A 101,671-nucleotide genomic window follows, 5' to 3' on the forward strand; every position below is an offset into this window, starting at 1 on the left:
AGCAAAAACTTTTGTCATAGTCAGAGATATTAAATATTATTTTCTATCAACAAATTTGATTAAAAATTAATAGTTCCAGTTTTAACAAGTACAAAAACATAATACTTATTCAATTAATTTAATAGTTGTCTACAAAATAAGTATATGGAAAAAAATAGCTTAGTTTAATTTGTGTAAATGAAATATTTCTATACTAGTATTAACTAATTATTAAAAAATATTTAAACCAAATAAAACTATTTATTCATTTTATTTTTGGACAAAACAAACATTTTTGTTGTAATAAGACAAGTTAATTATTATGTTCAATCAATAAATTTGAGCAAAAATTAATAGCTCCAGTTTTTTCAAGTACAAAAACAAAATAATTCTTTACTTTCTTTTAAAAATAAAAATAGTGGTTTACAAAAATATAGCTTAGTTTAATTTATGTAATTGAAATATTTCTATATTTGATTTAACTAATTGTTAAAAATGTTTAAACCAAATGAAACTATTTATTCGAATTCTCAATTTTATATTTTGTTAAACGAACTGTGGACAACGAGTTTTGGATAAAACAAAATTTTTTGGCGTAATTAGACTAGTTAATTAATATGTTCAATCAATCAATATGATCAAAAATTAATAGTTCCAGTTTCCACAATAATTATTTATTTTTATTTACAAAAATATAGGTGTATGAAAAAAAAATGAAATTAGTAACATTGTGTAATTGAAATGTTTCTAAATTATATAAAAAAAATTTGAATTTTTTGAATTATATATTTTTGAAATGCGAAAACTTTTGCCTTAATCAAAGATGATAATTTAATAATTATGTTCAATCAATAAATTTGTTTAAAACACTAGTCATATGGAAAAATGTAAGTGTATAACTTAGATTACTTTGTTCAAGTGAAACATTTCTATATTTATATTAAATATATATTAACATTTTTTAAACCAAATAAAAATATCTATTCGAATCCATCATTTTGTACTTTGTTAATTAAAGTATGTGTGCATTTTGTTGCAAAAACGTGTTTTCGAATTATTTATTTTTGTTACGTACAAAGATGTTAATTATCAGATCCAAACAACAAATTTGGACAAAACTCTGCTGTAGTTACACATATTCAACAAGTATATCAACGAAACACTTTTCTTATAGACTTTAAGAAAACAGCAATTTACGCAAATATATGTAGGTGTATTAACTTAGTTAACATTATGTAATTTGATTATTTCTATATGTAGCTCGTAACGCTTTTGAATAAAATCTTTCCCCGAGAGGTGGATAAGGGAGTTTCGTGCTTATTATTGCAGGCGAATAATTAATGATGGGAAGAAATATTGTATTTGGGGATGTTAATTAAAAATGGTACCTATGTTATTTTAACAACTTTAGTTTTGATTAATTAACTAGTTTTAATTAAGTATATGTTTTTCTTTATCAAATCATTACAATTACAAATATTCATTTTTCAGTTGTGTTCAACTTTTTAATTAGTTGAGTGTCAAAAATTTGTATAAATATATTGATGTTTTTTTACATCTTTTTTAAAATATGTATAATATGTTTAATCTTAATTTCTACAAATCAAAATAGGAAAAATAGGGATAATGACAATGAGATATTCTTTAGACAATTAATCGGGGACATACACCGAAACCTCATTCTAAAATTGACACTTTATATTATACAGGGTGTTTCTTCAGATACACAAATAAATTAAACAACATTTTACGTAAAAACATTTTTATTCTTATCACAAACGTATTACTTGTTATTTCGTTATTATATTAATATTATACATTTTCTTTCTCGAACTCAGTTGCATATTAAAAAACAGTATTTACTTTGATTTTAATCTTAAAAGTAAACTGTATACGTACTTCAAACATAAAAATAAAAAGAATTATTCGACAATACATTACTCTTCAAAAAAAAAAAAAAAGGAAACAAAATTATAATTTATAATCGGTTTATAATGTTTAAGTGGAAAGATTCCTTATAAACAGTTTCTTTTTTCTTCAGTTGTTTGTCGCGGAGCCAGCGTAATGTGCGCCGTCGAGCGAGCGCGTTTCTTGAAAAATACCCGGTGCCGCTTCCTCTTTCATCGATTGCAGGAGCGCGGAGCGCCACATTATCTTTTTAAAATTCCCTCCCTTCATGCGCACCGAACGGAGGGTCCGTATACAGTGTGATGCCGTGGGGAAGCGCCCTACACATAAACTCGTCGCTCCCTCTTCCCACCCCAATTCCTAATAATAATAACCGAAAATGGGACGCTCGCACCGGGTCTCCCTAGATTGGATGGCGCGTTCATAAACTTCTTCTTGGTCTTTTTTTTTTTCTTTTTTGAAATTATTCGGCTAATTCAAATTTTGCATAATGTTGAAAGTGTACTTTATATGTGCGCATCAATGAATTGTTAAAATTATTAATTTTTGTTGTTCTATCACTTCGATTTGATTTAGTATTTTAGACTGTGATTCTAAAGGATTTCCAACCTGAGTTAAATCATGAATATATTTTATTACTTATATAAAGGAACTAAGGGGATGAAGGGTTTATTTAAGTAGTAGTATTTCCAGTACATTTTGTTTTTGGACAAAGAAGTTTATTATTTATTATTTAATATAAATTACTGATTGGCCTAATGATCAATAAAATAAACAGTTATTAAAATTTTCTAGTTACAATTGGGTAGGTTTCTAAATGCAGAATTCACCAAAAATATACGTTCAATGGAAGAGGGTAAATCATATATAAACGGAATAGTTTTTGTCACATAATACAACAAACCATATTGTTTGAATATTTTCTATAAATCAGGATATGCAAAGAGTACTTTTGATGGAACGCAAATTAGATAACTTTAAAAGACCTTTGTATCTTTGTAAATGCCATGGATAAAGTCGAATCTGAAGTTTACAAATCGTTTGTCTTGGTGATTTAGAATTTTCTTGGAAACAATAAGTCGGACAACTATTTTTAATTAGTTGCGTATCTGTTGTTTAATTTAAAAGACCTTGGCTACAACATAAGCCTCAAACTTCATTATTTACACTCATGTTTGGATCAATTCGCTGAAATTCTTGGCGATTCCGTTGAAGAGTAGGGTGAAACGATTCACCAACAATGGAAGGGGGAGGGCTGATTTTCAATTAGATATTCCTTGTCTCTTATAGCTCTTACTTTGTCTCATTTTAAAATTGAACTAGTCTTCAAATCATTAGTTTTCAAATTACATACAAAATCTTAAAAGTTTTTGTTTTATTTGGGGACATAATATTGAAAACTATGGTAAATATTGCCTATAAAAATTGGGCAACCATAACAACAATGAGTATCTTTAATGGACCACAAATTAGTTATAACTTGTATAAAATCTAAGCTTTGTAAATGTCATGGATAAACTCGAGTCTGAAGTTTATAAATCGAGTGTTTTGGTGATTAAAAATTTTCTCAGAAACAATAATTTGGATAATCATTTTGAATCTGTTGAGTGTCTGTTGTTTAATTTAAAAGACCTTGGCTACAACATAAGTGCTAAACTTCATTATTTATAGTCACATTTAGATCAATTCCCTGAAAATCTTGGGATGTTATTGAAGAGCAGGGTGGAAGAATCCACCAACAATAGAAGAGGGAGGGTTGATTTCTAATTAGATATTCGTTTTTTCGTACAGTTCCTATTTTGTCTCACTTTTAAATTGAATTGGCCTTCGAATCGTTATTTCTTCAATTACATAAATAATCCAAATAATATTTGTTGTATTTTTGGTAAATAGTATGGAAAACTGTTAAAACCACCTAGTTTCAATGCTTTCTATAATTATTGATAAATCACCACCAGGATTGAGAAATTTTTATGAACCCCAAGTTATATAAGTTGAAAAAGACCCAAGCTATGTATATTGCATGGATAAACTCGAGTCTGAAGCTTAGAAATCGTTTGTTTTGATAATTAAGCATTTTCTCAGACACAATAAGTCGGACAACTATTTTGAAATAGATGAATGTCTGTTGTTTAATTTGAAAGACCTTGACTGCAACATAAGTGCCAAGCTTCATTATTTACACTCACATTTAGATCAATTCCGTGAAAATCTTGGCGATTTCGTTGAAGAACAGGGTGAAAGAATCCATCAACAATATAAGAGATTGGAATGATTTCCAATTAGATATTCGTTTTTTCGTACGTTTCTGATTTTATTTCACGTTTAAATTGAACTTGACATCGATTTTTTTTCCAGCAATAAGTATATTTTATGGTTATTTTGTAAATTCGAGTCTGAAGCTTGGAAGTGGTACGCTTTGGTGATTTAGAATTTTCTCGAAAATAATAAGTTGGATAACTATTTTGAATTAGTTGAGTATCTGTTGTTTGGGGACCTTGTCTACAACTTGCTAAATTTTATTTTTTATAGTCACATTTAGATCAATTCCCTGAATTCTTGGCGATTTCGTTGAAGAGCGGAAGGTAAGAATCCACCAAAAGTGGAAGAGGGTGGACTGATTTCCAATTAGATATTCGTTTTAACGTACAGCCCTTACTTTGTCTCACTTTTAAATTAAAGTTTATTTTGAATATATATATATAACCCAACCAATATTTTTTGTGTTTCTAGCATACAACACAATGAGAATTTTTGATGAACCGCAAATTAGACAACTTGTAAAAGACCCAAGCTTTGTAAATTCCATGGATAAGCTCGAGTCCGAAGCTTGAAAATCGTTTGTTTTGGTGACTTAGAATTTTCTCGGAAACAATAAGCCGGACAACTATTTTGAATTAGTTGAGTGTCTGTTGTTTAATTTAAAAGACCTTGGCTGCAACATAAGTGGCAAGCTCTATTATTTACACTCACTTTTAGAACAATTCCCTGAAAATCTTGACGATTTCGCTGAAGAGCAGGGTGAAAGAATCCACCAAAAATATAAGTACAACGGAAGGGGGTTATCGAGGAAGGTGGAACACTTTTATTAGGGCTGACTACTGTTCAGAGTTTACAAAGGGATCAGACTGAAGGAAATTCTATAAAAGGACATTGCATAACGTCAGATAGGAGAAAAGTTTTAGACTTTTGTCATTATTAAATTCAAATAAATAAAAGTAAAACTAGTACAATTAAACCAATACTTCCGCTTAATCATTGGCATAGATATTCTCTAGAATACAAGTTAAATTTCAGTATAAAAATTCAGTGTTAACCATAATTGGTTTTATAATTATTTAATAATTTTTAAATGAATGTTTACCGTACATTCTGGATTACTAAAACCAATTATAAAAACCACGACCCATTAAAATTTGTATTTACCACAGGAATTCACAACAAATACAATTAATTAGTAATACAAATGTCATTAGAGACTCTGAAAACGAGTAAAGATGAAATTATGTTAATTTTCTTATGATCAGTTGTCAAAAGACATACATAGTTGCGTATAGTTATAAATTGTAACGCAATTACCAAGATGCGGTGCGAATCCGGTGTTGTTTTGATAGCCCACGATAATATTTAACCGAAAACGGTGTAATCGAACATCGCCATTGATCTGCCTATATGTTCCTCCTATAATTATTACCTTACATCATAACATCACATAACAGTTTGCAGATTAATAATACACGTTATGTTGCATAGCATATCTTAATCCCAGAATTATAAAAACCAAAGACCAAGACATGTGATCTCAAACTCTTCGATTTGTTTAAACGTTAGTTTCTTATGTAACTATGACATGTTTTTATCCACAACGTACCTAATTTAACTTAATATTTAATGAAAAATGTGCATTTCGTATAAATGTATCTGGTTAAAATTAAATGTGACAATTATCACATCTTAAATAATTGTTAATTTGCAGGAATAACGCAAAAAACTGTTGATTCACGTAACTTTGTTGATAATTAGATGAAATTAATATTTTATTCGGGTTTTAAATTTAAAAGAGCAATTATTTCTCATAAAATGTTTATTTAGTTTATATTTAATTGGAATAATAATGAATCAAGTTATTTTCTTAATTTAATGTTCTCCTTTACAAACAACTTTCATTTGAGTAAATGGAATTATAGTATATGCATTTTTCAATTGTCCTAAAGTTTTTAATTGGGTGTTTGCTAAATGAAGGTATAAAAGTATAAATATGGTATATTGATGTTTTATTAAATTAAAATTTAATGATTTTTAAATACATATACTAGGAAATATGTTTCTTAATTGTCTAGTATTAATTTTTAAAAATGTGTGTAATAAAAAATTGGTAATTGAAATAAATATAAATGTCCTATTCAATGGCGACTACCCTTTATTAATTGAACAGGGAAATCTCATTAATTGAGGCTTTGTATTAAAATGAACACTGTTTTGTAGTCTCTTTACAAACCATAGTTTAAGTAAAAGTTTAAATAAAAATATTTTTACTGCTACAGATAGATTAAATCTATTAAAATAGTCATTTATTTTTATTTTAATCCTGTTAGTAAGTGGTTCACCTACTCAAACATAAAACAAGTGAAACTAATTATACATGGACTATTTTGGTTATTATAACTTGACAATAAATGTTAAGAATTATTTATACAAATAAAAAAAATATTTTTTTTGTAGTTAATTAATAATTAATGTATTAATTAGTTTTAAATAATTGATATGAATTTTTCAGTTATCTTGAATTTGAATAATGAAAAAATTATAAAATGCCTTTTATGTAGAGCTTTCAATTTTCTACAAGAAATATAAATAGAAATTTTCTATACGATGAAGTAATGGCGAGATATGGATTTTGCCATATGGAACTGAAGAAAAAATAAAAAACTAAAATGAAGAGAACCTTCCTATTAAAATTAAGAGCTCATCTTTGAAGGCCATTTTTTAAAGGTGCATAGGAACCAATTTTTCAGTATCGGAAAAAAAAAATAATCCATTTCGTTGCTTAAAAAACTTCATTGTTTATTCATAATTTTTGCAATTCTATATAATAAAAATATGTTATGTTGATAATTAAACGAGGAAATCTCATAAAGTGAACCTTCCCACTAAAATTGACACATTAGTGTAGTAATATTATGTTTTCTGTCTCAAAATAATTATATAATAGAAATTGGTCTTTGTTAAAATTATTTAAATCAATTAAAATTGGTATTTATTTTTATTTTAATCCAAGAACTAGACTACACATCTACTCAAATATAAAACAAGTAAAAATAATTAATAATTGTCATTACAACTTAACTATAAATATTTATTAAGACTTATTTAAACAAAATAAAAATAATTATTTTAATTAATTAATATATGTTATGTTAATTAGTGTGTATTGATATTAGTACTAATTAATAAACATTTTCTGTTGTCTTGAATATTTTAATTGGTTACTTGTATATGATATAAGTATAATCATTTTGTAACATGTATAAGTTTTCTTAAATACGTATATACATTTTAAAATAAGTAAAAGTATTTTTTAGTTCCTTCAAAAACTTAATTGTTTATTCATAATTTTTACAATTCCATATAATAAAAAATATGTTATTTAAATAAATTAAACCCCTATAATACTTTTTGATAATTAAACGTGGAAATCTCATTAATTGAAACTTCGTACTAAAATTGACACTTCATCTTTTATATATAGTCTCATTCTTACAACATATAATTTAAGTAAAAGTTTAAACAAAAAAATTTTTATTGTTACAGATACATTAAATGTCATTTAGTGAAGTAATATTATATTTTCTATCTCAAAATCATTGTGTAATAGAAAATGGCCTTTGTTAAAATTGTTTAAATCAATTAAAACGAATATTTATTTTTATTTTAATCCTAGAATTAAACTACACGTCTACTCAAATATAATACAAGTAAAACTAATTACTAATTGTCATTACAACTTAACTATAAGTATTTATTAAGAGTTATTCAAACAAAATAAAAATAATTATTTCAGTTTAAATAATTAGTATTTGGTTGCTTCAAAAAATTAATTATTTATTTTTAATTTTTATAATTCCATATAATAAAAAATACATGGGAATTTCTCTTTCTTTAATATTAATCATAGTTTAAATAAAATGACTTATTTGTACAGATATATTAAAGTCGTTAAGTCAAGTAATATTATTTTTCTTCAAAGTCATTTGTATAATAAATAATGGCTTCTGTTAAAATTGTTTAAATCAATTAAAATAGGTATTTACTTTTACTTTAATCCTGCTCAAATATAAAACAAGTGAAATTTAATTATACATAGGTTATTTTTGTCATTGCAACTTAACAACGAATAATTATTAACAGTTATTTAAACAAAATAAAAATAATTGTTTTAGTTAATTAATTAACTTTATTCAAATAAGCAATTTGAATATTATAATTACAAATAATAAGACAAAAGAAATTTGTTCGTGTGGAACGACTAGATATAAATTAAATAATGCAAATCCTCATCTTGCTAAATTCTAATTCACTGAGCTAAATAACTTCAACGAAACTGGTTGGTTCTTTTAAAGTTGTATCCATTGATAAAACTATTACGAGCAAATAGTACGTATGTCAATTATAAATTACTACAGGCGTGAATAAATGAAAACTACACTAAATGTTAATACCTAAATATTAATACCTAATTATATCGATAAGCATATTAATTTCGAACTGATTAGAATATTACGTTACAAATCATAATCCAAAATACCAGGAAGCAGTGTAAACTGTACATTCAGGATATCAGTGCGGATACAAATTAAACGGCGTAGTCAAAGGACCACGTAAAAATTCACGTGTCGAAAGTGCCTCGACCGGACACACAAAGGAGCCAGGAAGAGCTCGTGCAGAAAAAACGAATTATTTTAAACGCGGTATCCAATATGCAAAAAGCAATTAAATATGAAATTGCGGACAATCATTTGGTGTCGGACTAATAACGGAATTAGAATTCCCGCAAATGTTCTAGACAGCGTTGCACAATTTTTCCTTATTATTTTCCCATACACACAGTGAGTGCAACGTGATTTCGTATTCTTTGATCATATTCTACGACGGTTGCAGAATATGTTTATTCGCGTTCATAAAAATCTTATTATCCTATTTAATTTATGGTACATTTTTACAGCGGCAAAAAATTCTGGAGCAGTAAAATCATACTCTTTATAGAATGACTGCGAACATATTCCGCGATTCCGCAACGATTGCGGATTTTAAGGAGCTTGTTGAACACTCATGTGGATGTTTTTGTGAAATCATCCACGCTCTGGAAGCATGCAACTCAGCAATGAGTCAACGTAAAACACTGCATATGAGCATCGGGCGAAATTGTTTATATCGCGGTCTCCCCGCATTCGTACCGTAAACTTTTCACAGAAAATATTGTAATCGGATCCGAACGGATATACATTTACTTCGTGTGTTTCTTTGACATAAAGCAACAAGTGAAATTCCACGAAAGCTATTTTGATTCGGGGGTGGCTTAGAATGTGTATCGGCGGAAAAAAAAAGAAAGGATATTAAGTCCCTTTCCAGTTCGTCGTTTTTAACGAGCGTTCTAATTGTCGCCGATTTTAAAATGTACGTTTCACAGCCAGGTTACTGATAAACTTTGTACTCACGTGAAATATTTATTTTATAAGATATGAACACATCCATATATCTTATCAGGATTATTTTTGGGACGAAAATACGCACCGAAAATAGTTTCAAGATTACCGAGGCGAAAACACGCCTGACTAGATAACAACTTTATTGAAAATGTTTTTTTTTTTCATAAAAAACACAACCAAACAAACAAATTAAAATTGTCCGTGTGTTAAAATGTTTAAATAAAACCACAATGGCGATTTTTAATCAACAGTGATTCACTCTGACAGAAATTCCTATTTGAATTCCCACTTGCTTCGATTAACTCATAGGAATCGCCAGACAAGAATTATTAAATACGCTTTTCCCACAAGCAACGGATAGTGGTTATTAGGGAAACAGAAGAACTTTAAAAACGTGTTACAGCTTCCCTAAAACAAATGCTGAAAATGTTTTTTTTACATTTTATATTGTCTAATTTACGAGACACAGTCATAAATTATAAAATCTAAACACAATGTAAAATTAAGTTAAAATGTTTGACTAAATAAATCAATATATTGAGTACAGTTCATATAACAAATAAACATAAAATTATTTGCATACAGTGTAATAGTAACTAATTAGTTAACTTGGATTTACAATGCATGTCTAGCAAATATTCTATGGCAATAAAAGGTAGCAATTTTATAATGTATCTAATTGTACATTTATCTATTTTCCTGCGAAATAGCTGAAAGCATTAATGGCAGAAGCTTGTTGTAATTTATTTAAATTGATGTTACAAAAATAACATCTCAAAATAGTTGATAATAAAAGAAATAAGTATTTAAAAACAGTCCTAATATTACCAGCTATGTCATAGTCTCCTGTTATTGAACGAATTTTAAGCGTCTACTCCGCAATTAGAGGACGAAATTTTAGCAAAAAAAAAATTAATTACGCGCACAATTAGTTGTAGCAAAACACAAAGTAGTTCCTCCGGTGCTGAGACGAATTCAAACGGAGGGGGGTAAACACCCTAACTACACCAAACTGAAGAGTTATTCCAGATCTGTCAATGTTTAAATGGATACACAAACTCTAAATACATAATTTTCTCTATGTACAAGTGTGACGATTTAGTCGAATTTAATATGATTTCCCCTAATTAATGAATTATCCATCTTTGATGTCTAGACATTTATCTACGAAACAAAGCATTGATCAAATTGGTTTCATCAGTTTACATTGTTAAAAGAATAGTTTCAATTCTATTCGGGTTAGTTTGTGCCATAATCTGAGTCGAATTGAGGAATCATTTGTGCTAATAAGTAAAATTGTCATCTAGTGTTTCAACGTTTATCGAACCCTTGAATGCGATTCGTGTATAATTCGTCCTTAACTTATGTCGCAGGACGAATGATATTTAATATTAGGACTCCTTTCAGCGACTGTTGATAACAAACCAATTCGAAATGATAGTAAATCTAATTCGTGCCACTCTAAAACTAATAAATCAAACCGGATTATTAATTCGGGGGTGGAGAACAATGAATTGATCTTTCGCAGCCGATATGGAGTACGTTTTCTTCGGGGTAACACACACACGACACTTGTAACGGGCACATTTAAATCCGGTCATCTTGGTGGCTCGACGAAAGCTGCGATTATTTGAAAAGTCGAATTTGAGGGCTTGACGAGAAGTTTGTGATTAAGTCAATAAGTTATTAGAACTTTTAATTGCGCCTTCTCTAAATATTTACTTGGTATTTAGTTGAAAATCTTCGATGCTCATTTTTAATTGGTTCAAAACATTCAAATATCACGATCTGAGACAAATCAAGTTTCAAATTGATACATAACTTATAAATGTTTTTTTATAAATTAGGCGGTTGAAAAAAACAGGGTTCGCTGATAATTATCACTGTTCTGTATCTCGAAGTTTATCGTCATATTTATGCCGAGATAATTAATTATCTCAAGGTTGATCAAGAATTTTTATTTTCAAAAATATCTTTCTATTATAATATCATGTAACTATATCCGAGAAAAATGAGCTTTCAATTTATTATATAATTTATATGTAAATAATGTATAATTTAATTAATTTAAATTTTTCCCCTCAATATTAGTATAAAATACTTCTAAACACAATATTCGTTAAAGTCCATCAAATTATGCGGAGGAAAATACTTAACATTCTAATACACCTAAAATCTATGTAATTGTTATTATAAATAAAAATAAAACTATTATTGTAAATGAAAATAAATAAAAAATTAATAAATATATTATTATATCATAAAAAATATAAAAGAAATTTTCAGTAAAACTATTTTTATTGTAAATATATGATAATTAAACGATATTTATTATACATATTGAATTTTTAAAACCCTAAAAAAACAATATATATGTCATTTACAAACGCATTCTTAATTTATTATAAATGCATCACAATTTTACTTTTTAATAATATGTATATTTTTTACTTTAAATAATGTTAAATATTTGAAACACATTAATTTATGTCACACAAAACTCTTGTTAATTCTTGATAATATTAAAAATATTAAATAAATTGTATTATAATACATCATAATTTTAGTTTATCAATAAACTAAATATGTACATTTATATAAGATTTTCTTATGTGTTCTAAATGAACACTGTTTATCTAATTATATGGAAAATATTAATTTAATCCATATAAAACTATTTTATTTAGTTTAAACAGTACTTTTCTTATTAGTATTAAAAATAAGATAAATATATTTTTTATATGGATATTTGTATTATAAATTGCGTTATAATAATATAATTTTAGAATATCAATAAGTTAAATATGTACTATGTAAGTATTTCTTATTTTAACCATATGGATTTACATAAAATTTTATTTAATTTAAACAGTATTTTCTTAACAAAGATAGATATATGCATTATTAATTAATTGCATCATAATTTTAGTCGAACAATAAGTTAAACATTAAATTTTTTATTTTAAACATTGTTCATTTAAATATAGGGACATTCTTATATACAACACTAATTTTCTTCTTAGTATAAAAAATAGATGAATTAAATTATAATATAATAAATTTATATAGATATTTGTATTATAAATTGTATTAATTATAATAATAACGTATTAACGTTATAATTTCAATTTAACAGTAAGCCAAATTTTGATAATTTTTGTTATTTTAAAAAATTCAATTTTTTTAATATAATAACGTTTATTTTCATTATTAATTTAAATATATATATATATATATATATATATATATATATATATATATATATATATATATTATTTTTGCTGGTTTTAAAAATAGGATAATTATTTTTTTATGTTTTTTATGATACTCGTATTATAAATTGTATTATAATATATCATAATTTTATTTTAACAATAAGCTAAGCATCTAAATTTGTAAACCTTTTCTTATTTTAAACAACGATCATTTAAATATATGGAAACATTCATTTATTTTACATAAAACAAGTTTATATAATTTAAATAGTATTTTTTTAGTGTCAAAAATATTAATAATTTTTTTATGCATATTATTTATATTATAAATTGTTTTATAATAGATCATAATTTTAGTTAGTACTTTTTATTTTAAACAATGTTCATTTAAATATATGGAAAACATTTATTTTACAATAAAACAATTTTATTTAAATTAAACAGTATTTTTTATTGTTAATATTAAAAATAGAAATAAATAAATTTTTGTGTAGATATTTGAATTATAAATTGTATTATAATGGGTCATAGTAATTAGTTTTGATATTTTTTTTAGTTTGCACAACGTTTATTTAAATAAATGGGAAACAAGTTAAATAGAAATAGTTATTAAAAATAGAATAATTAAATTTTTCTGCAGAGCTATTTGTATTATAAATTGTGTAGTTAAATGCAATAGAATAAATCGGACGTACATTATATCGGTTTAAGTATGAAATAGATAGTCGCAATAAATAAATATAATAGAATACAAATAAATAGCGGGAATAAACGTTTTAATGATGAACTGCGGCGTGTGATGAAAGCGGGAAAATTTTCAAACGAGCGTCGCACCCGAAACCCCCATCGACGTGCCATCGACAGGTCGAAACGGACGCCGCAGAAAAAAAAACCAAAATAACAACAATAACAATAAACAAAGAAAAAAAACGAAAATAAAAAAGAAAGAACCGAAGAGAACACAGGAAGAAACGACAGATAGGTACGAACAAAGATCGGTGCGACGTTGAACGTTCGAAGCGTTCCGGGGGTGTCGTTCATTGTTTTAATAAAATTGGCGAATGCATTTCGGGGACGGACGACGAAGGGGGTTTGGAAACTCGTCGGCGAAGCCGTCCACCGAGCCGTGTGCTCGTCCTCTCTTTTTCACTGAAAGAACGAACGTAGCAATGCCTAACTTATTATCAATTACTGTGACTCAGCTATTGTAGACCGGTCCGCCGATCGAAGCCATGCATAAAACATAGTCTGTCTCGCTCTATTCCGGCATTCGGACCGATCGAAGGAGCGGTCGGACCCCGGTTAGGTTGGGTCGCCCCGTCCTGCTCCGTGGCACTGTTTTTGCTCGTCGCGTCCTCGTCGCACGCCGAACGGATCGACGGATTCCATCCTTGTCCGGCTGACGTCACCGTTTTCAGGCAGGCTACAGTGTTCTGCTTTCACGGAAAGCTACAGCACCGCCGACCCTCTGTCAGTCTATTTCACTCGGGCAATCGGCCAGCGCTAGGCTGCCCGGCCGTCGTGCCGTCGAACAAAGCGGCCGCCGTCGACTGCACGGCCGGGCCGCACCGCTAGTTACATATAACCATGGAATGGATAATTTCGAAACTTCTACTCTGTATTTCAAGCATAATAATGGAAATAAGATAATCAAAATTTGCGCGTGTATAAAGCACGGGCTAAATATCCCGCCACCGCCTCCTCCACCACCTCAGCCTGTCCCCCGCACCCCGAACGGGCACGTTTTAATTCCGCCACATTAACGCCTAATTAGCCGGACCCCGGTCCGAATAAAACGGAAAAAAAGAAAAAAAAAAAATTGTCGGACGCCCCCGGTGCCGGCGGCGGTCCACGTCGCCGACGACGACGTCGCCGTTGCGCCCGCAGGAAGGACCGACAAAGGCCGCGGCCGTCATCCCTCAACGGGAGCGGGCCCTCAAGTCGCATGCTGATGCGATGCGGTTTTGGTCATTTTCATACGACGTCGTTGATGCTGTTTTGTCCGTGCCGTCATGGGATTCGCTTGTTTTGCGCATACGTCAGCCACTTGATCCAATCTAAATAATTATTTGTTGCGAGTGGAGAATATCGCCCGGCGAATTTTGATTTTAGAGGGAATAATAAATCCCAAATAATTAGCTCACTTTTCGACCGTGCCGGACTGCGTATTTTAGTTTAATGAGCAACGCGGGATGAATGCTAGGCGTTTACGTTTAATAATTCATTTGCGAATGTAAATTATAATTGAAAACGGACTATTTATTGTTTTCTCTACTAACCAATTTTACTGTCATTCCGTTCTATTTTGTTTGTTTGGGGTTTTACTTTACTTGTTTTTTCTTTGTCGTGTTTTTTTTATATGTTTCGTTTTGATTAAATAAAGATTATTTACTGCATCGACACTTTCGCTGCGATTTTAACATATATTTCATTTTTTTGTTTTGTTTGTTCGATTTCGAACTCTTTTTGGCGGGATTGTTATTAATGAATGTCGATGTACCGCACGTTACTCTGCCGACGGAAGCAACGGGCAATTTCATTCTTTTATGCTTTTCTAACTGGATTCAAATACCGAATAATTAACCGAAAAAAAATATGTATATTTTTCAAATTAAATTATTTGATATGTACGGAGGTACAAAGTAACTTTCAATCAAGATTAAAATATTTTTTCTGTGTACACATAAAAATGTTTTATTCAAAAAGGATTCAGACTATTAAATGTTAGGAGATTTTATAGTTTTAACACTTAAACAACTTTAAAATTGGGTTATACAAAAATTAATTAGTGTATCCTTTTCTAATATTATTTTTATAACAAAATTAATGTTTACAAAGTAATGTGGTTAATATGGCCTAAAGAAAAATATAATTGCTTGTTATTATCATTATTCAAAAAGTAGATTATTGTCTTAAATGAGCAAAGCTTCCTCATTTTAGATTAATAATTTTTCCTTTTTTACTCTCGTTCTTACTTTGAAGTTTATTATTTTCATTTAATTCAATTTTTCAATGTGATTTATTTACTCAAAAGCTAGATAATTGTCTTAAATTACAATACCATAACATCCTCATTTTAGATGAACATTTACTGAAACTGAGATAATATATTTTTTATTGATTAACGAAAACATTGTTTAACCCAAAAAATACGTTTTTAAAATTAAATTAATATTCTTGGTAAACAGAAAAAAACTACGAACATTTAAATGAATGAAATATACAAAAAAATAGTTCGTTTAAACAACCATTATCAGTGATCCAAAACTAGAAAAAAAGTCCTTAAATGAGCAAAAGCTTTTTCATTTCAAGCTAATAATTTTCCCTTTCAATTGTATATACTTTGTTTCTGTACTATTGTTACATTCCAATAGTACTCTGAAAGTTATTCTTTTATTTTAATTTAGTTGTTTTGCATATTTTATTTATTAAATCTAAAAAAAATTCGTTAAATATTTTTTTATTCAGTGCATTATAAATTTTTTATTGATTAATTGATTAGGTACAAATATATTAGTTGTCCAGTAAATTATTTTATCAAATTTAATTAATTTATAATTTATTTAACCTTAATTTTTTATTGATGGGACAGAATAATTTTAACACAAACACCATTTTTTTACTTACAACTTATATTTTTCGTAAATAAAAAATTACGTTTTTAATATCAAATAACAAAATATACAAAATAATGTGGTTAGTATAGTCTAAAGAAAAATATAATTGCTTATTATTAGCATTATTCAAAAAGTAGATTATTGTTTTAAATGAGCTTTCTCATTTTAGATTAATAATTTTTCCATTTTACTCTCGCTTTTATTTTGAAGTTTATTATTTTATTTTAATTCAATTTTTCAATGTGATTTATTTACACAAAAACTAGATAATTATCTTAAATTATAATATTATAACATTCTGATTTTAGACGAACATATACTGAAATTGAGACCGTATATTTTTATTGATTAGAACATTGTTTAACCCAAAAAATACGTTTTTAAAATTAAATTAATATTCTTGGTAAACAGAAAAAAAAAATCTAATATAAAATAATGAAATATACAAAATAAAATAGTTATATAATTGTTTTTAATATCAATGCTTCAAAACTAGAAAAAAAGTCCTTAAATGAGCAAAGCTTCCTTATTTCAAGTTAATAATTTTTCTTTTCAATTGTATATAATTTGTTTCCATGCCATTGTCACATTCCATAATACTTTGAAACTTATTCTTTTCTTTTAATTTTGATGTTCAGCCTATTTTATTTATAAAATCTGAAATGAAAAAAATATCGTATTATTAAATATTTTTTTAATTCAGTGAATCATAATATATTTTGAATTGATTAGATACAAATATTATAGTACAATATAATTAAATATACAAAATTATTTGCTTCAATTTAAACAGTTACATCATTAATAATGCTCAAAAATTAGTTAAATGTAAACCTTAAAATTGGTTAATACAAAAATTAATTAGCGTATTCTTTTTAATCTAATTTTTTTAATATATTAAAATTAATTTTTATAAGATTTAACCTCATTGAAATAAATTGGACAATGTACTTAAAGTATATAAAATGTTTTCTTATACATTTTTATTGTTTGAGTTTATTGTAATCATTTATTTTATTAAATTTAATTAATTTAGAATTTATTTAACCTTAAATTTTTTATTGTTTAGTAGAATATCTTAACACAGCCACTTCTAAAATTAACTTAATATTTTTCGTAAATAAAAATTAAATTGGTTTATAGAAAAATTAATTAGTGTATTCTGTTTAATCATTTTTACCATTTTTAATTTTATAGGACTTTACTTCATTGAAATAAATTAGACGAACTTACTTAAATTTTATTGATTAGACAGAATATTTTGTGTTAAATTCTTGAAATTAATTTGTTCCTCGTACATAAAAATTTACATTTTTTTATTATAAAATAACAAAATATACAAGATAATGTGGTTAATATAGCCTAAAGAAAAACATAATTGCTTATTATTAGCATTACTCAAAAAGTAGATTATTGCTTTAAACGAGCAAAGCTTCCTCATTTTAGATTAATAATTTTTCCTTTTTACTCTCGCTCTTACTTTGAAGTTTATTTTCTTTTAATTCAATTTTTCAATGTGATTTATTTACTTAAAAACTAAATTTTAAATTATAATACCAAAACATTCTCATTTTAATTGAACCTTTACTGAAACCGAGACAGTTTATTTTTTTATTAATTAACGAAAAAAAACATTGTTTAATCCAAAAAATACGATTTATTAATATTCTTGGTAAACAGAAAAAACTACGAGATTTTTAATATAAAATAAAATAATTTGGCTTATACAACCATATTATCGTTGATCCAAAACTAGAACAAAAGTCCTTAAATGAACTAAGCTTCCTTATTTCAAGTTAATAATTTTTTCCTTGCAATTGTATATAATTTGTTAGTACATTGAAACTTATTATTTCTTTTTAATTTAGTTGTTTAGCAAATTTTATTTATTAAATCTGAAAAAAATTCGTTAAATATTTTATTATTTTAGTGTAATATAATTAAATACACAAAATTATATATTCCAATTTAAACAATTACATCAATTTCTTTTATTAATATTACCCAAAAACTAGATAAGCTTATATTAAATGAGTATTTGAGATCGTAACTTAATTAAAACTACATAATCGAAAAGGAAAGAAATATTTGTAAATAGGAAAATTTTTCTCGTAACGTACTTATTAAAACACGCGTAATTCCATGCATTTACTTCTTAAATTATGAACTGATTTACCAAGTATTAATACAGACAAGTTTTATATGTTTAATGTATTTCGAAACTTCTGAAATGAATGTAAAGATGTTCGAAGTTTTTCTTTAAAACTTATTAAATTCAGTATTTGGTGTGTGTTTAGCATACTTTTTTCTGCACTTTCCCACAGTATTAGCTAGTAAAATGAAGTTTTCTTTTGTAATTTTAAACGTTCAATCGTTTTATGGGATTCCGAATTATGTTCGTACACCTCATTCACCATCGGCAAACCTCAACGATTCGAGGGATTCAATTTAATTTATGATTATTTATTTCTTCATTGGGTGACCGCGTGTGCGGTGCATATTTAACACAACGTTAATTTGATATTTCAATAAAATAATTTTTTTATAGAACAACGATATGCATTTAAATGGCATGTAACCGTAATATAAATGTTTATTTTAATAATTTAATGTGGGGTGGTCGTTTTATAAATAAAAATGATGTTGGATTTATTGTATTATGTTTTTTATGAATTGAAAAGCCTGTTTAAGTATTAAACGATTATTGAAACTTTCGATGAAATGAAAATAAAAAAAGTTGAAAAACTTATTTCTATGATTGCTAGTTTTTAAAATTAGCTTCCGTTTTATTTAAATTTAAATGTTTAATCGTTGTATATAATTCAAAATAATATTTAAACTTCACTATTGGAAACCTCAATGTGAGAGATTTATTATAATTTATGTTTGTATATTTCTTTATTGTTATAAATCATATTGTATGCTGCGTATGCGGTACATAATATTTAACACAACATTAATTGGATATTTCAATAAATCGTTTTTTTTTTCATATATATACACATAAAACAATGATATGCATATGTAATATTTAAATGGCATGTAACCGTAGTATAAATATTTATTTTAATAATTTAATGTAGGGGTAGTTGCTTTATAAATAATAACAACATCGGCTTTATTATGTGATCAAAAATTACGTACAAAAACAAACGAGATTAACGCGAAGCAAAAATGAATGAAAAACGTGGCGACGCGTTGGGATAGATGAACGCGTCCGATTTGTCAATAGATCGGCGGTCAGGTATACCTGGTGGTGACCCGACCGCATGACGTTCCCAGAAGAAGTCATCAAAGGGGCTGAAACAGTCATGAAAAATCTCCGTGCGCGCAGTTTACCTGAAAAATGGTGAGGCTGTCTGTAATTGCCTCCCATTCCTTACCATTCTGCAGGTAGTTGAGGCCGGGCGTCTTATCGCCCATAATCCTGAGGACGGGAGACGTGTTCGGACAATAAACTATCGGATATTAGAAGCTGCAACTTGTGAATGCTTGACGGCGAATTATTATTGCCAGTCGGAAAGCCGAATTCGCCGTTTTATTAATTGCTAAACACGCGGAACTTCCGAGACGTCCGCTCAAATTATCGCGTTGCTGTTTTAAAAGGACGGACGGCGGATGCACGGGGTGTTCAGATATGAGGCGAAGGCGTATATACAGGGTGGTCTGAAAGTCTTCTTCAGTCTGAATGTAGACGAGACACTAAAACTGTCTTTTGTCTTACGATTTCAACCACCAACCATTGAATGGACATATTATTAAAATAAGCCATCACAAAACCATCCTTTATATTAATATAAAAATAGTTGATAATACCCATACGGTACTGTCAACTTTAAGTTAAAATTCAGTTAGATTGATAACATTTTTTATGCTTTTAATTCGAGGTCGATATCTTGTTCCATTTAAAATTTATCAGGGGGGAGACTGTTTACGACCTCATTGTATAGTGAAATAAAAAATGTAACTTCAATAACGGAAGAGCCAGAAGTGGTTAAAGTTTAGTACTTAATGCTAAAGTAGCGTTTGCTTGTGATAAATGTATAACTCTCAACATACTAGTTAGTTATCACTGACAGTTATTTAGTAGCTATATTGTTAGAATTATAATGAATTGACATTTAATTAGTTCTGAGGTTATTCCATTCTTTATCAGTACAACATTCTAACAATATAACTATTAAATAACTGTCAATGAGGACATCCATGTTGACAGTTATACAATGACCACAAAAACCTCACAATTAAAAACAAGATCTACTTTACCTGGACATAGTCCCAAGAAACATTCCTATTGGATAACTTTAGGGACTTCTAAGTCTTCTGCTGTTGAAGTTACAGTTGCTTTATAACACTTACTGTACTGTACGAACACCCTGTACAACGTGTTTAATTTCTCATAACAAAAGAACGGTTTTTTGGTGCCCGATAAAATCGATGAGAGTGAAAGTTTTGTATTTTTATTACCTTTGAAACGAGGCGAGAGTTAAAACTAACGTTTTCCAAGTGCACTTCACGTCCACTGTAATATTTTACGAAAGTTATTATTATTGATACAGTTTATTTATATAAAAAAAATAATAATATGTAATGTGTGCGTTTTGAATATTCGAGTTTGGGTTGTAGTTTTATTCGCGTGCGAGTGCCGACCGCCTGAATTTAAAGGATACGATTATTATTTAAATAGGATGCCTCTCTCGCAGGTCGATCGAGCAGGACGATTAATTTCAGCGGCGACTTTCAGACGATCACAGGCGTCCGAGTCACCTGAATTGTCGTCCGGCCTAGGCCGGACTACGCGGTCCATTCATCGGAGAAAGAAGGAAAAGGCATCGGCACCACATTATACCCAACCTATTATGCTTTATTTTATGAAGAGAAAGAGGTGCTTCTATTACCGTGGCCCACTTCCTACGTCTATTCCACATGTCGTTCCACCGAATCCGTCCTCATATCTTTAAACTTATTTGGTAAATATTACTTAAATCATCAATGTTAGAAAACTAATTTATCGTCTTGAAGTAACCTCGGAACAAATTGAGGAAATACAGCAGCATAACTTTAAATATAACGATGTAAACGTTATTACACAATCACCGTGAACAACTTCCTTTTAAAACAAACAGATGAACCAATGAGCGATGAACTTCTATGGCACTTATTGTTCCAAACAACAGACACATTTGAGAGCCGACGCTGGTAATGACGTGCGGCCTCCATTATTAGATACGCAACTAAATTCTTGAAGCAAACAATGCACAATTGCACTCGTATATAGCAGGACTGTTGATGTTCCTGCCATTATTGTTTCACGTCCTTTTTCTGTTTTCAAATTGTCGGCTTTCTTCCAGACAATTAAAACACTTCATCACTTCGCCAGCGCGTCTTCAAGTAAACAACTGCATTTATCCTTTTAAATTTTAAACGTTTTTGGGGAATGCCTGTTGAATGTTTATGCCTTGTTGTATTATTTAAGATTAAGCGGTGCCGGGATTAATTTCGATTAATTTTGAACAACGGATGTTACGTCCCACAATTAACTTCAGCAATGTCTAAGGTGTGTCGCAGTATGCAAGATATGAGGGTTGAAGTAATTTACTGAATCATCCAATTAGAAAGAGGAAACTACTAACCACTCTTTTGTAACTTTATATTCACCCATATTAAGACACCGAATGATATTTAATGTTTATAATGCTGTGATTCGTAATAAAAAAATGTTACGATGGCTAATCAATTGATTGGTGGTAAAACTATTTAAGAAGACCGAACGATTTAATGGAATTATTTACAAATGCGGTTATGAAACGTAATAGAAATGTAATTGACAATAATGTGAATTATTGTCCTTTTTGTTGTATGTAATTTGTATTCATGTCATTATTTTCCTTTGGTACTTGGAAGTTTATTATTTTCTTTTAATTTATGTGTTTAGTATGATTTACTTTAGCGAATCTGAAAAAGTTTTCTTATATCTTCTTTTTATTCAAGTAATCATATGTTTTTTATTGTCTACAACAACAGTACTTTAACATAATCACTTTTGAAATTAATTTAATTTTATTTGTTAATAAACATTTTTATGTGGTATACTGAAATATATACAATAATATAGTTTAGATATTTGTTTAAATAACTGTTTATTATTAACATTACTCAAAAGCAAATTAAGCTAATTAATTAGCAAAGCTTTCTCACTGTACATTAATATTTTTTTCACTTATTGTATGTATTTTGTATTCATGTTATTATTTCATTCCTGTAGTACTGCCAAGTGTATTATTTACTTTCAATTTGATTTGTCAATATGATTTAGTTACCGAAGATGAAAAAGTTTTAATATACATATTTTTTTATTCATTGATAATTTTATCATAAAAAATTATTGTGTAAAGAAAAAATAGATTGTTGATATTAATTTAATCGTCAATAAAAAACTTACAATTTTAATACAAAATAAAAAAAAAATGTACACAACACAATAGTTCAGTCAAACAAATACAGAATTGCTTATTATTAACATTACTCAAGAACTAGATCATTGTCTTAAATGAGCAAAGCTTCCTCATTTCAGATGAATGATTTTTCCTTTTTATTAATGTAATTTATTTTCTAGCCATTATTACATTCCTACAGTACGTCGAAGCTTATTAATTTCTTTTAATTTTGTTGTTCAATAAATAAAAATAAAAAAATATTAAAATAAATAATTTAATATATATATATATATATATATATATATATATATATATATATATATATATTATTGATTAAAAATATAAGAATAACAATTGCCTATTATTAAAATTACTTATAAAATAGATAAATTGGTTTTAAATGAGCAAAAATTTCAGATTAATATTTTTTCTTTTTATTACATGAAATTGGTATTTATGTTATTGTTACATTCTTGTACTATTTCGATGATTATAATTTTTTTTTATTTAAATTTTTAATGTTGTTACTTACTGAAGAAAATTCTTATATATTTTTATTGTTCAAACAACTATATTATTAATAAGACAACATATTTTTCACATAAAAAACTATTGTCTAAACCTAAAATAGACTTTCTGTGTTACTGTACTTCGTAAATAAATAAATAACAAATTCTAATATACAAAATAATATAAACAGAACAATATAATTTAGTCTAAATAAATACAGAATTGCTTATTATTAAAATTACTCAAGAACTAGATCACTGTCTTAAATGAGCAAAGCTTCCTCATTTCAGATGAATGATTTTTCCTTTTTATTAATGTAATTTATTTTCTAGACATTATTACATTTCTGTAGTACTTCGATTATATTCTTTGAACTTAGTTTTTCAAAATGATTTACTTTTCTTTATATTTTTTATTCAAAAAACTCTTTTATTAAAAATTTTTTAACATAAAAAACTATTGCCTAAACTTAAACTACTTTAATATTTTTCGTTAAAAAAATAACACGATTTTAATATAAAGTAGTAAAATACATAGATCAATAATAGGGTGGTTTAACTGCTTTAAATGAGCAAAGTTTCTTGTAATCAGATTAATAATTGTTCCTTTTTATTTTATAAAAAAAAATTTATATTCTATAAAAAAAATATATAAAGTATTTTTTGTTGATTAGACTCCACACTTTAAGACAAAAAACAACACTTTTTAATATAAAATAATAAAATATACAAAATGACAGAGATAATTACTTACATATTTGCTTATTATTAAAATTACTTACAAAATAGATAAAACTGTCTTAATTGAGCAAAACTTCCTCATTTCGGAGTGTATTTTTTTTATTCTATGTAATTTATCTCCCATTATCATGTTCCCATGATATTTCGAACTTCATTATTATCTAATTTTTGTTTACAACCGCGTACGCCTTCATTTAAACAAAATCGGTCACAACCCGTTCAACCACCACCGATCATCACCAACACACCAATAAAATAGTGGATTTTATTACACACTTTTCGGTACTATTATCAATTTTTCATATACCCATAAAACTCCTTCCGAAGCATTGATTCCGACTGGCGAATTTATTTTCGGAGTATCCCGCGTAATTATTGGGGCAGTCGTTAGCACGGCCCGGAGAGTGAAGCGGAGAATTTATAATAAGATGATAATAAAGCCGACAGTTCTCAGGAGCGCGTTTAACGATGCAAACAGGGAATTCGTTCTATCCAGTTTTCCGTGCCGGCGATCCGATCTAGCAGAAAACGATCACATTATAATGCGGACATAATTAATACGAAACTTTTTTCGTTTCGTTTCGTTTTTTTTTTTATCTGTTTTACGAAACGTCGCAGATGTTAATTGTACAACGGTCCACACGGTATACATACAGCAGATACACGCCGTGCGTTCCACATACTGTATCTCACCGACGGTTTCCGTATATACTAGGTCCGATGTTGTGCCCTGGCCGGGTGATTTACAAAAATAATAAAATACGATGAAATAATCGGTCCGTCGAAAAGCGAAAACGAAATAAAAATTGAACGCGAAAACGGCGAGTTAAGTTTGACAATTAATAAAACGTGGGGAATAATCGGACGGTCTCTCGTAGCGGCTCCACTTGCGCAACGCTTAATGTAATCAAAGTGGTCGAGATAAATACAACATGTACTTGACGGGAGACAATCAATTCACTTTAAATTCTGGCGGAGGAGCTGGGATACGTTTCGCCGCGACAATCGGACATTAACAACTGCAAAAAAATATGTTGCGCTCGTTCCCTTCCACACAAAATCGCATCGTTTCACCGGTTTATTATATATATTTTTTTTGATGCGCCGTCACATAATGTCGCCTCACATTCGGCGGACGCACAATACGAATAATTGTGAATGGACTTTTTTTGAAAAACTAATTTAAAATGGTGCGAGACCGTTTCGTATTCTAATTAATTAACAGTCATATTGGGGGAGATTCATTAAATCCGAATATCGGACAACTGTAAATGTATTAAAACCGCCTGGACAGATGAAATATTTTGCGTACGCATGATTTAATAACAAAGGCATTATCGCACACATTAACTGTACTTACCCGTGATATTAAGGAGATTTATTTAAATCTATTGCCTGCAATTACAGTCGATACCTGATTTTTTATCAGTTTTTGATTGGTTGCAGCTTGTTATTTTTGTATACGGGGTGCATTAGTTCAGCGTACCAAAAAAGTATTTAATTTTGGCCAGGACCGTCACTTATTATGTTAAAGTCCTGGAGCCTTCAAAGTTGGAGGAGATCAGCTAAGATTTTTTGTGGAAACTTGATCCTCCTCCTAATGATGAATTTATTTCTTAAATTTTATATGTTAATAAAGTTGGTTAAGATTGACGTTATAAATAAGTAGGTGGGTGAATTATACCTATTTATTGACTTGTTACACCGAGATCAACCCCATTGTAAACAATGGTTGAACAGACCCAAGAATTACCTGACCCCAAGAATGGTTATAAATCGATCGAGAATTAATAAAATAATTTACGGTGTTCATTAGGACGGTGGAGCTCTTCGCATTGAAAAAAGCCAACAGCCAACCATCTCTAACCCGTTATCGCTCCGGTGAAACCTTCAACATAGCGCGCGTTCGTCTACGAACGATCACGTAATCGCATTTTTAAAAATATCCCCCCGAAAACAACCCCCGGCGATCGTGCAAGACGCACCACCATGATCGCAAAAATATCCGGGACAATTTGGAAAAAACGAAAATCCATTCGCAGGTCCCGCGTGCCGGCAAATCGAGCGAGAAATTCAAAGTTTTGAAAGTGTTTCCACGCTCTACGTTCATGAATCGTCGTTATACCATTTTACCAACTCAGAATATCTCGTTCTAACCTAACCTTTCGAAGTAGGCATGTTATGCAGGTGGGCCGACCGTCGACGGACCGGCACGACCGCGCCCGAACTCGACTAACCGGTCTTGGCATTTCGTTTGTTTCGCCAGTATACGCAGCGCTGTCGATGTATGTACGTTGATCCTACGTTGGTTTCTGTGGTGGTGTGAGTTCGTTTCCTAAATGAAATGTTGCTAACAGCAACAATGTCACCTTCGAGCCCCAATTAAAAATGTGGTTTGAATCTCAGGTGAGTTTACCATGTCGGTTTTTGCGATTTTTGTCGTTTTTTAAAAAAAAAAAAAAAAATGATAATTTTTCGTTGGGGGAAAAACGCGGGCGAGTTGTGTGCGGGGCGGCCGCCCCCGCGACGGTGCGATTGTCAGCGCGTTGCGGTCGGATTTTTGGATTTTTCGGCGGCACAGAACGGCCGCGGCACTTGGAATTCACGTCGAAACCAGTTGGCCAGTGTCGGCCGCACACGACCGTCACATTTCCAATTGGTGTCCGACGAGTTTTCAGTGAAAACTTCGAAAATTTCGCTTCCACGTGACAACTGTCAAACTCGATCTAGTTACATACACTATCTTCGCATGTGTTTTGTTTTGAAGCGAGCGGGATCACAGTGTGCATTGAAATCGTTTTATGTACAGTCGGCCAGTCGTTTGTTGGTGCGGACGCGGCGTTGAGGCGGTGCGCGCGCCATCCGCACCGCTCGCCTGGCCGACTGTACATTACTCTTGTACTTCGAAGACAGAAAAGTGGAAGGGGTCGGCGCCACAATCTAGACGGTGCTGTTTACGACGCTCGATTGTTTTTTTACTTTATTATTATTATTATTATTTCGTATCAAAAGGCAGGGAAAGCTTGGCAATTATTTTCCGGTGAACCTGTTTAGGGAAAACCGCCGAAAAATCCCCACCACCCCACCTTTGTTCTTTGTGCTTTATTACCCCGCTTAATAAGTCGTAATTATCGGCTCATTAAGTGGTCGTTGAGGTTATGTGAAATGTTTATTGGTCGCACTTCGCCAGAAATTGTCCCGGACTGATTGGGCCCGGGCTGGGTTTTTTTTTCGCTCAATCAGAACATGAAAAATAGCGGAAGCACACAGGCATTATAAAACCGAGTCGACAGTCTGACATGTCCTGCTTTCTAACCAACCGAAATCCCGTTCTCTCGCTCGCCGCCTCGACAACGTATAACTATAACCCACTAACTATCCTTCGACGCACAGGTTTTTTTTTTTATTATTCGTATTTGTTTTCGCCAGTTCCAATATCCAATTCGATTTCCCGCCCGAACGTGTCAGATTGGATGTCCCACTGGGGCCGAAATATTTCCGAAATTCTAATTAGTTTCAAGTGAAACGAAATTCTTGGAGAAGGGTTTTATATATTGATTGTGTACAACTTCTCTAATAACATAGCGCGTTGGTGTAAGTAACCATAGCAACCGGTGGGCGTAACGGCCTATAGTACACAAGAGATTGACATGCGTTCATCTAGAGCCTTTAATTTAAATTTTCCAAAAACGGAACGCTTAACGGAGATTCGTCTGGACTTTAATTTTTTTCGAGAGATTCGTACCAAATGACCTTAGTAATTTGTTTAAAATTGCAGAGTCCAATTATACCAAGCGCACGGAATAACGCTGACGGCTATTTTAAAATAGCTCCAGAGACCTAAACTGTTAATATATCCACTAAAAATAGAGCATTTCTAAACTGTATTCAAATGCCAGTGAAGATTTCACTAGTAAGGAGTTAATCTGTGTCAATTTTAACGCGAAATTAATTGTTGTAATGTTTTTGCTATCAATTTTTGAGGTGATAAAAGTAAAAGTTAAAACAATATCGATATAACCACAGGCGGAAAAACGACAGTTTTATTGAAAATTAAGAGTTGAATAAAATTAATCGACAATACTAGTTAGCTTTTATTTTCAACGAATTTAATTTTGCTATTATTTATTACTGCCAATATCGTTACAATCAGCTTACAACTATAAAACAAATCCATCGGCAATGTAGTACGTGAATGGTTTTTTGAATGGATGAATTTTATTAACAATGTAATATTCACTATAATATGAATTATGTATTGGCTGTTGCGATATTGATGTATTAATGAAAAGGTAAACAAAATACCAATTATACGAATTAGATCTACATAAATACTACTACATGACATCACATCGATGATTTATAGTCCAGATTTTATAAATATAAATAATGAATGTGTGACGTCACTCGAGCGAACGCGTGTTAAATGATTTTTATGAATGAACATAAATATAAAAATGTAATCGCAAACTATTAAGATGTCATATCAGGCGCGGAACAACAATCATTACGTTGGCGTAGGTCAGTTACTGGATACATACGATTAATTATAACATAGTAATAGTATTTTTATGTAAATATGCCAGATAAACTTTCAAGATTCATTGTTGTTTATATTTACATTTTTAATAGGTTTATTTAGTCGATCGCGCTTTCAATATCAGTTACGTTGTCGTTCACATATAGATCTATCGGATAAACTTGTCTTGCTTGTTTTCATTCATTCAACTTCTCTGTTTTATTATCGCAACCGCAACAGGCAGTGCACATATTACTTTATTGTTGGGCGCCATCCCCCCTTCTTGCCGGATCATGTTTATTGCTTTAGTGAATGTATTAAATGTAACACTTGCCTCTTAGAATTTTGCTGTTAGAATATATTTTTTGGAAACAGCAGTTCTACAACGTTTCCACGTTTGTGTGTTTGTGCATTGTGTATAAATCATTTACATTTAAAATTCTACACTATGGATTTTTTTTTAACAGGCGTTGATACTTTACTAACAAATAAATTTGCTTTATGGTATTTAGAGCGACTGCCAGTTTTACGGCCGTGGTGGTATAAAATTTTCTGCATATTGTTGAGTTATTGATCGCCGGGGCCACAATCAATTTCTTAACGTGTCAGAATTCCCGCACCACAGGGCTACGACAACATTAAAACATTATTTTGCTTAAACAATTCGACCCGTGTGCACATTCATCCGAGATATTAACAACCAAACAAACAAACTGACGCCGAGACACACGATTGTACGTTCAGTCCTTACGTGCGACCGGCTACTCCTGAGGAGCAGCAACGTGACTCACGGCCGCCGAGTGATTTAATCATTAGTGTGGCGATAACATGATACAAAAAAAAAAAAAACGTGAAGAAAAGAAATAAACGGAAAGAAAGACAGAAAGAAAGAGCGGACATCGTTAAACCGTGAAGAGACAATGAAGGAATCCCCCGGTCCGGGTAGACGGATCGTAACGCCGGTGTCCCCGGCTTTCAAAACATAAACAAGACGCCGTCGGCTTTAATTATCGACGAGCGATAAAAGCGGTTCAAGCGTCGACGGGGAAACCGGAGCAGTACAATCAATCAAATTAAAATGCGAACGGGCACCGCGTGACATTGATTTCTCGGGCCGATGCCGCCGCGGCACCGCCGAGAGGGAATCACTCTCGATCTCGAATTATTGACCTTTGGGGCAGGTCAGCGACGAGGCATAAATCTGTTTCGGGCGCAAAATAAAACGGGCACACAGCAAGGGGGATGCCGACGTGGAATTCCTGCATGGCATTAAGGAAAAGGTGAGAGGGCCGACGTCTGTCGCGCCAGACTTGCGGGAATATGTGTCTGCACGCTGTCGTCGGATTGTGGCACAGTGATCGGTCTCGCGTGTAAATCTGGAGACGGCGTCAACCGTTCCCGTACGCGTATACCAATGACTGTTGCCTCAGGATGCGTCGCGGCAATAATGGAGCGATAACGGAAGTCGTTTTAAATGATTCACTCGTGAAGTATGTAGTGGAAATTCTATAGCGAATAAAATGTGCGCGCGACAATCTACAATAACAATAACATTTAATCTCGAAAGACAATAACAAACAATGCGAGGCCCCCCCAAAGAATGAGCTCGTCACCTACGTATTCGGATGATGTTTCGAGTGGAGCCACTGTACGAGACGGCAGCCACGTGAGATATGCAAGGAAGCCGGGAGAAGAAGTTTTATCGAGGGTCCCTGACCCAAATAGACATGAATCGTGGCATATGAATCTCTCTCAGGGGGGGTGGGCGCCGTAGCCGACGAGAAACGGTCGCGGGGCGCGGGGGAGCATGAATACTAGATGCACGTACGTACATAAGACGTCGCCCCGTTTGTGTCGGCATGAATGAAACTTACGAATTCAACTTCACTTTCCATTACGAGAGAGGCGAACACGAAAGGGCGAGCGACGGCTGCACAGGAATTTGATTTCGCATACACAAGTGAGGCGCGGCGGGCCGCAGGACGGGGGACAGATAAAGGAATCGGTAATGCAGGAGCTTCACTGACCACAGACTCTCATTCATGAGCCGCGGCACGGGTCCGTGTTTGCCTTCTTACTACGGATGCATTTAGGGCTTCCCCGCGGTTTGTTTACCCGCCAGTCTCACATTCTTCCATTCAGTATTACCATACAACCTGCGAGGCCTTTTCAATATTTACACGGCGAAAAATCGGTCGACGACAACCTGTTTTTTCTTCATCGTGTAACTGGCGTTATCGTCGTTTTATCATGAGTTGTGTGTGCGGTTTTAATATAATGCAAATTGGTTGTCGTTTGGTGCAACAGTGGCACAAGTCGGGGGATTAATATTGGAGTTGAAACTACTTCTGACATATCCCATATGTCGTCTTTGCAAGAACGAATGAAGGGGGTAAGTCGAATTATGTCTTAGCCTTTTTTGCACCAACATGTGCTTTTTTTTACTTCATTACCTTCCTCTCGGATTGGACATCGTTTGGTGCAAAAGTCAGGCGATTAATATCGAAGATATTATTTACTTTTGACTTAACCCATAACTCGTCTTTGCAAGAACGAAAGAGAAGTGTCTCACCAATTTACTTATGACATCTCATGGTTTCGTTGTTTTCCTCCCATGGTACAAGAGTGGCCCAAGTCGATGTATATTGGACATGAAAGTAGTTTTAACTCAAGAATGAAGAGGAAGTCTCCCACCAATTTATTTGCGACATCTTTTTTTTGCACCAAAATATATTTTTCTTTATTTCGTTGTCCTCTTCTCGGGTTGGCTATCGTTTGGTACAAGTCTGGCGATTAATATTGGAGACGAAATTGCTTTTGACTTATCCCATCGCAAGAACGAAGGGGAAGTCTCCCACCAATCTACTTAAGACTTATCTCTTTTTTCCACCAAAGTGCGCCTTTTTCATTTCATTGCTTTCGTCCTGAGCTACGGATAAATAAAAAATTAATTATGAAAGTCATCGAGTAAGTATAAAGGTTGTTATAATAACCACAGTGGAGTCGTTGTATTGTATTTAACATGTGAATTTCACATGTATCGTTCGGCATTGTTCTTTCGGTCCTTATGTCTCGAACAATTTAACTTGATTCATCTTTATAACGTAACGTTACTTCGGCGTGAACACAATTTCAATGATATCAAATAGTAGATATCCTAGACATTGACATTACAACACCGTCTGAATCCGAAAGGTCGCAATTAATTAATATATTATAAATAAGTGCACGTAACAGCCAGCGATGCCGATAAAAGTGTGACACGTCCATTATCCGGTCGCGTAAAACGATACCACCGTGGACATTGAAATTCGATTAAAGCGCGTCCGAAAGTGATGTGTCTGCGGCATTTACGGAGCTCATTTCCGCGTCCGTCACCTCTGGCATCGCGGTGACCCGAACATCACAAGACGTGACAACTGCAATCGGAAGCGTGTCTGTTGTCAACCAGTCTCGTCTTGATCGCGGATCACGGCGGACATAAAAACGACGAGATGTATGCATGTAACGCACACTCACACACACACTAAATACGTGAGGAGAGCACGATAAAGAGTGCAATAAAAACGTCCGCGAAAGCGCCATGCCGGTGGGGGAGTGACTGACGATAATCGGGGCCCCCGGTTTTCCGATCGGAAGTGTGACATACCTGACTCCGTGCCCATTCACGGCACCAGGATTCCTGCGGATAGTGGGATAGGTCAGTGGCGGTGACGATGCCTGCGAGTGAGGAGCCAGCCAATTGGAATGATTGATGAGACACACGATTCGTTGTTTTATGCGTTTTTCATCGGCTCCACACATGATCTAGTTATCATAGTTTAACAGGCACGACTTCCGAGACGGCGGCGTTCGGTTTGTTTGTCGTTCCGGCATTCCCCGGCGAATCTGTTTATGCGATGTTATGTCATAGAATAATTTATGGCCGATATTAACGTCTGCTAATCCTTTTCTTCAACAATTCGTCGTTTATGTAACGGAGTCGCGTTTATTTACGTCGTCGGGCCATTATCGTTTTTCAAGGATGCGAGGTGGGAAAGGGAAAGAAAGCATTTCACTTTTAACTGTCGATTTATGAGCAAGAGACATAAGAAATCAGATTACGGTTGAAAACAAGAGTGTAAGGTTTCATCATTGAATGATTTAAGGCACTTGCAGAAAACCGGTAGTCGATAATAAAGAATCCGAAGTCGGCGAACAGGTACCGGCGCTTAAGGAAGACGCCGGCACCGCACGACAATGTAAATGAACAATGGGGTGTGCGATTCGGCCATAACCTCCAGGACCGATTAAAAGTGGGTTAATGTTGTTACACAAGTGCACCGGCGTGGTGAAAAGGGCGACAGGTTGTTGTCGTGTATGAATGGATGAATGAAAAGGCTGTCACCTGCAGCTAAGCGCCGTACTCTCCGGGCACGGTCCGAGATTTATGCAAGCCCTAGCCGAGTAATTGTGCGTGGTGTGAGTGCACATAGGGTAAACACGGGTTTGTGCCGTCGACACCTGTTAGGTAATAGTAAATTCAGGGGCCCGGACGTTTCGCCACCGTTGCGGTTCGAGTCGTTAATCAGTTTTCTTTCGTGTTCCACTTCCAGCATCACCATCAGCTTCAAGATGCACGCCGGTAATGGCGACGATTAATAAACTGTCAGTCAGGGCACATTTACTGACTAATGCAATCTTGTAGTTTGTTGCTTCTTGGTACTTGATAACCTAAGAGTGTGATTGGTGAGGCGGAGACATTGGCAAAACACACATATCGACGCCGTATATCATGGAATCTGGATGAAACTTAAATAGTGACAAACATTCACACGAGCGTTATCTGCCAGCCTTGGTTCGAAAATACACAAACAAAATCGCCTGTTGACGACGCGGCAATATCAAAAACGTAAACACGTGGTTCGAATTGACTTAAGTCCAATTTAATGTTGACCGCGATAGGCAGTCCAGCCGACAGCCAAACGGTCACATCAGCCTCGTTCCAGCTTGTCGGACTGAGTTTATTTAATTCTTGTCTATTTTAGGTTATGACGAACCATACTTGTTTAACAGACTTGTTGCTTTCATTAAGCTATTTAGGAACGACACTGCTCTTAATTGATACGAGAACGAAAGTGCCAAACAGTTATTGCTTTAATTCGTTATATAATTGTAGTTATAACGAGAAGAGAAACATCCCACCATAAATTTCGTGGGGGGACCGGATAATCGATAATCAGATAATTGTCGCGGTGTCCTCACATCGATTTCGGTCGTCTGGGAAAAATTAAAAATCGCGCCTATTCCATCGGTACGAGTAAACAAGTGGTTGGAAAACATTCCTCGCCGCGTTCCGTCAGTTAAGAAAGTTGGAATTGTATTTGTTTTAAAGCACACATTTATGCGCAACATTCGTACGTAAGGTTCGTGTTGGCCTGGCGTCGGATCGGTCGGCCGAGCGAACCTCGCCTCTACGTATATCCCCTTGCCTGGGCCCCATAGTCGCGATAAGACAAATTCTCCTCGCCAGCAAAGCAATGGAGCGAGAAGGCAGCGAGGCCCGACGACCGGAGCCGAGGCTCGCGGATCCGCGTTCGTTTCACATAAAAGAAGGCCAACTCGTTGAACTTTTCTCCGTCGGTGGCGTAAATACGACTGACGTAGCAATCGCAATCACATAACAGCACGAAAAAAAAAACTGGGAATTGGTCGACGGAGGAGCCAGATTGGAGGACGGGGACGTCGAAAACTTCACTGGCTCCGTTTGTATGCTCCACACGTGGAGCGTGGACGTCCGACGACGACGTCCGTTACTCGGTACGACGTCCCGGTCCCCTTGGCCGTCTTCGATCTCTCGGCTACGCAACATAAAGAACTGTTATTCGAAGAGAAACTGCGGGCCTTGCTTTTAACAAAAAACCAATCGGAGTTTCGAAATGCATTCTTCACGGATTTTGAGGTCGCATTATATATACATATATATAAATTTTTTTATGGGGCCCGCCGTACGTACGCGGGAGTACGGAACGGACGGGCAGGATGTATCCGCACGTGAATTTTCCCCCGGAATAATAACCAAACAAAATAACAGATAATTGTATTAGGTCCGACCACGTGTTTTTTTTGTTTCACGCCGCTAGAGTGGGGATGCGTGGCAGCATTGATATCGGATATTTCTATCGAGAGAGGGCGGGACCTTGCGCCTTTCTTTCCCCGTTTCGCCGCCCGAAAATCGTGCCGACGGGGCCGGGAAAATTTTTGGGAATTTTCGACGAATTTTGGTCGTGGGGGTGACGGGGCCGGTAGCCGTGTGGCCGTCGCATCGTTTCGAACATAGCCGAAAACAATGCACGGGCGAAAGAAGAAAATTGAAATGGTCGTGAAAAATACGAGCGGGCATAAAAGTAAAACGCCACGGCGCCGCGCGAACCGGGACGCAGATGGTGGGGATGGCGTCGCGGCGATTGGCGGCGCGACGCCCGTTACTCGCCCACGCCGCCCCCTTCGGATCGTAGCGCGCCGCGGACGCCAGCAAAAACAAAATGCTCCCGGCTCACTCCGTTTTAATTTGAAATGTTCTGCACGCTGACAACGAAGGGAGGTTTTTATGGAAGGGTTTTTAGACGTGGCGAGGGTTTTTGTTAGATTACAGAGTGTGAGGGAATATATATTTTTGGACCGTTTTGAACTTTCGTTCCCCCTCTATATAGAAGGAAATTAATGGGGAATACGGCTTTGAGTTGTACAAGGGAAAATTTTAAACTTTGTTGAGTCATATTTTTGTTTCTGGCTGGTTCGGGTTTTGGGGTAATTTCGCCGGTCCGGGCTTGCCTTCGCCCCAGAACTTTGTTATAAACTAATCTGATGACGATATGTATTTTCGACATATTAATTCTATTTTAACATTAATTGTACTCGTTCCGTATCTAATTCGAACTAATGCCATCGACATTTTCACTATTTACTTTAATACTGTTGACAAACACATCCAATAGGATTTTTCTATTTTTAAACAGCCAAATCAATGAACATAAAATTCTAATAAATCCTTCAACTGAAACCAACTTATAATCTTGTATTAATTTCCAAAGCGATTCCCCAAAATACGTACACAAAAAACAGGCATAAGTCAAGTAATACAGTGATACGAATTGCAATTCTTCTCAAGCGGGGTTGGTTCGGTCGCACGGGCTGCATAAATCTACTCCTGCGATAGCATTTGTCATTTTCCGAATATCACAGGGTCGAATGGACGAAGAAGCGCATAAGGATAGGGCGAGAAACGTGGGGGAGAACGAAAGGCACCGTAAAAAATGTTCTTTGCTCCGCCGACGTTCTCTCCAGTCCTTGGCGAGGGAGTTTTTGCCGTTGGAAAATAGCCCTTCTGTTTGAGTTGTTGGGAAAAGACAACAAGAGTTGCCTGGTATTTATGTAAACTTCCGTAGGTACAGTGCGAGCGGGGTATTGATGAAATTCTAATTTTAAAATTACAAAGTTCTTGTATCAAATATCAGATCGAGAATAAGTTGGGTTCGTTCTGATGTTTTGTTCCAAACCATGTTTTTTAATGCCCATTTGTGACGGTTAAGACGTTTGAGTTTAATTTGAAACATTTTTACTATTCCAGGTCAGTTACCCCGTCTTCTTCCCAGGCTTCTTATTTAGGTAATTTTTCAAATTTATTTATGTTCGTTGAATCAGCGTTAGAATGAATATTAGATTTTTGTCAAAATTATGTAAATCCACCTAAGTACAGTAACTGTAAAAGGTTCCCGTTTGAAAAAAAAAAAAGTTGCCCAGACCACAATGCGCCCCTATTAGGCCGGCGGTCTGTCTGCCCGTTTCGAAACATCCTGTGCATCATCTGTAGGGTGAATCTGAAAAATGCAACCAGTCCGACAGACCGTACCCGTCCTTTAAAAATAAACGCCCTGTCGGGTTTTAGCATGGATCCCAAAGCGTTGCGACCCGTACCGTTCCGACTACCTGGTCGCCCCAACAAAAATAGTTATTTATAATAGTTCCATGCCTGCCTTTGCTCCGACATGCGGGGCCCTTTTTAATTTTAGAACCCAGGTAAAATTCACCGAGACCCACCGCTGTACGAGGCAGTTTAGGGACGAAATTTTTTTCCCAAATTCAATTTTGGATTCGGACCGGCCGTTTCCTATCACCTGAAACCCCACCGTTACAACAGGTTAATTCCTTTGTTGAATCGAACCTGGGCGTTTGGGCACTAAAAGGAATTATTTTAAATTGCAAATTATTTTCGAAAATCCCTTATATAAATGTTATTAATGGGTTTTTGAATAAATCTACGATGGGTTTTTTGAATAAATCTACGATGTGTGTTACAATATTCGTTTTTTTAAATATAAATTACGTTTCCGCAATAAATTTGGCAGTGCCGACATAAATTTGAAGTATCAGTGATCAAAATACTAGCCATTAAATCCCCATTAAAATAATTACTTAATCCGAATATCCGAATAATCAAAAGATGATAAACCAGATGTGACAGATATAATTTATTAACTAACCAATTTTAGTTATTCGGTAATGATAATGGCCGAAGTCAGTAGGTCAGGGTGTAAAGTGTTATGATACCGGCTCCAATTACCATTTTTAATTGCACTCGGGGAAACCATACATCTCAGTGGTATAATAATGGTGCGTTTCGGCGTAAAAAGGACTTCGAATGTCAGGTGCAGATTTATTTACCAATGTGTTGAATGTACCTGTTAGTTTGTCAAAAGGCGTGACAGCCGTAATTATGATAAAACCCACATTAAAAGCCCTGTTAAATGGTTATTTCGCTGTAATTTTATTGGGTTATTGGGAATGATTAAGCGGGCTATATTGTTTGCGATAGATTAAACAATTATAGAAAAACTGTTATTATTGCATTTATGTTTTTAAAATAACACATGAATTTCATCAAATTCGTTTTTTTTTTTTGTTTTTTGAAAAATTGTGTTAGTAGCCGACTGTTTAAAATTTAATTTCAACTAGTTATTTTCCTTGAACGATATTAAATTCTGTAAACGTCTATATTCAGCTATCAATTCTGTATGTTCAGTGATAAACTTTCTAATTCCATCCGAACCCGATAAACGGGCACTTTCGAAATAAACAACTAATTTGCCCGTTTTTATCTACAACTTGAAAGAATTTTGACTTTGTTCAAGTCGGTTGCTTAAAATTATATATTTTTGAAGGAAATGCTCATTAATTCCAGTCCTCATTTTGTACGTGACAATATTTATTTTCGTTATTAACCATCGGACATATTTTTCATTAACGCATTGAAATCAATTCGTCTTTGAAACGTAGAAGAAGGGACGTTTATTTGGCAGAAATACACCGGGACTCCACCGGCACGGATTCCCGTCACATCAGATGCGAGCAATAATAATTAACATAAGGAACGATATTAATTTAAAAAGGCCCCCATGATTCAGCGGAGTGTTATCCTATCTCCCCTCCAATGCGCTACGCGGAGAGAAAGAGCCTGCCTGCGACGACGATGATTCAAAGTTAAAATACAATTTTCCATTAACGCGAGAACGAAGGCAGAGGCAGAGAGCGCGCAAGATAGAGAGTATAAAAAGTAACAGGGCATCGGAGAAGTACGGGCGGCGAAGGGTGGGCGCGAGGGCGAGGGGGAGAGCGTAGAGAGAGCGAACGGAGCGGGATTAGTAATGCGAGAACGGCGGCGGGGCCCTAGAAGCCCTAGCGAAGGGGCCACGCGGTCGCCTGCCTGCCTGCCTGCCTGCCTGCCAGCCTGCCAGCCTGCCAGCCCGCCAGCCTGTTTCGCCGTACGGCGAGAGGGAGACAAAGGCAGCGGGCGCCCTCTCTAGCAAGCCCTTCCAGGAAAACGGGGCGCTCTCGCTGGCAAGGTACGCCATGCGAGCGCGGCTCCGCTCTGCTGGAGCGCCCAACCGACACAAACTCGGCTTACGAACGCGCCAGCGACCCTCAAAATTTAGCCAAGGGAAACGGGACCGTCGGGTACGCGTTCGCACACACCGAAATATTTGCCAAGTGGCTTCGATTATTCTTATCGTGTGATGGTTTTTACCATTTACGATTAATTTGTTAGTAATTTATCTTCATTAAGATGTATTTTCTTGTACCCTTACGGCATGACACTCGTATGACACAAACATGACTGTATTTATAATCATAGTCTTATGTAAACGTCACGATAATATTTCTTGGTGTTGCTACAACTATATCTTATTGAAAGCCAATTATTAACAAAACTCACCAATAATCACAACTTTCCCATTTAAACTTAAATTGTTGATAGATCCGGTTTTTTGTAGTCGGTTGATGTCGATGCTACAAGAAAACCTTATTATTGACATAATATTCGGTTTGGAAACAATTTATTTTCATTAAGATACATTTTCTTGTACCCTTAAGTATAACACTCATATGACAAATATAATCGCAATCTTATATAGACGTCATGACAATATTTCTCGTTTTTACTACAACTACACCTTTATTAAAAGCCAATAATTATAATATTATATATATATATATATATATATATATATATATATATATATATATATATATATATATATATACATTAATTTCACCAATAATCAAAAGTTTCTTATTAAAAAGTGAGGACAATTATCAATTTAAATTATTGATAGATTGTTTTTTATAAACGCAATTATATTGACACTAATAATAAATTTTTGATATAATATTTGATTTGTGAGGATCTTCATTAAGAAAATTTTCTTGCTTTTTGTAATACAAAACTCCATAAGACACAAATATGATTGAATTTTATTTATTATATTCATCTAAAAGCCATGATAATATTTTTTGTTGCTGCTACAATTGCATCTCAATTAAAAACTAATAATTAAATGTAGTACACCATACTTATATGTATATGCATGTTAATTTTATCAATTATCAAATATTTCACATTAAATTATGATAAAAATTTTGAACTTTTGATAATGAATTATTGATAGCTCACTTTTTTGTAGCCGGTTAACATTAATACTACAAAAAAAAATAATATGAGCATAATATTCAGTTTGTGAACGTGTATCTGCATTATGATATATTTTTTTGTGACCTTACAACACAACATTTATATGACACAAACATGAGTGTACTTATAATCACAATCTTATGTAAACGTGATGATGATAATTCTTGTTGCTGCTACATAAATTTCTTAATTAATATTAATAATTCAATTTACCAGATATGTACGTATATTATATGCTAATTCTATCAATTATTAAAAAAATTAACATTAAATTAGTGATAAAAATTATGAACTTAAAATATTGATAGCTCTGTTTTTTGTAATAATTTGATATTAACATTATTATTGACACAATATTCAGTTTGTGAGCATTTATCTTCATTAAGATATATTTTCTTGTGACCTTACAACTCAACAACTCATATAATACAAACATGAGTGTATTTATTGTAATCACAATTTTATGTAGACGTCATGATGATAATTTTTGTTGCTACTACATACACGTCTTATATATTAAAAAATAATAATTAAATTTACCAGATATATACACATGTTAATTTAATTAATTTATAAAACTATAAAATTAACATAAAAATTTTGAACTTAAATTATTGGCAGCTCAGTTGTAGCATTAAAATTGACATAATATTCGGTTTGTGAGCATTATGATATATTTTCTTGTGACCTTAGAACATAACACATCAAATGACACAAACTAAGTATATTTGTAATCGCATAATAATTCATGTTGCTGCTACATATACATTTTTATTAAGAATAAATAATTAAATTCTATCAATTATCAAAAGTTTAACATCAAGTCGTGACAAAAATTATAAACTTTGATGGGTGACGAATTGTGTCTTTATTAATATATATTTTGATGTACCCTCATAGCAAATTAAAATATTTCTTGTTGCCGCTTCAAATAAATCTTAATAAAAAAACAGTAATTAAATCCATCAGTCACGTAAAGTTTGTCATTAAATTATTGATAACTCAGATTTTCTGTAGCGAATTTTGTTATTGACATTATATGAAAACCTTATTATTGACATAATATTCGGTTTTGTGTGCACAACCGACGTCGGTACCCTTTTTGTTTGAGGGCCCCTGGATTGGTTGGTGTGTGTGCTCGGCACAAAACGGAGGGTTAAACATAGCCCGCTCTGGTTCGAACAACAAGCTCTTGTTTCTCGGTCCCGATCATGCGCACTATAGTCGCCAACATCGAAACCACGATCCAACGTTGTGTGCACCGTATACGAGTTTCTTTAGCAATGGGGAATTTCCAGCGGTTGCATACAATTCCTCTCTCTGCACACGACACACGAAACGGGCGATTTTTGGCGGGGACGCTGGTGCAATTTTCGAAAATTTTCATCGCACCATTCAATTACGAAATCGATTAAATGGATATGCGTAATGTAACGGAACAAACGTCGGCTTTATTATTATAATTATGGCATTAATTAAGATACTTGATCATTTAATGAATCATTGTTCATCAGGTAAATTTTATTTGCGCACGTAATTATGTCGGAATGTAATGAAAAGGACGTGGCGATAAATTTGCGAAGAGTCGCGTTCATTCATCATCGAAGACATCCAATTTTCGATAATTTCGTAATGCGGATTGTAAAACCGCGTTTGTGCCGATTCCCCCCTAAAGCCTTTATCAGATATCATTATCCAAACACGTCGGTAAACGGAACGGCCGGGTAATTTCATCAGGAAAATCACGATTCCTCATGTATATATGTATATTTATTTATTTCGACCGCCGCACCGCATAAACGTAATTAACCCCGAAAATTACTGTTGCACAATTCGTTACGCAAACCTCATCGGACTTTAAGATTTCTGACGTTGGATAACCGAAATGATATAGAATTTTTCTGGACGCCGACCACTGCGATGCGTGATGTAAGCAAGAATGTCAATTGGGGCCCGTAATGAGTGGAGTGGAGTGGAGAAGAAATTTTTCGAACTGCGTTAATTACGGCGCTTCGGCCACTTGTTGTAGATACAATAAATGTGCCGATGATGAGTTGTGTGGACCCATAACGCGGGCAATGATTATTTAAAAAGAGCCTGCCGCTAACAGACACGTCTGTCGGGCCCGCATTGGTACACAGTATTCATTATCGAATTGGATTTCCAAGCAAAAAGTGTGTCAAGAGCCTATGGCAGACACAGCTCGCACTTAGACAATAACGGGGTGGTGTGGCAATATTTTGGTCACCTTGTACCACGGAGCGTTCATTTTACAACGCCATTGTTTTCGAAAAACCGACGTGCAACGATCAGAATTTCGATATCGGCTAATTGCCGTCGGTCTGTACGGCTCGTGAAACTCAAAATACCCGTGTCCTTTGTCCATTTGACAAATACTGGCAGCCGTTTTGCACAATCGCAAAACGGCAAAAGCGTCCGATCAGAATGTTTTTTTTTATGAAATCTCTTCGTGTATTTGATGCGGTTGTGTGTATGCTGATGCACGGGTACGGCAATCTGATGTTCGTCGAAATTGACGTCATGTGAAATCCTGTTAGAGAGATATAGAAGCCAATATACCGAGGTCGGTCGTTCTATGCGCCCGTCGTCCGGACGACGAACAGAACACCCGTTCCTAACTTCTTTCGACGAAAATTGATTGCGACAACGTTTCAGTGCCAACGTCGATTGCTAAATTTCGTAAAAGATCCAACGACGAGACCCGTCGTAACGTCGACCAAACACACACACACACGGGCAAGAACGGAAATGGCGCAGATTGCGTCGGGCACGACGACGGGGCGTTCGTGGAACGGCGGCAGCGGCAAAGCCAGGCCAGCCGGCCCCGTCGAGCGGCTCGGGCACTTGGGGCCGGCCATCTCGAAGGCCGATCACTTCGTTCGGGCCGCATGAGAAACTACGCGGCTCTCAAGGTTACCGCGTCCGTTCCCTCGGTCCGAAACAAGTACGTACGCCGAGCGACAACGCACACGGCGGACGCAGAGCCGCACTAGGTGGTTTCTATTTATAAACCGTCGGCGACGGTCCGCGGCGCCCTTTGTTTTCAATAACGTCCCAAGATGCGGACCGAACGGCGGCCGCCGGTCCGAATAATTAGGAACTGTTTACGACCCCCCATTAGCGGGCGGTGCATCCGCCAAATTTAAAAGCCCGCGAGGACATAAAACGTGCACGTACGGTTCCTTAATTTTGCGTGATTAATGGATTCAACGAGCCCCCCATCTGATTAAATAAATACTTGAGAAGTAATTAACGATTTACGACTGGCCACCACTAATAACGCAGTAAAACCGTTTTATGGTCTTACATCCGTACAATTAACACACGAAGCTCTCGCCGTGTGTGTGTCAGGTTACGGGCGAACCCCCGGGAACCTCGCTTTCTCACAGGTCCCTGTTCCGAAAACGACACAACACCGAATGGTCGGCCGGACTGAAAATCAAATAGAAAGCGGGCCCCGTTGTCTCTCTTATATAAAGAAGTAAAAAAAACCCAACGGCACCGCGTTGGCTCCGCAACAACTGCTGTGTGTATGTGCGTTCACCGGAGAGCCGAGTCATTTCGACCGGCTATAATAATATCTGGTCGTCGTGTTCGTTTTGTACGGCCGACGTGGAGGAGAGCGAGTGTTCAGCGAACGGCAGAGGTGAAACTCGGCCGACTCGCTGGTACTACACGCTTTGTCTTTTATGCTCCGAACTAACAGCCATGACGCGCAGCGGTACCCATTAGTTGATTTCTAATAAATCTAATTATTAGAAAACCAGGATGTGGGCTTAAGAATGCCTAAAAATTTACTGTTAGGTCTTTTTCAACTACCGCCCGTTGCATACTATCACGACGGCGACGGCGATATAAGCGCGCTATGAACCTAGAATTTGAAAATAAATACGTTAATATCGCATCATCATTACTCACAACAATTTACGACATTATCATTAACTAGCTGATTTGATAAACTCTACACCTATACTTTCAATAATAATAATAATAATATATTCAGTTATGTTGACCAAAAAATAATTTATATTCATTTTGTTTCCAGAACTGTGCCATGATGGGTTTGCAGGCGACAACAGGTGTAGCAGCTGGCGGCAAGAGAAAACTGGTGGAGGCGGCGGCGACGGCGGCGACGCCCGGCGATCCGACACCGGCTAAGAACGGAAGATGGGAGGCGGAGGATTGTATAGCCAGGTTACAGGCGGTGGCGGTGCCGGCGGACGCGTGGAGAGCGCCCTCCGCACCCATTACGCCCGTGCCGGCGTCTACGTCGCTCGCGGCCACCCTGCTGACGGCCGACGAAGAGTTCGACGACGACGAGTTCGAAGACGAGCTGTCCGACGAGGAGCGGTGCGTCGGCGTACCTGAACCGGCCAGGTTTACCTCACAGCCTTACACTAATAGGTAATGAGTTGGTACGATTTGCGTGTGCAAGTCTTCCGGATGAAACTGACGTATAATTAAAAATTGTTTCCGTTAATTGCAGATATCAGTCGCCGACGTCCGACTATTGGCAATACTACCAGCCGCCCCAGCAACAAACGATTCGTTGCGAGGAAAACGGCAAGTCGTACCTGGAATTGGGTGCTTCACCTCCGGTGAGGACGCGTTGTTGCGACGGAAGGACGCGATGGTGCCACGTGCCCTGCTACAGGCAGAGGCGGCTAGCCGTACTTAACCTGTCCATGTGCAAATTGGCGAGGTACCGCCAATGCTCTGACCCATCGCTTAGGCGGTCCGTGCTCATTTGTAATACGCTTAGAAGGTAAGTGTCACAAAATTTTCACTATTACTATTTGACACACACACACCCTGAGGGACACATCACATCATATCATATATTTTTTAATTTCTAGATTAGAGAGGGAGATGGAAAGCGAACCCCCGGAGCCCACTTTTCCGTCGATGCCGGAGATGGCGCCGCCAAGCAGGGTGAACCCCGTGGTCGAGCCCAGTTACGAGCAAAGTCTCAGGGACATGACCTGTTCGTCGGGTCGTGCCACTCCGTTTCCTTCGACCGCCCCCGACACGGACTCCGGTCTGGGCGACGACGAGATCTCGCGGCCCATCAATTGGGGTTCGGTGCTGAGTTTGACCTCACAAACAGACTTAGAGTCCCTAAACAATAATGAACTGTACGCGGAACTCGGTTTGACTAGTGTCAGTGACGAGTGGAAAGAACAATCGGCTTCCTCATCGCGTAATGACAACGAGTGGGACGGTTTCATGCATGTACTTGTCGGGACGTAGCAATAAACGGGGCCTGCGCTCTGCAACGCGTAACTGTTTTTTACTCAGGTTGTGATCAACGTCGCCCGGTCGCAAAATTGAATCACGTTTCTGTAGTCTAAAAACGGCGACTCCCCCTAGACTGCTCAAGTAGACGAAAATTACCGTGGTACACACTTAACTCGCATGGTAACTCTTCCAAAATGCAAATACCTCTTAGACTATAACAGCGTTAAACATTTATAAAATAAATAAGCGTTTGGTCCACCTTTAGATCAGAAAACATGATTCAGTTTTGCACTTCGGTGATTTTAATATCCCACTAATGCGGGATATTTAGATAAAAAGACAGTATAGTGCAGTACAGGAATTGTGCAGCTACATAAAAATTGTTGACTATTTTTTTTATATATTTCTATTTAAATATAAGTTTTTACCTAAACAAGCGAGTTGGACTGAGGTACTTAGATTGCGGGTGACTTAACGCAACACTATGATCTCTATGGCTCAAATTCATAGCATAGACTTAAATGAAACTGTACGTACATTAAGAAGCATTCAAATGTCGCGTTCTATTAGGTTCTAGTTTATCGATTTTTTTACCGTGGATGTGGACTTGCGACTGGACAACAATAGCTACCCCAAAACTTAACCGCAAAACATTTAAATTTAACTCTTATTATAATTTATTACGTATATTTTTTTAATTCAAAATAAACATTTCAACCAAATAAAGGGGGATTAACCTAGTCTAGTTGTGAGTCTATACCATAAAGTTAATTTTCTGAATTGACAAACATAATAGACTGAAAAAACTGAGAATATCGGTTACTAATTGTAAATACTAGGTATTTTTATACATTTTACTCTTCCGTTTTAAGTAGCCTATTAGTTATTTTCGCAACTCTATGCTATGAAAGCTCAACAAATTTAATTTGCAGTCAAAAATTCTAGTGGTAAATTTAAAATGTGGCTTCCATGGGTGATATGCTTTTTACGTTTTTTATGGAAGTGTTATTTTAAAATTATCATCGGAAATGAATGACCGTTTATTGATATTATTTTTTGGTGTTATAGACCCAAAATTTTTTGGGCATTCCTGTGTACATAACTGTGTAATATAAATTGTATATAAGAGGAAAAATTATTCTAATTAGGTCTATATTTGTAAATATTTCATATAAATATATATATGTTATATTGCATATATTTTAAAAATGTGTGAATTTAATAATGAATATTTGGCAATGTGGTTATACACTAAAACAAATTAACTCCCAGTTCTTTTGTACATTCTGGCAAACTAATATTTACATCAATTTGGTTACAGTATATTAGATTACCGACGTTTATTTTATAAATAACTTAATTTTTGTTCAAGTCTTATGTAATATTTATATAGGACTTAAACAAGAACGAGCCACGACTACAGGTTTTGAAAATATACTGAATAATCAACATACAATAAACTATTTTTATGTTACCAAACCTAATGGATTCAATTCATCTCACAGAAAAAAATATAAATTGGGAGTAAAAATCTAGTCTGAAAATTGTCGTTCACTTTTGGAGAAATTTCAGCCAGTATTAAAACAATTGTCAAAAATACGCAAATAGAATTAAAGAAAAAAAAATAATTGTTTAAACCGTCCCCTCCAAATTTCTTCCGAAGTGACCAGATAATGATACATTTGTAGGTGTACAAACCATATTAAGTAATTGTAGTTAGCAAATTTTAAGTCACATTCACAATTTGATGTTTATTGTGAAAGGGACTTTGTACTGTTTCTTGCCATGACAAATTATTTCAATACGAAAATTTTATATTATTGTTGCAGACCCCGGCGTACACACGAAACGCACTTAAAAACTGCTTAATTATGTTTGGGCAGTTTTTAGATGCCACTGTGTGTAACTGGGAATTTTGCTCAATTATTGTATTCAGATATCCTTTTGTGACTTTGTTTATCTTATAAATTTTAAGTTCCTACATGTACAAACTTAATTTAAGCTAATTTATTTTAAACTTTATAGGATATTCCAATATTAAGTATTACTCAAAATTAAATAACAAAAAGCAGATCTGAATACATGTTCTTAAAAGGCTCTAATACCTGTAAGCATAAGAACTTTTTGACGTTTTTATTTTTTTATCAAAACAGTTTATGTAACAAATAATAATGTAAGGGCACAAGTGAAACTGTTATATTAAAAAGTAAATTATTGAAATAAAATACTGTTGTGGTACGAACAATTTTATAAGTTGTTAAAATTGCAATTTTATTCACCATATAAAAAATAGAAGAATTTATTAATAAAAATGGCAATCAATATTATACAGTTTTACAAAAATAAAAAGCTGTGTTTCTATTCTAAAAGAAAATATATGCACAGAATTTTAAAAAGAATATTTTGATAAAGTTGCAATAAAAAAAATTCTTGAATCAATCTGTAAGGGGCTAAAATATTCTCAGAAATTAAAAAATTATCAGGAAAATTTTAAACAACGATAATGTTCTTAAGTACCAATTTCGGGAGGATATTTCGGCCTCAGGTAATAAATAAGAAGAATACTTGTACTTTCGTCCTACATCGACGCAACGTCAATAATAAAATTACGTACAACACTTAATGGTGTGCAAGTAACATGTGATATCATGTAATATTATGTTAGTGTTAAAAATAAATCGGTATATATACATATTACCTCATTTATTGTTTTATATTTTTATGTTTTAATATAATATCAAATAAGCCATTAGACTTTATTTGAAAATATTTATTTTTACCTTTATCACCTATACCTAGTATATATAAGCCTAAATGGTGACAAACCTATTAGAGGGCACCAATACCTTTAATTCAGTAATTCAGCTATGACTGCAATTTATTAATAAAAAAAAATAAATAAAATCATATAAGAATCAATGATTCACTAGTTATGAGTGTTACTCATAACTTTACCAGTTATGGTTATCCACACTTGGATGAACAGATCATCTTCTTGGTGGTGGTGTGTTGTTGAGATCACAATTTCAAATACTTATAATAGTATAGAATGAAAAATTGGTCGACTTTATTTCACTACTAAAAAACTGTTTTTTTCAGTCGTGAAATAAATGTTTCAGTTAAATCTACTAACTAAATAAAAGTAATGTATTTGTACTCACATCATATGTATCTATAAATTACAGTTAGAACATATAGTTTGATATAAGAAATTACCAAACTATGAACACTACTGAAAATTAATTACACAAAACAAGCAACAAAAATCTACGAAAAACTAAAATTTGTGTATGTAGTGACATCTCTCGTTTGCTACGGGAACACTTTCTTACAAATTATGATTTTCTGCTATAATTGTTAGCATTTTATTTTTTCATTTTTGATTTAATAGTAGCTATAAATAATCTAAATACAGTTACCTGCGTCTTTGATCTTCGAAATTCAAAATCCCAATCAACAAAGGTTACACACACAATTAATCGCTGACGTAGATGTCCAGGGTGAATAGGTGCAGACCGGGCTGCCTACCTATTTCCAAATTTAAATGCTTTTAAGAATAGTCCTTTAGCCATAGAGCATACTGAATTCATCCTTAGATGTCTCCTACAAGTGTTTAAACTGCCTTGTGTATTTACAACTAATATTAGTAAAATATTTAAGTTGGTAATTCGCAATGCTTTGAAAATCAAAATATAACCTCAAATATCAACAACAATCACAACGTGTGGAATTTAAATCCGGTTGCTACAATTACTGTAACAAATGGCTAAAGGCAAGTTGAAATATCGTGATGTTGTGGGTGGTGGTCGTGGAAAAGCAAAGAAAGGCAAACAAGGTAGAGGCAACTCGAAAAAGCCCCACAAACCTAGGAAAACTTATAGTTTGTACAAAAATGATAATCAAGGTACAAAAAGGAAACGATTTAATCAAAATGATACCTTGCCTGAGCCCAAACAGGCAAAAATTGAAAAGGAACCAGAACTACAAGAATCCTCATCTGAATATGAAGATGAAGAAGAAGATGCTTTAAAACAATTACAACAAACATTTGGTGGTGTAAATAATAAAAAGTCACTTGCTATAGACAGTAGTGAAGAAAGTGATGTTGAAGAAGAGGAGACAGAGGATGAACATGTTGAAGATGAGTATGTGGATGATGAAGATCTTGAAGAGGAGGAAGTAGATGATGAGGGGGTTGAAGAAGAGGAAGTTGATGATGAGATTCTTGAAGAGGAAGATCATGACAGTGTTAAAGAAGGAGAAGCACAAGATGTTGAAGAGGAAGAGAGTGATTTTGTTGAAGAAGAGGAAGATATAGATGAAGAAGAGCTCAACACTAAAGATAATGAAGAAGATAAGACTCAAAATGAAGAGGATGAAACTGATAATGCAAAAGACCCTTTTGTACGACATCTATTTTATGACCTACATGAAAAACTAGTATCTAAATTGCAACAGCCCAAAGTCATCATGATAAACAGCAATGAAAAATGGCCCAAATTGGGTAATCTGCTTATTCAAATTCCTGAATGTGACAAGATATCTGAACCTGAGGTGAATCAGTTTAGTATTGAAGAAAAACAAATATATGCCCCTTTGGGTGAAAAGCCTGTCTTAATTAAAAATGAAAAACCTGCAGATTTGTTCATCAAGTCGCAGATTATTCCACAGCTTCAAAAGTCAAATAAGTGCTTATTACCAAATAGTAAGCATGTGTTTACTGGTTTACAAAAAGAAATATTTTCTGTGGTCAATAATTACCAGGACTTTTATTTTAGTGAAAGAAATTTTGATAATGCTGAAGAAATAAGATATGTGTATTGCCTTCATGCAATCAATCATGTATTAAAAACAAGACTTAAAGTTATTCATCATAATGCTAGGTTGTCCAAGAAAGCTGATGTGCCTGATGAATTTAGAGATCAAGGCCTTGTGCGACCTAAAGTAAGTATTTAATGATGTGAATTTCTTTGTTTAACATAATTAAAATATTACAGGTGCTTATAATTTTACCATTCAAAGATTCGGCTTATAAAGTAATTAATAATATAATGGAAATATTGCTTCCAGTAGACAAAGGAAATGTTATGAATAAACTTAGGTTCATTGAAGACTATACTGGAAATGAATTGATTATGCCTAAGAAAAATCCGAAACCCGAAGATTACGAGCGAACATTCGCTGGTAATACAAGTGACGACTTCAAAATTGGTATTACAGTTACCAAGAAAAGTTTAAAAGTAAGTGTATCATATTAAAATTATTTTTAAGACCTAGATTCTAATAATAAGTAAATATTTTTTAGTTATATGCAGACTTTTATTCATCTGACATCATTGTGGCATCACCTCTAGGCCTTAGAACGATTATAGGTGCGGAAGGCGAACCAGACAGAGACTACGATTTCCTCGCATCAATAGAAGTGTTAATATTTGATCAAATGGAGCTATTCCTGATGCAAAATTGGGATCATGTTGTTCACATAATGAACCACATACATATGCAACCCAAAAACTCACATGGTACAGACTTTTCCAGAGTGAGGTCGTGGAGTTTGAACGGATGGGCCAAATATTATCGTCAAACGCTCATATTTTCATCAACAGTTTTGCCGGAGATCAATTCGATTTTCAATAAAAAATGTCTCAACTATGCTGGAAAAGTCAAAACTGCAAATAACATTGAATTCGGCAGTATTTCGCAAGTGTTTGTGCAACTTCCGCATGTATTTCACAGATTTGATTCAGCAAATGCTGCCACCTCAATTGAAGATAGATTTGACTTCTTTATTAACAAAATTTTACCCCAACAAAGGGACACGTTAATGAAACAGACGCTCATATTTGTGCCTAATTATTTCGATTATGTTCGATTGAGGAACTACTTCAAAAGAGAAGACATTGGTTTCACACAGATTTGTGAATATTCCAAGGTATGATATCCAAGTGATGATGGAATATCGTTTTTAAAATTCGCTTGTTTTGCAGGAGAATAAAATTGCGAGAGCAAGGGACATGTTCTTCCACGGCGACGCTCACTTCATGTTGTATACTGAAAGATATCATTTCTTCAATAGGATAAGAGTGAAAGGCATAAGACACATTGTTTTCTATCAGCTCCCAATGTTCCCACATTTCTATTATGAGATCTGTAACCTTATGCAGGTACTATCTGGTTTGCTCTAGTGATGCAAAATGATTAATTATACGTAAAATTTTAGGAAGGCAACATGAATAGGAAAGTAGGAAGTTCATCTAATATGACTGTGAATGTTATCTATTCAAAATATGATGTTCATCAATTATCGTCAATAGTGGGAACAGTTCGTGCCGCAAAAATGGTGCAGTCAGACAGAAAAGTTCATATGCTGTTAACGTGACGTGATCTTTTATTAAACAGCAACTTCTTGTTTCGATTTTATATTATATTTAAATTATTGTTGTATTAAAATTTGTTTTTATGATAATTCTATTTTATTTCCCTGCGGTCTAGAATGGATTGAGGAAAACAATATTTTATGTTTTGATATATACTTCCATTATTAAAATTGTATTACAATAGATACAAAATACGAATATGAATGGGTTCAAATTTATTTAGATTATTAACTATGGTCGTTGTATGGAATGTAGGATACTTTAAGATTTAAATCCATTCATAAACAAATATGAGACATGCTTATTCTCAAAACAATTTTTTATATAAACCTACCATTAATATATAAAATTTTATATAAATCAACATATATGTAGTTTTTACTTAGTCTAATGGTATATATTACTACAAATAAAATATATTACAGTATGTAATGGTAAAATAAACCTTATCATTTAATAGTTACATTTCCAATTTGATTATATCTATAAGATATTTCAAAACGTAATAATCTAACGGATAAAGTTTATTACCAAAAATAAATTTAAAGTTTAAAGCTTGTTTATCACAACCACAGATGTTTAACCGTTAACTGTGGTTGGTGTTTAACTTACTCTACCAAAATCCTACGTTTGATTAAATCTTTACAGTCAGTTCTAAGCAAATTTTGCTAGGAAACGTTTATTGATCTTTTTATTGAATACAATAATAGAATCTTAAAATAATTTGGTGTCATCATCGTAAGCATATTTGAAATTCATTATTCTCTTTAAAAAAATTGATCTTTTCTTTTTCTGTACGAAATCCTCGGAATAATCAGGCCACGTCGTGTTTTCCTCCTCTTCAACTTCTTCGGTTGTGGTCATTATTGGTGTGGAAGTGGTTGTTTCGTTGTCTAGTTCGGATTCATCTTCAGTATACTGCTGCTGCAGACCTATAACAACAGTGTTAATGGTTACTGAAAATATATAATGTTTTATTTTATTAATAAAATATAACTCAGAAAACTGACCTTGTTGGCTTTAAATGTTTACTGCAGCAATGTCGAAAAATATTTAAACGCTCTAACTCTGTAGATCCATTTTATTAGAATAACATTATCATTGTGCTATAAATAACTCTTAATATCTTATGTGAGTATTTTTGAAATATTTACTATTGTTGTTTAAATATTAATATCTAACATATGCATCCTTAACAATTTTAAATAGTTATAAATCATAATAAAAATTATATTAAATATTAAATAAATAAGTGATTTTTATTAAATAGTGATATAAATTTAATTTAATAAATAATGTGATAAAAACTGTTGAACAACTCTACAAATTATATAAAAAACTTTTTAAAATAAAAAAAAACTCATCAAGTTAATCAGGTTAAAGGTAAATCTCGGTCAACTAAAGTGTGTTATTTCGGTCCGCAATTTACTATCGATCCCAAATACGACTGTTTATTCATTATTTGGGCCAAGTTTTGTAGAATATTTATAGAGACTAATGAGAAACTTTTTTTAGATTAATTACGTACGTTTACCTGTTGATATGTTGATGTTAATTATTACTTAATTTGAGTTTGAATTGTGCGGTACAAATATTAATTTAAAATTATGGTGAATGATTTAAATTAAAGACTTAAATATTCAAAATGATGAATGAAATTTGATCAGTTGCCTTTCCAGCGCAAAAACAACGATTTACCTGCAGCGAAATCGTTGCACCTCATATAAATCCTAGCCTGTTTCTGCAACATCTGGAGCTGCTGACGCGTCTCTACCAGCTCTTGCATAAGTGGCGTTTGATCAAACCTGACGGACACGATTCTCGTTTCCACTTTAGCATCGCCGTTCCACAAAAATACATAATACATCGAGAGCATGATAGCCGCAAGTGACACGAAAAATACGTACGCCACCACAGTCAACACACGCACCAGCTTCTTCTTGTGCTTCGGCTCGTAGAGCTTGTCTTTCGCCTCTTCGCCGGCGAACTTAACATCCTGACATGTGGGTGGTGATATCACCTTTTGCGATCCGTCCGTCTTTGCTTTGAACCCATTCAGCGAACTGTAGGACATACTGGACTTAATCACCTGCAGGAACTTCCGCAGCAATTGCAACGCCACGCTGATCTTTGGCGAATAATCAGGTTAAAGGTAAATCTCGGTCACGAAGGGCCGTACGTACGGTGTTTTGTTTCGTACCGCGATTTTGTATCGATCGTGGAACCGGCAGCGTGGCAGGCTATTATTTTAGTATTTGGGGCGAAATTTATTTTGATTTTTGAGGTGCATCGTTCTTGAAGGGGGGAATCGATACCGGTGCCGTCAGCTGTTTGATCTGTACTGAGGGGCGCAGAATCCAATTGTGTTTTGTTTTAAAATTAAATCGGGTATTCTCTTGGCTAAACGTAATTATTATTCTAGTCAAAATATTTACGAGATTGATTTACGCTTCGCGAGTTACCATGTTAATTAATTTTCTATTTAGCGCGGTTTAAGAAAGACTATTCATTTCAAAATTATTTATTAAATATACTGGGGAGTTAATGCATTCGTTTAGGTAATTAATTTTAGGGGTTACATAAAAAGTTGTGATTTAATTCTCGTAATAATAGGCGTTGTTTTACATAATCTGGGATTTTTTTATTATAAATAATTAATCATTGTACTTGATAATTTTTGTGTATTTTTTAAATTTAATATGATTATGTTAATTGTAAAAGTTTATCTGTCTGAAACCTTAGTATATAATAATTTACACTTTACCAATAATATTTAATAAATACTGATATATTTATTATAGACCAGTTCACAAATTTAAATTATACTGGTGTAAAAATAGATAAAAATAGAAAGTGAGTGATTTATTTATAATAACTTTCATATAAAGTAAACGTCATCACCGTTTTGTTTATACGACTTCTTTATATCCTCTGATTGAAGACAGACATGCATATTTGTCAGTCAAACATTTCATTTTTAGAAACAGTTTAAAAAAAGAGACAATAACAAACAATCAGAGATTATGAAAAAAAAAAACATATACAAACTCTTTTAATTTTACTCATTTATACAGTGGTGAAGATATTTCATAAAAGGATTTAATACAAATTTTTTCAAGTCTTAATTTTCCTAGTAGTTATATAACTACTAATCATAAGATTAGAATTTATTATTAGTAAGATTTATGTTATTTTATTAAATAAATTCACTTTCAGTGAGAAGAAAGAAACATTGTTCTCCAGGAAAATAATAATTAACATAAAACATCAAGGTCTAAATATTGCTGATATCGTTAAAAACTTATGATGCTTCCTAAAAATAGTTTACAATGATTATTAACAAATATGTAACGAAAATACAATAAAAAATGTACTAACGAAAAGACAATTTCTTTTATTTATTAACAAATTGGACAAATCAGTAAATGACATATTTTCTTATCCTCTAGTTAAATAAAAAATGAATTAATTTTGTCATACAATATCAGTGTGTCTAGAAGAACAATGAGACGTCGACTGAAAGAACAAAACTTGCAAGGATCTATATCAGTAAAAAAGCCATTGGTATCAAAAAAGAGTATTCGAATAAGACTGAAAGTTTGCACAAAAATGTATAAATTATTCTCCAAAATTTTGACAAGAGGTACTTCGACGTGATGAATCCAAGTTCAATAGAACATGCATCCAAAATTGTTCAACGACGGTTGATAGATGAAAATGTTGAAATTCTCGATTTACCAGCATAAAAACCGGATCTAAATACAATTGAAAACTTGTGGAACGACATACAATCTCGATTAATACACCATAAATTATCAAATTTAGATGAATTGTGATTAATTATTAATTGGAATGAAATTTAATTTCAAACGACTGTTGCCGATATTTCATTGAATTTTTGCCTCACCGTTTTCAGGTAGTTATAACAAACAAAGGGGACTCAACAACATATTAACAAGACCAGCCACATTTCACATTTATTTTATTTAAGATTTAATTTAAGTAGAAATTATTTTGATTTAAGTACAAAATGAATAATTGGAAAAAGAATATAATGGAATTATTTTAAATGAAATATAAAATATTTTAATTATTTGATTTAATTAATGTGCATTTCCTAATTAACGTGCGCTATTTCTCTAGACTTACTGTATATGGTTGTAATTTAACATCAAATCATATAAAAACTAAATATTAAAAAAATATTACATTAAGTAGAAATTACCATTTAAAATAAATTAAGTCAATGCAAACTTATTAAATCATAAACTGAATTGAATAATTAATTGAAAATTTAATCTCTTCAGTGAAATATTTCCTTATATTAATATTTTATTTGTCTGGATGTAATAAGTAATAATAATATAATAATTTATATTAAAAGAGTAGGTTGCACATTAAAATAAAAAAACCTGGGTCAACTAAAAAGTATTTAATTTGTATTTGTAACTTTTGACCTGTTTTTATTAGATTCTTACATACGTTGCAACGAGTTGTAAAAAAATAAATAATAACTAAAAGTGCATAATTTCTTTAACTAATTTGTATATGTGTATAACATAAATATTATTTTAATCTATTCCTGTTTCAAATAAATTAATAAATTTTATTTAACCTTTCTTTTATGTAATTTATCCAAATATTATATTTTTAATTATTACATTTGGTGTTGGTAATAATTATTTAGTTTTTTAGCGAAATATTTGATTTTGAAACCCAAGTCAAATTAAAAACCATGAGAAATGACGAAACACTTACGTAATTGTGACGTCACAAACATACTCTTTATTATCCATAAACTCATATGAATATTTGCAGGAATTTCTCGTGTACTAAAAATGATATACAGTTGCATGTTAAATATTCAAAGCATCCGCATTTCCTTAACACATTGTTCCTTGAAAATGTCGTTTAAGATTTCCATTAGTGTCTTTTTTGTAATAATTTATTACCTCCGACAATAGGTTACCTTCATAAAAAGATTAATTCTAATTTAATTTTCATGATACCATAAACCATATTAGCCTTACGTAACCCTGTTGGGAATACACTTTTATGTTTTCTATTTCATGGGAATTACTTAGCGGACATTCTACGGTTACATTTCCCTGACATGTTAACCAATTTTTTAATCACATTTCGCAAGACCGAATTTATAAACGGGACACACCTTCAAATGGCTTTATTTCAATTATTTGAACTTATATTATCTAACAATTATTTATACAAAAGTCTTTCTGCGCTATTTACTTAATTTTTATCTAAAATTTTAATAAACTTACTTGTATGGTTCGCAAAATTTGGCCCATCTGTTGTGTTTAAATCGTTCAAATCGAACGTCACAACGTAATTTTCTTCAAGAAGAAGTGGTGGATCTTTTATTAAATGGCTTGGAATGATATGTGTGTCATTATAATCAACCCTGGAATAAACAAAATACTTTCAGTACACTAGCACGAATATAATCAGAAGATTACCTGGTGTCATTTTTTGATGGATTAACAAATTCTGCAAAGGATGTTTGCGCTCCTATATGTGGCTTTCCTTGCCATATGAATATGTAATAAATAGACAACAGAATTGCAGCCATAGATACACTGAGGACATACGCCAAAACGGTGAGCACTCTGATAATTTTGGGTGCCTGTTTTGGCTCAAACACGTCTTTGACATTGTCTAAAGGTGACTCTATGTTGATATCCTCTTGGGATGACATTTTTATTATATTTCAGTTACATTATCTACAATTAAAAATATCTGAAATGAATTAAAAGGCACATCCAGAAACAATTTATTAATTTTAATGGTGTAGCATTATTTGTTAAAAGAAGATCGAATAACAACGTTTGATTAGTGTATTATTACCCGGATGTTATATTAATTAAGTTAATTAGTTTTGTGCAAAAGAGGTTACTTCTTGATATTTTTTACAAATTATATTTGTGATGAATACAATAATTATTATTATTATTATTGATCGTTCATTGAATATTTCAAAAATATTTCTAATTTAAAAATATATTAATTTAATTTGAGAACCGAAAATAAAATATGCTGCAATAAAATTATAATTTTGAGAAATAATTAACAATTAAAGAAAAAAAAGAACAATAAATTAGTTTTACCTCAAATATGTTCAGAAGTTAATTAAGTGAAACAATACTTACTCCAAAAACAAACTTATTAGTGAGTTCCTACATGGCACTCAAAGAACGCATCACTTTCAAGGAGGGAAAGCGCCACCGTTGACACTCGCCCGCGCTTTTCACTTGTTTCCAGCGTCGCGACGACCGTGAATGTTGGAAAAACAAACGACGGAAAACCGTTCAAGCAATGCTTTCGCGAAAATTCATAAATTACACATGCGCGCAAAATAATTCACACGATCGTGTATTAGTGTAAACACACAATAAAACTAATTTCAGATATGTATATCGATATTCATCGGCTTACTGATGTTTGTAGTTTTTGAACAGTATTGCTACATTAAATATTCCGTCTAGCAAATCTTAGAATCAATTTCAAAAATGATCTTCTCAAAACAAACGATTAAGTGTTTTGTTAAAATTGTTTATTTCTAATGGAAACACATTACATCTTAGCTGTTGGGTTTAAATGTTTATTTCTATGATGAACAATTTGTTCGGGTTCAGGAAAAGAGTCTTGAAATATGCATGTATATGTTTTCTTTAAAATGGTGAATAGTATGTTGGAGTTTTAATAATAATATACGCTCACATATTTTTAAATATATTTTAAACATTTAATTATTACTATTAATTAAAAATTATTTTAATAACTATCAATTATTTTTAATGATTTTGACTCCAAAATTTATATGTATGTGTTTTTTTTCGAGAACTATACGGCGAAAGTAACAATGTCGATTGACTCGGATGAAAAAATCCCCTAAAGTATTATTATGTGCTTTCCATTAATGAACTTAACTGTCGGTTATTAAAAGTGAGCTTTCATGTCGTCGATACTATCTGACCCGTCCGCAATCGATGATAATTAGTTAATTAAAGAGGAAATCAACACAGGAATATTTAATTAGAGTTAACGTAGTAAATGCTGATTTTAAAACATTCAATATTTAATTATTTCTTCGGTTATTTATATGTGATTATGTTTTTATGTGTCTCTTAGTTGGACAAAGAAAATGTTAGTAGGTGTATAAAAGCAATTATTGTGCGATATTAAAAATCAATATCGCACATATTTCTGGTAAACACTTAATAATAACAAGCAGAAACTGGACTCCAATCTATCAAAATAATTGTCTTGTCAACCTACTTGTCGGCTGGCAACATATTTTTTATGAGGAATCTCTTAGTATATAACATTATTTAACAAAAAATAATCAAATGTCTAGAATCTTTTATAACAATGTTGTTTGTTTTTAAATAATAGGTCCTTTAAAGGTTTTTTATATTTGTTAAAAGGAAATAAGGATTTATTATGTGGCACTCATAAAATTAATCAAGGTACTTTAATAATGAGTCAATATAATTTACTATATTTATAATTATAACAAGTACTTAATTTAAAAAATACAAATTTGAAATATTTCTTCAATATTGTGTATTTGAAAATTAAAATTAGAACATTCGTTTCCATTAAGTTTATTTATTTATTTATGTATTTTGTGCTTAATTTTCAGTTTTAAAGTTAAGATTTTAAACGAAAATATTAAGTGTATTTATTATTTTATTTGATATTCGGCAAAATAATACGTACAATAAAAATTAACAAAAATTGTATATAATTTATTTTTCATAGCATAGTTGGTGAAGGACTGAAAAATACATGACAAGATAAACATAGATTGCTCCTCGTAACAGAAGTAGAGGGGTACTGTATGTTGCATACTTGGAAGGTGCATTCAGTGTCAAACACAATCAAAACATTGCGGCTTTATCAGTGTCTCAAAAGGAATATCTCTTGAAAATATGACTAATCTGCCGCTTGTGTTTGTTAATTTCGTACGTTAAACTATGGTCAGCCTGTCCAGAAGCATGAACACAAATTCAGGTGTAAGTTAATTGCATTTTTAATCATTCTAACCTATAAATCATGAATCATTTCTAAAATTAACTAATAACATTTTGCCATTTCAGGGCGCAACGTTTTTTAGCGAGTCCGTGAACATGGAAGACAGGGAGCATTTGGAACCAATTTTAGAATCTTTCGGTGTTTTTCCCGTGAAGACCATCCCTTATGTTAGCTTCCATTTGTTGTTTACTGTAATTCTGAATATTGTTGCTATTGTGTTTGCGATACTTCATCCAGATGAAAAGAGCAAATGCAAAGAATATTTTATCATTATTTATATGCACATAGCATTATGGTTTTTAACGCTGGTAATAATTTAAACCACAACTCTTTGGTTGTCATTAACTTTTAATTAATTTTAGGTACTTGATCAAATAATTAAATTGGCCCACCGCAATCTGAGATTAAATGGCTATCTTGACTTTTATCAAAGGGTTCATTTCCATGGACAGATTCCTTTTTATATTGTAAGTTTATGGAGTGTTGCTATTATGCTGGTACAAACAGTAATGCAGCACTTCTACCCTGATGACTTTGCTGAGAAATGCATTAAAGGTGGGGCCATGTCACCAATAGCCTACATTTGTGCTTTAATCACTGTGGAAGGATGCTGTCTGTTAGGTGTACATGTTAGTTATATTAGTAAGTGTTTCAAAACTTCACCCATTCACATATTTTACATAAATCATTTCTTAGACAAGGTATGGAAATTCAATAAAACAAAAGCTCCACCAGATGTGCAAAGAGAAGATTGGGAAAATTGTTCTGCACCAGAAAACTTTGGACAGAGTGAGGTGGGATACAGGCAGTTGGGCGACAAAGTGTATGAATTCCTAGAAAGACAGGTTTGTCATATTTTTAATTATCAAGGATATCCACTTAATTATTTTTATTTCCATCAGGCTGATTTAATAAGGCATTTGAAAGAGCATAATTCCCGCTTGAGTGAGAAGCTGGTGGTTCTTAGTGCCCAACTACAACAAGCCAGGGCAGGCAATTAACCTGATTACATTTTGTGCTCACCTAACTCTGTTTATTATGTGATAAAAAGTGTTTTCTTAATTAACTACTTTAGAATGTATAATTAAATCGCGTAATTTTATATGTAAAAATTGATAAACAATATTAGTTGTAACTTACTTGTTATGGTAGGATTAATATATTTTTATACAAATTATTGTATTGTACATTATAATATGTAGTATATACGTATGTATGTTAATATAAGACAGTTTCCATTATAATTAGTTTTATTTATACAAAATTATTTGATATATTAAGTACATGTCTGATATTTAGATGAATTAAAAGAATGCAGTTATTAGGAATACTATTTGTATGAATAAATAAATATGCTAATACATTATAATTAAATGTTCCAAGCATTTACATTTAACACATAAAGGTTGAAAAGGAATCGCAGTATTCACATGCCCGAGATAATATGTTTATAAAGTGTACATAAATAAATAATTACTCGTAATGCAAGTTACGTTTGATTAGTTGACTATACCATCAATAATTCAGAGTATTAAAATGTTCATAAAATAATAAAATTACATTATAACAACACTCTACTTAACAGTTTATGTAAATGTAAGTTAATTTATAAAAATTGCTATTATTTAGTAGCAATTACTATATGAATGAATGAATAGTAATAATTAATGTTTATTAATTATATGTCAATTATCATATAAAAATATTTATTTATCATATAAAAATATGCGTATAATAAAACCATTTTTATTTTCAAAATAATTGTTTACTTAACTTTGATACTCGAATTGACGAAAATAATCTGCACTTAATTAAGTGATTAAGAATTAAATGCAATGTTCAGTTAAGTGTCTGGTAATTGCCATTTCAAATATTTAATATGCCTTAAAATTAAATGTACTTATTAGTTAATAGAATCCAATAAAAATCTCCCACACAAAATGCTTTCTCTTATAAATAAAATACTTTAGGTCGAAACACTAATTATGATGATTCGCCTAATTTGGCAACCGGTCAGAAATAACTATGGAGATCATGAGATTTCATCACTGCAATCTTCTTGAATGCAATCTCGACAACGCGCGCGAAATTTCATCAACTTAATTCTCCGATACGACGTGCAGCAAGTGTTATGTAAGAAGGCCACAGCCTCTGGTAAGTAAATTTCTTGAATGTATGTGTGTGAAAGCAAAGTCAGTCTTTGTTTTGAACGTGAACTACAGTTGCGATTCGCATTTGTCACGCTGAAGAAATGTTGAAGATCGGGTAGAGGCAGTTCGGGATTTCGAGCAATTAGGATGAGACACAGGAATTTTCAAATTGGGGTGTTGTGTGTGCAATTATTATGTGTTTTGTGTCAGGATAAAACCACCACAGGTGAATTTTGCTTTAAGCATACGTATATGTAACTGTATTTTAATATTAAATAATGATTATTTAAATGTATATTAAAAAGTGTTTAATAATGGCATTGTTTAATATAATTTACATTTATTATTTCGTTAAAAGTAAGATTTTTTAATCTAAATTGTATTTATTATTTAAAAATGTATAAAATATTTCTCTAAATATGCAAGATCACAGTTTGAAGGGTATATAAAGTAGTTCATTGCTTGCTTACATTCTTATTAATTATAAAATTAATTAATTAATTGACTATGAGTCAGAAACCACATTGAGTTATTTTTGAATCGTAAATTCATTAACTGTAGTTAGTGTTATAATTGCATACTTGATTAATACATAGTTATTATAATAATAGATTGGAAAATTAAAGGAATTGATCAGAATAAATTTGTAATTGCAAAACCAATATGTATGAAGTTTCTAGTGCAATTTGTGGTAAAAATTCATCATGTAGACACATACAAATGTTCCATAAAAAATTTTTAATGAATAATACATGATTTAATAGCCTTTTAGGAACTTCTGTAGTGTAATTAATCAGATTAATAATGAGGGTATTTCGCAATTTTAGTATAAAACTTCAAAAAACTGGATGTTATATTTAAAATGTCATATTTCGTAATAATAACATTCACCTAGATATCGTAGTAAAGTAAATTAATACGATAGCCTTGCATTTAAGATAATTATTAACGGCACAATAGACTGCATAATCTTCAATAAAATGTTCGCACACTTGAGTAATTCCTAAACAATACAGAAATACATTTTATCTAGCTAAATATATTTTAAATTAATTTAGAACAGAACTTACGTACATTTTATTTTAGAAGTTTTGGAAATATCAGTAGAAAATTATTAAACATTTATTATTGTTTTAAGGCCCATCTCAAAATGCGATCAAAACTTCGGAGAAAACGACACCAATACCAAGTTTGAAATATGTTAAGCCAGAAATAAAAGAAATAAAACCCGTTGAAAAGAAAACTGATAAAGAACCGAAGTTAATTTGTCCAGGAAAAGACGTACCTAGACCGTTTTTCGCATTACCATGCACCATTACCAAAGACTGTGGCGTTTTAGGAAAAAATCTTCTTTGCTGTGACAAAAGATGCCGCAAAGGGGTGCCACCTCCTCAAGAAGAAATTAAACACGAACGTGAGTAATGTATAATAGAAAAGCATTAAAATACGCAGTTAGTGTAAATAATGTTTTATTAAGATATTTACTTCTTGTGTAAAATCAAGAATAAAATTTGAAACTTTCTAAAACACTGTAACATAAAGTATTTAAATTTTTGTAGTTATGAGTTATCGTGTTCGAATAATTTATACATTGCGAGTAGACAATTATCCAAATGAATGTAGTCTCTCAACGAAGTGGAACAACACATTTTGAGTCGCGGTACTCACCTTATTCGGATTTTACATAACGATTCGGAGACGAAACTTTCTTATATAAAATATCAACAAAGAGCAGCCATTTATTTATTGAAACGATTATATAATTAGTGTCTTACTGGCTTCCTGAACTAAAAGTAAATTCTTAATTTAACAGGTACAGTTATTATATTTCGGAGAAAGCCGATATATTTTTGACCAATCACCAACAATTATTTATTAACCGGTTGTAAAATTCCATATGACATAACAAGTGTTACAGGAGAGATTACAATCTAATTATTCATTTCATGAGCGACTCATTTCGCAGGAAATGCACAACAGTAATTAAAAATTTATTTTTAACAGCAATCTTCTTTGGATTAGTGGATCGTAAATGTCCGATGGATCCAATAGCCGAAATATTTCAAATAAAACAATGCGAGAAAGACGACGACTGCCTTCCGAGGATTTGTTGTCCAGAAAAACTTAGATCTGGCGAAATAGTTGGCTATTGCAGAACGGCCGAGCCGATTTGGGATAAAATGCCTATTGCAAAACAGCTTACAGAACGTGAGTGCAGAAGAAAAAGTTGACATAATAATTTATTTAATCGTTTACAGCTATTAGAACCTTGGTGAGCTATATGCAATGTACGCCCCCTCCACCTCCCATTTTGGACGTGTTTCCAAAGCCATGCGACAATGGTTTGGATTGTTTTCCAAATTTATGTTGTCAGGAAGGAGGTAAAAGATTCTGCAGACCTCCGAAAAGATCGATATTGGCTTTGGTTGCAGGAATAGGGCAGGTAATAAGTTATTTCTTTAAATATGTTAATAAAGCCGATATTAAGTTTTATGATCACCTAGGCATTTGTTTAAATAATGCCAACAATAGTTATACAGTAAAAAAAGTGTTTGGCCCGTCTGAATTTAGAGAGACATCATGCATGACAGAGACAGTAGAAGTCTCTCCCATAGTGGGAGACTTGCTGTCTCTATTGTACATGATGTCTCTTTCATTCACAAGGATCAAACTCTTTTTGTGCTGTATATGATTTCTGAAAAATATTAATTTTTCTGTTGGTATTTTACTACGTTTAATATTCTATATATTTTTATTTTTCAGAGAGTCATACCAAGCGAAGCAGCGAGGGCATTCATTGAAAGAATATCCTGAGTATATCCAGAAAACAATGTACAAAAGACAAATTTGTGATATAAGCATTATTTTAGACAAACAGTGCCTTTAATACATTACAATGATGTAAATATTCCCTTTGTTATGTTTAACACAATTTTTAATCACCTCATTTTGATACATATGTGACATGTAATATACTCATTTTTTGGATTTAGTTATATTTTGTTTAATAAAATTAATATGTAAATAAAATGCTTGATTTTATTGAAATAGTTTACTGCGAAGACAACGTATTTAAACTTATATCACTAGTACAAATTTAAACTTAGCATTTATCATTTTCCTCCTTGTAATATTAAAAGGTGGAAATAAAATACATAAAAGTTTAGTTAATTTGTTTACTGAAGAACAATGTCAGTTGGACTTAAATTACTAAATACAAAACTTATTTTGTCACTGCATCTCAGCAAACCATACAAGGACTTCCTAGTCAAGCTGAAAAAAGAGAAAAGTAATATAAGTTTCATTGTAGAAATTAAACTAGTATCAAAAGAAGAACCAACAATGTATGAATAATATTGAATTTTTGATCCAAAAGAATAAATTTTCCTTATAACATCAAGAAAATACTACAAGATTACATTCTAATTTATAGTTATGCTTTGTTAAGTATTGAATTTAGTAAACTGTGTAATGTGCTATATAACTTAATACATATACACAGTTTTTTGTCAAATGTACATAACGGACATGTGAATGTTACAATAACATTAAATATATAAAGTATTTAACTATGTATCTCAAGAATGTAATTACCAATTTAATTTATACATGACTATTACTTAAACAATTTGAAATCTACATATTAGGAATGGCATTCAAATTAGATCATCTCAAATTATAAAATGCCTATCCAAATGACAGAAAATTACAAGTTGGCTTCTTTCTGAAGAATGTCATAAATGAAAAAGAAAATAAATTCTAAAAGACTTACCTTTTTAAAACCAATGTCACCAGCATACTCCCTGAAACACTGACGGCACAGGTTGAGTCCATATTTCCTTATCAGACCGTGCCTGTTTGAGCAAGCTCGACTGAAAACAAAAATTTTCAATAAGATATTGATAACTCTAAATTATTTACACTAATAATTATTAGTTAATGAGAGAATTGGACTAGTTGGATAAACATGGAACATAACCTCGTACAACATTTAGATATCGAGTTTTTGCGCTTAACAATGGTTTTACAATTTAAAAAACAAATAAAATACTTATTTAAACCACAATTTGATACGAATTTATAATTGTCATTTGTTGTTTTTGAGATTCAATAAATCCACAAACGTAAAAGACCATGCTGTTTTGAACATTGAGGTTAAACATCCAGTAAAATAACGATCAGATTAAGAAACTATTTAACTTACCACGATCTGGATCCTTGGCCGTATTTACGGGGATGAGAGTACCAGATATTTTGGAAACCCATAACTTTTTTTAACAAAACTTCTAGACACTAAACCGTCGTCTTCGCGTGTATACGACAGAAAGGAAGCGGATGGAGCTTGCAACGAAGTCGTGTAGCGGCGCTCTATGTTGAATCAATCGCGGGAAAATTTAAACGTTTAAATACCACCCAGATAGTTTTAAAAAAAATTCCAGTGAATCAAAAAAAATGTGTAAAAGTATTCGTGTGAAAACGCCGTGCATTTTTGATAGACTGATTTGACAACGTCATTGAACATAGAGTTCTTGTTTATTTACATCAAAGTGGCAGACGTAAGAATTAATTATTAAGAGTTATTTTGAGTTTTCAATTTTATGAAAATGTCTATGTTAAAAAATTCGGTAAGGTATATAAACATTTAAAAATATTATGTATTAAACCAACAAATCCAATAAAACTCAAAAATAATTTATATATATTTAATTATTCTAATGTAAAAAGTGTCTTTTATTATTCGAATAATATATTTAAATATTTGTTTCATTATTCGAATATTTGTTCTATTATTTGAAATTCAGAATATATGTATATATATATATATATATATATATATATATATATTGAAATTACTACTTTCTATTTTATTCAGAAGACAATACAAGTCCTTCTTTGGTACCTGAGATCCAGATCAATGAAATACAAATTAGGTCTGACTTTCTACCTATTGATGAGTCCAAAGACATTACACTACATACTCAAATTACAGGTGAAACCTATTTCAAGGTCACGTGTACGGAATATTCACTGTAAAATAATCCGCTACGACCGCAAGTAGGTTGTCTGAAGTATTTTCAAGCGAGACGTTAATTAAAACCCGTTAGGTAAGGTAAGATGTGTACCTGATTGTTTACCGATTGCGTTCACGTTGCTATTCCTTATCGGTGCACAATGAAAGACGTAAGTGAAGGAAATAATATCGTTAATCAAAAGGTAATATGAGTACTTATTGCGCATATTAATTATAATTAATGCATTTGTTTTTTAGGTTGAGTCCAGACGGAGGCCTGTTGTGAATAGTCTCGTTGAAACGTACGAAAAATATAACAGCCTTTCAATACTTATAGCAGTGGTTTCCGTGTTAACTATTCTAATAATTGCTGGTGATGAATGTAGGCAATGTTTCAGTAAAGTGGAAACATTAAAATCGAATGAACAACCCAAATATAGTTCCAAAAAGTTTTGGATATACGATAAAATTCCGGACGGCGGTCACTTACACCATGTCAATGTTGTTCTAGACAGACTGGGTTACAAAAAGGACCTAAACACCAGTGATTGGGATTTATTATGGGCTCATGCGTATCCATTTAGAACGCTGTACCAGCAACTAAAGAATTTGAAGCCTCATCAAAGAGTTAATCATTTTCCCGGATCCGGATACATTACCACTAAAGTTGATTTGGCCACCACAGATTCGCAATACATTCCTCCCGCTTTTAAACTACCAGGTGACAAAGAAAAGTTACTGAAATATGCTGAACAATATCAGAACAGTAAGTTTGTGCAGAAGAACAACCATCACAGGAACATTAAGGTTGAAGATATTCATCATTTGGATCTTGACACTGAAGGCACATTTATTCAGAAGTTTGTGGACAATCCATTACTTATCAATGGACATAAATTTGATATAGGAATATACACTGTCATCACCTCAGTTGATCCACTCAGGGTTTACATTTACAACAGTGAAGCACTTTTAAGGTATATTGGTTATTATTATTTTTAATATTCCTAATCAATCAAATATTATATTTGCAGGTTCTGTCCAAAAAAGTACTTCCCATTTGACCCCAGCAACCTGGATAAATATGTAGTGGGAGATGATTACCTTCCGGTTTGGGAAGTTCCAGCCCTGGATTATTATTACAACAATTTAGGATTTGGCATGAAGGACAGTTTAAATGCATATTTGAGGGTTCTTGGAAAGGATCCGTCGGTCATCTGGGAACAAATCGAAGATTCGATACGCCAATTAATTTTAATAAAAGAACCCCTCATTTTGGACGTATTAAAAAGGTTTTATAAACACGTTAATCTTTGACCGTTTATGCATTTTGTATATTTTAGGTTTAAATCTAAAAATAACTTCTTTGAAATGATGCGATTTGATTTCATAGTGGATGAAGATTTGAAAGTGTTTTTGTTGGAGGCTAACATGAGTCCAAATTTATCTTCGGCTCATTACCCACCAAATCAACTAATTTATGAACAAGTCCTTTACAATGTTCTTGGTCTTGTAGGAATTGGAGAGAAAATTCAAAGAGACTCCCTTGCAGTAAGGTACTTTTTGTATCCTAAGTTATAACTCTATACCTTTTTAATGCAAATAATATATTATATTACGTGATGTATTTTAGAAGCAAAGCTGAAGAGGATATGTTTGTGGCAGATAAAAACATTGCAGTCTTTCCCAGTATTTGTAACAGCGCCCTATGTCGAAGTAGCTGTGTTTCTCCTGATTGTCAGCTATGTAAAACTTGTCTGTCACCTGAGACTCGAGCGGACTTAGTCCGCGCCTATAAGGAACATGCAAATCGTGGTGATTGCAAACGTATTTTTCCACCTCCAATGGTAAGGTTTTGTATATTTTTTGTAAGTTTCATCATGTAAAAGTTGATTTCAGGTGCAAGAAGAGGCGAAAAAATCTATTAATTTGGAAAATTACTCGGCCGAAAATCAGTTACATTATAAATGGTTCCAAGGTAAATGTCTTTTGGACAAGTCTTGGTGTTGATGTTGTGACCTATGAACATTTTAAATAGATTGACGTAATTTTCACTGCATTGTACTATATTATAATTTGCAGTCTGTATAAGATAATAATAATTTATTTTTTGTTATTCTAACTGTGATATTCTGTAATTGCCACTAATTTCATAAGCTTGTGTGGGTTGCAACTTGCAACACTTAAACAGCAGTCTGTTTTCATGTAAGCTTTTGTATATTTTTCAATTACGAAGAATAATTATTTCTATTGGTTTTTGCAATGTATTGATATTATATTTTTAAATATTAAATGAAAAGAATATTTATTTTTATTAAATATACATATTTATGTAGTTAAATATAAATATCCATTTATTTTTGTTACTGAAATAATTAATATTAATATATGTTTATAAATAATAAAATTGATTTAATTCATGTTTCCTAATTGAAAATCAAAATGTTTATTTTTTAATAAAAGACTTTAAACCAAACAATCTGACTCTTTTACACCTTTTAGTAGTTTTTTATAATAAGTTACAATCATAATATTTAATTGCGCGCTCAAATTTTCAAACAGTTCCTAACCTCAAAATTTTTTATATCAACTTCAGAACCAAATCTCCCCGTTAGAAATTTAACAATAATTAAATTAATTTCGCAAAGATGTTTAAAACATCTGTACACGAAGCAACGAAACCGTTGTCCTGGCTTCTGGGCAAATGGAAATCGGTGAGTGCCAACGGATCCTACCCAACTATAAACCCATTTTCATACTGTGAAGAACTCACCTTCACCACCATTGGTCAACCAATGCTCAATTACAACTCAGTTACGTGGCATCCCACCGAAAAGCGGCCGATGCATCTAGAATCTGGATACTTGAGAATCAAACCGGGCACAAATGAGGTGGCTTTCATGGTTGCACATAACTTTGGTCTTACTTCATTGGAAGAAGGAACTGTGGACAACAAGAAATTGAACACCAGCAGCACACAAATTGGTAGAATGAGCTTTGCAAAAGATCCTGCAGTGATTGGCATTCAAAGAACTTATACGTTAAATGATGAGGGGAAACTTGAACTAGTTTTGGCAATGGAGACTGAGAACATTGGGTTAAAAGAACACCTGAGAGTTTTGTATGAAAAAATTGAATAATTAGTGGTTTATGAGAAATTTGTTGTTGTCTTAATTTTTTTGTTATAAATATAGAATGTAATATTAAATAAAATTGTCTAAAATATTCAATTAGTCTTATACTAATATACATTGTTGCAAGGTGGTTTTATGATGAACATTGTATTTACCATTGAACTGTATGATTTCCTCTAAAAATCACAACTTTCACTTTTTTAATAGTAAACAGTCAGATATTTTGCTTATACTAAGTACTTTTTTGATTTGTTTTGGATCTGAAATAAAAATGCGTATGGTAATATTCTATAATATTATCTCTTTATGAAGGTGAAGCCAGTAAATTTATTTATAAAAAAGAATTAATATAACTAAATATATACTATCGTTTAAACTTAAATATGAAATATAATGATAACTTCGTGCGGCAACACCATTGAAAGTCCCTAACGTAACTAACTTTTGACGTGGGGAGTTTTGAGATGTGGAATTTGGTAACATTGTTCATCAGGTTCGTGGATGTAATAAGCAACCGGGACAGAGGAGAAAAGTGTTTTTGTGGCAATAATAATGGCAAAGACTTACGATTATCTGTTTAAATTGTTACTGATTGGGGATTCGGGCGTGGGAAAGACCTGTGTATTGTTCAGATTTTCCGAAGATGCGTTCAACACAACGTTTATTTCCACCATAGGTGAGTCAGAAAGTATATTTTGATGTTTCCAACCAACCTGTGGACCTGTCTGGTGAAGGTTACTTTTATTTTCTTTATAAAACCACTCCAATTTGTCCAGCTAATAATAAGGCTGCCCTGCTTTTTGTTAAAACGGAATAATTGTTTTTGGACTTTTGTAACCACACCTAAATATAGGCTTAATTAATTTGAATATTAGTTCAAATCTAATTCCTATATATTTTTTTATTCATTTTTGCTGGAGCTTCTTTGAAAATATCTTTCTGATGACTAATACTTTGCTAGTATTAATTAGGTGACATAAACAATTATAATTAGAGTCCACAAATTCTTCACATACAAATACACACAGTGACTGTTAAATTCAGTTGTAATTAAAATTATATAAACAAATATGTATAAAGTTTATATAAGTGTATATTTGTTTATCCAAATTGTACTATTTAATATCATAAAAATTTTTTTTCTCTTTGCTAAAGGAAATAATATATTGTTGATTGAATTAAAAATTATATGATATTTGTTTCCATATTGATATTGATCAAAAAAAATTCTTTTAATGCATAATTTTACCCAAAAAATAATAAATAGTTAATTAATACTAATAGTTATTATAATAATTTATTTGTTTTATGGTATCCTAATTAATTCTCAGAAAACATATTATACTTTATTTATGTGAGTAATTTAAGATAATTCGGTAATCTTCGTACAGTTTTAGTGCTCGCTTTTAAGTGTAATAATGCACAAATACCTATTAACTTGTTTTATAGTTCCATTCAATTGTAAGTAGTTCAATTGATAAATGAAATTATTGTTACATATAATTATTTTTTACATAATATATGTTCAATCTATTAACAAAAATTGTAAAATGAATTCTAATTTCCCCCTTTCACAACAGAAACGTATTTATGATATTATTTACATTATTTATCATTTTAAATTAGTCACATTTTTATCATGTTCAGACTTCCTTTTTATTATCTGAAAATGTTAAAATTCTATTTATGATTTATTTCAGGTATTGATTTTAAAATAAGGACGATAGATTTAGACGGTAAAAAAATTAAGTTACAAATATGGTAAGTGAATATATTTATTCCATTTGCGTCAAGCTAATATTATGTTTCTTTTGCAGGGACACAGCGGGCCAAGAGAGGTTCAGAACTATTACCACAGCATATTATCGGGGTGCGATGGGTATTATGCTCGTGTACGACATTACAAATGAGAAGAGCTTCGAGAACATTAAAAACTGGATTAGAAATATTGAGGAAAACGCATCAGCGGATGTGGAGAAAATGTTGTTGGGTAATAAATGCGAATTGGAGGAAAAACGACAGGTTTCCAAGGAGAGGGGCGAACAACTGGCTATTGAATATGGCATCAAGTTTATAGAAACTAGTGCAAAAGCTAGTATTAGAGTAGAAGAAGCTTTCTTCACTTTAGCTAGAGATATTAAGGCCAAAATGGAAAAGAAACTGGTGAGTACAAGCACAGGTGCAATAATCTTCCTGTATAAAATGGAATACTAATGTTTATAATGGTTACAATAAAATAGAACAGTAATTGTAATTACTTGAAGATAAGTCATTAATCTTTTTGCTAACCAATTGTTTGAAAAATTGCATTTAAATATAATTTATTATCAATACAATGTAATGAAACATTTTAATTAGTATTTCATTTTAGAATACTGTAAGATAATTGTAAAACTTATATTTAAGCCAATTACGTTGTATATATATTTGGTGACAGAATACTAATACAAATTTGTATTTTTTCTTGCCCCCGTGCATTTATAGAAGGTAAATAAATTTCTTTGTAGGCATGATAATTTTGGCTTAATGACATTTCAACTAATAAAATCAACCTAATTGCTTACATTATTAATGTGTGGAATATTTAGATTTAATATAAAATTCTAAATTGGTTTGAAAATACTCTTTTGATCTTGCATGTTTTTGTATTTTTATACTTAGTAATTTTGGTCACATGCTTGATAAATGCTTGACTATCATTTACTTATCAGTTCTTATCAATCTGTTTCATAAATTTATATATAAGAGGACGACATTTTTTAATTTACATAATATAATAATGATGCATGTCATATTGTTCATGCATGTGGAATAAAATTAACTTTTTAACTATTATTGAGATTGGGCTAATCTATAATATATTGACATCTTTGAGAAATCTGTGTAGTAAGTGTAAAAGGTTAAATTTTCTTATATAGCTGCAGAGAAACCGTTAATTTTTTAGAATAAATTCAATATTTATGGAAGTACTTTTTTTTTAAATATTAACTTTATTTTTATCTTCATTTTAGTTGTATAGTTTTTCTCTTTACCTTTATTTATTTGTCAAATTAAATACTTTATGGATTTATTATTTTTTGCATTTGTTTTTTGTTTGTTTTAAAGATTTAACTTTAGTACTACATTATAATCTTTAAGTTTACACTTTACAGTATATATCTTATTGATTCAACTGTGTATGAGTGTAATATATATGATTCATCTAAAATGATTTGGTTTAAGAAAAACAATGTTTTTCTTACTCATTGTTCCAAATAATTTTTTTACAATATATATCAGTGACCACATATTATTCTATTTTTAATAAATAAAAATTCTTTTTAATAATTGTTTAGGAGGCGAGTAATCCACCAAAAGGAGGCCACCAGCTAAGAGCTTCGGAACCGGCAAAGAAACCAACAAGTTGGCTGTCAAGGTGCAGCATACTCTGACCAACTGCTTACAAGGCCGATCAAATAACACCCTTACTTATTTGTCACATCATTTTCGGACAGCTTTACAATATCGTAGTAAAAGTCGGTGTGTGATCGATGCTTTGTGATGTGAGCTATCCAGCAAATGACAATCTACTTTCTGATTTAAAATGATTTTACATTTATATTATTATTTATTATTAACGGCCTAGTTTGTCTCAAATTGGGGTTGGTATTAAAAATATGTCAATTACATATGGCCTATAAGTCTAGTTACTCTAATTACAAACAAAAGTTATTAGTTCTAAGTTAAAAATTAATTTTAAGGAACAAAATTTTCCCTATCCTAGTCTGTTATAAAAGTTCAGTAAGAAAACCAATTTTGAGACTTTTACAACTTAGTTATAATCACCAACGAATAATTGAACATGGTAGATTGTCATTTGATAAAATCTATGATAATTTAAATTGTGATTAAGGAAGGATACATTATTTTTTACCGTTGTAATTTAGATAATTTATAGGTTATTTATATAATTTGTGTGCACATTCTTGTTTTTGTTAGTGATGGTACTTTATAGTAATCGAAAAAGTGAAAGATTTTGTGTAAACCGCCTGAGTTGTTAAAGAACAATTTGTGTATATACTTTTAAGAAAAATATTAATGTGACATATTAATTTTTTTATCAAGTTATTGTAAATTTACGTTGTATTTGTAATTCCCATAGGGCGCAGAATATAATAATGACCTGACTAATGGAATCCTGACTGCTTACACATTTTATTTATTTAATTGAATATGTAAGTCGAAAATACTAAATAGATTTTATACATTTATATGTAAATGAACTCACAAACAAAACTGTTTATAGATGCCCTTTTCAGTTCAGTACACCTGTAAATGTAAATAAATTATATATAAAACTCAAGTATGTTTTACTTATGGCCTAATTAATTATTGATGAAAGCAATACAAATTTAAATGATATTCTAAACAACAGGTGAGTTAATACATGTTAAAAGGAAAAATTAATGTAATTAATTACATTATTTCAAGTACACTAGAATTTATTTATAATTTTAATAGAATATATCACTTTTGTATGGAGAAATATTTGACTTGTTATTAATTGTAAAATTAATATATTTAGTTCTCATATTTTTAGAAGTTGTTTTCGTTTAAATTAACGTAAACAATTATTTGTTACTAATTACATATTTGTAAGGAAATATTTAAATAAAATAAATAATATTTTTTGTAATTATATTTATATAAAATAATGAAAATGTTACTAATCTGATTCAAGTTCCATTTCAGCATTCTCACTGTCATCCTCTTCTTCTAGTTCTTTGTCCCAATCTTTTAACTTTGCACTCATCATAAAATCGTCTTTTAAAACACTCCAGGTTTTGTCTTTATCATTTTCTTTTTTGGGTTTTGCAGTTTTAGCTGCTTCTTCTAATTCCACATTAGTCGATTTTTCACCCATAAGAACGTCTAAGAACGCTCTTTTGTCAATATTTTTCATCACTTTCTCTTTTCTCACTTCCAAGGGACCAGCTTCTTGCAATTTATTACTAATATCTTTTTGTTGTGCTTTTACAGCATTAAACAGTTGTACAACACCTTTTGTGGCTATTTTGCTCAACAGTCTTTCCCTGTCTTTCTCCAGGATGTTTGGCTTAACACGTAAATTTGGAAGTTCTTTTTTCTAAAATTTAATTCTATAATAAATATTTTCTAAACTCACAATATTTACCCTTTTTCGAAGTGGTTCCTTATGTTCCTCTTCTTCATTTTCTGGTTCGACTACTTCTTCTTTGATGACACCTTCTGCTGTTTGCACTTCAAAACCAACTGGTTTGGCTTTTTTCTTTACATCAGTGAGCTTCTTCGCTTTTGACAACACTATAGTTTTCTTTCCTTTAGGTTTGTTTGCTTTCAGTATTTTCGATACTGAATCCGCCCAGCCTGTGTTTGCTGGACCATCTTCATTGTCACTTCCTACATCATCAGAATTTACACCTTCGTCGTCTGCGTCCGAATCAAATTCTTCGCTTTCTAAAAATTTGTGTTATAAAACTTTTTAACCAAAATTAAATATATTATTACCTGGCTTTTCATCAAGGGATTCGTGTTTTGAAGTCATTATTGTCATTTTTTTAGTTTGTAATATAAGTTACTTGAAATTCAAAAATGTGTTATTGTTTTGCAGGTTATGGCAAAAGTGAGGTTATCAGCGTTGCCAGTTACGGATCCTTGTTTTGGTAGTTCATAAGTACTAGATAATTTTTGTGTACATTCTTATGTTTTTTTATAAGCCCACAAGATTCATTTGATTAGTTTTTAATGTACTAGTAACTTTACCTATTTATTTTTTATACAACTTTTAAATTAAATTATTTATTTAAGAATATTACTAATAAAATAAAAAGGTAACATTTACATGTCTATATATTTCAAATTTTGTTCTTTATGTTACATACCAAAATTATTTTTAGATCAATGGATGTTTAAATTATATATTTAATATATTACGCATTAATAAAAATATATTTTAATTATTTAAATTAAAAGTGTAAAACAATTTTTGGTGTTTGATTTTGATAAAAAGAAACTAAATTAAAATTAAATGTATAATAAAAATTTTTAGCAAAATTTGAGTCTTAGCAATTAAATTTTTATTTACAAGCAGTTATGGATTTTTATTATAATAATATATTTGTTATCAGCAACCCAATTAGTAATTTTCCTTTAAATTAAGTAATTGGACCAAAATACTTAATTTTATTTATTTATTGTTAAATTAATTAATAACTGAGCCACACTTATGACACTAAAATAACCGAATAATAAATTTGGAGTAAATATTGGGGTATTGTCTGAAAATCTACTTAGTTGGCAGGCCACGCAGCACAGACATTTACTTAATTGAATTGATACGGAATAGAACATAATTCGAAACATATAGGAGCAAATTCTCTATTGTGTACATGTCAGCGACGGAGATCCCTATCGCAAAAGTTGTCATATTGAATTCCTTCAGGGATCCGGCAAAGGTAATCCCTTAGATATAAAAGGAAATGGAAGGAAAATAGGTAGACGCAGCACAGCTAGGTAGGAAACAGTCTAATTGGGAAAACTGTAACGTTGAATTTTATCTTTATTCCTTTGGCGACTAAACCTTTTCAATTAGTCGAGCTATTCATACACAGGCACTAAGCTTTCATTACGACGAATTTCGTTGCGACGAGCCCCAGTCGAATGAGAAACGATTAATTGCCATACTCTATTCAATCATTCCATTTATTTATTACACTGAATGATGGCATTAACTTTCTCATTGTCAGGTAAATTCTCCTGTTGTGCGGAAGAACATGAAAGATGTAGCGGATTATAGGGGCAAATTATGGAAATGTGGTTTTTGTTTGGTAAAAATCAAATATGCAAAATACCGTTAATTCTACTATTTAGATAAAAAGGTTATTTTAATTTCCTGTACCAATTGAATCATTAATTAATTTTAATTCTCTCAAATGCTCTAATTATAAGTCGGTTTTGATATATAATTAGCAATCGTTGAACGTTATTTAATTTTATAATAAATGCGCTTAAAAACAAAATTGAAATTCTATTTGTGGGTATATTATTTGTTATCATCACCGATCCAGTTTCATTTAATTAAATTTATTTTATTGTTGTATTAATACAGCAATAAAAATCACTCCAATAATATAATATATTAAATAGAATCATATGTAATTGTCAAAAATATTTTTATAATATCTAATACAAACAAACTGGTGAAAACACAGGGAAAAGAAAACCTAATAAACTTATGACAAATGATAAAGATTGTATAAATGAAGCTGCAAGATTAAATAAGGGTAATATAACACGAAATAATCTTCGCCAAATATATGTGCAATATTTATTCTCGTCATGGATAAGGTAAAGAGAAAAGGATAGGAATACAAATTTAATAATGAGAAGGCGAGATTTCATTAACAAGATAAATTGGACTAAGCACAAAACATTAAGTTCATTACCTAATAAAAAAGTATCTCCATTATAATCAGACGTAATAAAGATCTAAAATGGGGATAAGGATTTAATGAAAGTATGAAAGGAATATTAAATTATTTTAGCATAACATTGCCAACTTTATCATTAAAGTTCGGTCAAATTTTTGTAATGATAATTTATAATATTATATTTAGAGATATATTCTAGGAACAAATACCACGATTGTTTGTGTATTAAGTAATCGTTGAAGATACACTTCAGCAATGAATATGATCGATAGATGCTCTACAAATTATAACAACGCTTATCTGAAATCTGAAATTTCATACTGCAAAATAATAGGATGAAACAACATAACATCGGAACTCGTATCCTTTAGTAAGCCAAACTAATTGCAAATACTACAAAACTAAACAATGAAGCAATGCCTATTCACCGTATCAAGTCAATTGATATGCATTATATTTTGATTAAACTGCTCCAGGCTATAGAAAAATAATTCCCCTTTTATGAAACATCGATATCAAATTCCGGTAAATAGAACGAAAACAAAAAGGGCCCAGATATCTGAACAGGCATCATCATTTAGCTCACACGCACTCGAAACAAAAAAGCCAGTTCATCTTCAATGACTTGTAACTACATCGTAGATAACTCGACCATTATATTTCGCTTTTATGTATTGATATTGATTTTGCATTTTCAGTTGGGATGCACTCATTTTGTACCTACACTGCCCGACACTTGGAATTTGTCATTTTATTTCTATAGACTTCATTGTTATATCGTTTAAAATGTTTATTTATATAATAATGATTTTAATATGCGGTTAACATAAGTAAGTATTATATTATTTCTGAAACTCAGTTGATATCTGTCCATGAAAATTTAACAATAAAAAATTATTAGGTATAATTTTGTGGACGATTGAGTGCAATGAAAATTTGCAATAAAAAAGGAATATAGAAAAATATGAGTTTATAATGTTGTGACCTATTTTGGGCAGTATAGATATATGAATCTAATGACTAATTTGCCAGTACATAGATATATCACGCCGCTTTTATTCATTTCACTGAAATATTTCAAATAAATGTTATAATAAATTGCTTTATGCATAGATGATTTTATTATATTTATGGACGATAAATTGCAAACATGGAATATCGATTTTGAATAGTACACGAAATGGACGAATGCTGTATAATGATTTGATTACAACTCACTTCAATAACAATTTAATGGTAAATACATAACAATATTTTGAGTTTCACGTGAACAAAAAATGTTACAAGTTTGTATAGAAAAGAAAATGTTTGAAATAGTATCACAATAACTAAACTTATAATTCGTGTAATAAATATGTAAATTTGCAGAGAAAAAGTTCATCTTTCTAGGAGTTAGCAAACCAATTACAGTTTATAAATGGAAATAGTTAAAAAAACTAAACCCGGTGGCGCAAAAACCGGTGGCCGGGGGTACTGCAAGTACTTAAACGGCGAATTAAGTTGAACAGAAAAGTTAACGTAACGTTTGAGTTTATGACTTATTGGGAAAGTTATTCAGTGCAGTAAAGAGCGTTTAATCAAGTGTAAATGAGAGTATTCCGAGAGGGCGAAATATATTTTAACCTCACTCGGCAACTTTAAAGTAGTACGTGATGAACTGACAGTAAGAAAATATTAAAACTTTTAATAATCCATCAAGGCGCTCCATCAAGAATAAGGAAGTTTATGACAAGTTATATTGTTGTAGCAACGCCACGGGAATCAGATTACGCTAACCGTCTTGGACAATTTATATACCAGTGACATATTGCGGGAAGGCTTTTCAAATTATATATTTAAGTTTTTAGGCATTAACTTTGTCCACTCAAATTTTACATAATTTTATTTATATAGTGTTTTATTTTTGTTTTATTTTATATTTAAATTTCAAATATAAATAATGTAGATAAAAAAATTAATTAATCAAACTTATTTTTTTTAAATATATTTTACTAAAACAGTATAGCAGAATAAAACGGACGCAAATAAACAAGGAATCTGCGTGAACATTTTTAATCCGTTAGATGGCAATATTCTCGAAGAATATTTCTGACAGTTACAGACAAATTACTATAGTTAATTATTTTTCCCAGCTTACATTTTGTTGGTAACAGTTTTCACATCTTAAAGTCAACTGTCAGTTTTTCGCAAGAGTAACAAAGAATAATCATTAGATTAGATAGACAAACAGCAATCATTATTACAAATATTGTACAACCATGATGACACGAAGCGGAAAAGTATATCCCGCCAGTCAAGAAACACGATACATTCCCGATGGAAAATCACAAGCCACAGTACATAGTATACCGGACGAAATAATGTTGAAAATATTCGAAAATGTACCTAAGGAAGATATCTTTACCTCAGTTTCGTCAGTGTGCCAAAACTGGAATAGAATTTCTATGACTACTTCACTAAGAACTCATCTTAAGGTGGATGGACACCCAACTTTTGAAGATATAAAACAATGGATTGAAACTGCACCATCCCTGAGCGTTATTGAGTTGTCTTTTAGAAAAGATATAAATCGTTTGGCAAGTGTAATAGCAAAACATTCGAAAAATCTTAAAAAATTGATAATCAAAGACAGTTGGGGGTCCGAGGGAAACAAAATGATGAAATGTACCGAACTTTGTAAGATAGCACGCAGCTGTAAGAAACTTGTGAAAATATATTTCTGTCGTAATTCGAAAATTAATGTCCTAAATTTTTTTAAAATACTTCATACAAGAAGTAATAGAGTGATTTACATTGATTCTATTAAGATTCGACAAAACTTAATAGTATTAACTAATAAGATGATAGTCATATCATTTCTTCCAGTTCCAACTTAATTTTATGTTAGGTTTAGTTAGTATTACTTTTAGTTTATATTATATTTTTGTGTAGCAGGCACATGTTGTATAAAATGGAAAGACCATTTAATTTTGTAAATATCCTTAAAATAGTTTCAATTTTTTATTGTTAACATTTGTCTAAGAGGGACATATATCCAGGAGTTTTGCACCAAAGCTGACAATATAGTAGAATAAAACGGACGCATATAGAAAAGAAATCTGTGTAGATATCTTCAATCCGCTAGATGGCGATATTTTGCGAACGAACATTTTTGACTGTTACCCACAATTCACAATAATTAATTATTGTCCCCAGGGAGCATTTTTGTTGTTAACAGACTATTTTTTCACGTTTCAATAATTAGTTTGGCAATATTGAGAAGCAGCAATAATTATTACAAACAAAAATCATAGTTAATTACAATTGACATTCTGAAATCATGATGACACGAAGCGGAAAAGTATGTCCCGCCAGTAAAGAAGTGCGATACATTCCCGATGGAATATCACCAGCCACAGTACATAGTATACCAGACGAAATAATGTTGAAAATATTCGAGAATGTACCTAAGGAAGATATCTTTACCTCAGTCTCGTCTGTGTGCCAAAACTGGAATAGAATTTCTATGACTCCTTCACTAAGAACTCATCTTAAGGTAGATGGACAGCCAACTTTTGAAGATATAAAACAATGGATTGAAACTGCACCTGCCCTGAGCATTATTGAGTTGTCCTCTAGAAAAGATATAAATCGTTTGGCAAGTGTAATAGCAAAACATTCAAAAAACCTTGAAAAATTAATAATCAAAGACAGTTGGGGGTCCGAGCGAAGCAAAATAGTGAGAAGCATCGGACTTTGTAAGATAGCACGCAAGTGCAAGAAACTTATAAAAATAGTTTTCTGTCGTAATTTGAAAATTAAATCCATAAATTTTTTTAAAATACTTTGCAGAAAGAGTGATAAAATAACTTACATTGGTCCTCTTACGACTGCACAAAGCTTGATAGTGTTACGTAGTAGGATGATAGTTGTATCACTTTTTTAAGTTGTAATGTAAGTGGAAATACCATTTCATTTTGCAAATATCCCTTCATTAGTTTCAATTTCTTATAGTTAACGTTTGTCTAAGAGGGGCATATATGCAGGAGTTTTGCACCAAAGGTGGGAAAATATCTCAAGGTAAATCAAAGGGCACTATATGAAAATGTGATGTATTGAATTTAAATCAGAATTGGACGGTATTTTATTTAGAAAAGATGTAAATCCTATGGCAAGGAAAATAGGAAAACATTGAAAAACTCTTGAGATTGTGAACAGTGGCGGTCCGTTTATATGTACTGTAACAGCTTCCAAAATGGTTTTTATTCCAAAGCAAATATAACACTTCCATCATCTTTTTCCGATTAATTTTTTGGGAGCTCTTCATATACTTTGGAACCTCTGCAGCACTGCAGCACATATGCACGGGGCGCCACTGGTTGTGAGTATTTATAATTTTGCTGGTTTGATCATTTTGTATGTATTATCATCACCCTGGTTCAAGTTTTTATTGTTTATAGTTAAAAAACATGTTCAAATAATTTTTGTTTCCAAATAATTGGAAACAAATAAAATGTACGTGTTTAATGTAAAATGAAATAAAGATTATATTTCTCATTTTATTGTTATCAAATTACATCTTACAGCCATTTGTAGAACATTAAATAATTTTTTGGTAAGACTATTGTTATCTATAATTTAGTTTTAAAAAAGTCAGACTATTAATGTTCTATAAATTTTATAAATGTTCTAAATATTTTTTTTGGTAACACTATTATTACCTATAATTTATTTTTAAAAAAGTCAGCCTTAAAGATAAATTTTGACTTTTGTGTAAATTTAAAGTAAAAATAACTACTGTTCTACTTCACATTTTATAGGCGTTGTATTGGGCAAGTTTACTCTTGCAGTAATTAAGTTTACTTAAACCACATGAGATATAAAGGTGTTGTTTCAACGAACTTACATTGATTATCTTAAGATTCGACAAAACTTAATAGTATTAACTAGTAAGATGATAGTCGTATCATTCCCTCAAGTTTCATCTTAATTTTATGTTAGGTTTAGTTAGTATTACTTTCAGTTATATTATATTTTTACGTAGCAGCCACATATTGTATAAAATGGAAATACCATTTCATTTTGTAAATATCCTTAAAATAGTTTCAATTTCTTATTGTTAACATTTGTCCAAAAGGGACATATATCCTGGAATTTTGCACCAAAGCTGACAGTATTGTGGAATAAAACGGACGCATATAGAAAAGAAATCTGTGTAGACATCTTCAATTAAATTTTTTACATTTCAATAATTAGTTTTAGCAATATTGACAAGCAGCAATAATGATTACATACAAGAATCATAGTTAATTACAATTGACATTCTGAAATCATGATGACACGAAGCGGAAAAGTATGTCCCGTCAGTAAAGAAGTACGATACATTCCCGATGGAATATCACCAGCCACAGTACATAGTATACCGGAAGAAATAATGTTGAAAATATTCGAGAATGTACCTAAGGAAGATATCTTTACCTCAGTCTCGTCTGTGTGCCAAACCTGGAATAGAATTTCTATGACTCCTTCACTAAGAACTCATCTTAAGGTAGATGGACAGCCAACTTTTGAAGATATAAAACAATGGATTGAACTGCACCTGCCCTGAGCGTTATTGAGTTGTCCTCTAGAAAAGATATAAATCGTTTGGCAAGAGTAATAGCAAAACATTCAAAAAACCTTAGAGAATTAATAATCAAAGACAGTTGGGGCTCCGAGCGAAGCACAGTAGTGAGAAGCATCGGACTTTGTAAGATAGCACGCAAGTGCAAGAAACTTATGAAAATAGTTTTGTGTCATAATTTGAAAATTAAATCCATAAATTTTTTTAAAATACTTAGCAGAAAGAATGATAGAATAACTTACATTGGTCCTCTTACGACTGCACAAAACTTGATAGTGTTAAGTAGTAGGATGAGTGTTGTATCAGTTCTTTAAGTTTCATGTTAATTTTTGGTTATGTATAGGTTTAGTATTACTTTCAGTTTGGGTAGCAGTATGTAAGTGGAAATATCATTTCATTTTGCAAATATCCCTTCAATAGTTTCAATTTCTTATTGTTAACGTTTGTCTAAGAGGAACATATATGTAGGAATTTTGAACAAAGGTGGGAAAATATCTCAAGGTAGATCAAAAGACACCATATGAAAATGTGATGCATTGAATTTAAACCAGAAGTGGACGGTATTTTATTTAGAAAAGATGTAAATTATTTGGCAAGGAAAATAGGAAAACATTGAAAAACTCTTGAGATTGTGAACAGTGGCGGTCCGTTTATATGTACTGTAAGAGTTTCCAAAATGGTTTTTATTACAAAGCAAATATAATACTTCCATCATCTATTTTCGATTAATTTTTTGGGAGCTCTTCATATACTTTGGAACCTCTGCAGCACTGCAGCACATATGCACGGGGCGCCACTGGTTGTGAGTATTTATAATTTTGCTGGTTGGATCATTGTGTATGTATTATCATCCCCCTGGTTCAAGTTTTTATTGTTTATAGTTAATAAATATGTTCAAATAATTTTTGTTTCCAAATAATTGGAAACAAATTAAATGTTCTTACAGCCATTTGTAGAACATTAAATAATTTTTTGGTAAGACTATTGTTACCTATAATTTAGTTTTAAAAAAGTCAAACTATTAATGTTCTATAAATTTTATAAATGTTCTAAATATTTTTTTTTGGTAACACTATTATTACCTATAATTTATTTTTAAAAAAGTCAGCCTTAAAGATAAATTTTGACTTTTGTGTAAATTTAAAGTAAAAATAACTACTGTTCTACTTCACATTTTATAGGCGTTGTATTGGGTAAGTTTACTGTTGCAGTAATTAAGTTTACCTAAACCACATGAGATATAAAGGTGTTGTTTCAATGAACTTACATTGATTATTTTAAGATTCGACAAAACTTAATAGTATTAACTAGTAAGATGATAGTTATATCATTTCTTCAAGTTTCATCTTAATTTTATGTTAGGTTTAGTTAGTATTACTTTCAGTTTATATTATATTTTTATGTAGCATGCACATATTGTATAAAATGAAAATACCATTTCATTTTGTAAATATTCTTAAAATAGTTTCAATTTCTTATAGTTAACATTTGTCTAAAAGGGACATATATCCAGAAGTTTTGCACCAAAGCTGACAGTATAGTGGAATAAAACGGACGCATATAGAAAAGAAATCTGTGTAGACATCTTCAATTCGCTAGATGGCGATATTTTGCGAACGAATATTTTTGACTGTTGCCCACAATTCACTATAATTAATTATTGTCCCCAGGGGGCATTTTTGTTGGTAACAGACTAGTTTTTTACGTTTCAATAATTAGTTTGGCAATATTGAGAAGCAGCAATAATTATTACAAACAAGTATCATAGTTAATTACAATTGACATTCTGAAATCATGATGACACGAAGCGGAAAAGTATGTCCCGCCAGTCAAGAAACACGATACATTCCCGATGGAATATCACCAGCCACAGTACATAATATACCGGACGAAATAATGTTGAAAATATTCGAGAATGTACCTAAGGAAGATATCTTTACCTCAGTCTCGTCTGTGTGCCAAAACTGGAATAGAATTTCTATGACTCCTTCACTAAGAACTCATCTTAAGGTAGATGGACAGCCAACTTTTGAAGATATAAAACAATGGATTGAAACTGCACCTGCCCTGAGCATTATTGAGTTGTCCTCTAGAAAAGATATAAATCGTTTGGCAAGTGTAATAGCAAAACATTCAAAAAACCTTAGAGAATTAATAATCAAAGACAGTTGGGGCTCCGAGCGAAGCAAAATAGTGAGAAGCATCGGACTTTGTAAGATAGCACGCAAGTGCAAGAAACTTATGAAAATAGTTTTCTGTCGTAATTTGAAAATTAAATCCATAAATTTTTTTAAAATACTTAGCAGAAAGAATGATAGAATAACTTACATTGGTCCTCTTACGACTGCACAAAACTTGATAGTGTTAAGTAGTAGGATGAGAGTTGTATCACTTCTTTAAGTTTCATGTTAATTTTAGGTTATGTTTAGGTTTAGTATTACTTTCAGTTTGGGTAGCAGTATGTAAGTGGAAATATCATTTCATTTTGCAAATATCCCTTCAATAGTTTCAATTTCTTATTGTTAACGTTTGTCTAAGAGGGACATATATGTAGGAGTTTTGAACAAAGGTGGGAAAATATCTCAAGGTAGATCAAAGGACACCATATGAAAATGTGATGCATTGAATTTAAACCAGAAGTGGGCGGTATTTTATTTAGAAAAGATGTAAATCCTTTGGTAAGGAAAATAGGAAAACATTGAAAAACTCTTGAGATTGTGAACAGTGGCGGTCCGTTTATATGTATTGTAAAAGCTTCCAAAATGGTTTTTATTACAAAGCAAATATAATACTTCCATCATCTATTTCCGATTAATTTTTTGGGAGCTCTTCATATACTTTGGAACCTCTGCAGCACTGTAGCACATATGCACGGAGCGCTACTGGTTGTGAGTATTTATAATTTTGCTGGTTTGATTATTTTGTATGCAGTATCATCCCCCTGGTTCAAGTTTTTATTCTTTATAGTTAAAAAACATGTTCCAAATAATTTTTGTTTCTAATTAATTGGAAACAAATAAAATGTATGTGTTTAATATAAAATGAAATAAAAATTATATTTTTCATTTTATTGTTATCAAATTACATCTTACAGCCATTTGAAGAACATTAAATAATTTTTTGGTAACACTATTCTTACCTATAATTTAGTTTTAAAAAAGTCAGACTATTTATGTTCTATAAGTTTTGTAAATGTTCTAAATATTTTTAAATTAAAGATAAATTTTGACTTTTGTGTAAATTTAAAGTAAAAATAATTACTGTTTTACTTCATATTTTATTGGCGTTGTATTGGGTAAGTTTACAGTTGCAGTAATTAAGTTTACTTAAACCACATGAGGTATAGAGGTGTTGTTTCAACGAACTTATAATGAGTTTATGTTCTATTTTATTCCATATGCAGTATTTGCACTGCAAATTTTGCAGTACTTCAAATCAGTTACGAAGTTTGATAACACACAACTGTACTTTACATAATTATTTACCTATTCAACTAAATTAAATGAAAGCCCGATGCCGATGCAAATATGCTGAAACAGGCTTTGATGTGATACGTGCATGCCACAATTCCTGCATCATAAAACTGGCTTCGGACATTGAACACCCGAAACACCTTCGTGCTTCTAAACTTTGATATTAAGCGACGTTATATCGGGCAAATTCTGTTATTATACAGAAACTTTTAGTATAGTGCGCAAACATGACAGGTATTATTATATTAGATATCAGACATAGGACACGGTTTCACTCTATCGGATTTGCATAAGGTTACGGTACAGCCATAAACAAAATCACGGACGCTCACAATAATCCTCCGATCTACGAACAGCGGCGTCCACCGTTAAATACAACAAATAACTTAACGATAGATCAACACATCAAATCGATTGGGCAACATCACTGATGGCTTGCCACACGACAATTCATGTTCTCGCATATAATCAAATCATACGGACGCAGGCCGCCATAATTCGAAGCGTCCATAAATAAGAATTGGTGTGTCGGTGTTTATTTTAGTGGGTCACGTGCGACGGACACGAGAGCACCAGATGAGAAGCCCGCGGTCAGTCGCTAACACTTTGGAAACAGAGCCACGTCCAGGACATCCGGACTCCGTAGCTCAAGTTCCCGATCTGCGGTCCGGATCGCATCGAATAAACTAAACGATAAAAGCAAATAAAAACGTTCGTGACGTACATGCCGACCGACCCGTTTTAATTTGACGGTTTCTTACTTAATTTTTCGGAACTGTATAATTTTCTTCTTTGACTTTATTGAATAAATAATTTGACTAGCTTGTAAAAGGAATAAATATAAAAAAAATCATGCATATTCTATTCAAAATTCGAATTTGACATGGGTAGTTTTAGAGAAAAGAAGTGGTGATGTTCTAACTAGGTTTCGGCGTTCAAAAAAAGTTTCTTTCTTTTTACTTTTCTTCATCGAAATAGACATCACACTATTAGAAAAGAGAACCACAATTTGTTTGGTACAATATTCAGGTGTAGACAGAGAAAAAGGGAAGATGGAAAGTAGTCGGTGGTGTTTGACCTGGGTTTAGGTAGTGGAAAAGCAGAACCGGCAAAGTGGTGCTGTGTTTCTTTGTTTTAAGATAATATTTAGTTATTAGTAACGTTTCCTCATTGAAATACAGACGAACTTCGATACGTAGAACCTCTATAATTCGAAGTTTTAGTAACTTGATGTCAATTGTAATTTTGACAGGATTACTTAGTTAATTAGAAAAAACGAGATTTTTCTGATGTCAGTAATGTTAGCCCCTTTATTGACTATTTTAGAAACTTAAAATATTTCCTATTTGGTCAGGGCTAGATTTAATGAAAATACTTCTTTTTCATACATTTACTTTGTAGTTTGAAAAGTAGAATTATTTTTCCTGGCATTTCATGGTTCGAGCTATCGAAGTGTGTCAGAGACCAGATCAGAAAATTGTTATTATTTTTTAGATATAATCATCATCAATTAGTTAGAATTATAATAATTCACTTTTAACTTCTTTATTCAATTTTGGATGTTTAGAGTAATAAGAAGGATTATATCTAGAAAAGGTAGAACTAAAAATAATACTATAATGTTTTATTATTAGTTCATTATTAATTTGCATAAATATGATATATTCCTCTTTGTTAAATTAATTGGTTCTCAATTTTGATGTAAAATATTTGGGGTATTGGATTGCACAGATAATTATTATTATTTTTATAATTTTCATGTTAATTTCATATATATAAAATAATTTAATTTTTCTTGTGTGTTATAAATTATTTCTTCTTGTAATAATTATCAAATTTTCAGAACATCAGTAGTTTATTCCACTTACAAGGTAATTTGAACATGTTAATAATTTTTGTTTTTCTTTTGTTATAATTATTATGCTACTATGTACACTAGGGTGAGCCAACAACTTTCAATATTGAAAAATTCAAAAAAGGTCTCATGTGCTTAATCGATTACTCTAACCATTTAGAAGATATTCTTATTTGAATCCCAATATGTACTGATTCTAATAGTTTTTTTTAATAAACATTTAAAATTTATCCATTTAAGTCATGAAAATTATATGTTATAATTAGTGTTTGATCCATATCAAACTTCTTTCTGCTAAATTAATTGGCTTTCAGTTTTGATGATAGATGTTTGGGATATTGAGTTACAGTTAAAATTATTATTATTTTTATCATATTTATGCTAATTTCATACAATTTAATAATACATTTTTTCTTGTATTTCATAAATTATTTCTTTCTATAATTATCATTAAATTTTGGCAACACTATTAGTCTATTCCAATTCCAAAGACAAATTAAACATGTTAACAATTTTTGTTGTTCCTTTATTATAATTATTATTATAATATGTATATATATGAATATATTTTGTTATATAAAGTTTTTGAAAGTAGATACAACTTTCCCTCACTAAGGCATGCTCTAGAAAGAGATAATCTTGCATGTATTTTATTGGAACAAAAGTAATTATGCAATCGAAAATTATATGTTATACTTAGTGTTTGATATATGTCAAACTTCCATTTGTATAATTGTATATTGTATATATTTTAAATTTTATTTCTTTATGCTAAATTAATTGGATTCCAATTTTTATAATTTTTATGTTAATTTCATATAATTCAATAATATAATTTTTCTTGTATTTCATAAACCGTAAGTTTATTTCAAATCCAAGGCCAAATTAAACATGTTAACAATTTTTATTTTTCCTTTGTTATAATTATTATGATAATATGAAACACATATGAATATATTTTATTATATTTATTTTAATTACAGTTATAAGCTTTTTGAATGGAGATACAACTTTTTATACTCGCTCTTTCCTCAAAAAGGCATGCTCTAGAGAGAGATAACCTTGCATGTAATTTTTTTGGAACAAAAGTAATTATGCAGTCGAAAATTATATGTTATTCTTAGTGTTTGATCCATGTTGAACATCCATTTGCATAATATGATATGTTTTAAACTTTGTTTCTTTCTGCTAAATTAATTGGCTTTCAATTTTGATGTTAGGTGTTTGGGATATTGAGTTATAGACTTAATTATTATTATTTTTATAATTTTCGTGTTAATTTCATAAAATTCAATAACACAATTTTTCTTGTATTTTATAAATTATTTCTTTTTGTAATTATTATCAAATTTTGTCAGCACAATGGTGTTTATTCCAATTTCAAGGACAAATTAAACATGTTAACAATTTTTGTTTTTCCTTTGTTATAATTATTATGATAATATGTAAACATATGTATATATTTTGTTATATTTATGTTAATTACAGTTATAAGCTTTTTCAAAGCAGATACAATCTTTTATACTCACTCTTCTCTCACCAATACATGTTCTAGATTGAGATGTTCATGCATGTAATTTCCTTAGAACAAAAGTAATTATTTAAAAGAAAATTGTACGTTATACTTAGTGTTCGATCTCTATTTGTATATGATATAGTTTCCGTATTAATTTCATATAATTAATTATTACAAATTTTGTTGTTTTTTATAAATTGTTTTTTTTGCATTAATTAGAAAATTTAAGTTAGTTATTAGTTTATTCATTTCCAAAACAATTAAGTATATTTTTCCTCTGTTATTATTACGATTTTATGTAGACACATGAACATATTTTGTTATATTTATTTTAATCATTGTTGTAAGTTGTTTCAAAGCAGTTTCCTCACCAACGGAGTGAGATGTTCATGCACGAAATTTACCTGGAGCAAAATTAATTATACAATCCGAAATTATATGTTGTACTTAGCGTTTGATCCGTGTCGAACTTATACGGGAGTTTGCAATTGATTAAAAAGGAAAAATGTCGCAATTTCCATGAAATTAGACTATTGCAGTTCAAGAAAGTTGGAAGTTCGCTGTCGATGGCACAACATTGAACATCGGAACGTCAGCCGACAACGTAGGAACGTGAACCGAGAACTAAGTAGGGATGTACCGGTCTGCAAAATTTCACAATCGACCACGTCAGCACGTCAAACAGCTTCTTTTAATCGCACAGTAGTACAATCACTTGTCTTTCCGCTAAAAACAATAAGTACATCACAAGTGTATTCGTTCGTTGCCATTTTATTTGGAAATAATATACATACGTGGATAACTTTCATATTAATATATTTCATAGTTAATTTGTAAGTGGAACGGAGTTCAGAAATAATGTGTACATTAAAATTTATAAATTAATTAAATTAAACAAATCAGTTTTTCCTTTATTCAAGCGAAAATAAATTTTAAAATGTTATTACATGCACATACGTGTTTTATGAAATTACAATTCGTTCCATTATTAAAATAACAAAAAAAAGCGAAGCCAGATTTTATTTTACATAAAATACATATTCACGTGGAATTCTATTAAAAAGTTCATTTAGCTGTATTTAATTATTACATATTTGTTTTATTTCAAAATGTTCCGTTATGCGTATTTTTAGTGCCAATTTTTTTTTATTAGATATAGAATGTTACTCTATAATTGTGTTATAGTTTAAAAAACATAAAAAATTGTGTGTTGTGTTTATGCGAAATATGTAAAAAAATACCACTGTACGTTGAAACGAATATTACTGAAATGGTGCGGGATCGTCAAACTGACAACAGAAATCCTACGTTTTTATGATCCCGACAAATATAACAAATAAATGAGACAACGTCACATTTATATCCGACCGATGACAGAATGATTTATTTTTTTATAAATGTAACTAAAGATGGTTCGGTCATTTTTAATGTTACTTCGTCGTTTCGGATGATGGGTGACTGTTCTGCAAAAAAGTTGCTACTTTTAAACTTGCGCTTCTTGATTTTTCTTTTCAAAAATTCATCCCCATTTATCAGATGAATAAATTGCGTTAAAGACACCATTACGTTTTGTGCAGTGTCACGAAATTACGTGCAGAAACGCCACTGTCCGTAACAACAATAAATTTAATTGACCAGGATTAATTTGAAAAGCAATGTTTTTACGGGCAGCAAAACAATTTCATTTCGGTGGGGACGCATAAATATAGGCTGATAAAATATTATTTATTATAGCAGTTTAAACGATCGTCTGTAAATTATATGGCGGAATCCCTCAACTTACTATTCCGATTGGTTTAATTCGAAAATTATACTAGCACCTCCCCGCCGCACTGTTACCAACGATTGATTAATGGTTATACTGGCGACTGAGTCTGCGGTGGTGTTTCTACTGCCCGTTTAATTAACGGATATTCTATAATTAGTTGCCGAAGCTCAATGCATTGCTATTTTTGTACAATAAATTTTGATCGACCGCACGAATGCTAATTAAAATTATATTAACAGTATTACTGCGGTTTAAATGATTGTGACAATTTGCTAAAAATATATATTATAATTTAAAATTATACAAATCATTTCGATGCGTCCATAACTACAATAAAATGTGTTTTAAAACCCACCGTTTTTTCTACCGGTACATGGAAGGATGCAACATGATCAATGTAGCTGAAAATGTAATTCGGTTAACATTGTCGAATATTGTTAATTATCCATACATAATATAGTTCATTAAGTATGACTGCCCCTCGATCCAGAAAATCGTTTATTTCGAATTACCTTCCTGTGAAATTTGCCACCTTTCATCGATTACTCTGAATTAGCAGGTTTGTAAGTTATACAGTTGTAACAATGGCATTTAATTGATTAAACTCTTATTGTTCCCTCCAGTTGGTTGGTTGCTTGCTAAAAAGTTTATTTGATTATTCACTCAACTTTGCCATTGTTTATTTAATTTTCCTAAACGTAACTAATCTAAAATTCAAATTCGTCCCGTACACATTGTTGTTCTCTCTATATTTGCAGAGAATTTTCCAAGTTCGAGTATTATTATTTTAGGGTTACTATAAATTTTACGCTTTCGAAGTTCGATAGGATTTCAGTAGCGCACCCCGGGAGTTGGGATTTTGCACATATTTTCATAGTAAATATTTTATTAATTAAAGGAGATATGTAACCAGCACATGTAGTTCATGTGCCGTGTTCTATGTTTTGCTACCATTTTTTTTATTTTGAACTCGAAGGCAAAATATTACACTTGATAAAACAAAATATAAATTTTTATAGACGTTGTATATATCTACAAATGTAGATATGAAGAAATGTTTAAATATATCTATTGATATTTCGTATGGAACACATTTGACAGCTCTTGCAGTTTTTTTTCTAAACATCAAAATAGTTTTTGTATCTTGGTAAAACAAGATGTACATTCTATTATGTCTAGAAATGTAATTAAAGAAAAGAAACTCTTAACTACTTCAATAACATCGTCTAAAATATATCTTCTTCTAAATATCAAGATTGTTACTGCATTTTGCGAAAAATTTGTACACATTGTATTATATTTAGAAGTATTTTCAAGAATGAACCTTTAGAAGAAACGTTTAAATATATTTATTGAGATTTTGTATGGAAAAAATTTGACAGCTTCTATAGTTTCATGTTCTAAATATCAAAATAGTTACTGTATCTTGCTAAAACAAGATGTACATTGTTTTAAGGACATTATATTATATCTAGAAGTGTAATTAAAGAAAATAAACTAGTAACTAATTTAAAAACATCGTCTACAATATCTGATGATATTTTGTATGGAACACATTTCACAGTTATTATGATTGTTACTGTATCATATTAAAACAGACAGATCCATTGAATTATATTAGGAATTTATTTTCAAGAAAGAAACTGGTAATAACTTTAGAGTATACGTTTAAATATATCTACTGACATTTTGTATGTAACACATTTGTCAGCTCCTATAGTTTCTTCTTCTAAACATCGAAAACATGTACATTTTTAAAGACATTTTATTGTATATAGAAATGTATTTAAGGAAAAGAAACACGTACTACTTCAATAACATCGTCTAAAAGATCTGTTGATATTTAGTATGGAACACATTTTACAGTTATTATGGTTGATATTTCTAAACATCAAGATTGTGACTGTATCTTGTTAAAACAGATTTATATACATTGAATTATATTTAGAAATATATTTTCAAGAAAGAAATTGGTAACTACTTCAAAATAAACGCTTAAATATACATTTGATAGATTCTATAGTTTCTTCTTCGAAACATCAAAATAGTATCTGTATCTTGCTTAAAAGAGAAACATTCTATTATATCTCGAAATGTAATTAAAGAAAAGAAAATCGAAACTACTTTAATAACATCGTCTAAAATATCTGCTGATATTTTGTATGGGACACATTTCACATCTATTAATGTTTCTTCTTCTAAATATTAAGATTGTTACTGTATCTTGCTAAAACACATTTATATATATTGAATTATATTTAGAAATGTATTTCCAAGAAAGAAACTGGAAACTACTGATATTTTGTATACAACACATTTGATAGCTCTTAAAGTTTCTTCTTCTAAAGATCAAAATAGTTTCTGTAACTTGCTAAAACAAGATGTATATTTTTAAGGACATTCTCTTATATCTAGAAAACTAAAGAAAAGAAACTCATCACTACTTCAATAAAATCGTCTAAAATTCCTTTAAACAGCTCTTAAGGTTCTTTTTCTAAACATCAAGACTGTTATTGCATTTTGCTAAAACAAGATATACATATTTTCTTACAGACGTTGTAAGAAAAGTGCTAAATATTTCAATAACAAGGAAGATGACTTAATCAAAATCTGAGGTGATGACCATGGGTGTCAATTTCCAATTAGCTTTGTTATTAGATCCAACAATGCTTAATTAATTCGTAGTAGTCATGACGGTGGTACAAATCGTAATTTTATTTTATGACTGTCATTATTAATAGGAAACGCTTTAATATTAAACCCGTTAACATTTATGTTGTATTATGTCTAAAATGTTAATATTGCTTTGAGCCACAGACAATATACCCATCTAATGGAAAACACCTCGAAGCAATAATCCACGTAAAGTTTTCTAATACGGCAGATATAACTCAAACAATGAAGAGACGCAGTGAGAGTTTATTACATCCGATCATGATCTGATGGATGTAGACAAAACAAAAACGAGTCGTATCTGCATCACTTTAACAGGTTAATATTGGGACTGTGGCCCTGGTGGGCTGTTTAATATTGATCGGAGCATCTGAATATTAATTCCATTGAATCGCAAGAGAGACTGTCTATCATACAATCGTTATAATGGCTGAATCGTGCTTGTTCCAACAACCGCTATTCAGTCGATTATTGTCGCTGTGTTTTATGTTGAACGGGCGCATTATGCATTTGCATGTTTTAATTGCACCCGTTAAAAAACAACTACCGTGTCCATTTTCACACTATTTTTTTTAGTAAATCATTCGGGGTGGATTATTAATATTTAACATATCTTTGGGAAGAATTCTGCAGGATAATTGTTGAGTGTCTTCATACATCCTGCGTCTGTCATAAACTGATTGCTTGCGTCCGGATGAAAAATGGAAAAGAAAATAGAATTGCACCATTTTGGTAAATTATTTCATTTTCCTGCAATGACTTTATTTTTTAACTTTTCTCACTGCACAAAACGTTTCGAGTACTTTATGACTCGCCAATTAATTGGGGCAATTTTAACTTATATCCAGAGAAATGCATAAAAGAGTGAATAAACATGAATGCGATGCTCTTTGTCCGTTCCTGTTAAAGGACGATAAATGAGGAACGTTTTAAATCAGTCGCATTGATCCTGCAATGGAACGAACTGATTTTTATGTTATTTGCAATTTAAATATTCTCTACACATATGCTTTTAGCACTAGTTACAAATTAACTTCGTTTCTAAATGCTGATTTTGTCATTATTCATACAAAATGCATCAGTTCAATAATAAAATTTCTCGTTGCATTATAGTGCGTCATTACTATTCATAGCAACAATTAAAAGTCAATTGATTTCTATCATTTGAATATGAAAATAATTTTATGTGCAGTTTAATATTAATTAAATGCGAGTAAATGGTTTTTTGGAAATTTAGGATTTGGATTTTATCGGTTTGCAATTTTATTTGTGTGGAAAAATGTTTGTACATTTTTATTAGGATGACCATTTTTTAGTGTAATTATATTAGTTAATACTAGTACATGTTTTTTCGTAAGCATTGTTAATTAAACTGGTTATTAAGGTACGGAGAATTTAATTTAAATTCAAATTAATGGAAATTCTGTCATTCATTAATTTTGAATTGAATTACATATTCAAAACGAACAAATAATGTATTAGTCATATAAAATATATTGTAAATCATTTTTAAATTAAACCGTTTTGGGTTTAATTAATATTTGAAATGTGATTTACATTTCCACATTTTAAGTGATTTTTAGTGACAGGACATTTCAATAATTTAATATTCGAAATATATCTGTCACAGCACAATGCTCATTGCAACAATATATTATTTATCAATCGGTAAAAGTTAATTAAACAACATCGACGGATTTTAACATAACATTTTTTATTGATAACGAAATTAACAGTCGAATATATTTTTTTGATATATTCTCTGTAATTGATCAAACGCGTTTATTCTTTCATTTCCGACATAAATGTTAGCGTATGCATCAGTTTTTTTTTTTTTTTAAATTTTATATAAAATTAAAATGAAATATGGAAATTCGTTTTAATTCAACGTTTTCAAATAAAATTTTAACGATAATACAATAAGTTAATAATAGAACCACGCATATCATTAATACTAAAAACACCGGCGTTTCAAAATAGTACGGAATGCATCGGGGGTTGTGGAAAATGCTCCACTTTGTCCCGTAATTAGCGCATGTAGGAGCGAGGCTCGGAAAATTAAGAAGCGAAAGGAAAAACAAACGTTTGAAAATGAAAAACACGAACCGACACGGCGTACGAGACGTCCCCGTTCCACATTTGCATATTCAAATGTTGTGGCCGACGCAATTACATCATAATTGAAATGGCACGAAAGAGACAGCGAAGACCCCTCGAATTGCCCGCGAGGAACTAGCCGAGTCGTTATCCTGACGACACTTTACAGCTTTGGAATTAACTCGTTGCCGTGTTACCGTGCCTTCAATCGCCTCGTCCACAGATTTTTTAACACGACGAATTTGATTACGTCACAATGGACTACATTCAATACTGGAAGGATTTTAACAAGATTTTTTTACTCGTTTTTAATCAAATTTATTTGCAAGATTTCGGTTGTGTTCAAAGGGAGTCGCTGAAATTTATATTTTAATAATGTAATTTTGTTTTTATTGAGTTTAATAAATAAAATATTACATTTTTATAAATTCTAATTTAAATAACTAATTTCGGTGTATCTTCATTAATTCCGTTTTATTGTATCACATTATATTCCATTTTGTTCTATTATATTCTATTTTTTTCCATTTTATGAAATTCTACTCGATTCTATCTTATACAATTTCATTTTACTCCCTACCATTCCATACAATTCCATACAATTCCATACCATTCCATACAATTCCATACCATTCCATACCATTCCATACCATTCCATACCATTCCATACCATTCCATACCATTTCATACCATTCCATACCATTCCATACCATTCCATACCATTCCATACCATTCCATACCATACCATACCATTCCATACCATTCCAAACCATACCATACCATTGCATACCATTCCATACCACACCATTCCATGCTATTCCATACCATTCCATGCTATTCCATACCATTTCATACCATTCCATACCATCCCATGGTATTCCATACCATTCCATACTATTCCATACCATTCCATACCATTCCATACCATTCCATACCATTCCATACCATTTCATACCATTCCATACCATTCCATACCATCCCATGGTATTCCATACCATTCCATACCATTCCATACCATTCCATACCATTCCATACCATTCCATACCATTTCATACCATTCCATACCATTCCATACCATACCATACCATTCCATACCATTCCAAACCATACCATACCATTGCATACCATTCCATACCACACCATTCCATGCTATTCCATACCATTCCATGCTATTCCATACCATTTCATACCATTCCATACCATCCCATGGTATTCCATACCATTCCATACCATTCCATACCATTCCATACCATTCCATACCATTCCATACCATTCCATACCATTCCATACCATTCCATACCATTCCATACCATTCCATACCATTCCATACCATTTCATACCATTCCATACCATTCCATACCATACCATTTCATGCCATTCCATACCATTCCATACCATTCCATACCATTCCATACCATACCATTCCATACCATTCTATACCATTCCATACCATACCATACCATTCCATACCACACTATTCCATGCTATTCCATACCATTCCATGCTATTCCATATCATTCCATACCATTCCATGCTATTCCATACCATTCCATACCATTCCATACCATTCCATGCTATTCCATACCATTCCATACCATTTCATACCATTCCATACCATTCCATACCATTTCATACCATTCCATACCATTCCATACCATACCATTCCATTCCATTCCATTCCATACCATTCCATACCATTCCATTCCATACCATTCCATACCATTCCATACCATTCCATACCATACCATTCCATACCATTCCATACCATTCCATACCATTCTATACCATTTCATACCATTCCGTACCATTCCACACCATTCCATTCCACATATTTCATTTTAATTTCAATATTATTCCATTCTGTTTCGTTCTGTTTCTTTCAATTCTATAATATTAGAAGAATTCCATTTATATTCCATTATTTTCTATTATATTTTTTTTTTCCATTCTATCTAATTATATCTGATTCTATTTTATATAATTTCATTTTATTCCATACCATTACATCCAATTTCAGTCCATACCATTCCATTCTAAAACATTCCATATCATATATTCCACAACATACCATTCCATACAATAACATTTCATTTCATACCATGTTGTTCCATAATATTCCATATCCTACTATATTCATATTATTCTGTCCCATTTTATACCATTCCATACTATTCCATATTATTCCATAAAATGTCATATAATGCCATTTAATTCCAATTCATTTCTAACTTATAATCATATTATAACACAATTCTATTCCATTCTGTTCCATTTTAATTTTAATTATGTTGCAATGCATAATTCAATCTTCTTCTATTCTATTTAACTCTGTTATATTTTCTTTTATTCTTTTGTAACTCATTCTATTCCATTCCATCCATATTCCATTTTAGTAGATTCTAAAATTAGATGAGTTCCCAATTAAACATATGTGACAAAATTTCGTAAAGCCAAAAATTGAATTTAAATTATTTTAGGAAGATGTCATTTCTATATTATATCTATATTCATATATTCCCTCCTAGAACAATTAATTTGTAATTATACAAACAAAATCATATTGATAGAATCCACACAATACTCCATTCCATTAAATTCAATTCCATCATACCATACTGTATTATTCTAGTCCTTTTCATTTCGTACCAGTCCATAGTAATCTACTTTAATTCTAAAATAATTCTGATTCTATTCTAATCCCATTACATTTTCGTTATAAATATATTGTAATTTCATTCTAATTCCATTTTAATTCTATTTTAATACCATTCTAATTTTATTCTTTATCCCAATTTTATTCCTTTTCATTATATTTCGTGAATTCGCAACTATATAAAATTCTTATAAATAGTTTATGTAAAAAATAATTTTTTAATATATTTTGTGCTGTTTAGTTTCATATGTAATTTCTGAGAACAATTAATTTGTTTATTAAAAAATAATTTCATGTTTTTTGTGTTATTAATCTTCATATATTCCTCCCTAGTTTGTAATTAATCATACAACATACTATGCCATATCATTCCATTCAATTCCATTCCGTATCATGCCATATACCATTTCGTATTATTCTATTCCTTTTAATTTGGTATCTGTCCATTGTAATCTATTCTAAATCAGTTCTAAAATAATTCTGATTCTATTCTAATCTCATTCTATTTTCATTATAATTAATTCTATTTTAATACTATTCTAATTTTATTCTTTATGTATTGTATTATAATCTCCCAATTCCATTATGTTTCATACTCTTTCGTTATAGTCCATTCTATTTTGTGAATTCCCAATTAAATAAAATGTGTCATTTTTCTAAAATTCTCATAAATAATTAATAGCTTATTTAAAAAAATAATTTGACGAGTTTTGTGCTGTTTAGTTTCATCTATCACTTCTGAGAACAATTAATTTGTAATTATACAAACGAAATTACATTGATAGAATCTATACAAGCACATTTAGCTCAATATAAGCATATTATCAATGCATTGTAATATCAGAATACATGTAGGTATAATTATTACTAATGAACGGCATATCCGCAGTGAATCCCGATTTCCGTTGATTTTATTGAAATAACAATTGGAGCCGCTTACTGCACACAGAACCAAACGGTTCGCAATTATTAATTTCCATATAATGGTAAAGAGAACGTTATTACTATATACATATAACGCAATATTGCTAAATTTAACGAAAAACCAATTATGCAGACTTTATGCGCATCCAGATCCCAACTGGACCATTGTATAAATCGGTTAAAAAATTTAAATGTGATATTTCCCAAAAGCACTGTCAAAATCAGCCAGAATTTTGACCATTCTCTCCACATTTGCGGTTTAACGATGCTTTTAATCACTGTATAAATCTCTAAAACTTTAACAATTTATTGTGCAATAAAAAACTATCGATTTACGTGTAAAGTAGCATTGAATGATTTATAAGCACTTTGCCTAATCCGGCTTGTAAAATTATATCCATTGTGTTTAGGTACAATGCTGTTGAAACTTATACATTTTAACTGTCATCAAGTTTTCGAAAATGCTACGTGAAATTGTGGCATAATTTAGATCATTTAATAATTGCCTCCTGCAGTTAGTTCCAGAACTATTATGAGCCACTAAATACATCTATTCACGATTTGGTGAAATTGCTCAAGGAATCAATTCCATTTACGGACCGAAATTCAGTCGGTGCTTTAGTATTCATGGTCTCCCATTATCATTTTATTTTAACTCCGTCTTTGTGGGTTTACGTTATCGATGCAAAACCGATGATACACAAAATATACGGGGTCGTGTCTTCAGACGCCGACAAAAATACGCACTAATTGCTTGAAAGGCGCACAATAAAATAAATAGGTGGCGGAGTGTTTCAGCAATTGGCGGATCTCCACGACGTGTTCCGCAAACTTTCTTAAAATATCTGAATCATCAAGTGCTGAGTTTGAGTTGGAGGCAGGTCGGACGCACGAGAGAGAATTATGAGGAACCGTTTATTTCTCATCCCCGCTTTAGCCATCCAGATCAAATGCGATCATTTATGAAAAGTGACGTATCAGCACTTGTTCCAACGCTGTCTATTCCAGAAAACGGGGACGGCCGCCGAATATATGTTTCCAACGATGTCTCTATTTATTTTGTAAACTCTGCGGTTCATTTGTTCTGGTAGATTTTCGGGTTTTTATAATGGAATTGTCAGTTCTCGACGCCCAGTGATAAACCGATATTGGAATTTTAGATTAATACTGGCGATACAACGTGAAGTGATGTAAGAGAAGCGTTCCGAAGGTTTTTTATTTTCATGACCGATCCGACGTGGCCGAACGTTATTCTTTGCATCAATGCGAATTGTGAATTTTTAATTGTTGCCTTCAACAAAAGTTTTCGTTCGATTCGACGCCGTTACGATAAACTGGAAAACACCCCTCCGGCATGAATGCGGAATATTGAAATGGGAATTATTAAATACAGCGTTAGAATATAGTGGAAATAGGAAAACAACTATGAATAATCATGTATTCTAGAACAGAAGTGAGTGGCGTTGGGAAATTTGAAAGCGGAAAGTGGTCATATAATCTCGTTGTGAAAGTGGCAAAGTAATTCACGGCACGACGAGACGTTTTAACCGTCGACAGGCTTTTGTTACATGGCCGCCTTTGCGTTGTTCACGCTCACCTATAACATCACGTCCGGTTCTTGGGAAACTTCGACACTAGAACTGTGCTCGATTTTATCATTTACCCATTCCAGGAGTGGGTGTTGCGGCTAGAATGGCAAATATTTCGCACACTACGCTGCATTCAGAAGGACACTCCCTTCGGTTAACCCTCCAATGTTTGATTTTTGGTATTACACGCATCGCTTCGCTCCTGAGTGATTCACGATTAATATTATTGTAATTGGAAACTCGCAGGTTTTCAAGATGGGTCGTCGTTTCAATTTGCCTATATTTGAACATTTGTAATAAGAATCGTCCTAATTTGGTATCCTCAATATAAATAATTAGGGGATGATTCACTAAACTGATTAATTAGAAGTTTATTAACTGAGCTTTTCAAAATTCTGAAATTATTGCATTTTGAATCCCTTCCCCATCTTCAACAAATTTTGAGATA

The 101,671-nt window shown here is 31.8% G+C and overlaps 10 protein-coding genes across 13 annotated transcripts; 7 read left to right on the plus strand and 3 right to left on the minus strand.

Moving 5' to 3' along the window:
• The first annotated feature begins 26,378 nt into the window (after positions 1 to 26,378).
• Positions 26,379 to 47,657, plus strand: LOC109599140 (uncharacterized). Of its 2 annotated transcripts, XM_020015107.2 has the most exons (5): positions 26,379 to 26,518; positions 36,241 to 36,278; positions 43,706 to 44,064; positions 44,147 to 44,425; positions 44,517 to 47,657. In XM_020015107.2, the coding sequence occupies exons 3-5, from the start codon at positions 43,715 to 43,717 to the stop codon at positions 44,908 to 44,910; spliced, it is 1,023 nt and encodes a 340-aa protein (XP_019870666.1). In that variant the 5' UTR covers positions 26,379 to 26,518; positions 36,241 to 36,278; positions 43,706 to 43,714; the 3' UTR covers positions 44,911 to 47,657. The 2 variants fall into 2 exon arrangements, with proteins under 2 accessions (XP_019870666.1, XP_019870650.1); XM_020015091.2 differs by lacking the exon at positions 36,241 to 36,278.
• Positions 47,658 to 48,533: 876 nt separating this feature from the next.
• On the plus strand, positions 48,534 to 51,364 carry LOC109598723 (U3 small nucleolar RNA-associated protein 25 homolog). Its single transcript, XM_020014640.2, has 5 exons — positions 48,534 to 49,842; positions 49,896 to 50,138; positions 50,204 to 50,830; positions 50,886 to 51,062; positions 51,119 to 51,364. Exons 1-5 carry the CDS (start codon positions 48,661 to 48,663, stop codon positions 51,275 to 51,277), a joined length of 2,388 nt encoding a protein of 795 aa, XP_019870199.1. The 5' UTR covers positions 48,534 to 48,660; the 3' UTR covers positions 51,278 to 51,364.
• Positions 51,365 to 51,478: 114 nt separating this feature from the next.
• Positions 51,479 to 57,585, minus strand: LOC109598689 (uncharacterized). 2 transcript variants are annotated; one of them, XM_020014597.2, is made up of 4 exons: positions 57,443 to 57,585; positions 56,753 to 57,016; positions 56,558 to 56,697; positions 51,479 to 52,207 (listed from the first exon to the last, which is right to left on the minus strand). In XM_020014597.2, the coding sequence occupies exons 2-4, from the start codon at positions 56,989 to 56,991 to the stop codon at positions 51,990 to 51,992; spliced, it is 597 nt and encodes a 198-aa protein (XP_019870156.1). In that variant the 5' UTR covers positions 56,992 to 57,016; positions 57,443 to 57,585; the 3' UTR covers positions 51,479 to 51,989. The 2 variants fall into 2 exon arrangements, with proteins under 2 accessions (XP_019870156.1, XP_019870163.1); XM_020014604.2 differs by lacking the exons at positions 56,558 to 56,697; positions 56,753 to 57,016; positions 57,443 to 57,585 and adding an exon at positions 52,974 to 53,584 and having other exon boundaries at positions 51,482 to 52,207.
• Positions 57,586 to 59,152: 1,567 nt separating this feature from the next.
• LOC109598706 (transmembrane protein 192) lies at positions 59,153 to 60,575 on the plus strand. The gene is made up of 5 exons (XM_049960972.1): positions 59,153 to 59,311; positions 59,396 to 59,638; positions 59,693 to 59,972; positions 60,027 to 60,175; positions 60,233 to 60,575. The coding sequence occupies exons 1-5, from the start codon at positions 59,273 to 59,275 to the stop codon at positions 60,329 to 60,331; spliced, it is 810 nt and encodes a 269-aa protein (XP_049816929.1). The 5' UTR covers positions 59,153 to 59,272; the 3' UTR covers positions 60,332 to 60,575.
• An 802-nt stretch (positions 60,576 to 61,377) lies between these two features.
• LOC109598448 (uncharacterized) lies at positions 61,378 to 64,755 on the plus strand. 2 transcript variants are annotated; one of them, XM_049960974.1, is made up of 5 exons: positions 61,378 to 61,484; positions 62,619 to 62,894; positions 63,485 to 63,688; positions 63,739 to 63,923; positions 64,244 to 64,755. In XM_049960974.1, exons 1-5 carry the CDS (start codon positions 61,394 to 61,396, stop codon positions 64,292 to 64,294), a joined length of 807 nt encoding a protein of 268 aa, XP_049816931.1. In that variant the 5' UTR covers positions 61,378 to 61,393; the 3' UTR covers positions 64,295 to 64,755. The 2 variants fall into 2 exon arrangements, with proteins under 2 accessions (XP_049816931.1, XP_049816932.1); XM_049960975.1 differs by lacking the exon at positions 61,378 to 61,484 and adding an exon at positions 61,567 to 61,706.
• On the minus strand, positions 64,643 to 65,839 carry LOC109598741 (40S ribosomal protein S29). Its single transcript, XM_020014664.2, has 3 exons — positions 65,685 to 65,839; positions 65,253 to 65,352; positions 64,643 to 64,753 (listed from the first exon to the last, which is right to left on the minus strand). The coding sequence occupies exons 1-3, from the start codon at positions 65,744 to 65,746 to the stop codon at positions 64,745 to 64,747; spliced, it is 171 nt and encodes a 56-aa protein (XP_019870223.2). The 5' UTR covers positions 65,747 to 65,839; the 3' UTR covers positions 64,643 to 64,744.
• A 631-nt stretch (positions 65,840 to 66,470) lies between these two features.
• On the plus strand, positions 66,471 to 68,572 carry LOC109598978 (probable tubulin polyglutamylase ttll-15). The gene is made up of 6 exons (XM_020014892.2): positions 66,471 to 66,694; positions 66,750 to 67,468; positions 67,526 to 67,783; positions 67,835 to 68,047; positions 68,125 to 68,338; positions 68,391 to 68,572. The coding sequence occupies exons 1-6, from the start codon at positions 66,653 to 66,655 to the stop codon at positions 68,499 to 68,501; spliced, it is 1,557 nt and encodes a 518-aa protein (XP_019870451.2). The 5' UTR covers positions 66,471 to 66,652; the 3' UTR covers positions 68,502 to 68,572.
• Positions 68,573 to 69,045: 473 nt separating this feature from the next.
• Positions 69,046 to 69,717, plus strand: LOC109599095 (peroxynitrite isomerase THAP4-like). The gene has a single exon (XM_020015040.2). The coding sequence runs from the start codon at positions 69,140 to 69,142 to the stop codon at positions 69,629 to 69,631; it is 492 nt and encodes a 163-aa protein (XP_019870599.1). The 5' UTR covers positions 69,046 to 69,139; the 3' UTR covers positions 69,632 to 69,717.
• A 395-nt stretch (positions 69,718 to 70,112) lies between these two features.
• On the plus strand, positions 70,113 to 73,967 carry LOC109598622 (ras-related protein Rab-8A). Its single transcript, XM_020014535.2, has 4 exons — positions 70,113 to 70,301; positions 71,326 to 71,386; positions 71,443 to 71,788; positions 72,961 to 73,967. The coding sequence occupies exons 1-4, from the start codon at positions 70,178 to 70,180 to the stop codon at positions 73,054 to 73,056; spliced, it is 627 nt and encodes a 208-aa protein (XP_019870094.1). The 5' UTR covers positions 70,113 to 70,177; the 3' UTR covers positions 73,057 to 73,967.
• Positions 73,968 to 74,288: 321 nt separating this feature from the next.
• On the minus strand, positions 74,289 to 75,282 carry LOC109599068 (RRP15-like protein). The gene is made up of 3 exons (XM_049960976.1): positions 75,152 to 75,282; positions 74,799 to 75,100; positions 74,289 to 74,750 (listed from the first exon to the last, which is right to left on the minus strand). The coding sequence occupies exons 1-3, from the start codon at positions 75,195 to 75,197 to the stop codon at positions 74,331 to 74,333; spliced, it is 768 nt and encodes a 255-aa protein (XP_049816933.1). The 5' UTR covers positions 75,198 to 75,282; the 3' UTR covers positions 74,289 to 74,330.
• Between the last annotated feature and the right edge of the window lie 26,389 nt (positions 75,283 to 101,671).

This window comes from Aethina tumida, chromosome 1 (genome assembly GCF_024364675.1).
Source record: "Aethina tumida isolate Nest 87 chromosome 1, icAetTumi1.1, whole genome shotgun sequence".
Lineage (NCBI taxonomy): Eukaryota > Metazoa > Arthropoda > Insecta > Coleoptera > Nitidulidae > Aethina > Aethina tumida.

Coding starts and splice junctions, on each gene's coding strand:
- LOC109599140 (XM_020015091.2), top strand. Junction 44,065..44,146: donor TCACAGCCTTACACTAATAG/GTAATGAGTTGG, acceptor CGTTAATTGCAG/ATATCAGTCGCCGACGTCCG. Junction 44,426..44,516: donor ATTTGTAATACGCTTAGAAG/GTAAGTGTCACA, acceptor TTTAATTTCTAG/ATTAGAGAGGGAGATGGAAA.
- LOC109598723 (XM_020014640.2), top strand. CDS start 48,661: ATGGCTAAAGGCAAGTTGAAATATCGTGATGTTGTGGGTGGTGGTCGT. Junction 49,843..49,895: donor AAGGCCTTGTGCGACCTAAA/GTAAGTATTTAA, acceptor AAAATATTACAG/GTGCTTATAATTTTACCATT. Junction 50,139..50,203: donor TTACCAAGAAAAGTTTAAAA/GTAAGTGTATCA, acceptor AATATTTTTTAG/TTATATGCAGACTTTTATTC.
- LOC109598689 (XM_020014597.2), bottom strand. CDS start 56,991: ATGTCATCCCAAGAGGATATCAACATAGAGTCACCTTTAGACAATGTC. Junction 56,698..56,752: donor CCATCAAAAAATGACACCAG/GTAATCTTCTGA, acceptor TGTTTATTCCAG/GGTTGATTATAATGACACAC. Junction 52,208..56,557: donor AAATTTTGCGAACCATACAA/GTAAGTTTATTA, acceptor CTGTTGTTATAG/GTCTGCAGCAGCAGTATACT.
- LOC109598706 (XM_049960972.1), top strand. CDS start 59,273: ATGGTCAGCCTGTCCAGAAGCATGAACACAAATTCAGGT. Junction 59,639..59,692: donor CATTATGGTTTTTAACGCTG/GTAATAATTTAA, acceptor AATTAATTTTAG/GTACTTGATCAAATAATTAA. Junction 59,973..60,026: donor TGTACATGTTAGTTATATTA/GTAAGTGTTTCA, acceptor ATCATTTCTTAG/ACAAGGTATGGAAATTCAAT.
- LOC109598448 (XM_049960974.1), top strand. CDS start 61,394: ATGCAATCTCGACAACGCGCGCGAAATTTCATCAACTTAATTCTCCGA. Junction 61,485..62,618: donor TAAGAAGGCCACAGCCTCTG/GTAAGTAAATTT, acceptor TATTGTTTTAAG/GCCCATCTCAAAATGCGATC. Junction 63,924..64,243: donor TGGTTGCAGGAATAGGGCAG/GTAATAAGTTAT, acceptor TTTATTTTTCAG/AGAGTCATACCAAGCGAAGC.
- LOC109598741 (XM_020014664.2), bottom strand. CDS start 65,746: ATGGGTTTCCAAAATATCTGGTACTCTCATCCCCGTAAATACGGCCAA. Junction 65,353..65,684: donor GGCCAAGGATCCAGATCGTG/GTAAGTTAAATA, acceptor TTTTGTTTTCAG/TCGAGCTTGCTCAAACAGGC.
- LOC109598978 (XM_020014892.2), top strand. CDS start 66,653: ATGAAAGACGTAAGTGAAGGAAATAATATCGTTAATCAAAAG. Junction 66,695..66,749: donor ATAATATCGTTAATCAAAAG/GTAATATGAGTA, acceptor TTTGTTTTTTAG/GTTGAGTCCAGACGGAGGCC. Junction 67,784..67,834: donor ATTTTGGACGTATTAAAAAG/GTTTTATAAACA, acceptor TGTATATTTTAG/GTTTAAATCTAAAAATAACT.
- LOC109599095 (XM_020015040.2), top strand. CDS start 69,140: ATGTTTAAAACATCTGTACACGAAGCAACGAAACCGTTGTCCTGGCTT.
- LOC109598622 (XM_020014535.2), top strand. CDS start 70,178: ATGGCAAAGACTTACGATTATCTGTTTAAATTGTTACTGATTGGGGAT. Junction 71,387..71,442: donor AAAATTAAGTTACAAATATG/GTAAGTGAATAT, acceptor TTTCTTTTGCAG/GGACACAGCGGGCCAAGAGA. Junction 71,789..72,960: donor CCAAAATGGAAAAGAAACTG/GTGAGTACAAGC, acceptor ATAATTGTTTAG/GAGGCGAGTAATCCACCAAA.
- LOC109599068 (XM_049960976.1), bottom strand. CDS start 75,197: ATGACAATAATGACTTCAAAACACGAATCCCTTGATGAAAAGCCAG. Junction 75,101..75,151: donor ATCCCTTGATGAAAAGCCAG/GTAATAATATAT, acceptor ACAAATTTTTAG/AAAGCGAAGAATTTGATTCG. Junction 74,751..74,798: donor AGGAACCACTTCGAAAAAGG/GTAAATATTGTG, acceptor ATTAAATTTTAG/AAAAAAGAACTTCCAAATTT.